The sequence below is a fragment of the Salvia splendens genome, chromosome 1 (assembly GCF_004379255.2).
Source record: "Salvia splendens isolate huo1 chromosome 1, SspV2, whole genome shotgun sequence".
Lineage (NCBI taxonomy): Eukaryota > Viridiplantae > Streptophyta > Magnoliopsida > Lamiales > Lamiaceae > Salvia > Salvia splendens.
Genome location: NC_056032.1, coordinates 5,150,326 through 5,289,523, shown reverse-complemented (window position 1 = coordinate 5,289,523; position 139,198 = coordinate 5,150,326). Strand labels below are relative to the sequence as shown.

General features: G+C 36.3%; 18 protein-coding genes, 1 long non-coding RNA gene and 1 pseudogene across 31 annotated transcripts in view; 5 read left to right on the top strand and 15 right to left on the bottom strand.

The window, feature by feature from the left end:
- Window positions 1-2,640, bottom strand: part of LOC121794541 (NAD-dependent malic enzyme 59 kDa isoform, mitochondrial-like) — a 6,286-nt gene extending 3,646 nt beyond the window's left edge. The window contains exons 1-6 of the mRNA XM_042192748.1: window positions 2,407-2,640; window positions 2,094-2,315; window positions 1,418-1,514; window positions 796-914; window positions 548-715; window positions 340-468 (exon numbers count right to left, since the gene is read on the bottom strand). Of these exons, the coding sequence (XP_042048682.1) occupies window positions 340-468; window positions 548-715; window positions 796-914; window positions 1,418-1,514; window positions 2,094-2,225 (645 nt within the window). The 5' untranslated portion in view covers window positions 2,226-2,315; window positions 2,407-2,640. The remainder of the gene's footprint in view (window positions 1-339; window positions 469-547; window positions 716-795; window positions 915-1,417; window positions 1,515-2,093; window positions 2,316-2,406) is intronic.
- Window positions 2,641-8,590: 5,950 nt separating this feature from the next.
- Window positions 8,591-11,123, top strand: LOC121757819 (annotated as a pseudogene).
- Window positions 11,124-11,701: 578 nt separating this feature from the next.
- Window positions 11,702-12,833, bottom strand: LOC121805247 (elicitor-responsive protein 3-like). Of its 2 annotated transcripts, none has more exons than XM_042205051.1 (5): window positions 12,688-12,833; window positions 12,409-12,474; window positions 12,167-12,293; window positions 11,963-12,077; window positions 11,702-11,886 (listed from the first exon to the last, which is right to left on the bottom strand). In XM_042205051.1, exons 1-5 carry the CDS (start codon window positions 12,752-12,754, stop codon window positions 11,818-11,820), a joined length of 444 nt encoding a protein of 147 aa, XP_042060985.1. In that variant the 5' UTR covers window positions 12,755-12,833; the 3' UTR covers window positions 11,702-11,817. The 2 variants fall into 2 exon arrangements, with proteins under 2 accessions (XP_042060985.1, XP_042060986.1); XM_042205052.1 differs by having other exon boundaries at window positions 12,684-12,751.
- Window positions 12,834-13,199: 366 nt separating this feature from the next.
- Window positions 13,200-15,885, bottom strand: LOC121794517 (transcription factor MYB3R-2-like). 4 transcript variants are annotated; one of them, XM_042192713.1, is made up of 7 exons: window positions 15,427-15,885; window positions 15,179-15,233; window positions 15,000-15,057; window positions 14,769-14,863; window positions 14,567-14,670; window positions 14,348-14,476; window positions 13,200-14,205 (listed from the first exon to the last, which is right to left on the bottom strand). In XM_042192713.1, the coding sequence occupies exons 1-7, from the start codon at window positions 15,486-15,488 to the stop codon at window positions 13,914-13,916; spliced, it is 795 nt and encodes a 264-aa protein (XP_042048647.1). In that variant the 5' UTR covers window positions 15,489-15,885; the 3' UTR covers window positions 13,200-13,913. The 4 variants fall into 4 exon arrangements, with proteins under 4 accessions (XP_042048647.1, XP_042048670.1, XP_042048661.1 ...); XM_042192736.1 differs by having other exon boundaries at window positions 15,144-15,320; window positions 15,427-15,882; XM_042192727.1 differs by having other exon boundaries at window positions 15,144-15,233; window positions 15,427-15,882.
- Window positions 15,886-18,846: 2,961 nt separating this feature from the next.
- Window positions 18,847-19,565, top strand: LOC121803725 (BON1-associated protein 2-like). The gene has a single exon (XM_042203353.1). The coding sequence runs from the start codon at window positions 18,967-18,969 to the stop codon at window positions 19,465-19,467; it is 501 nt and encodes a 166-aa protein (XP_042059287.1). The 5' UTR covers window positions 18,847-18,966; the 3' UTR covers window positions 19,468-19,565.
- A 6,208-nt stretch (window positions 19,566-25,773) lies between these two features.
- Window positions 25,774-28,811, bottom strand: LOC121794509 (E3 ubiquitin-protein ligase At1g12760-like). The gene is made up of 5 exons (XM_042192702.1): window positions 28,086-28,811; window positions 27,132-27,251; window positions 26,911-27,043; window positions 26,453-26,617; window positions 25,774-26,240 (listed from the first exon to the last, which is right to left on the bottom strand). Exons 1-5 carry the CDS (start codon window positions 28,652-28,654, stop codon window positions 26,064-26,066), a joined length of 1,164 nt encoding a protein of 387 aa, XP_042048636.1. The 5' UTR covers window positions 28,655-28,811; the 3' UTR covers window positions 25,774-26,063.
- A 1,797-nt stretch (window positions 28,812-30,608) lies between these two features.
- On the bottom strand, window positions 30,609-34,248 carry LOC121809680 (shaggy-related protein kinase epsilon-like). The gene is made up of 13 exons (XM_042210437.1): window positions 33,813-34,248; window positions 33,047-33,244; window positions 32,875-32,967; window positions 32,721-32,780; window positions 32,369-32,641; window positions 32,210-32,284; window positions 32,015-32,071; window positions 31,795-31,935; window positions 31,650-31,700; window positions 31,465-31,560; window positions 31,300-31,383; window positions 31,099-31,201; window positions 30,609-31,011 (listed from the first exon to the last, which is right to left on the bottom strand). Exons 1-13 carry the CDS (start codon window positions 33,870-33,872, stop codon window positions 30,950-30,952), a joined length of 1,353 nt encoding a protein of 450 aa, XP_042066371.1. The 5' UTR covers window positions 33,873-34,248; the 3' UTR covers window positions 30,609-30,949.
- Window positions 34,249-42,629: 8,381 nt separating this feature from the next.
- LOC121809671 (homeobox-leucine zipper protein ANTHOCYANINLESS 2-like) lies at window positions 42,630-47,959 on the bottom strand. Its single transcript, XM_042210426.1, has 9 exons — window positions 47,097-47,959; window positions 46,810-47,030; window positions 46,579-46,696; window positions 45,867-46,490; window positions 45,675-45,776; window positions 45,371-45,583; window positions 44,283-44,457; window positions 43,829-44,199; window positions 42,630-43,369 (listed from the first exon to the last, which is right to left on the bottom strand). Exons 1-9 carry the CDS (start codon window positions 47,277-47,279, stop codon window positions 43,034-43,036), a joined length of 2,343 nt encoding a protein of 780 aa, XP_042066360.1. The 5' UTR covers window positions 47,280-47,959; the 3' UTR covers window positions 42,630-43,033.
- An 8,921-nt stretch (window positions 47,960-56,880) lies between these two features.
- Window positions 56,881-59,332, top strand: LOC121757810. Its single transcript, XM_042153292.1, has 3 exons — window positions 56,881-56,889; window positions 57,205-58,548; window positions 58,598-59,332. The coding sequence occupies exons 1-3, from the start codon at window positions 56,881-56,883 to the stop codon at window positions 59,330-59,332; spliced, it is 2,088 nt and encodes a 695-aa protein (XP_042009226.1).
- Window positions 59,333-65,308: 5,976 nt separating this feature from the next.
- Window positions 65,309-69,117, bottom strand: LOC121794501 (probable pectin methyltransferase QUA3). Of its 2 annotated transcripts, none has more exons than XM_042192685.1 (7): window positions 68,425-69,111; window positions 67,357-67,560; window positions 67,063-67,273; window positions 66,729-66,990; window positions 66,200-66,574; window positions 65,948-66,043; window positions 65,309-65,764 (listed from the first exon to the last, which is right to left on the bottom strand). In XM_042192685.1, exons 1-7 carry the CDS (start codon window positions 68,845-68,847, stop codon window positions 65,542-65,544), a joined length of 1,794 nt encoding a protein of 597 aa, XP_042048619.1. In that variant the 5' UTR covers window positions 68,848-69,111; the 3' UTR covers window positions 65,309-65,541. The 2 variants fall into 2 exon arrangements, 1 of the variants encoding a protein (XP_042048619.1); XR_006049303.1 differs by having other exon boundaries at window positions 65,720-65,764; window positions 66,148-66,574; window positions 68,425-69,117.
- Window positions 69,118-69,802: 685 nt separating this feature from the next.
- Window positions 69,803-72,964, bottom strand: LOC121809654 (COP9 signalosome complex subunit 1-like). The gene is made up of 6 exons (XM_042210404.1): window positions 72,362-72,964; window positions 71,536-71,856; window positions 71,087-71,203; window positions 70,896-70,981; window positions 70,464-70,698; window positions 69,803-70,355 (listed from the first exon to the last, which is right to left on the bottom strand). Exons 1-6 carry the CDS (start codon window positions 72,761-72,763, stop codon window positions 70,179-70,181), a joined length of 1,338 nt encoding a protein of 445 aa, XP_042066338.1. The 5' UTR covers window positions 72,764-72,964; the 3' UTR covers window positions 69,803-70,178.
- Window positions 72,965-73,382: 418 nt separating this feature from the next.
- LOC121809662 (F-box protein PP2-A13-like) lies at window positions 73,383-75,133 on the bottom strand. Its single transcript, XM_042210414.1, has 3 exons — window positions 74,750-75,133; window positions 74,505-74,623; window positions 73,383-74,115 (listed from the first exon to the last, which is right to left on the bottom strand). Exons 1-3 carry the CDS (start codon window positions 75,059-75,061, stop codon window positions 73,659-73,661), a joined length of 888 nt encoding a protein of 295 aa, XP_042066348.1. The 5' UTR covers window positions 75,062-75,133; the 3' UTR covers window positions 73,383-73,658.
- A 3,954-nt stretch (window positions 75,134-79,087) lies between these two features.
- Window positions 79,088-81,311, bottom strand: LOC121795343. The gene is made up of 2 exons (XR_006049452.1): window positions 81,064-81,311; window positions 79,088-79,337 (listed from the first exon to the last, which is right to left on the bottom strand). It is a non-coding gene; the product is annotated as an uncharacterized LOC121795343 (long non-coding RNA).
- Window positions 81,312-93,295: 11,984 nt separating this feature from the next.
- On the top strand, window positions 93,296-97,322 carry LOC121809627 (probable methyltransferase PMT15). The gene is made up of 6 exons (XM_042210354.1): window positions 93,296-94,257; window positions 95,378-95,588; window positions 95,683-95,980; window positions 96,071-96,463; window positions 96,531-96,608; window positions 96,714-97,322. The coding sequence occupies exons 1-6, from the start codon at window positions 93,589-93,591 to the stop codon at window positions 96,934-96,936; spliced, it is 1,872 nt and encodes a 623-aa protein (XP_042066288.1). The 5' UTR covers window positions 93,296-93,588; the 3' UTR covers window positions 96,937-97,322.
- Window positions 97,323-98,128: 806 nt separating this feature from the next.
- LOC121809635 (F-box protein At4g00755-like) lies at window positions 98,129-102,282 on the top strand. 4 transcript variants are annotated; one of them, XM_042210374.1, is made up of 7 exons: window positions 98,130-98,272; window positions 98,346-98,361; window positions 98,736-98,913; window positions 100,490-100,912; window positions 101,023-101,195; window positions 101,613-101,731; window positions 101,835-102,282. In XM_042210374.1, the coding sequence occupies exons 3-7, from the start codon at window positions 98,748-98,750 to the stop codon at window positions 102,127-102,129; spliced, it is 1,176 nt and encodes a 391-aa protein (XP_042066308.1). In that variant the 5' UTR covers window positions 98,130-98,272; window positions 98,346-98,361; window positions 98,736-98,747; the 3' UTR covers window positions 102,130-102,282. The 4 variants fall into 4 exon arrangements, with proteins under 4 accessions (XP_042066326.1, XP_042066308.1, XP_042066317.1 ...); XM_042210383.1 differs by having other exon boundaries at window positions 98,135-98,272; window positions 98,346-98,386; XM_042210392.1 differs by lacking the exon at window positions 98,346-98,361 and having other exon boundaries at window positions 98,129-98,272.
- A 4,830-nt stretch (window positions 102,283-107,112) lies between these two features.
- LOC121809612 (U-box domain-containing protein 4-like) lies at window positions 107,113-110,633 on the bottom strand. Of its 2 annotated transcripts, XM_042210337.1 has the most exons (3): window positions 110,341-110,633; window positions 109,808-109,890; window positions 107,113-108,938 (listed from the first exon to the last, which is right to left on the bottom strand). In XM_042210337.1, the coding sequence occupies exon 3, from the start codon at window positions 108,909-108,911 to the stop codon at window positions 107,229-107,231; it is 1,683 nt and encodes a 560-aa protein (XP_042066271.1). In that variant the 5' UTR covers window positions 108,912-108,938; window positions 109,808-109,890; window positions 110,341-110,633; the 3' UTR covers window positions 107,113-107,228. The 2 variants fall into 2 exon arrangements, with proteins under 2 accessions (XP_042066271.1, XP_042066278.1); XM_042210344.1 differs by lacking the exons at window positions 109,808-109,890; window positions 110,341-110,633 and adding an exon at window positions 109,383-109,780.
- Window positions 110,634-114,346: 3,713 nt separating this feature from the next.
- On the bottom strand, window positions 114,347-117,646 carry LOC121809595 (serine/arginine-rich splicing factor RS40-like). 2 transcript variants are annotated; one of them, XM_042210321.1, is made up of 7 exons: window positions 117,534-117,646; window positions 117,357-117,391; window positions 116,650-116,772; window positions 115,666-115,778; window positions 115,284-115,519; window positions 114,771-115,040; window positions 114,347-114,659 (listed from the first exon to the last, which is right to left on the bottom strand). In XM_042210321.1, the coding sequence occupies exons 3-7, from the start codon at window positions 116,753-116,755 to the stop codon at window positions 114,584-114,586; spliced, it is 801 nt and encodes a 266-aa protein (XP_042066255.1). In that variant the 5' UTR covers window positions 116,756-116,772; window positions 117,357-117,391; window positions 117,534-117,646; the 3' UTR covers window positions 114,347-114,583. The 2 variants fall into 2 exon arrangements, with proteins under 2 accessions (XP_042066255.1, XP_042066260.1); XM_042210326.1 differs by lacking the exon at window positions 117,357-117,391 and having other exon boundaries at window positions 117,534-117,596.
- A 1,389-nt stretch (window positions 117,647-119,035) lies between these two features.
- LOC121757797 (ethylene-responsive transcription factor ERN3-like) lies at window positions 119,036-119,677 on the bottom strand. The gene has a single exon (XM_042153282.1). The coding sequence runs from the start codon at window positions 119,675-119,677 to the stop codon at window positions 119,036-119,038; it is 642 nt and encodes a 213-aa protein (XP_042009216.1).
- Window positions 119,678-131,171: 11,494 nt separating this feature from the next.
- LOC121809587 (two-component response regulator ARR14-like) lies at window positions 131,172-132,118 on the bottom strand. The gene is made up of 3 exons (XM_042210309.1): window positions 131,897-132,118; window positions 131,728-131,804; window positions 131,172-131,478 (listed from the first exon to the last, which is right to left on the bottom strand). The coding sequence occupies exons 1-3, from the start codon at window positions 132,111-132,113 to the stop codon at window positions 131,431-131,433; spliced, it is 342 nt and encodes a 113-aa protein (XP_042066243.1). The 5' UTR covers window positions 132,114-132,118; the 3' UTR covers window positions 131,172-131,430.
- Window positions 131,967-136,298, bottom strand: LOC121809571 (flap endonuclease GEN-like 1). Of its 3 annotated transcripts, none has more exons than XR_006052279.1 (9): window positions 135,901-136,298; window positions 135,476-135,652; window positions 134,841-135,011; window positions 134,109-134,290; window positions 133,762-134,008; window positions 133,535-133,664; window positions 132,866-133,329; window positions 132,461-132,773; window positions 131,967-132,107 (listed from the first exon to the last, which is right to left on the bottom strand). XR_006052279.1 is itself a non-coding variant. In XM_042210297.1 (9 exons), exons 1-8 carry the CDS (start codon window positions 136,093-136,095, stop codon window positions 132,522-132,524), a joined length of 1,818 nt encoding a protein of 605 aa, XP_042066231.1. In that variant the 5' UTR covers window positions 136,096-136,298; the 3' UTR covers window positions 131,968-132,107; window positions 132,491-132,521. The 3 variants fall into 3 exon arrangements, 2 of the variants coding, with proteins under 2 accessions (XP_042066231.1, XP_042066218.1); XM_042210297.1 differs by having other exon boundaries at window positions 131,968-132,107; window positions 132,491-132,773; XM_042210284.1 differs by lacking the exon at window positions 131,967-132,107 and having other exon boundaries at window positions 132,259-132,773.
- Between the last annotated feature and the right edge of the window lie 2,900 nt (window positions 136,299-139,198).

The window sequence follows — 139,198 nt, the reverse complement described above, 5'->3', positions numbered from 1 at the left end:
ATATAAATAAGAAGAAGTGTAAGATTACAAATAACAGAAGATACAGCAAGCAGACAGTTAATGATATTAATATTGTTTATTTAAGTATATGCTGACTTCTGTAACATGAACAAAATATTTATAGCTAAGAAGTACCTACAAATTGATAAACAGATATGCAGGTAACCAATAATAATTAAAATATGTATATAAAAGGATCCTGCATAATAGTTTACTTGATAGTATAAATTAAATACTGTATGATAATTTTGCAGAACCACTGGGTATGCAACTATGCATGTGAACTTAAGTCTTCTGTCATCCATTTACACATGGAAACAGAAAGCATGTTGGACATACATTTTGAGGGTTGATACCAGCAGCGGCAACATACATGTCAAGTTTCCCAATTGGAATACCGATTCCCTGAACTCCAAGATCACCAAGACCAAGAATACGACTACCATCTGTCAGCACAATCATATCAACCTGCACAAAAATCATGTTAAGATTACTCTGTACTTACACAATAACATAAGCAAGATTGTATCTAAGTTTGACATGATACCTGCTGCGCAGGCCAATTATAGATCATTGACATCATCTCCCCCTTATCTTTGGCACTGAAATACATTCCACGGGGACGCCGAAATAATCCTGAATAGTTTTGACATACCAATCCTACTGTGGGAGTATATATAGTCGGAGCAAAGTTCTTGATGTTGTCAATCAGTACCTACAAGGTAGAATGAAGACCATCCAGTTAATGATACCATACTTTTATCATCCATAGAAGCTGCGGGTCCGCAAACTTACTCGGTAGTATAATGTTTCATTTCTGTCATGAAGCCTGTTCAAAATTCTCCATTTTGCAAGGGAAACAAAATTAACTGGTTGACCTTGGGTATTTCTTTCCAGGGATCTATATGAATCCACTAATAATACCAGAAAAGAAAGAAGAGAACAAAAATTTTAAGAGTCAAAACCCCTGTAGTCCGAAGCAAAACTAGCCAAAGATTACATGGAAAATCAATCACCCCAAACTGCATACATTGAACAAATAACACCTATACAGAAACAACTTATAAACCAGAAAACCATAATTCAATTCAGCCACACAAATTTCCCAATGTGATTTTTTATCCCAAATAATAAGGTTGCTATGGATACTGCATATGTAAATATCACAAACTTCTAATCCTTTTCATTCATGATAAATTTAAGGTTGACAAAATGTACTTATGAGTAAAAAAAGTTCAGATAACATTCATTAGAATCGTTACTACACTATGTCCTAATATAAAAGAACAAAAACTACATCAGTTAAATTTTCATTTAGAAGCATTGGTGGAGGCAACGGCAGCAACAGAAAATGAAAATGAAGAACAAGCAGTCAAAATCTACCAATTTAATAGAGGCACAGAATTAGCGAACTTACTGAAACGGCCATATTGTTGCTCAAATGATATCACTCGTGGTGGAAGCAGACCACGTAGTCCAAGCCTATCTCTTTCTGTCAAAGGGAAACCTGTGTCCTGATTGTTTGAAATTTTAACAGTTATATAATTAATCACTAGGGAAAGGTTTCAATTCATATATGACTTCTTAATATTTAGTTCTTTGCCTCATTGTAGAAATGATCATGCTCCTTAACCAGGAATATATCAACTAACATAGGGTATTAGTATTTCACTGCGGAATACCACATCTTATCTGCCAATAGCAGCAGAATTCAAATATATAGCAAACAACTATTTATTCGTCTACTCTAGAGCTTACAGTACCTTATATGCTCCATGATGAACTGATTCTTAAACAGCATACAATCAACACAATAAATTAAAAACGTGAAACTGCATTCACTAATATTCCACAGAGAGACTCACAACAACACGAAAAATTCGAACGTAATCTAAAACAATGAAAATCAAATTACATAGGACGAACAAACGAAACAAATCGATCTCAAATCGATACACTCTTTGAACGACTGGAACAGCGCGTAGACATGCCAATTTCTAACACGTCCAATAGGATCAAATGACGTCAGCAACCGAAAAGCTCAATAACAGAAAAATGAAGCTAGAAAACAAAATGAAACAAATAAGACGAACCTTGTTAAACCAAGGATCGTGTAGAATATCAGCGCCGCGCTTGTGCACAATACACGGCCCCGGTATCTCTGTCGACATCCGTCGCCGCGACTGGCGGAGGCTCGACGCAGCAGATCGCGCCACTCTCCACATTCTCACGTTCCTGAAATCCACAATCGGAGAAAATCTAAAGCCTAAGCGAACTGATTCTCCACACCTTCACAAATGCCAACAATGTGTGCCCTGCAATCATATATAGTTATATACTACTATATATATACACACACTCAAACGACTCAGTCAAGTCGTATCAGAATATTAATGTCCATAATACATGTGCATATTTAGATTTGAGAATTCCGGAATTGAACTTTTTTTGGAGATTGAAAAAGGAGATTGCGAAGGACAATTGAAAACTCTGTTTGTTGAGAGTGAAGAATGAGACGCGAAGCGAACTTCAGCATCTGCCCGATGAAAACGGGCAGGAGTGAGAAGGAATGTGCTGTGCTAGACAAGCCAAGTTAGTTAGACTGAGTTGTACGGTTTACAAGTGCTGCCCTCCGATTGAATACGGGCTGCCGCGTCTGGGCCAATCATCCTCTTAAATGATGGTACTACCCTTCTATAAATGAAGTAAGATTACTAAGTACTCCTCCATATTTAAAAAATAAAAATATTTAAAACGACACCGATTTTAATGCATAATTAGTAAAGTAAGTAAGAATAATTGGTGAAGTAAGAGAGATGAAGAGAAAAAAAGTAGGGAAAGTAGAATTAGTGGATTGTGGGGTCCATGTCCTAAAATAGAAAGATTCTAAAGTTTCTATTTTTAAGGAACGACCCAAAATGAAAATAGTTGTTATTTAAAAAAAACAAATGGAGTATCTTATTATCATAATTGAAAATCGGCAATTTTTTTTGTATAAGAACCAAAAGAAGATTGTGGCAATTTTGGAGAACAGAGTCAATAGTAGTTAAATAAGATTAACTACTCCCTAAAACTATTTCATAGTAGTAGAGTCATTTTGCCATTTTAGTATGTTCCATAGTAGTTGAGTCATTTCTCTTTTTTTAGTAAAAGTTCGAAAAGGAAAATGTAAGATGTGTGGCCAGTTGATCGCTGCTGATTTGAAGTATAATGGCACCTCTGCAATGTGGAAACATCATGCTTCGTGTTTGAAGAAACAACAAGTGGGAAAGACTCAAATGAAGCTCGGCCAAGAAGGATCAGGGTCCCTTATTAGTTGGAGATTTAATCAAACTGAGTCTAGGAGCATCTCCAATGCTGACGGACGTCAAATAGCCGTCAAATAGCCTTCACACTGCCACATCATCAGCACTACAATTCTCCTGCCACATCAGCTTGCCACATCAACTGGACATCAAATAGCCATCAAATAGCCTTCACACTACCTATCCACATCACTAATAACAATTATATAATTTAATTTACACTTGTATCAACATACGGAATTTAAATTACGAGACAAATACGGAAAATTCGAATAATAATATTAAAATTTTTTTATTACATTAATATAAAAAAAAGTACAATAATTAAAAATATTACATTTAAAAAATTACATAAATTTGCATAAAAACTACCGCCTTGCAGTCCTCAGCGCCCACAACTCTTCAACTAAATCATTTTGCAGTCGAATATGAGCCTCCGTCTGACGCATGTCGGCATGTGCTTGGAGGAGGGCTTCTTCATCGTGCGGTACCCCACCTCGTACGTTGGCGGTGATGACGCCGTGGCTTGGACCTGCTTCATTATCGTCGGTGGCCCAATCAGTCAGTTGTACACCTTCATCTTCGACGATCATGTTGTGCATGATAATACAGGCATACATTATATCAGCAATGCAGTCGACATGCCACAAACGCGTTGGTCCCTTAACTGCAGCCCATCGAGCTTGAAGCACACCAAATGCGCGCTCCACGTCCTTTCGCGCCGACTCCTGCCGCGTCGCAAAGTAGGCCTTCTTCGGCTCTGATGCGCACCGGATCGTCTTCACAAAGACGGGCCACCTAGGGTATATCCCATCCGCCAAGTAGTAGCCCATATCATGCTGGTTGCCGTTGGCGACAAAACTGATGGCCGGACCGACGCCCTGGCACTGCTCGTTGAAAAGGGGCGACGAGTTGAGGACGTTTAGGTCGTTGTTCGAACCGGCTATCCCAAAATACGCATGCCAAATCCACAACCGGTAATCAGCCACGGCCTCGAGGATCATCGTGGGATTTTTTCCCTTGTAGCCGGTCGTGTAAAACCCCTTCCAGGCAGCGGGACAGTTCTTCCATTCCCAATGCATACAATCTATGCTGCCTAGCATTCCCGGGAACCCGTGCTGATCCCCGTGCATCCGCAGCAAATTCCGGCAATCTTCGGGGGTAGGCTTTCGGAGATACTGATCACCGAATACTTCGATCACGCCCTGGCAGAAATACTTCATACATTCGATGGCAGTCGTCTCACCGATGTGGAGGTATTCGTCCCACATGTCTGCCGCGGTGCCGTAGGCCAACTGCCTGATTGCCGCAGTGCACTTTTGAATAGGGGTGTGGCCGGGTCTGCCAACCGCATCGTGCCTGAAGCGGAAATACAGATATCGCTGCTCCAATTCGTTAACAATACGCATAAATAAGTCCCGCCTCATCCTAAAACGACGCCTGAAATGGTTGGCGTCAAAACGCGGCTCCTCTGCGAAGTAATCTGTGAACAGGCGCTGATGTGCAGCGTCATGATCACGATGCACCACTTGTCGACGGTGGACAACTGGTCGTGGGCGAGGTGCCGCCGGCTGCATATAACTCTGCATCCATCGATCAACCTCACGGCTCGTATAGGCATCAAGCTCTTCGTTCATCATACGCTCGTACTCATCCGCATCCCCACCACTACCACCGGCATTACTCATTTCTTAAATTGATCTTGTACAGAAAGTAAGGTAGAGAGAGAGTACTCGTTAAAACAAGTGGTGCGAATGAAAATGAGGTTCAACGCGCGTATATATAGTGTTTTGCGAAAAAAAAAAAAAAATATTTAAATCCGACGCCGGTTTGGCGCCGATCCGGGAGCCACAATGGCGCCCGTGAGGATCGGCGTGGGAACCGGCGTCAGCGCGGGAATCGGCATGGCGACGCCGATTTTGACGCCGATTTCGCCCACGCCGGTTCCAATGGTTCGGCGTCAAACCGGCGTGGGCGAAAAATCGGCGCTCCGGTGGTGACGCCGACCATTGGAGATGCTTATATTATCCTTGATGAACTTCCCTTCAGAGTCGTGGAGAAAGAAGGATTCAATATTTTCATGGCAGAAATATGCCCTATGAACTTCCTTAGTCTAGTTTTAACAAATGTGAAAGACAATAATCTGAGATTTTAAATTATGAATATTTCAAAATAATAGAATGAGATATTATTTTATAGATCGAAAGAGTAGTATCTAACATAGTATATAATGATTTATGGCACTATTATAATATCTTGGCTGTGTACTCGCGATCTAATTGACTTAACGTCGAATGGTATTACAATTTCAAATTTTGAAAACATATTTTATTGCATCTACAGTGTTTACAAGTCATACTATAATTGCATATTCAGTGGAAAGATTTGTTATAATCGACAATTAAGCATTTTCAGCCACAAAACTAATTAGATATGTTTTGTTCACTCAGTTGGGTTTTTATTTGATAAATGGATTTAAATAGCAGTGATAAAATGCAAACTCTATATATTATAAAAAATTTAAACTTTTCAACATAGCGTTAACACATTATTAATACAATGTCAACATAGTGTAAAATTTCACGATTTTGATATTAACGCAGCGTCAACCGTTGACATTGTGTTGACATTTTCTATTGATGTTATTTTGTTATCTATTGATATTTTTTAACAGTTCAGGTAATAATTTAGAGTTTGCTTTGCATTACATATCTGGATTCAAATATATTCGAGCCCTCGAATTTGTACATTTTTTTACATTGTATTGTGTTATTGTGTGTGCAATTGTTCGAAAAGGTGATCCGATAAAATAAAATTCAATACAAATAAAAGGGTTGAAAGGGTTGTAGATTCAACAAAATCATACTTAATATTTCCAGAATTTTGATCCATTATAGGAGTAGTATAATATGTATGGGTTGAAGATTCAACAAAATCATAATATGTATGGTGGCCTACAAAATTAAATTGATGAGATTGAAATGTTGGACTTTTCACCTAGCGAATACGTGAAGACATCTGAACGGTTCAAATTTATTTCAGCAATGCATATTTATGAATGGAAAATACTTTATAGAAGTAATTAAGAAATTAAAATACTATACAGTAAACTAGTAGTTAATAAAATGTCAAACCTTTATCGAAATATTAATAATCACTCCGCCACATAAATAATTCTCACACTCCTTTGACTTAACGGTTGAAATATGAAATATCTATAAGATATTCTTTGGTGACATTACAAGATTTTTTTTCATCAGAATTAGCAATGATGATAGAAAGTGAGTGAAGTAAAAACAAATAGAGATAAACAAATAGTTATCAAAGTATGAATTAATTATACTTAGAGGAAGCTAACTCGTGAACAACTAGGTTTAAGAGCTAGCGTGAACCTACTTAGTTAGTCTTGCAGACAACAAAGATATCTTACACACTTTGACACTTTATGTATAACAAATTCGAGGTCGATAGAGATCTCATACTAGGTTGCAACCCATGTTTTATTTATACTCTTATCATACCAAGGAAACCGAACAAGTCCTTAAAGGTTAACGAATTGTTTTGAACCACAATCAAAGAACCCAAAATTCTCAAAAGGAGGAACCAACGTTCAAAGTGTTCATCAAGTTCTTACTTGAGTTTATACATACATTCTTTTATATCTAAATCCACTCTATAAACATCCCTTGAGCTCGACCAAATCGAATTAGTATTGTTCTAATAGTTTGAAACAACCTACAAACCTTATCCCTCATCCAAATACCACCAATATATTAATGGATTGTGTATCTTATCTTATCTTATCTTATCTTATCTTATCTTATCATGATCATACATTTATCATTCTTAGTTTCTGACGCAATAAGAACGTATCATTTTGATTTAGCTTTGGATTGGGCTCATTTAATGCAAAATGTATTGGGCCTATCATTTAGCCCAAGATTTTAGCAATGATTTGGACCAAGCCTGTTTTTAAATTGTCAAGGATGTGAAATTTATTTAAGCTGGAAGCATTAATTTAATACCCATTTGATTAGATTTATGGAAATCAAGTTTATTTTATTACTTTTAATATTTAAATCCTCACTGCAAAAAACACAAACAAGAAGTGAAATTAACAAAATGATCCCTAAAACTTTGAAAATGTATCGTTATTAGAGAACCAAAAATAATTGGCTAGGAGTAGTATTTTGTTTTGTTTCAAAAACTTAGTTAAAAAATAAAAATAAGCTTTTCAAGGACATAAAATAAGGCTATTTTAATCGTCAAGTGTTTCCTCTTCCATGGAGTATTCCTCTTTATAAACTGACCAATCACATCCCTCCGTAAATTTAACTGTTATTTCTATTCCATCGTTCGAATCTTCCCCTAATTTCCAGCTCAAATCCTTATATTGTTAACCTAACTGGTTTCCTCGTTCAAGGAATTTCAAAAGGTAGCGGAATCGACAGTTCCTCGTTTCCTGGCACGCGATTATTGAGGTAAGAAACGGAAATTTTTGCTTTTAAGAGAAGTTGAGCAATTTTTTCATATTGCTTGTTGCATGCATGATCATTCATGCGTAAAGATGCATGCAACATGAAAGGCCGAAGGAGTTGTGGAGTTCGTTAGGTAGTTATCCAGCTGGCGGTGGAGTTAGTTATCCAGCTGGCAAATGAGCACGTGGTATCCTCATGCTAGCTGTAGCTGAGGTGGAGTTGACGTGGCCAAGTGATGTGCAATGCAAGACGCGTGACGAGTGAAGCATGAGTATAAAAGGAAGTCTTAGCTCATTTTGGTTGTTGTTGATAATATTACTCATTGTTGTTCTCTGCTCTAGATTGTGGATCTACTGCATTCCTATCTTCTACTTACATTCATATTTTGTAATCAGAATCTTCTACTTACAATTCCACTTCGTTCGTCTTAGCTCGAATTCTTAGCTAAGTGAGTGATCATTGGCGTATTATCGTGAGATTATTGTGGAGTTACGATCAACATTGGGAAATCACGAGTTCGGATCGTAACATTGCTATTTTAATCGGTATTGGTTCGTCTTTTCCGGAAGTTCAGGTTTCATGTTCAAATTTCTTTATACCTCTGCCTATGTGATACGGTTTTTGGATGTCGTAGAAGGAAATATGGTAGGTTTTGGGTGTTGCTCTTAACGAAAATTTTAGCATAGTTGCTTATTGTTGTTGGATCATGATTATCTTTCCATTTAAAAAAAAATACTAGTAATTTAGATTTTTAATATTCTCTGTTGGAATCTCACGTTGAGTTTCTGATTTGCATGAGGCTTCAATATGTCTTGTAATTATGATGGAAATTGATTATATTTATTTGATGGCAATTTGTTGGACCCTTGTGCTGTCATAGATAGAACATGGTGATCGGCTCTTTAGAAAATTGATATCGTTTTATGTTATCATTGCAGATAGGGCGTCGCTATTTATCCTATTTAAGTTAGCTCTTCCAGTTTTTGTGGGATGTGACCTATCTTCCAAGAGTCTATTGTGGCTAAATCTGATAAATGCATGGATAAGAAGCCTTCCATGGCTAACCGGGACTGCAGTCAACCCTCTGTTTCGTGCAGCATATCTTGCAAAAGATGGTGGGTGGAAAGTTACTTTGGTTATCCCTTGGTTGAAACTGGTGGACCAAAAGCATGTGTATTCCAATAATATCACATTTGAATCAGCTTCAGAACAAGAAACCTATGTGCGCCAGTGGCTTGGTGAAAGGACTGGATTCAGCTCAAATTTTGCAATACGGTTTTACCCAGGAAGAGTAAGTCAAACTATAATATGCGGATATGGTTGTACTGGTTCATCATGAAGAGCGTGGATTATAAAGTTCCACATTTTGCATAGTTTTGATGTCTGCACAGAAATTGAAAAGTCTTACTGTTCAACACCATGTTTTTTCAATGCATGATTTGCAACTAACTACTGTCACCAAATTCCACCTGGAAAACCTATATTCTTACACAAGTTAATCTCATGCTGCAGTTTTCCCTACATAAAAGGAGCATCATCGCTCTAGGAGACATTACTGAAGTAATTCCTGATGAAGAGGCAGATGTTGCAGTTCTAGAGGAGCCTGAGCACCTGACATGGTATCATCATGGGAAGAGATGGAAAATAAAATTTCGACTGGTTGTAGGAGTTGTTCACACAAATTATCTCGAATATGTGAAGAGAGAGAAGAATGGGCAGTTCCAAGCTTTTTTGCTGAAATATATGAACAGTTGGGTTGTCGACATATACTGCCACATGGTAAGCCTCTCCATAACTGCTTAATTTTTTTCCTTTTTTTTTCTTTTATGGAGAAATAGTTTCTATTGTAGTTTCTACTTGCTAATACATACCTGAATTTTCCAATTTAGATATTTAAAGTTTGTACCCGGTTGAATATCGATTAGCTAAGCTTATAATTTTTCTATGAAAGCTATATTTGTATATGACAGAAAACATCGGGCACGATTCTGATTGTTGACAATTAGTATAGCCCGACTGCTAGTTGCTTACATTACACGTCTGGTTCATAATGGTAGGTGATCCGACTGTCAGCTGCTACTCAAGAGCTTCCAAGATCTGTTATTTGCAATGTCCTCGGAGTAAATCCGAAGTTCCTTGAAATTGGCATGAAAAAGAGAGAGCAACAACAATGAGACCCAACCCTTCACCAAAGGTGCATATTACATTGGAAAGATGGTCTGGCACAAAGGCTACATGGAGCTTCTCAAACTCCTATCTGATAACCAGAATGAATTAACGGACATTGAAGTTGATTTGTATGGCAGCGGGGAGGACTCTGATCAAGTTGAAGAAGCTGCAAAAAAACTGGAAATAAAAGTCACGGTTAACCCTGGGCGTGATCATGCTGATCCCTTGTTTCACGAGTAAGTAGTTTACTATTTGGATATAAATTTTCCTGACTTTTTTATTTTTATTTTTTGGAAAAGTGAAAAAATGTGCCTATCTTACTGGTCAATTAGAATACAGTACTGGAACTAGGAGTACACTGACTATGGCCTGCTAAATCTGGGATTTGATGACGTTTATCCGTTTCCAGTTTTTCCAGAATATTCCTTTTGAGTGTGCTTAAGTATATGTATCCAAAGAAAACCATGCACTTTTACATACTTGCTTCTGATGCCTTATTTCTGTCTATATTGCTAGCCCATTCAGTCTTAAATCCTTCATGGTATTTTTATCCATTAAGTGAAATGCCATTGCATGCGTAGGTTGTCCAGTTCACTAGCTTTGTCTCTACTTCCATAATAGGATACACTATGAGCTACTGATGTCCTGAAATTTTCCCATATTCAGCTACAAGGTGTTCTTAAATCCTAGCACAACCGATGTAGTCTGCACAACAACAGCTGAAGCATTGGCCATGGGAAAAATAGTTGTGTGCGCAAATCACCCCTCAAATGATTTCTTCAAGCAATTTCCAAATTGCCGAATGTATGATGATAGTGAGGGCTTTGTGAAGGAAACATGCAAAGCATTGCAAGACCAGCCTGCTCCACTGACAGATGCTCAAAAACACGAGCTCTCTTGGGATGCAGCTACAGAAAGGTTCCTAGAATCTGCAGAGCTTGAAAAGACAGTAAAAAAATTGGAGAAGAAACCCTCAAAGCTTTATATGTCAACATCCTTCAGTTTGAAGAATAATCTTGAAGATGCTTCTGCATTGCTTCATTATGTTGGTACTGCACTCGTGAGTAAGGAACCTGACGAAGAGCAAAGTAAACAGGTTGGCTTGTCAGTTCCTTCAAAGGAAAAGTCATATCCTTCAAGAAAATGGGCTTTCTGATTGCCCGTGTATGTCGAAGTTCTTCTTGCTGCCTTGACAATCTGCTTAGTTTGCTCTACTTAAGATTTGGCAAGATTTCAGCTTTAACTGTTAACAAAGATTGCATAATCTAGGGATAGTTGACAAAACTGATTTCTTGTATGAAGTTTCCTTTCTCTCTTTATGTCTTATTTTGTTGATGTTCCTTGGAAGGGATGATAGTTTTCCATTTTATTTATAATAACAAGTCAATGCAGATAAAGACCTGTACTTGTAATCTCTCCTCTCTTTCTTCTGTAATTATCATCTTGCAGATAATGACCTGCAGAATCATCATCTCGTGTTCTTGTAATGAAATATGTTTCATTTGTTAGGCCAGGGTTGATGTCTGAAAAAGCAGTCAGAACTCAGAAATGTACTAAGATATAAACCTATGTTTCCTCAGCAACATGAAAATCTATGTATCATACAACAAATCCTCAGCTAAAAACCATACCATGCAAGAATATGTCAAACTATTAACATTAACCAAATTGATCAAACAACTTCTAACACTTTATTGAAAACTCTAAATCTGCCACAAACTAAGAGGCAATGAAATTGGTCTCCTCAAATCTGAGGTCTGATAAAAAAAAATCTAAAAACAATGCAGTTGCTACTTGCTACAATGAAATTCAAATACAAGGATCTTTCAAGCGGTAGAAACAGAAACTTCGCATCGTCGAACAAATCAATCCATTGCTGATGATGACTTCCACCCTCCCAGATCCTCATTTGAAAATCCCCTGCTCCGTGTTGTCTGCAACAACAAAGAATGGTAAAATCATATATCCTTTTCAAGAAAAACCAATTAAGACTACATGGTTATATTCAACCTGTTGATTGAACTTGAGGCTGACATTTATCCCTCCACATAATGTCCCGTCTTTGACTACATTGTACATAGTTGATGGCACTCTTTCCGATTCAAACACCGGCCCAAGAGGAATTCTGAGAATCCGAGAAAAGATTGAAAAACCATATTAGAGAACGAGAGTTTGTACGTATACAGAAGCAGATAAATTAGGCGATTTACATACGTCACTTCACCAACAATGTCATCAGCACTAAGAGTGTCTTTATCCATTATCCTGATCTTTAGTTCCTTAACATCCCTAGAGATGGCAAACATGAAGGTCTCGTTCCACGTGGGGGACGATCGTTCAACTGCAAGCCAAGATTTTGGGTGTATCAACAGTTGTCATTCATCATCAGTTTAAAACATGCATGAATGAATAACAAGTAGATACATTCATGGCCAAGATTGAGAATGAAAACGCACCTGATGCAACTTTGCTCGTTTTCTCTTGATCTTGGCATTTGATTATGGCATAAGCATCTGTGCTGGCTGCCAGGCACCAAAATCAAACTAATAAATTCAGTGCATGAGATATTTTTGTTCGAACAATGTTGTTATTGTCGAAATTGTTGTAATATTGCAAAAAACAAGAAAAGATGATCAAAGATAGATAGATAGATCACCAGGAATGGGATTTTTTTATCAGATCAATAGATCTTACAAAAAACCATCACAAGTGAACGTTAAAGAGATCTCACATACATAAAAAATCTGTTTTCTCCAAACCATTGGCGTCGATAAGAACAACTTCAAGCGTTCCCTGCGGCATTTTGGACTCTGCAGATATGATACACAGAGAGAGGAGAGAGAGAGAGAGATGCAAGATGAATTTGAAAATACGGTTGAGAGGTTGTTGGATCCCTCTCAGTTTTATACTTATTGGATATCCTAAAATTACATTGTTCTGACCAAAAATGGAAACTTTATTATTTTGATTTTCAAACAATAATACTTTTATTAATTACTCTCATGAAAGTTCCGTTTGGCAAAATAATTTATACTATGCTAGTTGTGATAAGTCTAAAAACATGAAAACTAGGAGTAGTAGCTAATGCAAAAACCACCATTTTCAGGAATCATCTTCATTAAACACACCAAAATTTATTGGCGTAAACATTAATATTCAGCTGTCAATATCCTACATTATTGTAAGTTAGGTACTCCTTCATTTCTTGGAAGTTTCTGTTAAACATAACTGATAAACACAACCACCATAATCATAAGTTAAAAATACTTATACTAAAAATCACAATGCGGCAGCAAGCATCACATTGTTTTGCAGCATTGGCTGATATCAAGAGCTACACAAAGCAGGATTCTCATAAAACCTGATCACAGAAACCCTCTCAATAAAAGATCATTTCAATCTCATGCATCGCCAAATTCTGTTTCAAATCCCCACAGATTCAACGGCTGCAAGCTTCTCAAGCTTTGAGAGAGAAAAGTGCAAGTATGAACATCATCATCATCATCATCATCATCATCTACTTCTGGGACTTGATTACCTCCAGTGCAGGAACGCATCCGTACAATATCTGGATAGCGTGTTTTCTAATAATAGACGGCACATTATGGTAGCTCATAGCTGCACTCCTCAGTATGGCCCTAGCTCTGCTGTATGCATCACCTGGCAGTTCCTTTTCATCCCGTCTTGGTCTTGGCTGTTGGCGTATGTAGCTCTCAGTGCTTGGAAACCTACCAGTCGACAAGAAGATATCCAAATCCGCCCGCTGAATTGGCTCATAGCATAAGCCCGTGTATGACCCCTCCGATGAACTCGCAGGGTTATCACCACCGTCTCCTCTTGGTCTAATTCGATCACCATTATCACATACAAGAGAAGGCATGTGACACGGATGGTCTTCACATAGTGAAGTAAAACCTCGTATTTCTGTCTTTCTAGTACCATGATTCAAGGCCTTTGAATCTTACAGTCTTGGATGGTCATCCATGATCACAGTCTTGCTGGAAGTTGATGGCACTGCATTTCCTGAAGCAAATGATAAATTGCTATGATTTCCATGAAACAAACCGGAACTCAACTCTATGTTGCTTGATGTTTGGTTTGCTTCTGTGGAATCGCAAGCAACTTGTTTACTATTGGTTTGCAAAGGAGGTACATATAATCGAGGATGATTTGCAACGGAGCCAAAGGCAGGATTGCTACAGAGTCTCTTCTTCAGAGAGCAGTTCCAGTGGTTTTTAACCGAGTTCTCAGTCCTAGTAGATTCAGAGAACAAATCAATCAGATACATTTAGTCCTAGTTTGAATCTTACACAAAACGCGTTGCAAAACAAATTTCATAAGCATCATAACCAATGATTGAACTGACATAAGCTGGATTCTTGAAAGAAAAAGTACCTGCCAGGTAAAAGCTTGGCTAATATGGACCATTTGTTCCCATATTCAGCATGAGCATTGATCAGAGTCCTTTCCTCCTCGTCTGTCCACGGTGCCTTAATTATCTCAGGCTTCAAATGGTTGCACCACCTAAATAAATCGCGTGAATGTTACATCTCTCATAAAACAAATGAGTATCTTAACACATCAAGGGCATGTGCAAAACTGCAACTAGATAACCTTTCCCGGCATTGCTTTCCCATCCTGCCTGGAAGCTGTTCCGCAATTTCAGACCATTTCTTCTCACTGGACCTCTCAACCAACTCAATGAGAATGGCGTCTTCCTGCAGAAGTCGAACAACAAGATAATGTCACACTTTTGAAGAAATAAAGACAGAACTCCTTCCATTTTGTTGCATAGAATATAGGTATATGGTATGACCTCCTTACTCCATGGCCCTTTAACCAGGCCGGGATTTATAACTTTCTGCCAACGATGCAAGCACTGCACATCCGTTCGACCAGGGAGGCATCCAGCTGCAAAACAAATTCGCTTTTCAAAATCAAACTCATTGAGCCAATAATCTCAACTAGGGAAGCAGCATCAGTTTCATTTATAGTATCATTGTATTCAGCTCAAAGATCAATTTAAATGGAAACCATCAAAACTTGCCTATTTTCTTCCACGACTTCCCTTCATATTTTTGAACTGCGTCTTGCAAAATGTTATCCTATTTCACAAAAACAAGACATTATAGTTGAGAATCAACAAGGTTTCAGACCAGTACATAAATGAATATCAGGATCAGAAACGAACATCGTACGAACACATCAAACAAACTAATTAATCACCACTTCCTCTGTCCAGTTTGCCTTGGATGATCCCCTTGTTGGACCAGACAATTTTCTTGAGTGATTATCATAAACATGAAATGAACGTCATAAAGGGCTTATAATCAATCAATCACAGACACAATATAGCTGCAGTTTATCACTGGCAAAATCACCAAAAACATCAGCAGCTGTAACAAATGAATTACAAATTGTAAAAAATTGAAAAAGAAGAGAAGAAAAACAAAAACCCATGAAAGGAAACATACTTATCATCATCATTTCTGGCACCCTCTTCTTCTTCTTCTTCTTCTTCTTCTTCTTCTTCCATTTCTAAGCACACAGTTGATCAAACTGATTAGCAGAAAAACAAAACACACGATTTAATCAATGATCCAGATCGAATTTTCATAAAAAGATTGGAAATTTTTAGTGCCCAAGTCAAGAAGCTATATATAAGCAATATGCAGAACAAATTTTGGAATGGATTGTTAGAAAAATGAAGCATAATGAAGGTAAGATTAGCAGCATGTTGTGTAATTAAAGAAAGGGCTCAACAGCTAGAAAAAAGGGAGCGAGAAGAAGAGAGAGTCCATGGAAGGAAAGAGGATATATGCACAAGATTACAACTTTTAAGAGTTTGAAATCAATAGAGTTTTGTTGGATATTGGAAAGTACGGATATTCTGGGAAGTGAGAGAGTGACTTTCACTGGAGAGGAGAGAGATAAAAAGGCGGTGAAAATTTCGCGGGAGAGAGAGAAATATGCACACACATTTAATTATTTTATAATAAACAAATTTAATATTTTAATGTTATAATTTAATAATTAAAATATAGAACAGCATTCCCTGCAGCAGAGAGAGATTGAAGAGAGAGAAGAGTTAATGGATAATGTGGAGCTACAAGAATGGCTTACCAAGATTCGAGTTAGCTCTTCTGTAAATTTCAGAGCCACAAATCTTTTTTTCTTTTTTATAATATAAATTACAAAGTATGAGAAGATAGATATTATTAAAATGAAGATAATTTTAGTAAATTCAATAGTAACGATAACTTCTATATATATGATCATCAATTTACAGCCAAGTTCATTGAAATTCTTTGACGTTTTATTGTAAGGTGCAAATGTCTCTAATATGGGGGACCTAGCTTCATTGGAAAAAAGAAATATTCTATTAATTTTGTCCAATATATATATTACGTAAATCATTTAAAATTGACTATTTTTGTCTTCTCCAATCTCATTATAATAACGGATCCAAATCCAGCAAATTTAGCTCAAACCATATTAGTAAATATTTGGAATCAACTGTAATATTGTACTATGCTCAACAAACTTTTATTTAATGTGTTTCTAATTGTTCTTATTATTAGCTTAATCATATAATGCTTTTAAAAGTTTAGAAATATATTCGACTTTATAAAAAAGAAACTTTCAAAATTAAGCTTTAATTTATAGAGTCCTCTTAACCAATTTGTTTCTGCTTCCTCTGTTGTTCATCATTAATCCGGTGGTCAAACATTGTTGTCTACATAAAGACAAGGGTTGGTCGAGCCAACTTCATTCGCAGGTGGGGCAGTCAAAATTGTACACATACTTTCACATATACATACAATACATTATTTATTCACTAAATATTTATTTTCAAAAATTTCCTAAGTTTTTCCAAATATTACTCCCTTCGGGCTCTGTCCACCAATAAACTTCTCATGTTGTCATTTTTGTCTATTCACCAATAAGTTTTTCATTTGTTTTTTTACTATTTTTGAAAATAGACCTCACATTCTACTAATTTTATCTTAATCGCATTTCATTATATATAAAAGTAGAACCCACCTTCTATCAACATTTTCAACTCATTTTCTACTACATTTGTTAAAACTCGTGTCCGATCAAATTGGACCTTATATCGATGGATGGAGGGAAAATATTTTTGCCCCCTTTGAGACCTCAAGGTTGTCGTGGGATCAACGAATTGATTAATTGTGTTTTCTGACGGTACTTGTCGTCGGCATTGAGGTCGGTCGATCTCCCGATCTCTCATGTATATATCCATATCTGCTACGTAATATCTAAGGATGAATTATAAAAGCATTAACCTTCTAGCTCTTTTATGATTAAAATAAATATTTTTATACATTAAAAATAAAAAATTAATGTAAATTATAGTAAATCCAATATCTAAATAATCAATACGGAGTAGATATATAGGGAGAGGCCGAGTTAGGGTGATTTTAGTTTGACAAAAAAACGTATAATCTATATGATCGAAAAACTAAAAATAATTCTTTATTTTTATGAGAGAATAAATTCTTATAGCCCACATTTAAAGCGCGGATTAGCATGATAACAGTAAAATGAAGAAGAAATAGACAATAAAAAAATAAATGATGAATAACACGAAAGAGATTCTATGGAAACGTAATTTGAAAGTTGGAAAAGTTGAATAAATAGTTAGACCAACAACTGCATAATGTATTCGACGCAAGTTCACGTTTAATGTGCAGCGACTTCTACAAGGTTGACCTCTCTTAATTAGGTCAATATACTACTCCCTCTCCGTCCAAAAAAATAAACGAGAATAATCAGCTGCCACAGGAGTTTTAATAAAAAAAAAAATCGAATATTAATAATTCAAAATATATATTGTAGGTAACCGATAAAATAGAGCTAATGATAGTACTATTATAAATAGAAAAAACGACAAAACATATTTATTTATATGGACGAAGAAAGTAGTTATTCGTAGTCTCATGTTCGATCAAGTATGACTGAGTATTCGGTTTTCAATTCATTTATTTTTCAAATCGAACCAAATCAAAAATTCAAAATTTTGTGAAAATTATAGTCGAGTCGAATAGAAATATCCAAAAATTCAAACTCAGAAAATTGAAATCCGAACAACGGAAAATCAATCTAAAGCAAAGAATCAAACACAAATATATCTAAAAAAACCTGAAAAATCAAAATTTCCCGAAAAACTGAAATTGCACGAATATATCCCTAAACAAACAAAAATCCAAAAAATTAATTTTCTATAATTATCATAATAATATACTCCCTCCGTCCCACAAAGATTGTCTCATTTTTCCATTTCCGTCCGTCCTACAAAATTTGTCTCATTTCACTTTTTACCATTTTTGGTAGTGGACTTCATATTCCACTAACTCATTCCTATTCACAATTTATTATAAAACTAATATATAAAAGTATGACCCACATTTCACTAACTTTTTCAACCCACTTTTCATTACATTTCTTAAAACTCGTGTCCGGTCAAAGTGAGACAATTTTTGTGGGACGGAGGAAGTATATCATATCGACTAATTAACAAAATATCAAATGGTTGCAATATTCATAAAATCTTAATTTTATAACATTTACAAATATGAACCAACACAAATTGAGTTTGTTTTAGGTATAATATAATATTAAAAATAAATTTGATTTTTAGTTTTCATACATCCCAACAAACCGAATAAAAAAATTAAAATCTGCCAAAATAACTACTCCATGATTTTAGAAATTTCAAAATATTTGAATGGTCATCTAAGTAAAGAGGGAGGGCAAATATTAAATAAGGCACACGCCAAATTAGAAAAATAGGTAACAATTTGTTACCATATCTAATTCGCCGAAATACCCTTCCCCTTTCTTCCACCCTTCTCTCAACCTTCCCCCCATCTCCCTTCTCTCCCTCTCTCCGAATTCATATAAACTTCACTTCCACAAACAAACAAACATTATCCAATTTTAATCTCCACACACACACACACACACACACACTCACTTTGTGAAATAAAAAGATGGCAAAAAAGGGTTCGCCATACGAGATCGAGGTAACCGTCATTTCCGCGGAGGGTTTGCGCCTCAGCCGAAATCAGCCAGTGAAAAAGAACTCGTACGTCGTCGTAAGATCCGACCCGTTCAACACCCGGAAAACGGGTACGGATCGCGACGGCGGGAGCTACCCTGCATGGAACGAGAAGCTGCAGATGGAGCTGCCCGCCACTGCCCGTTTCCTCACGGTGGAGGCGCATTCGGGCAGTCGCCTCGTCGGGGCGGCCAACATACCCGTCTCCGACTTCGCCGCCGCCTTCCTGCCCCTTAACTACTTGAGCTTCTTGAGTTATAGGCTCAGGGATGCTCATGGCGGGAAGAACGGGATACTCAATTTGTCGGTTAAGGTCAGCCGCCGCCCCGGGCCCAGTGGCTCTGCGGAGCCATGGCCCGGGGTTCCCGTGGCGGCGGATGGGAAGGCCGGGGTTGTGACGGGCATTCCGGTTGGAAAAATTAATCATGTGTAAATCAAGATAGATGTATCCTAAAAAATATTGGGATTATCTTATGTAGCATATGAAATGTTCTATAAGTACTTCGCCCATAAATTTATCATTTTCTCCAACACGCTTAATGGCCATTTGACAAGAAAGTTGGGATTAGGCAAAATATGATTTTAGATTAGACTACTTCATTGTCTTAAAGTTATCTACCTCACCAAATAACTCAACCATGTTTTAATTAAAACATGTGAGTACAATTCCTATTCAGAATAGTTTATTAATTTAAAACATGCATGTGCTAATTAAGTAGCTTATTACAAATAGAAAATCAAAATATTTATCATGAAAAAATACATAAAATATTAAAATTTAGAATTTTTAGTGCCAATTTTTTAAATTGTAAGAGAATTTTACCAAAATTCTTTTTTTTTTCAACAAAGATTGGATGTTTCTAAGTAATTATCCACATTGACGATACTGCAGTGAGTGCTGATTTATCTGGAATTTGGAAGATTACTTGCAATGTTGTTTATTAAGGGTCAAATTGTCCATAGTAGAGAATGTCATTTTCATAATTTTATCTTATTATAAAATGATTGTCCCACGTATTATGGAAAAAACATGTAATGCTCGATGACAGAAGATAAAGATTTCTAGTATTAAAATAATTTAATATTCACCGCCGCACTTGCACTATCAATCATGGCAAGTTATTAGTCGATTTTTAGGAGTTCTGTAATTAATAAATTGCATCAAAATTATGATTTTCTATATCAAATTCGGATTTATTCCTGTAAATTACAGAATCATTGATTAATTTATTCATATTATGCAATCAATTAATAATTTCAAAGTAACATGACTTGGACAATACTTGATTATTTACTTGTGTGACAATATCAGATCATATCAATTTAAACGATATACGGAGTATAATTTATACAATAAAATAATGTTATACTATTACACTACTTTCCGTCTCACTTTTCATTTTTTGTTACTTTAATCATTTCTTCATAATATAAACCATAATTAAAAAGTGAAATGATTTCATTTAAAATGATACAACTTCGTTGCGATGCCTATGATATTGTTGTAAGACGCAAAACAAGTCACTTAATTATTAATCAATCAAAGTCATCGACAAAGTATATACAACGCGCCAAGTTACCAACACAGTTACATTGTTAACCGGTCTACTTAAGTAGTAGTACATAAGAGCACCCACAATCATGCTCTTGCCAACGAGTACGGTTATAGGCCCGGCCCCACTTTTTCTGTCTGCTCTTAGGCAAGAGCACAACACTCACAGCTGTGCTCTTTCGCAAGGACGAGCACAAGAGTCTCACCATTCTATTATTCAATTTAAATAAAAACATTTCCATAATATTAAAATTCATTTAAAAAAATCGAAATAATATTACAAAGTACAAATAAAATAAAAAAGACATAATTAAAATCCTAAAAAATAAAAATTACATAATTAAAATACTAAAAATTAAAAATTACATAATTAAAGCTAAAAATGTCCCGTGGAAGACTATTCATCCAGCGGCACTACCCCCAATTATTTTTGGAGGCCCAATATCATGGTCTCGTGTGATCGAAGTTGGGCGGGGGTCATAGTTGACCTATCGGCCATATTGAGTTGGGCCAAAATCCCCCCCCAACGAGTTAGTGGGGGGTGGAGGTGGCGCATAGGGCACGGGAACGGGAGCGGGTTCGGGAGCATCACCGGATGGAGTCGCGGCGCAACGGCGGTTGGTCGCCGCATTCTTCCTTCCCTGCGGTCGGCGTTGGGAACCGCTCGGGCCGGCGTTGAGGCTACCCAAGTTAGCTCCGGCGAGTTGGCTAACCACGTCTTCGGAGCCGGCGTCGGATAGGGATACCGACCTTGACCGTTTGGAGGAGCCGCTAGAGGAGGATGTTACGTCTCCCCTATACTTTGGATGCGACCGCGTCTCCTGCCAAATATTGAGGTACTTGAACGGCTTGTAGTTCATGGATTGGTAAGTGTTCATCGCGGCAGTGATGACGTCGACCTCGCTCCGGCCGCTCCCCGCCGACCGTTCTTCCTAGAGGTAATAGCCTTGGAACTTTTGGATTTCTTCGTTGACTCGGTAGATGGTGTTGCGCACCATACTCTCGTTGTGCTCGATTGTTCCCGCCGGCCAATTTTCATTGTACCGGTGATAGATGCGCCACCAATAGTGATCGTCGGATTGGTTCGTGCCAACCCCCGGATCTTCGGAGATTGACAAGAACGCCTTGAACAATTGCTCCATCTCCGCCGGAGTGTACGGTGTGCGGACACTGCGAGTAGGAGGAGTCGGAGTTTGGGAGGGGGCGGTCGACCTCGCTCTAGGCTCGGGTGTCCACCCGTATAGCCCTTCGGGGGCATCTTGGTCGTCGATCGGATAAGGCCGGTAGCCACCCGGAACTCCCGAACTTTGGGTTTGAGGATGTGCCGAAAATTCCGTTTCCTGACTAGGAAACCGTTGTGAACCGAACCACTCAGGGTTCCAACCGTGGGAGCCGGGGGGTGATCGCCGTCGCCGGACATTGTTATGTTGTAGGAGTGGAAGAAAGATTGAGAATGGAGATGAGAGAATGTAGATGAGAATGGAAATGAGAGAATGTAGATGAGAATTGTGTAGTGTGGTGTGAATTTTTTGGTGTGAAAGTGAGGGTATTTATAGATAAAAATGTGTATTTTTGGGGAAAAAAATTTAAAAAAAAATAAAAGTGGGTAGAAAATGGTAGAAAATGGATATATTTTTTTTGGAAAGTGAGAAAATATATTTTTTAATCGGTTTTTTAATTAAAAACCGATTTAAAAAAAATTCAAATGCAACAGCTATGTCGTTGCCCAATCAGCGCGGGCCATGTCACCTTCTCGCTAGCACGGACGTGCTCGATGCATCGAGCAGCGTTGTGCCAGCGGCGCGAGCGCAGCGGCGGACGACGTCTCCGTGCCGTTGGCACCGACGGACGCTGTCCTGCTTAGGGGTGGGTAGGTACGGTATACCTTACCGAAACCACCATACCGTATACATTACCGTAAATTCGGTATGCGAACAAATCATACATTTACCTTACCAAAATTTCCGGTGTACCGAACTTCGGTATACCTTATTTTTGGTATGACCAATTTCCATACCGATGCAGTACCTCATTTTTGGTATACCGTACTTTTGCGGTATAGTTTACTTTCAACATCAATGAAAATCGATAATTTGAGTTTATAGAATATTATTTATATTTTATTTAAAAAATATATATATTACATATATTTTATTCATAATTATATTTATATTTCACAATAAATTTTATAATTTTATACTATTAAATTTATATTTTACGGTATATACCTTAATTTACGGTACATACCGAACTTCGGTATGAAGCGGTATACCGCGGTATATGAAAATTCATACCGTTACCTTACCGAAAGATTTCAGTAAGGTATTATACCGTACCGAAAATCACGATATACCAAAAGTTCGGTATTTTCGATATTTTTTCAGTACGATAAGGCCGGTATTTCGGTATTTTCCCCCAGCCCTACTCCTTCTCACCGTTGCAGATGCTCCAATCCTTTTTTCTTTCGGATAAAAAAAGAAGAAAAAAAAAACAGACGAAGATGTTCCCCTTTCTGTTACGACACTTAAGAACCAAAATACATATGCATGTAATGTTCGAACACAAAAACAACTCATAGGCATATATCTATAATATATCTACTCCATATATAATATATACTCCATATGAAAGTTAAAATGATTGAAATTATCTAATTAAAAGATAATTAAGTGGGAACGTATAAAAAAACATACAAAAAACTTGATCTATTTCTATAAGATGAAAAGGAACTATATATATCCATAGCGAAACAGAATATACATTATGCTTGTCATATTCAAGCTGACCAAATCCAACTCCAAACGAATACAAGACAACCATGGCCTATCTAAGTTTGTCTCTAACGATCAAAATCAAACCTAATTCATCATGGCTTTCTACATATATTTTATTCTATTTAATATATATTGACATATTGTTATTTGATTTGTCAATAATTTTTTTAATAGAACAATTTAGGTAGTATATCAGTTCCTTTTTTGAAAAAAATATCACATTCGCAGTACTGCCCCACTGCACCCCGACGTGTGGCGTCGACAACTCATGACCCGACTCATATCTAGGTTTTTTTCATTCTTCGTTTATTCGCTCGTTTAATTACAATACTATCTTTAATATTTTATTCTTTTCACTTAACTTTTAAATAACAGCTGTTAAATATTGTGCCTAAATGACGCGTCTCAAGTAGTCTAGGACGGGAGGAGTATATTAGTAGTACTATATTAAAATATGCAATTCCTTTCATGGAATTGGGCCTTTAGAATTAGAATTGGAGCCTTCAATTCCAAATCAATATTTAGTACCACAAATAATCTAGATTTGGGGTTAAATTACAATTCAAATTCCTTTCAATTCAACAATCTGAGTTCTATCTTAAAAGTAGATAATTATAATTCCAAATAGTTATCAAATTAGGTGCCTTCTTATAGTACACACTACACATGCACACACACTATACTCACTTGCACACACACTATCCTCACTTGCACATGCATACACTATATAGTTTCTTCAAATTCAATTTCATATCAAGTACATCATTTTTATTTAACAAAGGATTTGGAATTGAGTAACTTAATTCCTTCAAATTCAATACCATAGAATTCTAATTTCAGTTCAATTCTAATTTTGCTTAATAGAACGGTGGACCCATCATGAAATTGAGATGGTTGTAATTTCAGACAATATGAAATATATGACGCAAATAAAATGTCAATAATAGAAGTAGAAGTAACCATTTAATATGTCCGAATGTGACAAGTTAGATCAACTTGCATAGGAGAAAGTAGAACAATAGTATGTAGTCAAAAACGTTGGATCCCTTCCTATTCTCATTCTCATAAGCACAACACAAAATATATTGCTCAGAGGAGAAATTAGGGTCTTTATGTGTCACATGCACTAGGGACATATAAAATGATAATCAATTAACGTGTTATATAATTGATTATCATTTTGCCCACCAATTATATAGCTCGTTATTTGATTATCATTTTATATGTTTCATATTGCATGCGACACATAAAGACTCTAATTTCTCCTCGATCAATACATGCGCGCACACACATACACTCCTTCTGGCATTACAAGTAGAATCATGCAATGACGATCAAGGTCACCGTTATTTCTGCCGAGGGTTTGAGGTTAGGCATAAACATCTTTGTCAAGAAAGATGTTTTCGTCGTCGTAAGATCTGACACATTCAATTCGCGATCAACGAGTACAGATAGGGAGGGTGGGAGCTACCCAACATGGAATTAGAAGCTGGTGATGGAGTTGCATGCCAATGCTTTCCTAATAATGGAGGCGCGCAGGCAGTAGGCTCATTGGGGCAGCCAACATACCCATCTATGAATTCTCGGGCGGGGTTCTGCCCGTGAATCATTTCAGTTTTTTGAGCTACAGGTTGAAGGGTGCGAATGGCGGGAAGATGGGATAGTCAACCTCTCAGTCAGAGTCATCAGCCCCGAGCAAGGGGAGCCTTGGTCCCGAGTTCCGAAGGTAGATGGCAAGGCCATTGCTCGTGGTATTCCCGTTTCCCATAAATATTAATTTCGTTTTACATATCGATTGTGGCGGATTCAATATTTTCAATTTAGATTGCGACAAATAAGTAGAAGGATTTGAAGCATCAACCAATAGGTGACAGAGATCAAAGAGGCAAGGTCATTGCTATTGGAACTGTGACTAGGATTCCTTTATCCTATGGCGGCGTTCGATTTTCTAGATAAAATAATACCAAGATATAATCTAAGATTGAGTTGTGAGATTATTTTAGTCATAGAGGTTTAGCTATGACTAATTATCCCATGATTATCCATCTAGGATTGAGTTGTGGGATTGAATCTCATGAACCAAACACACTACATATTTAATCTCGGGATACAATCTTGCAAACCGAAAACCCCATAGACATTAAGTTAGTTTCATGTATCAATTGTGGACGATCCAATATATGTCAACTAAGACCGAATCTAGATTGCGCAATTTTAAGATCGGACGTCTACAAAATGGGCACGTGGCTTTCCGTGTATTTTAAAGTGAATTTATATACGTCCTATATAGCAAATTGAATATGTGTTCGTTGAGAAAAAAGAATTTGGTTTCTACAACCAAAAGCATTTAAATAGTTCATTACTAGTATTTCACAACCACCTACCTAATGTCATACAAATGTGTATACACACATTTGAACACAGATGATTTCAGCTTTATCTCCAAATGAGTTTTCTTTAACATCACAAACTGGTATTACATACAGCCTAATTCTAAATATATCTGGAATGTTACATGAAACAAGAAGTTCCACAAAAACTCTTTGTAAGAAAACATATACAATCAGCATTAAGAAAGCACCAAAAGGGTATCAAAGGCACACAACAAGCAGCTCTCATGGTGTTACCTGGCATCAGGAAAGCTATAGTCATCCAACACAAAGTTAAACGACTCTCCTGGCTGATCATTTATAGATCCCTCGATTATGCTTCTTCGCTGTCGACTTGACTGCCATTCTTCAGTATATTGAACTTGCAGAGAGGGCAGACTGCATTTAAGTGCAGCCACTTGTCTATGCAGGCTGAGTGAAAATGATGACGGCATGGGAGTTTGCGCAGTTCTGCCCCATCATCATAGGCACAAAGGCAAATACAACATTCCTATAATCAGAAGAACATTTAGATGTCATCAAGCAACCAAATGGTGACGTTTTAATTTTATTCTGCACGGTCGAGGATTTTCCCAACCAGACGCTAGCTAAGTGGAGATAGATAGCTTAACGAAAACTAAAGCACCCCTTGAGATCTAGCATAAAATCTGTAAAGCCCAACAAATAAAGAAACATAACGATTTAGAGTCTAGTAAGACATACAGCATCATCCAGAGGTAGAACATGCTCTGTGGGAGAATCAGTGTCACATTCAGTTATTATTCCTCCGAATGATTCTTGAATTTCACCATTTTGCTTCTCAAAGTCACCAATTTTTCGAAATTTGAATTTTGGTAGTCTCTCAATGTCTTCCTTAGTAGCCCCGTCCTGTAATATAGTGTCGAATAAATCAATAAAGTCCTCTTCCAGTATCATATTCTCTCATTTTGGTTTTGAAGGTGACTGGTTACAACGGAGGCAGAAGTACACATTCAAACAGTCATAGAAGATTTACGATACAGGTGGTCCAATTCACACTGTAACTCGGTACAATATTTTCATGACTTAAATCATTACACAACACATATACAGCATCTTCACTTAATAATGGAACAAGTAACATGGAGTTTTTTTCAATCAAGGGAGAAAAGCGTCACCCTAGATTCGACGTAAAAATTTACCTGATCTGCAACTGCATATAAGATTGCAATGATACATGGTAAACAGCAGCAAACAGCAATTCCAATTATACACGCCACGGCAACACAAAGCACAACGAAGCACACATCGAATGCCAAGAATGCAATGGAAAGCCTGCAAAATACAACATTGATAACACATAAAAGAACAAAAAAGTGTGTCGTGATCCCAGCAGCATCAACAAAAAATAACTTGCTCGCACCAGTAAAGCTGTGGCGATTCAGCTGTCAAATCCGGGCCACCAACAGATACCCAATAGAACCCAATTATCCACCAAATGAACGAGAACATAGTATTAGCAGACTCCAGATGTTTAGCAACACTGCCAGAAAGAAATCAACATAGAATCACCATTATCAATTCCTTATCTCTATACATGACCTACTGATTCCATTTTCTCCTCTATGCATATGGGATGTATACATAGCGATCAAAGCAAGGACAAAGCCAAAATCATAACAACATAACTAATAAAAAACCTGATAAAACATAAGAAACAGCAACAAGATAATACGATGGTAAACATTACGTGGTGTCCGTTATATAAATCCATCAGCAACGACTATCACGGGAGCACCTTATAACAAAACAGAACAGAATTTGTTTCCTACTACTTAAAGCATGTAACCTTTGGAACTATACAAGCACGTACGTATTACCGAATTCAATTATCACCGTCGTGAAGCAAATCTAAACACTACTCTACCAGACAAAAATATCATGTAACCAATACTCGATCAATAACTGTAACTCAGTCTCTGATCACCATTTCCAGGAACCATAGCCATTTATGACTTGTTAATCGGGTTGAGCATCAGATTCAAGTAGGGGAAACGGCAATAAACATGTTTTCTGTTCCTAATCACTTCTAAATTTACAAACATAATCTTCCTTTCATCCTATCTATTTTGCCTCATTTGAAAGACAGGAGAAACTAACTTGATTCTATCAAATTCATTAGTTTCCCTTTAGTGATAACTGCAATCAAATCAAGCATTAACGGATCATTGATTCCACAATCTGAATATAACATTCAGCTCCAAAATCACGAAAAATTGTTGCAATTGAAAACAATGGGGGATAAGGGTAAATTGAAAATCACCCCCAAAGAATTCCTAAAAACCCAAAAATTGAAATCAGAAAAATTGAAGTTTACCTAGTTTCATCATCAGTCTGTCGGTGCTCTGAAGAATAACCCCCGGATTCCACGTCATCACTTCCGGAGCTGGAATTGGAGTAATTCCGGGCGTAGTCAACCCGCCCTCTCCCACTATCCTCCGAATTCCGGTGGGAATACCTCTTCATGTACTCGGCGCAGACGCAGACCATATGAAGAATGCACTGGAGCGCGTAGCCGACGATCCAGAGACGCAACGGCATCGAGGGGCGTTCATCGCGGCTCATGATGAGGACGGAGATCGAGACGACGACGAAGGCGAGGTTCCACACGAGGTCCAGTGTCACTATCGGCTTCGAGTAGGCCCAATCGCTCTGGCGCTCCTCGATTTGCTCGGCCGCAGCTTCGCGGACGCGGACGGAGGGCTCGCGCATCGAGCGGCCGCGGCTGCTGGCGCGGCGGAGGAAGTGGGTGGCGCCGCGGAGGCTGGGCACGCGCCCGATGAAGCCGGAGGAGCGATTGCTGGGGCTCTGGTCGCCGAGCAACGGTGTAGTGTCGACAGCTGCGGCGGCCGCGGGAGACGACGGGCTGTCGCTGTTAGACGACATCGTTTTGGTCGGGCGAAAAATTTAGCGTTTCAGGTTTTTTCTCTATTTTTGGTGTGTCACTGATGATTGAATGTCTTAATTCTTAAATTTGTGCTCTCTCTCTTTCTGATTGGGTGTTTGATCGCACGGTCGAATTTTGACGAACGATTCACTGTGTGTGTGAGAGAGATGATCGAATTGGATGAGGTGTGTAGTATTTTGAAAATTTGTGATATGGTTCTTTATTCAATAAATAAATCAAATTTGTGACATTACACTCTATACAATGAAATAAAGGAGAAAAACAGTTGAAATTCACAAATAATAAAGTAGAAGAAAAATAGTTGAAATTCACAAATAATAAAGTAGGAGAAAAACAGTTGAAATTCACAAATAATAAAGTAGGAGAGAAGAAGAAAAAAATTATCATAAATGAATCTCGACTATTTCTCTGGACTGGACAAAAAAGAAAATATGGTCTATTTCTATGGGACGGTGATATATAATTAATGTAAATTTATTTTCATTCATACGTATATTTTGTACTCTCTCCGCCCATAAAAATATGGGCAATGAGTATGACAAGGGAATTAAGATAAATTTGGTAAAATAAGAGAGATGATGAGGATGGTAGTTAAATAGTGTTAATGGATAGTGGGACCTACATTATTAAATTGATATAACTTTTTGAAAATGAAATGCACACATTTTTGTAGGACGAACAAAAATAGAAAGTGCATATATTTTTATGGGACAGAGTAGGGGTGGGTAGGTACGGTATACCTTACCGAAACCATCATACCGTATACCTTACCGAAAATTCGATATGAGAAAAAATCATACATGTACCTTACCAAAATTTTCGGTATACCGAACTTCGATATACCTTATTTTCGGTATGACAAATTTCAATATCGATACCATACCTTATTTTCAGTATGTCATATCTAAATTCGGTATACCGTACTTTTACGGTATACCAGAGTTTTACGGTATATCGGACTACAATACGACATACCAAAATATCATTATTTTGTAAATAATTCTAAATACAAACACAAATGAAAATAAAATTTAAAAAATACTTAGAAAACATGAAATTTAATCAAACTCAAACATATTCAATAAAAAAAACTGCAACAATTAAACTCCACGCAATCACATAACGTTCAACAATATTTGTTTGGAACTAATTTAACTAAAATCTTATATTTGTTTGAAACTAATTGATTCAACGATATCAAGTTTTCCTAATTGAGTTTATTTGATTTTATATTTACATGATTACCCGACAACCTACATGTAAATATTTATTTGTTTGGTAAAAGTATGAATATACTTGATATAATTTGGCATATATTGATATCGGTATATACCGAAAATTATGGTGTATACCATATTTTCGGTATATACCTAAAATTACGGTATATACCGTATTTTCGGTATACCCCGGTATACCTCGGTATATGAAAATTCATACCGTTACCGTACCGAAATAAATCGGTAAGGTATGATATCCTACCGAAAATTACGGTATACCAAAAATTCGGTATTTTTGGTATTTTTTCGATACGGTAAGGGCAGTATTTCGGTATTTTTACCCAGTCCTATGACGGAGAGAGTATTTAGACTAATTAAAGTTGGACATTGCACATCTTTACGATTAGTTATATCTTGTTACTAAAAATGTGGTACTCCTATTTCTTTGTTCTGAAACTTGTACTAGAACATTTGTATCTTGCTGCAATTATATCATAACCATATAGTCATTTATTTAATTGTGAAAGGCATTTAATCAATGTTTCAATCAATGGTAGTGGCGTAGGTTGTTCAAGAGAGACCGCCGTGAATCGTGATTGACAGCGAAGCCGACATAAATAGCAAAAACAAGAAACGGCCACGTTTCAAACAGGGGAGAGATCCAATGAAACAAAGAAGTTGCTCTCTGCCTGCAGAAAAAATGGAAATCTTGATCTTACAAAGAGAGCATTAGCAGCTCTGCTCTGATTGAATTAGAACATCAAGATTCTGTGGCTTATGTGTTGCTTACAAATATGTATTTGGGGAGAAAAAAAATATGTGTACCGAACAATCTTCTAAAATTTTGTGCAGTTTGCAGGTTTCCATTTAGAATATGGATAAATGCAAACTGGAAATATATATGATCTAATACCTAACTGTATGCAAATCCATATACAAGAACCAGTTGAAACTTGAAACTATATTCGCCTTTCATCTTTGACCTCGCACCAGCATATACAGCAACTTCATCTCGTTGATACACTCATGAGCTCGCTCTCAAAAGACCCGTAGGATTCACTTCTTGGTGTGGTCGGGGATGAGACGTTTGAGCAGTTCGGAAGGCACACCAGTAAGTTCTGGGAGCATAAAAAGAAAGGCTTAAACAAAAGGTAACAGTATCAACTCCCAAAGCAATGGAAGAAAATAAATGATAATGTCTTCACCTTCAGCTGTGAAATCGAAGAGAGGAGGTAACGGCTGACCATTGGGCAAGCGCGTGTTTGGATCTCTCAAGTCATCAAAAAAGGGGTGTGCACAAGCCTCCAACTGGAAAATTGGAACGTACAGTTAACAACGCGATAGGGCAATCCAACATCCTATCTAATTTCATAAAACACGACAAAATATGAAATAGAAACGCTTACGGCTGTGAATCGTAGAGTTGGTGAGTATTGGAGTAACCTTGATACCAGATCCACTGCTTCAGCTGGGATTTTCCTGTGAAACACCTGAAAATATAGCTTCATTTAGATCTCTCTTTCACAAGAACGTAAAAAAATTGCAGAAGAATCGAGTATTCCTGAACAAACCTTGTGCCATGGGTGGGCTTTAATCTGAGGAAACTTAAATTCAGTATAATTAGGATTCATGCACTTGATTTCCTCTCTTGTTGGAGTTCCCAAAACCTGATGTCGAAACAATCGACACACATCAATTATGTACAAGCACTTTTATGTTACATGCAAGGGAAAAAAAACACTTCATTTTTCTTCACCTTAATAATTTCGACAAGCTGATCAACGCTGCTTTCACCGGGAAATATAGGCTGTGTGGGTTTAAGAGTAATCATCAGAACTCGAGGTACAAACAGTAGGTTTCGTATTTGCCAAAATGTAGAAGGGCAACAAATAAGTACATACCTGCCCTAAAAGCATCTCGGCCATGACACAGCCAACGGACCACATATCAATGGCAGATGTGTATTCTGAAGCTCCAAATATCAGTTCAGGAGCCCTGTAATATCGAGAGCAGATATACGAGATGTTTGGTTCACCGGGTACCTAAAGCAAACCAGAAACCCCCCGGTGATTAAAAATGTCTTGATTTCGATCTTATGTGAGAGCAAGGGAAGGGGCATACCAGTATCTTCGCGCTTCCCATATCACAAAGCTTAAGCTGGTGAGTTTGAGAATTGACCTGTATGAAGAGTCAAATGTACCGAACTTCAGAAAGAACATATCGAGCTAAGCGAAAGATACTTGACTTTAGCTTAGAAACAATCACATATGCAACAAGGAAAATGGAATAATAATAATAATGTAACAACAATCATACCAGCAGATTTTGAGGCTTGATATCTCGATGACAAACTCCGATAATTCTATGCATATAATTTAGTGAACGGCAAATCTGCAGTTAAACAAAAATAGATATGGTCTCAATAAGAAATCAAGACCCGAAATGTCAAAGCATATGCAGTACAGCAAACTGTACCTGATACATGTACATCTGCACATTTAAGATGGGCGTGTACTGGTTGACTCTGCTATACTGCCTTGTAGCCCGATAAACAGTTTCAGGGACAAACTCCAGCACAAGATTAAGGTAAACCTCGTTCTTGTCAGTAGTCGAATAGAAATAATGCTTCAGCTGAACCACATTAGGATGGTTGAGCAAGCGCATCATCTGCAGTTCCCGGTTCTTGTATCTCCTATCCTGTAGAACCTTCTTTATGGCAACAGATTCCCCCGTCTCAAGGCATTTAGCCTACAGCACAAAAGCGAGAATGTAAGTGAAACTTCGTATGTTTAGAGCCTGCAGAATCCCTTTTTCAACGAGGTAGTACCTTGTATACAACTCCAAACGAACCAGTTCCCACCACGCGCTCTGCCATGTAAGACATCGCCTATGGATATACGAAGGCAATTCAATTACTATCAGGTAAGGTTCTCTTACTTAAACATCAGTTCCAAAGCATTCAGACAGCAAAATTCAGTAACCTGTTTTGGCTGTCCATTTCGGCCACCAATTGAGGTCACAATTATCTGACCGGGTTCAGTTCCATTGCCACTAACGACAGTTGGCTCGATATCCTGGGAAAAGAATTCACAAGTTTAATACAACAAACTCAAGATTTTCACAAGGAAATATATATGCAAGGAAAACCGTTACACTACTATCATGGTCATCGTTTCCATCCCCTCGAATCCTCATTTCATTCATCTCCTTCGGTAGCTCATGCACATCTGACGCGGCTGCAACACCTTTCATAGAGTTCGACTCTGCAGGCAGCCTACCGTTCACATCACAGGCGCCACTCTGATCTATTCCGCGTTCCACCTTCACCCTTTTAATGCTGGAATCGCCTTCCTGAAATAAAACACAACCTTATCATGCACCTCAACATCAATACATGCGCAAGGTGAAGCACAATTCTTCACACTACACCATTTTTCGAGAATTTACATGAAATGTATCCATTTAAGTCAGATTCAATATCCAACAACAAGGAAATGCAGTCACATAAATACATCAGGGCAGCTTGGTCTTTGTTTAATTAAATCTTGAATGTCAAATGTTAAGCATAGAAACACTAGATATACCAGCATTGATTGTTTACAAGGAAATCTTAAGAGAATTCAACACCACCACATATATAGCTAAAGAGATCAACAAACCTACCAAAAAAATCCCTACTTTAATTAATTACCATAACTTATCTGCACACATATTCAATAGGATTATAATTACAATAACAGATTAATACAATATTTTCCACATTTCCAGAAGAAGAAAAAAAAAGTCACCCAAATCTAATAAGATTATAATAAAACAGATAGGAGAATCTACTTTCACATTTCCTAGAAAATTCGCCCCATTTTCTGCAATTTAAAACTAAAAATGAAGACAATTAACAGAAACTAAATAAAAAAATTACGTGATCTGAAACGGATGTGCGCCCCGAAGCAATGCTCTTAATCCGACGCATCATATTCATTTTTCTACCGAATTCAAAGCAACCCAACTACACCAATCAAACTCCCAAATGGGATTCTTAATTCCCTCCTTTCCTCAGCCTTGAATCCAAACAAGAAAACCAGATTATCAATCACTCCTTCACCCAACAACGGGCAGACAACGGGAAAAGGGGAAATTAGGAGAGCTGGGGATATCTATTCTAGCTCTCCCTCTTCCCTGTTTGGGTATGGTAACACAGAAGAGAGAGAGAGAGAGAGGCAGGAAGGCTTGAAATAAAGAGAGAGAAAAGGCAATTCCAAAAGAAACCGAAAAAGAAAAAGGAGAAATCGAAAAAAAAGTCCTTTTTCAGACAAGAAACTCTCTCCCTCTCTCCCTCTCTCTCCCTCTCTCTCTGTTTCTGTCTCTATTTTATCTTTGTCCAAATTTTCGCTTTCAGTCAAAGCTGCGAGGCTAATTATTATACGTTTCCGACCCACCATTTTTCCTTTCTCCTTGTTTTCGTACCTGCGGTCAGACTTCGATTCTGGGCCGTCATTTATCATGATGCTGATCCAACGGCTATAAGCAATCAGATATGACGAAATTATGATTTTTGTTTTGTTTTTTGTTTTTGATTATTTGTTTTTAGGTGGGGGAGAAGCGGAATATTCGGGGGAGATTATATTTTGGTGTGTGAAATTTTGACTCAACTTTTATTATTTTTTGCTGTTAATTTACGACTATTTCAAATTTTGAACATCTCAACTCTCTAATAATCTTGATTCTTCTATGGGTACGACCTTCACACCCTATTTTATTTTTGCGACTGTAACGCGTGCTAGTTAATACACTTTTTAATTCGTACTCCTATAAACAATGTTCCCTACGTTAATGAGTAGTAGTAAAAAAATTTATGGAATTGAAATGATTTGTTTATTATAAATCTCATTTTTATATACTGAAATGTGAATATAAATGGAATATAAAATCTTTTTATTAAATGCAGATGTGAGGTATATTTACCATTTATAAAAAAAATGACATGAGATTTTTATTTAGAGATATATCAAAATGACAATAAAAACTACTTATTGCTAGATTTAATACTACCATATTCGAATACCAGATTCATTAATTGGAGATAAAAGAGTTTTAACAATTAAGTTGAGTTTTAATACTTTTGTAAATTGGGTAAATCTTATTTGCTATTAAATTTCTAGTAGTTGGCGATTGCCGTAATATTGCACATAATTAAAATTTTGAAATCTATTGACTTGCGCAGCTAGGATTATTGTTTAATTGTTATGATACCTTTATGATTTTTTAATTTCTTATGTTTTTTATTATCCAATACTTCGTGAATTTATATTGTGTGATTTCTTCTGAAGTAAATAAGAAATGTGAAAACTGAAAATATGAGCTATACGAAAATATTATATCGACTTTCCTTTTTCACGATGTTTGAGTGTTCAATTAATTGTTATGGATTAGAGCGTTTGACCATAGTAGATCATTTACTAATGTTCTTGATTATTCCGTCGATAAGAGTATTTACATTAAATGCAAAATAAATATTAATCTTCGAGTCCTAATTCTACCAAAAATTTATTGTATTTAAAGGAATGCACACAACAAAAAGTTACAACTCGTAACGCTACGTAAGGCACTGAATAAACAATAAATGATATTTAAAACGTTGAAAACAAATTCTGAAATTGATGTAATTAGCCATATTTCAACCCTATCTATCAATTTATGTATATGCACTTAATTAATGCATTCCAAAACAATAAATTTCTTTTGCCAATTATTCAACATCACCAGGCCCAACTTCACATCGAAATAGTTAAGTAAACCCCATGTGTATACGTTTTGTAACTTTTGTATATATAACTACGTGCTCTTGTTACATTTATAATTTCTTATAATAGCTAATCTTTTTTCAATGCATGTCCTGTTATGTTTAAGACTTTAAGTAAAATGTTATACTATTATGTTTTCGTGCATTTGTAAAAAAAACATAATGATATGGAGCAAAATCCATGTTCTTTTTGTTTTTTATTCAAAATATATTTCAAATTAATGATAAATAAACAAATGATTAACCTTAATGATTTCTGTCCAACTTCTGCCAATTATACAAAAGCAAAAGGTGGGCCCAATTAATGCCCATAAAACCAACAGAAGAAAAGGCCCACTTAGGATCCAATACGTAACCTTCCAACTCTATTCACCTTATCTATTGGATTTAATAATATACTCCCTCCGTCCCGAGCTACTCGCTCATTTCCTTTTCGGCTCGGAGATTAAGGAATGAGTGTATAGGAAAATAAAAAATGACGGCTATAGGTGAATTTTTTTACTAAAAATGGAAAGAGTGCAAGTAACTTGGGACGCCCAAAAAGGAAATAAGTGCGAGTAGTGCGGGACGGAGGGAGTATTTAACTGCAACATAATAATTTCGGTGTTTAGATATTTTTTAAACTTTATAAAATCATGGAGGGTGTGTCCAAAGTTTTAGGGGTTGATATTTCCAAGATCTAACGGTCATGTACTCATGTGGTTGGAAAAAATAAAATAAGAAATGGAGCTCAAAACTTTAAAATAAAATTAAAAATCAATTAATATACGTATATTAATTACTAATTTCATTTTTCAATAGTTTTCATATATTATGCAAATCTTTTGGATTTTGCGTCCCATTTCATAGTAAAATAAGAAGCGATACCATTTGAATATTTTCAAATTTTCAAGATATATATTATCACAAAGAATCATGCAAACTAAAGTATTTCTAAAAATATTTTTGAATTCCCTAATAACACAAAGAAGCAACATACTATTAGAAGTATTTCTAAAAAAATGAAATAAAACAAGTAGTTTTGGATAATCTAAAAAAAAATATGAAACAAATAATTTGGGACGGGAAAGAATTAAGTTTATCCCCAAAGTAAACATTCTCTCAATATGTGTAATAACTATCCATTCTTTGTATAAACATAATCTGGCCTACAACCTACTTAATAAGTGGGTTGGGCCTAGGTTGGGTCAAAAATATATAGAAAGAAACTTCATCTAGCCCATTTCATCGGTGGGCCTGGGTTGGGTCAAACAAGCCCATTTGATAACTAGTTTTTTCTCTCATTTTTGTTATCCTTCGTTCTTCTTCTTTGTTTGTCTCATCTTTGTCATATTGCTTCTTTCATTTGCTCCCTCCATTCCACAATGTCCTAGTCTTTAGGATAGTGTGGTAGATTTGAATTATTGTTAGTTTGTTACCACATTTTTAGCTATAACGTGATCTGCACGCGATCTGCGCATTTTCAGTTATGTTTCTTTGTAAAGCTATTATAAATAGCTGCTTCCATCTTCAATAAAATTAGTCATTCCCTCATATTCATACTTTCTTGTGAGATTCAATATTCCTACAGGCTTGGGATTCGATGAATTTGGGTGTGGAGAGGGGTTTGAGGCTGGATTCAGGTAGCTGGAGGGTATCCTTTACGGCGGGGGGAGGGTGGCGATTAACGAGGCAAGGAATTTGGTGGCGTCAGCGCTGGCCATACAGCGGCGGTTGGTGTGGCTCTCTCTGGCGGTCATGCATAATTAGTAAAGGATAGATATGGAAATTTAATTATTTGTACACAACGATTAATTTTGTCGCAGGGGGTAAGCTCTGATGACTTATCTGGTGACTATTCTTCTTGGACTCAGTCTGATATTAAGTCATAGTCATAATATGACCAACCAAACATGGGGGTAACCTAATCTTGAGACTTAATATAAGTAACTCTAGATGCACAAAGTAAACATTCTCTAAATATGTGTAATAACTATTGATTCTTTGTATCCAACGTAGTCTGGCCTACAACCTACTTAATAAGTGGCTTTGGCCTAGGTTGAGTCAAAGATATATAGAAAGAAACTCCATCTAGCCCATTTCACCTGTAGGCCTGGGTTGGGTCAAACAAGCCCATCTGACAACTCTAGTTTTCTTCTATTATTTGTTATCTTTCGTTCTTCTTTGTTTGTCATATTGCTTCTTTGATTTACTTCCTGCTTTCCATAATAGGAGTCGCAGTTGATTTGGACACGAGTTTTAAAAAATATAAATAATTATGATTTAGAAAAGTTGGTGGAATATATAGTCCACTTTTTTATATTCATTTTATAATATGAGTGAAGTGGGTTATTGTGATGTGAGACCTACTTACCATTAATGGTAAAAGTGAAATGTGACTCTTATTGTGAGACGGACTGAAATTAGAAGATGTAACTCTTATTGTGGGACAGAGAGGGTATTATTTTTATGACAAAATTCATAAAAATCAAAGCTCGATTTGTTCATTTTCTCTATAATTTCAAATAAATTAATAACGTAACTAATCAAACATTGATTTTTATGAATTTTGTGAAATTAAAAATTTCAATAATATATTTAATGTATTAGAATTAACTAAATATATAAATCAAATCAAACAACGTTAAACATGCATCAAATAAGAGTGATATTCACATAAGTCAAAACAAGTTTCAAACCCTTTTGAAAATCTTAATCATGTCCAAGACTTTTTCAATATTTAATAGCAGCCACTTCTGCAATTTGTTACATAATTTTCCAACTCACACACTAGTTGAAAAAAGGTACATTTAAAATGGTCCACTTCAATTAATTCAATTAAATGCTACCTAGATTTCATATTGGGACTGCTCTTTAATTGTGTGCCCCCTACTTTCCAAGATGTATATCATATATTCATTCCCTTTTCCTCCTAAATACTTATATCTTTCTTTTTCTTGAATAGGGACAAATTTTCACTTTGCACCTGCCCCACCTTTTTATCTTGTAGTACTAAATACTCTTCATGTCTCTAATAATGAATCTCCACTCAAATTAGATCAAGTATAAACTCAAGGGATATGTATATTCATGTATGTGAGGACATATAATTGGCATTGTTAACTGTAGTCTCCATCAATATTTTTCACTCTTATAACTTATAAATTGTGACAAAAAATTTCAAATCATAACTTGTGAGATATAATAGAGAAAATAAAATAAGAATTGCTAACGTGGATGTACGTCCACAATTCTCGCACTAGAGACTTACTGTTGGACTTCCATATGATATATATTTAAGCTCAATCCAATTTATATTATTACTAGAATTATAATAGTTCATTGTTTTTGCCTATATATATTTATTTTCTCAATTGTATACGAAAATTTTATAGTAAAAAATTTGTCTTGACATTATATCCGGACATAATACATATAATATCAAACTAGATAAACAATTCATGCAGTATTTGTTTTGTTATATTCATAATTACTTATGTGATTATTCATTTGACGAATCTTGGCTCATCTAACAATCTTAGGATATAGAACTCATAACATGGCAAATTCATAATAATTCAATAAGCAAATTGGCCTTTTTATTTATATTATTATTATTATTATTATTATTATTATTATTATTATTATTATTAAGTCGGTGAATGATGGGTGAAATTTTGTAATTTTTCCAATTTTGTTTTTGCATGGGTTGTGTGGGACCATGATAGACTTGGTGATATTTGTGGGCTCGGTTCCATGTGATGGGTTTGATAAGATACCCATTTCACCCATTCCATTAATCGGGCCACTATATTATTTCCATTTTTATTTTTAAATTTAATATTTTATGTAACAACCATTGCATCTTCTAAAAGATATTGAATCAAGAAAGAACCCGTACAATATATTTTTGTCGTAGAATCTAACGTTTTGAATGTAGTAGATTCAAAAATTTTAAATGAAGAAAAGTAGTACTATTATCATATTTATATGGAGGACTTCTTTTCTTAGCTTTTGAGCTAGTTGAAGATAAGGAATAAAAATACATAAATCAATCAACCAAACAAAAATTCAACTCAAATGTGATTCCCGTCTGTCACATTTAGCATGGCTCCTCCAAAATTGACCTTTTATACTATAGACATATAAATGAAAGTCTATCCTTTGGACTTGGAATATTTTTGAAAGTTTCCAAATTTATAGGAAAGCATGGTTTTTGGGATAATTTGATAACGAAAATTCAACAAATTTAAGCCTGCACTGTAGCTTTCACCCATGGGAACATGAAGACCATTTAGTTGATTTTAAAGTTGCCACGTAACGTGAGACCCGTTATTAGTATTTGTTTTAGTTACAAGCGTAAATACTTTTTGTAGCTTTAATGCCAAAGTAAATCATTTTTTGAAACTACAACTAGTATCATTTTTTACTTTATTTGAACCAAATAGAAAGGTATAAGAGCTAAAAAAATACATACAAAGCCTAGTGTTTTATCTTTAATAAATCAAAAAATTGGTAAAATCCCCTTATTTTAAATTGGAAGTTTGGAACTCGAACGGGAAACATTGGTTTCAATTCCAAAACCGGAACCGTCTATATCCTTCATGAGCCGATTCCGATTCCGATTCCGCGCTAGAATCGGAATCAATCCCTAACTTAATCTACAATATTGTGGGTCACACAACGGCATAAGAGTTTGCTCAATAATTGTCATGTACATGTAAATATAAAAGTTTGCACAATAATTGTCACGTACATGTATATATATTTATATGTTATTACTGTTATATGACACCCAAATGCCAAATCATTTCGGATTCCATGATATAATTTCTCAAAATAAAATTTACATATTCCATATTTTCTAGTCAACAATGTGAAACCTACAATTCCATTATTGTGAAGAAGTGATTGATTGATTGATTGATTGATGGTCTGAACTCTGAAGTAATAGGAGGGAGGTCACATAGTTCACACACATGCAGAAGATGATGGTGAGTGTGTGAAAAACTCTATAGAATAATGGTCCCTCATATAGTATAAAGATATGGATTACTACCAATCCATTTGATCGATGAAATGACATTGAGAAAATGGAAATAATCAACTAATTGAAAAGGTTTATTTCATGAACACAAAAAATCATTTAAGATTAAACTTTTTTTCAAAAGAATTTACGAGTCAAACGAAATAATTACGAAATTCAGATCAATTATATTGAAGATTAGACATAACTATAATATTCTTGGTCATTTAAGTTGTGGAGATATGTTGGTATCCAAAATTACACTCACGTTTGATATGAAAAAATAAGAATAAATTTTTCAAATATACTCACGTTTGATATAACAAAAATAAGAATAAATTTGTCATTTTTTTTAAAGTTATGATAGCATGTATTTTTTTGATATATTCATAATTTCAAATTGACGTGGGCGCATCACATCACTACATTTTTATGGTGCACCAAATACCAATATCATTAATTACATTAAATTCCCGTTTTCCCAAACTAGATATCGGCAAAATATATATTTTTAAAAAAGTTCCAAACGAGCCTGAAATAAATTGCTACTACTACAAGAATTTTACGTGTGATAGTCAAAGAATCTGACGTAGATCTTGCTGTTTACCAAACAATTGCTAAATGTCATTACTTTTATTTTTAAAGATTAAATAGTAAATATTCAAAATTTTCTATCATTTTAGCCTTTTAACAAAATTGCCACAGCCATACATTATTTAGAAAAAAAACACATCCCGTCAAAAAATTATCAAACCAAAATTTACATGATGTTGTAGGTAACATCTCCTTCAAGCTCCGGCCTCTGAGTGCAATTTGATCCGAAATTTGTTGAGCAATACAAACAAAGGTTATTAAATTGAAGCGTTGAATACATTTTTGTAATCCCCTTACATTTTTTGTATACATACTAAAACGATGAGATAGAATCTACATATTTAATCAAGATTAAATTAAATATTTTGTGAGTATAAACATAAGATTTTGCACGGGAGACTTGCTATGCATTAAAAATGAGAGTATGCATTAATTGTAGCCACGCATTAAATGCCGCCCCCTCACCACCCCTCGCCCAACAACCTCTATTCCTCATTCAATGCCCCCCAATTTTATATTTTAATTGCAAAAAATTGATGATAATATTGTTTTAAAACTAGTATTACCATCTGTGCGTACGGTAATGTGATTTTCTGTTAATGAATACAAATTCTAATAATTATATAAAATTAAAAACTAATATAATTATGTACGCATTATAAAAAATATATACTATTTCCTCGATCTGACTCTAAGTAAAATATTTCTATTCAGCAACAGATTTTATGGAGCAGTAGTGAGATGAATGGAGAACGAATAAATTAGAAGAGAGAAAAAATTGGTAATTATAAAAGCTCCCTCGGTTCCTTGATTACTATCCCACTTTGACTCAATATGACTTTTAATAAATTCTATTACTCCCTCTGTCTTATAATAAACTTTTAATAAATTGGTAATTATAAAAGCCTCTTTTTTTAGAAATAAAATAATTTTATAAATTTAAGAGGTTTCTTCATATACAACAACCAAAATTCATGTCTATAATTTTCATCTGAATCTTCATCTTCAACATATTCATCACTATACATGATAACACATTTAATACCTATTCAATCACAACATCAATTAAAAAGACATATACACCACATTAATAAATTATTACGCATAGATTACCTGCATATTTTCTCATAAAATAACTCCAAATAAAATTAAACTGCCTGCCTTTAGGCTTTAACAAACAATTTTCAAAGTTGCATACCAAACAAAAATTTGACCAAAATTTACAATTTTTAATCACAAATTTTCACTTAAATATTTATATACTGCAATATTAACTACAACATCCGAATTTATAACAATAAATGCTAGAAGAAACATTCACCTTGACAAAACAATGGTAAAAATAAATGAAAACCAGTTTTTACTATATATAGAAAAAAAATCCATTCCACACAAACTCAATTCAAGGGGCAAAACATCTGAGTCAATACCCGAACCGGCACCCTTGCTGATATCGCCGCCACACCGCAGTGGGGCTGCCGCCTCCCACCACCAACACCGCCACCCCACTCGAGCGCGGTTCGTTCTTGACTCACCCCCTCAATTTCAAGTCATTACACCTCGAGTAGCTAGACAAATTAACAAACCATTTTCAAATTACATCAAGCCCTCGCATTTTCAAACCACCTAATTTAATTCTTTCTTAACAACAAAAAAAAAACCCCAAAAAGCAGAAGTTAAAAATGTTGGCTCACACAAAATATAGAGAAAAACTAAAAAATTTCACCAAAATACAAACAAATCAGCTCTCGCATTGCAGTGCGGCTTTGATCTTCTGAACGGTGCAGGAGATGAGGTTATTCACCGTCTCGACCGACTCCACCGTCAGCTTCGCTGTCGGGAGGCTGTTCACCAAAATCTGAAACGCCACCGTCAGCAGCGACCCGTCGCCCGACCCATTTCCATCCGGAACGATCGCGAACCCCGACGGCAGCAGCGCCACGTAGGCCGAATCCCCGCCGTTCATCACCACGTGCATCGCGGGGATGTCGACCGGCGCGTACACCACGAGCGAACCGGCTGAGTCGATGCAGGTTTCCTGGAGTATCAGCATGCTGCTCTGGTTCGAGTTCACAGCCTGCGTAAAATTACAAAAGTGACCCTGATCAGATATGGTATAGTAAAAAGGTGATGTGTAAGTTTCACTCACGAGGGCTAACTTGGTCAACTCGGTAAATTGACGTTTCGAATAAAGAAAGAAAAGGTCGTGAAGGATGTCATGACATTAAAAGTCAAAAGATTGACTTTTAGTAATATTTAATAATATTTACAAAATATTATGTAGATTGTAGAGGCTGAGTTATAGGACAAATTTGTCCTTATACATAATTCCAATTTCCGAAATTGGCCTAGCTAATCATATCCCTTTCCTGTTCTGATTCGCTGAGATCTCATGGGCACATGCGTCATTTTACCTATTTCCGGCTCTATTATTTTCACATTGGACTACTACTATTTGATAGTAAAATTAATTGGAAACATATAAACATATAAGTTAGATGAATTAAATTTTTACTCGATGAATGAGGGGACTTACGCTAGCGCGTAGGAGAGAGACGCAATTGCCATGGTCTTGGCCCTTGGCAATGTGGGCCATCTCCTGCATGGGCCCACCGTTGGAGAGTATGTCCCACTCGCTCCTCAGGCGCTCGTCGCGGAGGAAGTCGAAGAGCCTCTGAGGAGACACGGGCAGCCAGACGGAGGTGGCGGCGCTCAGCACGATCCCGGGCGGCTCCCCGGGGTCATCTATGCTCTTACGAGTCATGACCTGCACGTCCTCATCCACGTTCTCGGTCCTCAGCTTGTTCCACTTGTGCACCGACGACGCGCACACGCCGGCGCAGAAGTTGTTCGTCATGCGTTGCGCCAGCTTAAGCATGCTACGCCGCCCGCCCGCCGTGATCGCCGCTGCACGTGACGAAACTCGAGTGATTTTTATATTAAAATAAACGCGCGATCGCAAAGATGCGAATGAGAGAGATACTACGTACCCGAGTGGTCCCGGGCGGGGACGGTGGAGGACATGAGGATGGCGAGGCACTCGCATTGGCGTTGGAGGGTGGCGACCCAGCGTTGGGCGCCGAAACCCATGCCGGAGCTGACGAGGGGCCGGTAGAGCTGGTGGACGATGCTCTCGTCGTACTCGATGTGTTCCACCCATGTAACCTATGGGTGATGCATTGCCATATAAGTCTCAAATAATATACCCCTCGTGATAAATGTAAGAAAAGTTAGAGGACCCATGTTCAAAAGAAAAAATGTAACCCCACAAAATTATTTTTGCTATAGTGGTTGCAAGTACAATAATTAGAGACAAATAATTACAAGCATAGCATACGAAATTACAGGCAACACAAAATTCTGCAAGATTTGGTGGGTCGAGGTAGGAGACATGGAGATACGTACAAAGACTGTATTTTTTTTGACAAAATTTGGGGTTTTAGATTAGATTAGATGCTGCATGTCACGTGACAAATCAAAAAATCAGTCTTGGGATTTGACTAAGTAGTAGTGTCATTTGATTTTGAGTAGAAAATTGAAGACATGATGAGGCTGGAACCAGGTAATATACAGTCTCTAATAATAATAATTTAAAAAAAAGTTAGTGTGGATCGAGACAGCATCTGAAATTGGAATAGAAACATCAAATTATGCTTAGTTTTATTCTACCAAGGTTTAATTATACTAAAATCATACGAAAATTAATGTGTCCCAAGGCGCAAAAATAGGAGTAATAGAGGCTTCCATTCATTATTTTAAGCCCCTCGACTGCCTCAAATTTTCATATTAGTCTCACGAGAAGCATCTTATTCTTGTCTACCATTATTTAATAATAATAGTTGAATTTAGGTGGAGTGATTAGATTTTCTTGAATCTTCAACAAAACAACCAAGTTTAGATAGATACATTCTTGAGTGAGAGCGTGTGTAGGAGGTGTTCCTCAATTAAATGTAACCAACTTAGTGGTACAGTTGCTCCAACAAACTAAATTTAAAACATATGCACCAACCCTTGAAACTCAATAAATGTGCAAGATTTAATTTTTATGGAAATTGAAATAAGTGGCAAAATTATTTACCTTGGAATAGCCATTAGGCATATCTTGCACCAAGCAACCGGAGGGGAGCCTCCGGCTGCTTGGGAACGCTGCCCCGACGTGAGCCTCCCGGATGGTGTCGACCGACACGTCCACGACGGCCCACACGCCCTCGGCGTGCTGCTTGCAGAACCGGAGGAAGTTCACCTCCCTCACCGGCACCAACGGTGAGAGAACTTGAATTGCAGCCTTCATCTAAATTGTAACACAATAAAATCAAACAACATAGTTCTAACTTAGCACAACATATACAATGCCTAATGTTAAGTGATGGTTTTGTTATTACCAGTTGAAGTGCACCATTCCTTGTTCCTCCCATGCCACTAGAGATCACTTCTGTAGTTGAGGTTCTTGCAATTAAACAAGGAAACATCTCTGCCCATTTGTTCTGTCAAAACACACAATATCAATCAATATGTTCAAGATTCAGGGAAAACAAGAAATTCAAGTTAAAGATTGGATTTTTATTTTCACACACAGAGTCCATCAATGTCTCAACGAGAGCTAAGCTGTTTATGATGACCATCCCAGTCTCCCTCGATGCCTCGGTGACGAAGCCGTTAGGCTTCATCCCGATGCAGGGAGAGGAGCCTCTCAAGTACTCTTCTTGATTCAACATCTCCCTCCCACCATCCAAGCCCCTAATCCAAAGTGGCTCATCACTTTGAGCCATCTTCACCAACTCATCCATGGCTGTCAATGCGAGCTCCAAGTACATCGACCTCTCCATCGGGTTCACGCTCATCCCCGCGGCCTTGGGCGTGGCCACAGGGAGGGGGCTGGCAATCCCGACCCCGAAATCGGAGGGGATGACTGTGTTTAGGGGGGTGAAGCCGTTGCCCCCCACCCCGAGCTCCAAGCTTGGGGTGGGACGGCCGAGGAACTTCCCGGCGAGGGCGCAGACGCGGTCGAGCTCGTCCTTGAGGCGGGCGTTCTCGATCCGGATGTGCTGCTCCTCGAGGGATATCTCGCCGATCACGGCAGGGCCGCCGCAGTTTGTGCAGATGGGGTTGCGCATCGCCTCCCTTATCGACATGTTCTCCGCCCGGAGCTTGTCGTTTTCTTGCCGGAGAATCGAGTTCTCGTGCCGCTCGAGCTGCGTCTGCATCAATCAAAGCATCATCATAAACCTCAAATTCTATGAGTTTACCCCCACCAAAAAAGTACTAATAAAATTGATTAGTGAATACCTTCATCTGAGTTCGTCGATTTTGGAACCAGAATTTGACCTGTCTAGTTTCGAGACAAAGGCGTTTGCTAAGCTCCAATCTTTGCTTTTCATCAGGGTGGGGGCACTCCTTGAACAGACTGAATCAGACGCCACAAACAACAAACACAATCAAAACAAAACCCAGAAAGAAAAAAGCAATCTTTGGCAGGAAATATCAAAAGGGTTTCTTGGAAAAAGAAGAGAGACGTACGACTCGAGCTCTTGGATTTGCTGAGGAGTGTGTCGGTGGTATCTCTTCTTCCTCGGCGGCTTGTCGGCAGCGTCTTGATCATCACCGGATGCGCCGTCCATGTTGTCGCTGCCAGATCTGCTCTCGTGCTCTTCGTCTCTGCTCCTTCTCCCACCAACATTGCTCAGCTCATTGTTCTCCACCATCCTCGCCATCTCCCCTTGCCCCTCCATCCCCGTTTGCTGCCGCCACAGACACAAACGTTAAACACATACACATACAAAATATAGAGAGAGAAGAGAGATTACAAGGGCTAGAGAGAGGCCGGGGGAGTTGAACATGGGCTTGGAAGAGAGAGACTGCGCGAGGAAGCGAGGCGGAGCGATTGCGCCGGCGGGCATGCTGTTGTTACTGTTGTAAGGTATATCCGCAACAATTCTTGCACCGCCGCCACTACAAGAATTGTTATCAAGAAAATCCCCAAAATTCATGAAATAAAAATCCCTCTTTTGAGATTTTCCTCGCAACGTTTGGACTGACCAGGAAATCTGATAGACAGTGAAGAAGCCAAAGAGATGGAGAGAGACAAATATATGAAAATGTTTCAATATGAAATGTACAGTGTTTTTTGCAGGAAGTCCAAAGGAAAAAAGAAGAAGATGAAGAAGAAGAAGAAGATGAAGAAGAAGAAGGAAGAAGGAAGAAGAGAGGTAGAAGAGACACAAGGCCTAAATCCAAATGTCTCCTGCTGCCTCTCTCTGTGTGGTGATTTTAGTGAGAGAAAGAGAGAGAAAGAAGGCAAGCAAAGAAAAACCCTTGTGTTTTTGCTGCTTTAGCTCTTCCTTCTCTATCCCTCTCTCTTCTCCCCTAAATCAAGAACCCTCCAACCAAAAAAAAAATCAATCTTTTTCAAATGTGAAGAGGAAATTGGGGAAGAAAGACCTAGGAGCTTTTCATGGTGTTCACAGTTATCTCAATATCTGCATGCTTGACTTGCAGAAAGCAACTTGTCATGTGCAACAAAAGCAGGAAAACAAACGAGAGATAGAGAGGGAGAAAAAGGGCTGAAAAGGGATTTGTATTTTTGGGCTCAGAAAAGGAGAAGAAAACAGCAATTGAAGAGAGAGAGAGGAGAGAGGAGAGAGGAGAGAGGAGAGAGAGAGAGAATAGATGCAATAATAGTGTGACTGTGTGGAGTCTTGGAAGCCCACATATATATGTACGAGCGGAAGAGCTCTGAAAAGGGGTCGGTTGACTATTTCTCATTTCACACACACTAATAATCATCTAATCTTTATTTTTTTTATTTTTTCCTCTTGTCTTGATTCATTTCTCTTTTCCATTTTGTGTGACGGCAGTGAATATTTTGACTTCTTTTTTAAATAAAGAAACATATAAATAGTAAAAAGAGAAATGACTATTTTCTATTCACCGTCCAGTTGAATTGTTTCACTTTGCAGATCACATATGAGATTTTTGGAGAAAATCCACTCCGTCCTTTATTAGTACGTGGCTCGTTTTTTTATTCTCACTTTTACTATTTAAAAAATGAGTGAACTAAAAAAAAAATTGTCGTGGACTATGGGTTTATCTCGCTCATAGTCCCTGAACTTTAAAAACATTGTCATACATCCATGAACTAAGGATTTATCTCTAAAATGGTCTTTTTTCACTGTTTTCGGACGAAAATACCCTTTGGAGGTTGGACAATTTGGTCTTTTTACACTTTTAACATTTTAAATCTGATATTGTTTCAATTATGTACTAAATCTGATATTATTTCAAAATTTTCATTCTTCTTCTCTTTTATCATCCTTCACTTTGTTTCTTTATTTCAATATTAGATTTAATTTTATAAAATTAAATTTTAATTTTTAAATATCAATAAATTTTTTTAATTATAAAAATATTAAATAACAAAAATTAATCATAATCAATATTTGATAGTGTCTAATATTTAATCAATAAGGTATGACAACGCCTTAGTTTTAATCAATATTTAATAGCTTTAACCATAAATAGACCATATAACACGATTTATTCTGAAATAATTATGCATCTAATGTAAGACTAATATATTTTTTGTTATTAATTTGAAAACAATCAAAATTTACTAGAAATTTTCAACAAAAATACTACTATATAAAATTTTTAGTAGGATCAAATTTTTAGTCAACTTCATAATATTCAATCACAAGCCATTATAACAACCGAACGAAGGCTAAATAGAATAGCTCTTATTTTTCCATCATAATTAATAGTATTATTTTTCTGCACTTCTTCAATTCAACTGAATATTATATTAAATAACAAAAATTAATAGTTTTAATCAATATTTATAGTGTTCATGAATTAATAGTCTTAATTAAAAAAATTTATTGATATTTAAAAATTGAAATTTAAAATTTAATTTTATAAAATTAAATCTAATATTGAAATTAAAAAAATAAAGTAAATGATGACAAAATGGAAGAAGAATGATAATTTTGAAATAATATCAGATTTAGTACATAACTTAAATAATATCAGATTTAAAATTAAATCCCCCAAAAGGGTATTTTCGACCGAAAACAGTGAAAATGACAATTTTCGAGATAAACTCTTAGTCCAGGGATGTCTGGCGATATTTTTAAAGTCCAGGGACTATGGGCGAGATAAACCCATAGTCCATGGACCATTTTTGTAGTTCACTCTTTAAAAATATAGATCTCATGTTATATATTTCATCTACATTTCATTTCCTATTTTTAATATATAAATCTCATTCTTTACTATTTTAGTATACAAATCTCATTCTAGTAATATATCTCACTCAGATTTTATTATAAAACTAAAACAGTATATAAACCTATAAAAGTATGTTTCATCTATATCAGTAAGTTTTTTCATTAAGTTTTTCTTTATATTTCATTCATTTTCTAAAAAAATCTGATCTGATTAGAAAGAAAAATAATAAAAAAAATTGAATATTTTTTTGAGACATAAAAAAAAGCAAAAGAAGACTATTTTTTTTGAAGTTAAGAAAATATTTCATAAAACCCATGTTAAATTAAAGTTGGGCACTAAAAAAGAGACAATGAGAGTAGTATTTTGTGTGTTGAGTAGAAATTAAAAAAAATGAATGAATGTATTAATAAAGAAAACAAGAACTAAAGTATAGTATAATTGTTCCTCCTTCACACTATATAAATGAAGCATTTTATTTTGCACATGGTGTTTTACGAATTAAGTGAAAAAAATAAAACAGTTAAATAAAAAAACAATAACATATGAGATATAATAAAGTAAGATAAATTAAATGTATTTTTTTTTTGTTAAAAAGGAAATGATTTGACTATAGTGGAGGATAAAAAAATAATGTGATTCAACTATCCTTGAATAGAGAGAATATTGAAAATAAAAAATACTAGTTAAATATATTAATGATGATTTACATTTTTTAGAAACGAAGCTGGGCATCTTTTATGTGACAAATAGAAAAGGAAAATAAGATACTACTTATTTCTCTTAGTTTTATTAAAATAATATATAAAATATAAAATTAATACATTATACATAAATTGGATAGCCTTTTATTTTTATTAATTTAGTAATAGTAGCTAGATATATACGAAGAGACTAAAGTATAATAAAAAAAATAAAGCATAAGATAAAATAAAGTAAGATGAATTAAATGTATTATTTGTAGCTAGAAAAAGAAATGAAGCTAATTATAGTAGATGATAAAAGATAAAGTAACGCAACTCACCCTGGACGGAGAGAGTATTAAAGAAAGAAAAATTACTAGTTAAATTAAATATACTCCTACTAATGATGGTTTACTATTACTGAGAATGGAACTTGACATTTTTTTTATATGACAAATAAAAAAGAAAATGTGATGGAGTATTTTTTTTTAGGACCGAGATAATAGACTATAATCCTGGAGATTGTTCCCAATTCAAAATTTTATTTACACACAAACACTTCAGTTCTATCTTTTTATTTTAAATATTAAATATACTAGTTATTCATATCAAGACTTGTGAGCATAGGACTCCAATGTTCTAAAACCAAATTGATATTCAAAATTTATTTAATAATATGAGGTGTATTCGTTGCTAACTTTATTAAGTTGTCAACTCTGCTAATTTATCAGCGCAGTGTATTAAAAATATCAACACTATGACATTGAAATATGAACATAAGCTTAGTTGATATTTTATTACATTGTGTTGACATCGATAATTAAAATGTCAACACAAATTTGTATTGACATTTTAATGTGATCGTGTTGATATTTTTAATACACTGTGTTGATGAGTTAACAAATTAGTAATTTAAAAAAAAGTAAGCATTATAGCGCACCACTTATAATCAAATACTCCCTATTATACATAAAATATTGAAGTAATTATACATAAATTAGATAGCCTCTTAATTTTACTAATTTAATGGATCATTTCGTACAGTTTCAGTTTGTATATTACTATAGTACTATATTTTATCAATTAATCATCATTAAAAAGAGTATGAATGTTGAAACATTTGTAATTTTTAACTTAATTTTTTATAACCAGAAATATAGTGTGAACTTAAGACAACATATAAGTTATAATGCTTGCATATTTATTCTTTGAGTCTTCTACAATTATTCTAATAATTACTACGTATCTAGTTTAACCAATGAACGAATACGTAATTCTACAATTTTTCCTTCGCTTTTATTAGTATTCCTATATCTATCTGCCTAAACTCATTAGTCTTTTACAAATCTTATTTGATAGATTTCTCTCGAGTTTATATATATTTGTAATCAAATCAAACTCTAAATATTGTACAAACTGCAAGCTGTACCGTTAGAAAATATCAATACATGATAAAATAACAGCAACAAAAAAGCTAACACAGTGTCTTAAAATTTTACACTGTGTTGACATTGTATTGAGATTATGTTGACATTGTGTTGAAAAGTTTGGAGTTTGTACAATTTATAGAGTTTACATTTTATCATAGCATTAATCTAACCGTTAGATAACAAAATCCACTTTATTTTACCTTCATTAAATGGTACTCCTAGTACGTTCCCATGATACTGTGTTCGAGTTAGATTCGATGATCCACTTTTTTCATCCCGTTTCATATCCTACTTTTATTTTTTCATATAATCTTTCTTTAATCTCAGTTTGGATGCTTTAGCTGATTTTTTGTATTTATTATAAGAGTTTATCGACCTAATTATGACATAGTATAATTATTAGAATTTATTACTACTTTCAGATAATAATTTATTATTAAAGGAGATAAATTCTAAAGTAGAGCATATATTTCCGTACTTACAAATTTAAAATAAATAGTAGTATTGATTATGATTTATTATATTATAATAAATATATTAAAATAATTAATTTAGAAGTGAGATAGTATGAATGAGAGACCGATAATGGAACACTAAATATCATCCAAGTTGTATTACCCTTTTATCGATCTTGCTATAATTATTCATCCTAGTTTGTTTATTAAAATTAGTCTCTATTCATTTATGGTTAATTTATCTCTCTAGTAAGATGTATGTCATTTTTTAACTAATAATAGTATTTCATCACACCTTCTCTCTATTTTTCTTTATTTTCCCAATAAATTTGCTATAAAAAACTATTTTATCAGAGTTGTGAAGGAGAAGTCTAAGTAGTCCCTCCGTTCCCCAAACATTCTCCCACTTTGACCCGGCACGGGTTGTAAGAAATGTAATGAAAGTGAGTTAAAAAAGTTAGTGGTGTGTGAGTCCTACTTTTATATATTATTTTTATAATAAATGTGAGTAATAATAAGTTAGTGGAATATGAAGTCCACTAATAAAAATGGTAAAAAATGAAATGAGACAAATTTTTTATAGGATGAACAGAAATAGAAAAATGGAACAAACTTTCAGGGACGGAGTGAGTACTAAAACATGTAAATAGTATATCAAGATGACACAGGGAGTACTAAAACATGTAAATAGTATATCAAGATGACACAAAAGGCTTAGCCTTTAAACTCCTAGTTTAATTTAAAATCTTGAATTTGATCTTGTTTTGAATTTGTCAAATATATCACGCTATAACATAGAATACGAGGTCCATATTTGATTTATAAATTGATAAATAAGGGCAATCCACATTTTCTACTACTTATAGAATGATGTAGTAAATGTGTAAGATTTAAAATTATATGTATTAAATAGATACATACTCCTAGTATATATGCTACAGTACACTCACCTTTCCCAAATGATTTTCTCCATCTGTTCCATGGATGTTTAGAAATAATAATAGAGTGAAAGTATTCAAAAACAAAGTCACAGTTGGTTCATAAATTAGCATTTCAATGTGCGACAGTGCATGTTAGGACACTAATTTAATTATAAAAATGATTGGAAATTATATGTAGTTGTTCTCTTAGAGCACCCGCAACGCGGGCCGCGGGCATTCCGCGTTTCGTTCCTTCGGAACGAAACCGTAGCGGAACGCGTTGCGGCGCTGCGTTTCGTCGCGGTTCCGTTCCCATGCCGTCCCGGGTGCCGTCGGCACGAGACGCGGCACGGTCCGTGCCGCCACGCGCTTCGGCGACGTGTCTCGCCTTGCGTCGTGCGTGACGCCCACTCGCCGGCCCGCGAGTGGGCGTCGTCACGCTGACGCAATAAATTCATTTTTTTTAAAAAAAATGAATTTTTAAAAAAATATTTTTATTTATAAAAATTGTTTTTTATATTTATAAACAATTTTTACAAATAAATGAATACTAGAAATTCGTATTAGCCCATATATATTTGATGGGCTTGCGAATTTATGAAACTCATTCTTGGTTATCTCTATTTTATAGAGACATCCTTGAATGTTTTATGTTCCACTTTCGATGTGAGACAAACTCATTCTTGGTTGTCTCTATTTTATAGAAACATCCTTGAATGTTTTATGTTCCACTTTCGATGTGGGGCAAACTCATTCTTGGTTGTCTCTATTTTATAGAGACATCCTTGAATGTTTTATGTACCACTTTCGATGTGGGACAAACTCATTCTTGGTTATCTCTATTTTATAGAGACATCCTTGAATGTTTTATGTTCCACTTTCGATGTGGGACAAACTCATTCTTGGTTGTCTCTATTTTATAGAGACATCCTTGAATGTTTTATGTACCACTTTCGATGTGGGACAAACTCATTCTTGGTTGTCTCTCTTTTATAGAGACATCCTTGAATGTTTCATGTTCCACTTTCGATGTGGGACAAACTCATTCTTAGTTATCTCTATTTTATAGAGACAACCTTGAATGTTTCATGTTCCACTTTCGATGTGGGACAAACTCATTCTTGGTTGTCTCTATTTTATAGAGACATCCTTGAATGTTTTATGTTCCACTTTCGATGTGGGACAAACTTATTCTTGGTTCTCTCTATAAAATTGTATTTTAAATTATGTCAATTTTTATTTTTTTAGGATTTTGATTATGTCTTTTTCTATTTTTTTGAATTTTAAGTTGTAATGTTATTTTAATTTTATTAAAGTGTGTTTGTTTTAATTGAATTGAGTTGGAAATAAAATTAAAAAATGAAATTGAATGAATAGTAATTTAAGGAACGGTTAAGGAATGGAGGGTTGCAGGTTCCGTTCCTTAGTTAAGGAATGGAGTAAAAAAGTACAGTGGGGCCCTCAAATAGTGGTTTAAGGAATGGTATAGGAACGGTATAGGAACAGCGTTGTGGATGGCCTTACCCTTAAACTAGTATTTAGCGTCCATTTAAATAAGACAGCTCATTTATAATTGGAATAAACATTATTGCACAAGTACAACAAAAGTGTAGTAAATTTACATCACAACTTTTATTGCTTGTAGTTTCCATTTAATCAACTGTAGTAAGTATATTTGCAAAAATCTGCATTAGGTTTATTAGGGCTGGCAAATCGTGCGGATTGGGTCGTTATCGGGTCAACCTGATAATGACCCAACCCAATAAGGCATAACCTGAACCCGACCTGTTAAGGAAACTGTAAATCCGAACACGAACCCGACCTGTTACCTTCAAATCCGAACACGACCCGCACCCGACACGAACCCGTTATCGACACGATATAATATGGGTTGACACGACACGATAACAACCCGAACCTGATATTACACGATTAAAACCTAATATTACACGATTAAACCTTAATTTAACCTAATTTACACAATTAAAATTCATTTTATACTATTTAAACCTAATTTATAAGAAATTAAAAAATTAAAGTAATATATATATTTTTAAATAATAATAAAAATAATAATATTATTTCTTAATGGGTTACCCGTATCCGACCCGCATCCGACCCGAACCCAACCCGAAATTATCGGGTTCTTAATGGGTCAACCCGATAAGGACACGGATCCAATAAGACTTGACCCAAACCCAATAATTTCGTGCGGATTCGTGTCGAATTATCGTGTCGTGTCGTGTCGAAAATTGCCAGCCCTAAGGTTTATTAGGCATAGCATCTTACCCAACCTAAGAGTTGTAGGCTTCTTGCTATACACATTAATATAAACTCGGCCTAACATTTAAATTTGGTCAAAGTAATTATTATCAAGTATAGATAAGAAATTAGTACTGTGAAATTAGCAAGAAAATTAATGTCAATCACTAAATCTAAACGGAGTAGTATATTTATTTAATTGAGCTAAATGGTCCATTGATCACTATGCCCAAGCTTTAACGAAAGCATATATACTTGAAAGAATGTTTTATAATAATTGATCTTAATTACACATATTAAAAAATAAAATACTAACCAAAACCAAGCTATTGCATGTCGCTATATTAAAAATAAAACGCTAATAATGAATGCTTTCACATATCTACTAAACATATAAAATTAACTACTTGGTGGTGTCTTAATCCGATAATTAAGAAAATGCATTAACCATAGATCATCAAAGTGATTGAAAGTAATTTTCTCAATATGTATTAAGTTTTTTGAATCGAATTCTTATACATGTATATAATTAAAGTAGATTTTTTCATTGTAAGTGCTAATAAGAAAATACTACTCCTAATCATGTTTTTTCATAAATATAATGTACTTTAAAATGTTAATTTAACAGCATGTATTCTATTTACACCCTCATTTACTTGCCAAACATTAAATAACTGGTTAAGTTTTATTAACACATCGATCATCAATGGATATAACTAGGCTAGATTTATTATCTTTTTGGCATTGATTATTGCAAATTAAATTTTTACTTCATAAGTATAACTCTGTCACATGCTTCAAAGTTTTGGAAACTTCATTTATAAGTATAACTCTGGTGGTTTGTCATGATACCTCATAACTTATTGAATCGTTGTCAAATTTAAAAAGTATATATACAAATATAAAAACTCAAATTATTATATATTTTCCAATATTTTCAAAGAAAATGAATAAATAATCATTTGTAAATTAGATGATTAATTGCAATAATAATTTCCAATCTACTATCACAAATAAAAACTCATTAGAAAACTATTAAAATGCAAATTTCATTTACATTTCTGCTTAATCAAGAACTTATTCGTGATTCAATTATAAATATTGTATCATTAATATGTTCGAATCGATTATGTCACTCTATTAGATTAGTCCATGAGACCTTAGGTAGATATGGTGAAAACGATTTAAATGCCAATTAATTGTAATTTATTAGTTATTAATACAGTACTAATCATAATCAAGGTGCTATATAATTTCTATGTCCTCTTAGAATTCTAGTTGAATCAGGATTGATAAATTTTATAAATTATTCAGAATTATTTATATTATTATGGTGCAGATGTAATAACTCTTTTCGAATAAATGCCATTCATGAAACTCTTTAAAGAGCCATTAAAATGGGGAAATAGCAATTTTATACGCCTTCAAATTTCCCAATTTATTGATAATTACTATCACCACGAACTTCAACAAGTGCACTTTTATTGTTAAAGGCACAATTTCACTAATTTTGATCAAAGTGGTTGAAAAAAGTGACATTCCATTATTTTCACACCGTATTTATAATTAAAACATAATAATTGTTTAAAATTTAGCACGGTTTGATACTTTGATTAACATGCCATTTGTAAAGATGAAACCAATCAAAAGATTTTAAGGCTACTAAATGGCCACATTATAGTCATTTTGATGCAGCGGGAATGAGTTTACTGATCCTAATTTACTTTCTTTAGATTTTTAGTGATTTTCTTTTAATTTCTGTATTATTTACTTTTATATCTCTAGGGTTTTTGGGACCACTTTAAATAGTGGGAATAGCAGTTTTTGCAGCGGTTTTTGACATTGACTGATTTCAATTCCTTGAAGCTAAGGCTTTTGTGAATTTATCGTGTGATCATTCTATCTCGTGGTCGATTGTCATCAAGTGGTATCAGTGATCCAGGTTGATAATCCATGGCCGAACGTGCTCGTGGACGCGGTCGTGGAGAGGAACCCCCCTGATGACGGGAACCGACAACAAGATCTGCGTGACGTCGAGAATGACGATCTGCGACGACAAGTGCGAGCTCTCCAAGAGCGCTTGGATAGATTGGAGACCTCGACAGACGTAAATTCAGATACAGATGTGTCCCTCATTAACGAAGAAGGAGATGAGAATCCATTCGCTCACCTGAACGGTACCCGAAGTGGCGAATACGGACGTGATCCGGCATGGGATATCGGCATGGGGGTTGAGATTCCGGAATTTGAAGGTCGAGCCCAGCTTGACGAATTCATCGATTGGCTTAATACGGTTGAGCGGGTATTTGATATTAAATACATCAGTGATAGCGATAAGGTGAAATTGGTTGCAATTAAGTTGAAGAAACATGCTTCAATATGGTGGGAACACACGAAAAAACAACGATCAAGGGAGGGCAAAAAGAAAATTCTATCATGGGAAAAGATGAAGAAATTATTGCGTCAAAAATTTCACCCATCTCACTTTAGGCAGGAGGCTTTTATTGAATATCACGGCTGCAGGCATGGGGATCTGTCTGTAGAGGATTTTACGAATGAGTTTGATCGGTTGAAGATGAGTTGCGATGTTGACGAGGAGGATGAGCAAACGATTGCTCGATATTTTGGGGCACTCCGCCCTGAAATCGCTGATGTTGTGCAGTTACAACAATATTGGACTTATGAAGACGTGTGCAGGCTAGCTTTGAATGTGGAGAAACAGTTGACAAGGAAGAAGACAGTTAATTGCTGGTCAGGGAAAGACGCAGCACCTTTTCGTGGCAGTAGCAGTACCACGGGTCAAACCAAGCCATCAGCTCCGACAGCAAAACAACCAGCGGCGGTTACACCGAGAGAAACTGGGCACCAGTCAAGAACACCGGTGCGATGCTTTAAATGTCAAGGCTTTGGGAATATTCAAGCTGATTGCCCCAACCGACAGATGGTCACGTTTGTGGGTGACGATAGTATTCCTACGTTTGACGAATCAGATGACGGTGATGAACTATCAGATGTGAGTACCGAGTTGGTGTATGCGGATCAGGGGGCTACTTTGGTGGTTCGGCGTGTGTTGAATGTAGCAGCTGCAGAGGAAGAGCTATGGTTGAGGCACAATATTTTTCAGACCAAGTGTACTGCAAAAGGAAAGGTATGCAACGTGATTATTGATGGGGGTAGTTGTGAGAATGTGGTTTCTTCGATCATGGTGGAAAAGTTGGGATTAAGGACGATTGCTCATCCACAACCCTATAAGCTATCATGGTTGATCAAAGGTAGTGAATTGAAGGTTAGTAAGCGATGTCTAGTTCAATTTTCCATTGGGAAACAATATGAAGATGTGGTGTGATGTAATTCCTATGGATGTCTGTCATATTTTGCTTGGTCGTCCTTGGCAATTTGATCTTAGGGTCAAGCATGATGGGTTTAAAAATACATACACATTCAAAAAAGATGGTGCTACTATCACCTTGTGGGCTTGTCCGGATAAGAAGTGTGATCCCGTTGTTGACAAAAAAGCTAACGAGAATAGTAACATGCTGAAACGATCAGCTTTCGTGGCAGCAACATCGGAGACGCCAACATGCTACGTGTTAGTCGTGGTCGAGAGCAACAGCGTGGAGTTGAAGATCCCCGAGGCAGTGCAGTCACTTTTCAACTTGTATGAAGATGTTTTACCAGCAGCGATTCCGCCGGGTTTGCCTCCAATGCGAGATATACAACATTGTATTGATCTGATTCCAGGTTCACCCATTCCTAACAAGGCTGCGTATCGTTTGCGGCCAAAGGAGCATGAGGAGTTGCAGAAGCAAGTGTTGGAGTTATTGGAGAAAGGTATCATTCGAGAGAGCATGAGTTCGTGTGTTGTCCCAGCGTTAATGGTTCTGAAAGCGGATGGGTCAATGAGAATGTGTATGGACAGTAGAGCGATCAACAAGATCACAATCAAGTACAGATTTCCCATCCCACGATTTGATGACTTGTTGGATCAGCTTCATGGTTCGCGAGTATTCTCCAAAATTGACTTGCGCAGTGGTTACCATCAGATTCGCCTAAGACCGGGAGACCAGTGAAAAACAGCCTTCAAGACGCGTGATGGGTTGTATGAGTGGATGGTTATGCCATTCGGATTGTCAAATGCACCGAGCACATTTATGCGGCTCATGAACCAAGTTTTTCGGCCTTTTATTGGGAAATTTGTAGTGGTTTATTTCGATGACATTCTGGTTTTTAGTCGGTCAGTGGATCAACACTTGGAGCACTTGAAGCAGATTTTTATTGTTCTGTGTGAGCAAAAGCTGTATGCTAACGCGAAGAAGTGTCATTTTCTGACAGAGGAGGTAACATCTTTGGGATATGTAGTTACTTAGGAGGGAATCAGGATGGATGCAGGAAAAATAGAGGCCATCACCAGTTGGCCGACACCGTCTAGCATTCATGATGTTCGGAGTTTCCACGGGTTAGCTTTTTTATACTGTCGTTTCATTCAGGATTTCAATAGCATTATTGCTCCCATCACTGAGTGCCTGAAAGATGGCAAGTTTGTGTGGAGTAGTGAAGCGGACGCTGCGTTCCAACTGTTGAAGTTAAAGGTAACTCAAGCCCCTGTGTTAATTTTACCAAATTTTGATGATGTGTTTGAGGTTCATTGTGATGCTTCCAACGTGGGAATTGGGGGGGTACTAAGTCAAAATCAGAGACCGATCGCTTTTTTTAGTGAGAAGTTATGTGAGTCGCGACGAAGGTACTCTACTTATGACAAAGAATTTTATGCTATTATTCGCAGTTTGAATCATTGGCAGCATTATCTCTTGTCCAAGGACTTTGTGTTATTTTCCGACCATGAAGCACTGAAGTATATACAAGGTCAGCATAAGTTGAATTTTCGACATGCCAAGTGGGTTGAATTTATTCAGTTGTTCAATTTTGTGATCAAAAACAAGGCGGGGACATTTAATCGGGTGGCTGATGCTTTAAGCCGCCGACACTCCCTATTGTCGACCATGCAAGCTCGGGTGGTGGGATTTGACACCTTTTGTGACTTATATTGTGACGACCCTGATTTTCGTGATCCATGGGAAAGATGTGTTACCGGGAATTTCCAGCAGTTCATTCTACAGGAGACGTTCTTATTTAAGGGAAACAGATTGTGTATTCCACAGTGTTCGTTGAGAGCAGCAATTATTTCAGAGGCGCATGGGGGTGGCCTTGCTGGTCACTTTGGTAAGGACAAGACCGTTGCCTTACTTGCTCTTAATTTTTATTGGCCTCGAATGGAGCAAGATGTGGCTCGATTTGTGGAGAGATGTCGAACATGTCATATCACAAAGACTCATCACTCCAATGCAGGTTTGTACACACCTCTTCCTGATCCAAATGCACCATGGGAGGATGTCAGCTTGGATTTTGTTTTAGGGCTGCCACGTACGCCGAGGCAGAAAGACTCAGTTATGGTTGTTGTGGATAGATTCTCAAAGATGGCGCATTTTGTTCCTTGCAATAAAACGTTCGACGCTAGTCAAGTTGCACTGTTGTATTTTCGAGAGATCGTGAAACTGCATGGAGTTCTCAAATCTCTGACTTCTAACCGTGATGCGAAGTTTGTGAGTCACTTTTGGCGCACGTTATGGAGAAGACTGGGTTCGCAGCTTAAATTTAGTAGCTCACACCATCCGCATACAGATGGACAAACAGAAGTTGTTAATCGCAGTTTGGGGAGTCTTCTTCACAGTTTGATTGGAGATAATCCATGGCAGTGGGACTTGGTGTTAGCACAAGCGGAGTTTGCCTATAATCAGTCAACGAACAGAACCACAGGGAAGAGCCCGTTTCAAATTGTTTATGGACGGAATCCAATTACCCCATTGGATATGGTACCTATACTTGCAACGACGCAGTTTAGTGGTGATGAGGAGGAACAGATCAAGCAGATTAAGGAGTTGCATGAGGAGGTTCGACGTCGCATTATCCGACAGAATGATGGCTATAAATTGCGAGCTGATAGGAGGCGGAAGATAGTGGTTTTCGAAGAGGGAGACCTGGTCTGGATTCATCTAAGGAAGGAACGTTTTCCTGGAGGGCGTTGGGGAAAGTTGCAACCACGAGTAGATGACCCTTTTCGAATTGTGAAGCGCATCAATGATAACGCTTACAAGGTGGATCTGCGGGGTAAGTATAATGTATCGGCTACATTTAATGTGGCAGATTTGTCACCGTATCAAGGCGAAGGTGCCGACGCCGCAGATGAAGGGGACGAAGCAGTTGATGGGGCCGAGGTAGACTCGAGGTCAAGTCTTCTTCAAGAGGGGGAGTATGATGCAGTCAGCGGGAAAGAGTTTAGTGATCCTAATTTACTTTCTTTAAATTTTTAGTTATTTTCTTTTAATTTCCGTATTATTTCCTTTCATATCTCTTGGGTTTTTGGGACCACTTATAAATAGTGGGAATAGCAGTTTTTGGAGCGGTTTTTGACATTGACTGATTTCAATTCCTTGAAGCTAAGGCTTTTGTGAATTTATAGTTTGATCATTCTATCTCGTGGTTGATTGTCATCACATTTACACAAGATCGTATTAGAAAACACCGAGATTTTTCAAGGTTGGGGAGAAAATTTCCAACAAAGAATGAGATGGGAGAGAAGAAAAGTGAAAAAGGTATACTAATTTAGGTATTGCAATTTTCAATCGCGATAGAGAAAAAGACTAGTGGAAAAATGAAAAAAAAACCTTATTTTGATAAACAATCTTCGATAAGATAATAATAAAATCAGTTAAAATTAAACCAAAATTATACTGTAAATCCATTTATTTTTATATTATGGACAGCTAAAATATCTAAAGTAAAAGAAAACATGTCTTGGTTACAAATACTCCATATATTACCTATTATTGTCCTATTAGATATTTATTTTAAGGGTAATTATGTGAAGTACACAATATATATTTGGATGAATATATTTATTTATTAGATATTAAAATATTACTATAAAATATTCAGGAATAATTAATTAGATTATCTTACGTTAAATCGATTTGATGTCCATCCGAAACTTTTCTTAATTTATAATATCTCCAAAGTAATAAGCTATTTTTAAAAAAAACATGGTAAACACAATTTATAAGCTAATGTGCCTAGCTTATTTCTTTCTTTTATACAGCAAAATGACATTTGGTTACACATGTAACGCACGTTCCTTTTGCTGATAGATCTAAGAAGCAAAAATAAGCGTATCAACAAAAGTAAATAGAAAATAACTTAACTTATGTAATTGATAATTTATTTACTACTACTATTTACTAGCGATAGAATCGGTTAACCGTCAATTTTTTTTATATAAATAAAAACTAAAGTAACAAATCGATTTTTTAAAATTAGACAAATAACAACCGGCTAGTTCCATTAATCATATAATTCAATATTGTGTTTTTACACTTACATTTTTTTTGCATGTCTGATTAATTAAAATAGAGTTTAGAGCAATCCAAATTATACAAATATTTATTTCACTCTCAGTTAGAATCATAATTAAGCTAAGATGAAAAGTAAAAAAAAAATGATTAGTAGTAGCATGTTTCTGAATCATATGCAAAGTGTAGGGTTGTGAAGTAAATGTAGGTCATAGTCTGGGCAGATGAACCTCACCATAGAGGTGGGGGCTGTGTTCAATGAGATAGAGAGAGAACGTTAATGGGTGATCATTAAATATGTAGTGTTTATAAGATAGTTCTGGCTATATTGTGATTCTAAAAGCATCCACATCCGTGCACTTGCCAACGAGTACGGATGTGGACCCGGCCCCATTTTTTCTGCCTGCTCTTAAATAAGAGAACAACACCCACATCCGTGCTCTTCCGCAAGGACGAACACAAAGGTCCCACCATTCCATTATTCAATTTAAATAAAAACATTTCCACAAAATTAAAATGCATTAAAAATACCCGGAATAATATTACAAAATACATTAAAAATTAAAAATTACATAATTAAAATCCTAAAAAATAAAAATTACATAATAAAATCCTAAAAATTAAAAATTACATAATTAAACTCCTAAAAATTAAAAATTACATAATTAAATTCATAAAATTAAAAACCCCACTACTCGTGACCGAATTTCGCCCACATGTGTTTGATTAGGTCTTCTTGTAGCTCAACGTGGGTTCGGGTATTGCGCATTGTGTGCCTTGTTTCGATCCTCTCACCCATCGTCGTATGCACACCTCGGCGTGGGGGAGACCTCGCGATTGCGCATAAGTGTTGGGCCGCCGCCTTTGTGGCCGCTTAAATGTTGCCCCCTCCAAGCAGTCGGGCAATTCTTCCACCGCCAATGCATGCAATCAATGCTGCCAAGCATACCGGGAAAGCCATGGACTGTTTCGTGAAGACGAAGCAACCGTTGGCAATCATCGGTGGTGGGTGCCCGAAGGAATTCATCACCGAAACCTGAACGAACGCCCTCGTAAAAATTTTTAAGACAAAGGATTCCAGTGGACTCACCGACATGCAAATACTCGTCGAAGAGGTCGGCCGTTTGCCCAGTAGCGAGTTGTTGGATGGCACACGTACACTTCTGCAACGCCGAGAGACTTTGCCGACCGGCTGCATCTGGACCTGTTTGGAAGTATTCAACACGGGCGGACAATGTGTTGACAATACGCATGAACAAGCGCTTTGACATGCGAAAATGGCGCCTAAAGTAATCTTCCGGAAACCGTGGCTGGTCGGAAAAATAGTCGGCAACGAGCCTTTCGTGGGCTCCCTCCCGGTCACGATGGATGTAGCGGCGAGTTAATCTAGATGGTTGAGGAGGAGGGACGGGGGTATTCGCTGCGACATATGCTTCATAAGCGGCACGATGTTGTTTGTAGTATTCTTGTTCTTCGCGCTCCGCTTCTGCAATGAGATGGGTGAAATCCATTTGAGGTTTTGAGTGAGAGATGAAAGTGTAGATAAGTTGTATGAAAAATATGAATGAGAGATGATTTGATGTGAAAAATAGATGATGAATGTGTGTATTTATAGATGATTTGGGGGGGATAAAAAAATTCAAAAAAATACAGAAAAACGGGTAAAAAAACGGCCATTTTTTTGGGATTGTGAAAATATTTTTTGGTATTATTTTCGATTTTTAAAAAAAATGATTTTCCAACGGATATGCCGTTGGCCAATCAGAACGCGCCACGTCGCCTGCTCGATGCATCGAGCAGCGCCGTGCCAGCGGCAAGAGCGCAGCGGTGGACAGCGATGCCGCGCCGCTGGCACGGACGGACGGACGAGCAATTGCTCGCAGCTGTGGATGCTCTTATACCAAAGAAATAAAATAAAAGAAACTAACTTTCAAGAATATATGAACTTGTGAAACACAACCAAGCTCTATATATTTTTCTCTAATAGTACTGAAAAGGCACAAATTCATCATATTGATCTAAGCATGTAGTAGTATCAACTGGCAAGTCTAGGATACAAATCTAATCCTCTCTCCATCCACTGCCGCCACATAAATTTTAATGCAAAATTGTAAAATAAGAGAGATGGAGAGAAAAAAATTCAAATTCTAGTGAAGAATCAATCAACACACATATAATTGCAAAATTAATAAAGTACGAGAAATAGAGAGAAAAAAATGTACAAATATTAGTAGTGAAGAACGAGACTCACCCACTACAGTTTGTGACAAGTATTGTAGTTCAATGATATTTAGGGTTGATGGTCACATGGTGGAAGAGAGCTTTAATTTGGTGCAACCCACATTAAGTAAGCCTATCCTAATCAACCAAACCAGTCAATCTAATTAAAATAAAAACATCTAATTCTTGTCATCTATATCTACGAAGTAGTTCTAACTAGCTAGCCACATCTTGACTCAAAATAATGGACCATTATTATCAAAGGGGAAATAGTGCTACAAGTATTATTTTCATAATGTGGCGTAGCATTTATTTAAATGTATGTGACATTGAACGACAAAAATCTTGAATTGACCATCATCATACATTTAAAGCCATCTAGTGCTACGAAACTCAAGCTTAAGGCAATCCGCAGTCACAATGTAATGAAATGAGACATAATAAATTTGAACTTCCAACAATTTTACAGACTTCCTAATGTAAAAGGGCAATCATAGATTTTCGTTTTTTACATTTAACATCGTGCTATAGGTGCGAGTGAAATATATGCGAGAGCGCTACACGATTCATTGCCAAGAACCGTCACTGTATTGAAAATTTGAAACCAAAGCTACACGAGAGTACCTACCTTACAATGGACCAGCACGTTTTTGGTTTCACTGCGATCCAGAGGGTAGCTTCCACAATTTCTTCGTTGCTACCAATACTTTCTCCCTCTGATGTGAGTCGGGTTCTTTGTCATGTACGGAGACCCTCCATCTCATGGCACGAGAAATTCGCTCCATTTTATCTATCACTTCGGGAGAATCTCTAATGATAACTGTGCCTTCAGGTCGCAGTATTCTATCGATTTCCACCATAAGATCTACAAGGTTACACCTGCAATGAAAACATTGTTTGAGATCAAAACACGGAAAAGGGAGACTTCTCTCTTTCGACACAAACATTGAGCCAAGTAACTCAATTGCACTACAGGCTACAGCAATGTAAACGGAAGATTTTCTCAAATGATGGAGTGACTTGAATCGTCAGAAGTTTGACACAAAAGAGAACGAAAAATACCTGGTCTTTCCGGAATTGGGATCTTTAACAAGATTCTCAATATCATCAACGTGAATCAAATCATAAGTACGAGGATACGTTGAGAATGGCTCACACCTACAAGAATCAGGAAGAAACGATTAAACAATATCAGTTAAATACATTACACTTTCAAGACATAATAAGGACATGGATTTAACACTAGATACGAAGATGAATACAGTATGAATGCTAGAGAATAACGAGCAAGGAGGAAATGTGGCTTCCACGCACCAATCATGGAAAACTCCAATAAGTCCTCGATCATAAATGACATCAAGGGTTGAAGGCTTGCGAGCGGGGACAACATTCATTACCCAAACAGGATCAGATATTATGGCGGCTGCAAAGCCTCCAAAGAATGCATTCATATCCATGACATTTCGTATTGAGGGAGTTCCCAGTTTTATGTTTAAGGAATTTTTGTAGTAAGCAACCCTTCTTGCCCATCTACGCTTGTCGGCCTCAAACACATCCATTCCATTTTTTATGACACTAGCCCTCGAAGGAGCTGTTGTCAGTCTCTCCGGCCATTTTGGAATTGCTCCAACTGCGTATTCTCCCTTAACAGAAGAAGTCCTGCTAATACATTTCTTCAACTTGGTGTACCTGCAAATTAATAACGTTAAATCCGTTTAGCAACAGAGCACATCAATAACATAGTGACTAAGTCCACCTCGGTATATATATGATATATCAAGGGTGGTGCGACAGATGAAGGTTTCGAAGGAATAATAACAAGCAGCTTCTGATGCATAATTACCACGAAAAACTTGGGTCATCAGATTCATCACACAAGTTGAGCCCAAATATATTCAGGTTGGGATGACACGAATCTCCAATCGGTTTTTTCCAGATTGCAGTGTTCCCATCTACAACAATCAGCTCATAACACAAAGATCTGGCAACTTCTTGCAGCTCGGCCCATTCCTTATCTTGTTTGGCCCACTGTACAGGGGGTCCAGATATGACTAGGTAGCCTCCTGGTCGAAGTAACCGATCAACTTCAAGAAAATATGTAGCATCTGCACAGGTGCAAGTGATATGCGTTAGGGAACAGTGATATATATTACGAGACCATTAGGAAGAAGACTTACTATATGCAGTGAAAGGTATCAAACATCGAGAACAGTGGACCAAATCAAAAGAAAACCCAGAAAATGGAAGTCTACGTGTGCCAAGCATGGCAACAAAAGTTGGCACTCCTCTCTCCAACGCAAACTGTATCTGTGCTTTATGTGAATCTCTCGGGGCAAAGGAAAGAGGTAACATGCCTTCAGAAAGCATGTATCCGCCAAAGCTAGCAACCTAGAAAACAAGACACAATTTTTCAAGACTTGTATTCAGTAATAGTAAGTGTTATAAGGAAACAGGGCAGGAATGAATCCTACCCCACACCCCATATCGAGAGCTGTTCTCAGAGTTCCACCAGCTATAGGAATATACTGTTTCAGCTTTTCGATATATTGTTCGGCTCCATCAGGAAACATCGTACCACCACCAGGAAATATGAAATACGGACCTTCCCTCTTCATCCATCCCTGGTGGCCTTTCCTATCTGCTATTTTATTGTAAGGCATGTTATCATGCCATATCTGCACATAAAACACAAAAGCTAATGATCACGTGAGACGAAGCAAGCCTTCAACTTACAGTAAATCTCTGTCATTGCATCACTAGATGCACAAATGCACACACTAAACAACAATAAGGCTGCGCAACTGAACACATATAAAAGCAGACACATCCGACATATATCAACTATTAAAACAGTTACTACACTTGAGATTGACCCCAGTTCATTCCAAGAACTAAATAAACACTCTCATCATGTTGAAGCTCAAACAAATGAGTCAACAGAAAAGCCACATATTGATATCTCCTTATACGATTAACAAGCACACTTCTAAAATCAATGCCAATTCCCAAATCCTATCTGCTAGTTTACAGTAAGGCATGCTATAATGCCAAATCTGGATATAAAACACAAAGCTAATGATCACACGAGGCGAAGCAAGCCTTCAATTGCTTCTAGCAGACTGAGTTGTGAATCTAGAAGAGATTTCTCAATAGGTATAGAAGTACTTCATCACCAAAAACAACGGCAGCTACCACTGCATTATACCTCTGGAGTGGCATTACTAGATGCAAAAATGCATACACTAATCAACACTATGGCTGCAACTGAGCACATATATATATATATATATATATATATACCAACCATTAAATCAGTAACAACCTGTGAGATTAACTTCATTTCATTCCAAGAACTAAATAAGCATTCTCATCATGCTGAAACTCGAACACATAAGTTCACAGAAAAGCCACATATTCACATCTCTCTACATGATCAACAAAGCTAAAGCAAACTTCTAAAATCAATGCCAATTCCAAATCCCACTCAAACTACACAAGGAACAATTACAAAATTGAAAACCGAAATCAACTTAGTTAACCTTATGCAAACTCTCCGGCCACTGCACGGGAACCTTGTAGCCATTAGGCGGCGGGATCAAACAGAGCGGCGTCTCCTCAGGGCGAGGGCAATGCCTCTCCCTGTAGAAATTCATATCCCTGCTGAGCTGGCTGTTGATCCTGGGATCCTCACAGGGCATGTGATCCACCATATCGGCGGGGCAAGCGTCGATCGCCACCGCCTGGCGGCCGTGCTCGATCAGCGCCACCAGCCGGCCGCGGTGGCGCGGATCCGAGCGCAGCAGCGTCTGGCGCCCCGAGGCCGCCAGCGAGTCTCCCAGCGGAGAGAAGACGAGGAGGAAGAAGAGCAGAAGCGCGGCGAAGAAGGCGGCGACGATGGCATCGAGCAGCCGCCATTGGCGCCCGTGGCGGTTCTTGGAAGACGCGAGATTCAAGAGGGCCATGTGCTGAATTCACTCTCAAATGTAGCGCAAATGCTTCAAGATCTCATCTTTACACAGTGTGGTGGAGTGTCAGTGGGTGTGAGTGTTTCTTGAAGATCTGAATTGGCTGTCGCGATGCAAGGTCGGTGTTTTGCAATATCCTTTTTCTTATTAATTGCCTAATCAGGAATTAGGATTGGAAATGGTACAACAAAAGCGTGTGATTGAAGATTAAATAATGGCAGCCGTTTATGTTATGCTATCTAGAGATATCAAACTCAAGTTATCAACCGACCCAAGTGGTATCAAAATCATATGGAATAATAATAATCATAGTCTCGCTACTAAATTTTGTGTAATCTTTTGTAGTCTTACCTATCTCAAATTTAAATGAAAATAAATAAATAGTAATATAAGAGAGAAATATTTTTGATGAACACTCAGCAACTGAACTGAGGAAACTAAGTGAGGAGTCCCTCCCTGAGGAAGTTGGGACACGAAGCTAGAGCAAAGAGACGATGGATGGCGTCTATTTCATCCAAGGATGTCACGTCACAGCTTAGCAGAGCAGTAAATGGTGGGATGTTTTTTTTGATGTATAATGGTTTGGGTGAAAAAATATGATTAGACAACAGCCTTCTTTCGCTTCATCCTATCCTTTCTTCAGGCACAACATGAAAGGCCACAAATGCACCATGTGTTCCAAAAGCCTTTTCGAGAAGGCATCTGTCTTTCTTTGTCCAGGGAACCAATGCTGCTGCTGAGGGACTGTGAATGTGATGACGTTTCTTTGACTGCAATTCCACATTCTCAGATGAATGAAACAATGTAACTACACTCTTTTAAATTTTCCATGGAAGTGATTATGTCATCTTGTTTTAACTTAGATTGCATTGATTAATCAAACTGTTTCCTTGCTTTAGGCGTACCATTAATTGATCTGAAGAGTAATTTTTTTGACTGAAATTTCAGATAGTTGTTTATCACCATATAGTAGCATTAATATTTTTTGCACCAGTTAACATCGGTAAACACCAAATAGCCATGGAAGAAAGAGACCAAATTAAGTAACATCTCAGACTATGAACACAGAATCTACAATGATTACAAATCAAATTGCTCTGAACGTCCAAGTTGAAAATCTTCAAGAAATCAATGTGGTTTGCATATGCTGACTAGCTCCCATGGCTTTTAATTCCCCTTTTACCGAAAGCATAATATGATTGAAGCAATCGTCCACTATAGAAGATTCAACAATGTCGATAGTCCTCTTCCATAGCCTGTGATCTTCCAAACTTCAAATTTTCAACCTCCATCGAAGTAGCAGCTATCCCTTTCATACAGACCTCGGCTTAATATTTCCGCGGTGCCTTAAGGTTGTAATCATGTTTGATGAGGTTTGCTCTCAAAAGCATCGCTCTGAGTTCACGATCAAATTCATTGCCAGTCTGCAGGGCGCGCTGGAACGTCCCATTTCTCTGATCAGCATGCCGAGCATAAAGAATCTTGTTATGGGAGTCAATTCGAGCCTGCAGGATCATGCCAGTAGATGTCACGCACACATAAGAAACATGTTTACCATAGAGTGCCAAAAATGAAGCTATGTATTTATACAAGCAGCGGATGCAAATGATTACCTGTATCTGGTCATTAGTGATCAGGGCCTCAAGTTCTTTCTCCAGGCCCGTAACACTTGTATTGAAGGCATTTGCCATCATATTAAGGTCCACAGAGACGAAAGGAAGCGTGTACTGAATCAGAGCCTTGTTACGTATTTGCTCGTATAGAGTTTCCACGTGATCATGTAAATGGATATCAAGTAACAAGTTTGTCTTGAGATTTCCTAGATATTCCAGACAGGAAGCATAATGGCTGTACAGTAAAACAAAATATCTCAAGTCAAACAAGGAACTAGAGATGCAAGTTCAGACAGCTTATTATTTTTATTTAGTTCTTTCATGATGAATCACTGCAGAGCTAGGGTTTTTTTTTTAAATTGTTCTATCTATCTGTTTATCTCAGGGACTTAGTTTATGTTTCTCATGGTGTGATCAACGTAAACTCAGTACCTAGTATAGAAATCATTAATGAGCTCCCTTATCTCGGGTACCAATTCCAAGAAATTCCGGAAATTAGTGTTATCGATGACTTTGCTCTAGCAAAAAAAAACAATTCAAGCGGTAAGAATTTACATGTTACAAACTCCCTGAATCACAGAAAATGACCACTTAAGAACAATAAAAACAAGGTAAAAGCTTGCCTTCAGTTCTGATCGGTCAAAGCTTGCGAGTGCACAGAGAGTACCGTATGTTGCAACATCTTGGGGTGCAATTATTTCAGTGTAGTTGTTCCCAAGTTCTGGGCCAACTTCTAGGAACTGCAGATATCATTAAAATATTCAAGGGAAAATATATGCAGCAACAACAATGATAATCTCAAATCTAAAGCACCATAGAGGGTGTTGTATATTTCAATAAACTACTTCATGACTTCAAATCATTAGTATTAAGAGATGAATTTCAAAATTCTCTATCACATTTCAACCATCGGTGTTATGTCTCTATAGAGATTCTACCTATAACAAAGTTAGCAGCCAGCCAGCCAACACAAATTTTCTGCCTTTTCCACATTGCATGCTTAACCACAGTAAACAATATATTCACTGGTGAGACAAAATGTTCCTTGAAACATAATGTTTCTTAGACAAACCTTTCGAGCAGCAAGCTTATATTTTTTCCCTTCAAGGTGAGACAATCCAGCAGCACAACGTAGTTTTGCAATTGTAACAGGATCCAAGCCATCTACAGCTTGCTCAGCCTTTCCAACGTAACTTGTAACATGAGTAAACTGACCCATCTCAATGCTAACCAGAATTGCATTTAGACACATATGAATTATATGTTTCGAGGTTGTGCAGTAGTCACGTGTGCGGACATAATTTTTAAATGCTTCACCAAGCCTGCCGTGTGCATAAAAGAAATCCCCAAAATCATTGTACCCCATCCGAATGCTCTCCTTGATTAAATTTGTCTGCAAAAGATAAAACTAGAGTAAGGGTGCTAAGCAGAACATTAAAAGGACTGCTAATAACTTAGTTACCAGAAGTTGGAAAATTTTGACATCATTATTTTACTATCAAGAGTTTCAGAAAGCTGAATATTCAAGTGTAAATCAATCAACAAATCAGAAACATTCAGCATTATCAAGAGTTAGGAGCAAGTTCAGCAGTCTATTACTGTAAATATATTGAGAAGATGAACAAATTACCCAAAACCATTAGCAAATTCCACCTTCCAAAGCCAGACAATGTTTCCTTAACTTTTTCCCTTTTCAATTTTCCTTACAGCTAGTTTTCCAGAAACCCACCCTAAACCCTAAAATTAACTATTCTACAGTTTGCAAATAAAACCAACGATCACATCTTAAATTGTAAAATCATGGTAAACTTCACACAAGATTATTAAATTAAATCGACAGTACAGCAGTAAACTAAAGATTAACAACATAAAATGATAAAAGAGCGTAGACAGTCTACCCTGTAAGCATTGAGTTCATTTTCAAGCTTATCCTTTCTCGACTCGGCCCGTCGGTCCACGGCATCAGCCCAGGCATCATCCAGGCCGTAATTCGGGCCCAATCTTCCATTGATCTTTCCGACTACTTCTCTGAAGAGCTGCGTGTCCTCGCCCTTCTTGATCTCGTCGTACGCCATCCGCAGAGCCTCCAGCTCCATCGAAGGGGCGCCGCATTTATCCGCGATGAAGAGGAGGCGCGTAGTCTTCGTGCGGCCTGTATAGAGCGCGGCATAGGCCTCGATGTCGAGCTGCTCGCCGCTGATGATGGGGCGGTGGCGCTGCGAATCGCTTTCATCCCGGCCGTTGGCGTGAATCTCTTCGTCCCCGATAACAGGTCCCGCAGCATTATCTTCCGGTTCCATTGCTAGAGCAGTAGTAACAGTAGTTGGTGTAATCTAGGGTTTCTGTTGATACTCTTCTTCCCTCTTCCTTTCGCTTTGCTGTTTTCTCGTGTATGCGTGCGCGTGCAGCATAAATGGGCTTCGCACGTGTAAATACATGGGCTTTTCCAATGGGCCTGAATATAAATATTTTGCCTTCCTGGATTAAATTACTTTCGTTAAATTAGAAAATTTGTTTAAATTTGTTGTTGATAAAAGGATGACTAATGTAAATGTGCTTTTTTAACTTACTTTCCACCATATATTTTAAAACCCATGGTAAGTCAAAAGGATTTAATTAATCGTGGAGTATTAAAAATTTTAGTATCTAGCTTATGATTACTAATTTACAATGAAATATAGTGCAAATTTTATTTCATACATGATACACCTAAAGGGATGCTTGAAGGCACTTTTCAAAGTATTTAAATTTGATTTAATTTTAATAATATGGTGTAATAATGTAATCTTGATTGGAAGAGTGGGTTTGCATGTACAGCTCAATCTAATTTGTATTCAGCACTTCTCCAATAGAAGTTCAAGTTCGATTTCTCGTACCGTTCGCCAAGTCATACCAATTTCAAGACATTCCAAGATACAATTTCCAAACAAAACTTCATCAATAATATCCTTGACATTTGCAACACACGCCATGTTGCTTCCAAATCACAATTCATCTCCTCAACAATTGGAACAAGACTCAAAAGAACCTTAATCTTGTCAAAAAAGTAACATCAGACTTCCTGAATATTTACACACAAGATGCATCCATCCAACTACCACCAAAAATGGCAAGAATCACAGAACACACATGAAAAAATTGCAGATATATACATCTCAAATTCCTACCAATCACCTCTAATTCTATCATCACTCATCAGCAACCAACAAAAGGCTTCCTACACGTTTCGCCATCCACGGAGAGGACCTCCTTCCCTAAACTACTCGGACGTACCAGCACAGAGTCCACACACAGGCCACCTTTGGTGTGTGTGCAATCAATCTGAGTGAGGGAGAACTTGACCTTGGTCGATGAGTTTGGGTCCTCAACAACTAACTCCCCCACGTGGTAGTTGGCCCAGTTTCCTAAGTTTTCGATCATGCAGCGGGTGACTGCACGATGGCCATTCTGCGTTGTTAGCTGGAACTGTGCTGGCTTGAGGTCCCAGCCATGCACATTGTCGTGATTGTAGACACGGCGGCCTAGCCTCTTACCGACTTTCCCTAGGTGGAGTCGGAAGAAGAGACTGTATGTCCCTTTGGGGAGCTGGAAGTCGAGCTCCCCGTCCACTTGCAGCCACCAGATTTGCTGAAGGTATGCCACTGTTTGGAATCTGCAGCAATGAGGAATGGCAAATGATATCAAGGTTGGTTTACATACACATTCACAACATCAACACATTTCCAGATAGATAGTTCAGAATTGGATGCTCTCTCCCATTAACAACACTATGTAATCAATTTCCAGAAAGATAGTAAAGACATATTTTCAGAATTGGATGCTCTCTCTCTCTCTCTCTCACACACACACACAGACACACACATCTAACATTAGCTCAGAGTTGGATACTCTCCTCCACTAATAACAGAATATAACCAACAAATTGACAGAAAGGTTGCATAGACATCAAGAAATGAATTGTGCCATAAACAAGGTATAGATGCTTCCTGCTCTCTCTCTCTCTCACACACACAAACACACATATACGAGAAGGAAAGTCACCTAGATTCATCAGTTGGAATATGATTCCAATACCGCCGATCATCAATTCCGGTTATCGCCATGGCCTTGGAAGAAATTTCCAAACAGACGCCTCCACTTCTCTTATCAATCCACACTTCCTGTTCCACAAACACAAAATATCCATAATAATCCCAACTTTACAACACCCATAACTGAAACCCACAATGAATCCTACTAAATCGAAATCAATTCTCAAAACAAAAGGAAGCAAAACGTTCACACACCTTCGTGCCACCATCGAATGTGATGGGCCTGCACAGCCGGGCGTAGATGTCCATCTTCCCCTTGTCCCGTAGAGCCTGATCAGGCAGCTTTGACAGAATATACTCAAAATTGGAGGGCAATTTAGGAACCCAGATAAAATCGGCCGTCGACGCGGCCCGGAAAGCCCGATTAATACGGGCCATCTTGGCGATCTCGGGCGGGTCGAGGTAGGATAGCACTAGGGCGACACATGATTCCGGTATATCCTCCAATCTGGGCCTCGATCTCGGGCCTGCGGGCTCTTCCGCCGCAGAAGAAGCGTTCGCGCCCATTTCGGTGGCCGGAAATTTCAGAAATGGGGGCTCTGTTTGTAGAGAGAGATGACGAGTAAAGAGCGACAATGAGAAAAGTGAGAGTTATTTATATACGTGGAAAATGCAACTGTAGAGAATTCAATTGAAAAATCGTTGATGGATTGCGTCACTGCGTAGGGTTTAGGGTTTTCTCTCTATGCTTTCCCTCCAGTTCCACTCTCTTAGGGGTGAGCAAAAAAACCGGAAACCGAATATCCGAACCGAACCAAACCGAAATTTTGAAATTCGGTTAGGTTATTTCGGTTCGGTTCGATTTTGAAAATACAAAAATTTCAGTTTTCGGTTCGGGCTAAGAAAAATCGAAAAATCGAATTATATATATATATTCTATTAATTTAATATATTATATTATATATAATATATAGTATATTCTTTTAATAAATTCTACTATATTATATATATTATATGTATTATTAATTTTATATTATATATAAATATTCTATTAGTATATATAAAATAAAATAAATTACACACATATATATTAATATTATATTTATTTTTTGTGGGTTTTTCGGTTTTTTCGGTTTTATTCGGGTTTTTCGGTTTTTTAAGTTCGGTTTTCGGTTTTTCGGTTTCTGGTTTTCGGTTTTTCGGGTTCGGTTCGGTTTGGATTTTGAACTAATTTTGGTTTTTCGGTTTTGGTTCGGTTTTGACAAAAAATCGAACCGAAACCCGAATGCACACCCCTACACTCTCTACAGTTTCACCTTTTTTGACACCAGTTTGGAGTTAGGACAACATCAACCAGGTGGGATAAAATCATAAACAATAAATTAATATGTTTGTGACAAAATTAAAATGATGATTAATAAAGCTTAAAAAACAAATTTCTGATCAGATTTATAAAAAAATATTTAAATAAAAAATCGAATAAAAAACGATAAAGCACGGGTCCATCGCGAACGACAAGCTATAGCGTGCTATCTTGGCATATGCCTCCCCAGGTTTGGATCCCATGCCGTGGCAAGGTGGCATGACGGGCCATGTGTCTTCTTATGCTCTTAGTGCCTCAATAAGTGGTCCAATTAGTTTAAATTAAATTTGTTGATTTATTTCATGTACGTTATTGATAAATGAAAAGTAATTGATTGATAAATATTTAGAAAGGAAGTATAGCATACAAATATTGATTTAGATTTGCTAAAAGTGGATAAACCATTGATCCCATCCCCAAAAGACCCCACTATCAAATCTAATAATTGAGTGGATAATAAATGTTTTAATAAAACCAACGCACAATATGGATGACATATTTCTAGACTTTCACATAAAAACTTACTCATTTTAAATTATTTTAAACATTTATATTCAAGAGTTCGTCAAAATCCAGCTCAAATTATGGCACATGAAATTAACTCGTTTCTATCTAACTGTTTAAGTGTTTGTAACCTTTATTCTATTTTAAAAGCATCGATTTTTAAAAATGTTGAAACTGTGGCTTTGCTTTTATCTGTACAGATAGTTGTCAATAAAATTAACAATCATATCTTGACTTGAGAATAAAAGCTGGTGAAAAATAAGGGTGTCTAATTGAGAAAATAATTTTGTGAAACTAGTAATTAAAATACTTATTTAGTCAATGTGGTACAACATGGACCATGATTAATTTTGAAAAAATGAAATACAGGAAAGCTCAGACGTGTTGACCGACTTGCATAGTAAAAATCATCAATTGAGTGATTTTTTCAAAAAAAATAATACTACTAAGTTTTTTTTGTATATTAACATATATATGGTGGTGTAATATATTAGCTCTTATCGTATTGTAGTGCAGTCGTTCTCCATATATTTTCATTTATATATACTTAAATAAATGATTGTATACGATTGCTTTTTTGCTTAATTCATACACACGAAAAATAATCCAAATATGGTGTGAGCCTTATCCACATTCACAAAATTCTAATGGCATCTACAAGTTTGATAACTACAAAATGAGAAATGATTATGTGTCGCATCTTCCCCTTTCCACTATACACTTTTCCATTAATTTTTCAAAAAAAAGAATGAGTCATCGTCGCATTAATAAACTCCTAAGTAACTATTTTATGCCTTAATCATAGTGTCAAATCACTTTACCACCATAAACAAATGCAATCCATGTTTAATATAGTGATAGTGTTACAAAATACCATGGACTAGTTGTTGATTGATCATTATAAAATTATTAAGCCACCTTAATTAGTTACAAATATGTTATTCTTCCCTTTGTACCTTGTGATAACCTCCAAATGCATATATCAAAAGCTCATTATAATTTTACTAATGTAAATATGCGTCAAAAAGTGTGGTTTTGACTAAACTATAATATTAATATATGTAGATATTCGCGTAAACATAAAATCATCATAAGATCCGATTCATGTTAGAGCATCCACAATGGCAGCGAGCGCAGCGGCTAGCCGATCTCCGGCGCTCGCCGAACCATTATAACCGGCGAGCGCCATTTCGGCGAAAAAATCGGCGAGCGCACGCCGATTCGCGAGCGCGGGGCGATGCGCTCGCCGGTCCACTCGCCGCCATTGCAGGCTCCGGACCGGCGAGCGAAATTTTCTTTTTTTGTTTTAATTTTCGAAACACTATATATACGCGCTTTGCACGTCATTTTCATTCGCACCACTTGTTTTAACGAGTACTCTCTCTATCTTAATTTATGTACAAGATCAACAACGTGAAATGTACAAGATCAACAACAAAGGTACTCCAATGACGAACGGGTCTCAAACTCCCCCGGTACCCGTGGGAGGTGTATGGGGTCCGATGCCCAGGTACTACAACATGTACCCGTGGCAGCAGATGATGCCCGGGATGGTAGCCGGGGGGAGATCGCCCGGGGGGTATGCCGGGGTGGGCACCCGGTATGCAGATGATGCCGGGGTGGGCACCGGGGATGCAGATGATGTCGGGAGGGGTACCGACGACGCAGGGGACGCCGGGGGGGGGAAAAACGTCTATCTCCCCAGTTTTGATTTTTCGACTGCTTCTTCGCACACCCCAGCGGAGGCGCAGTTCACGCAATATGAGACTTTCTCCTTAGAGGAGTTGGGGTTTGATCTTCTCGGTGTTCCGGAAACTCCCGTTCAAACGGGGGGAGTAGGGCGGGGTCGGGGCCGCCCAAAGGGGAAGGGCAAGAGGGTCGGCGAGTCGTCGCAGCCGGTTGAGGACGACTGCTCTGTACGGAGGAGGTGGACGGATGCGGAGAACGTCGCGCTGTCCAAGGCGTGGGTGAGTGTTTGCGATGATCCCCTCACTTCGAACAATTAGAGGATTGTCAACATGTGGGCCAAAATAGCAGCAGCCTACAAGGCAGTTTACCCGGATGAGAGGCCGCGCAACGGGGAGGGTGCCGGAAGGCGTGGGACCGAATCAGGGCTGGGGTCTCCGCATGCAGAGCAGTGGCCAAACGGAGGATGACTGCAGGAGGATAGCAGAGAAAGCCTTCCCCCAGCCCGGGTTGTATAAGGAGTTCACCTACTGGAACTGCTATGAGATGCTGAACGACTCCGAGAGTTCCGGGCAGGTGTCAACGCTGGCTGGCCGAAGAAGCAACGACTGAACTATACCGGTGATTACAGCGGCAGCAGCGGTGGTTCCCACGACCTCCCCGAGGGTGCTCAGAAGCTCCCGTCCCCTCCATCGTTCGCTCGCCGAACTCGCCCGGTTGGTCAAAGGCGGGCGCAACGGGAGGTGAGGGGGGTCCCAGGAGGTCCAGTCGGCATCCCCTTTTGCCAGTCGACAGAGGATCTCAAATTCTTCGCGCGTCAACAAACGCGTGCTCAGATGGTCAAGATCTTAGCCGATTGGAAGGCGGCAGAGGACCCCGAGGAGAAGAGCTTTCTTCACGCATTGCTCGTGAGCATGCGTGTAACCCCCCTTACTCGGTTAGTTTTAACCAAATAAGTGACGTTACTTTTCGGTACGATCGATAAAACAAAATCTGCCTATTTTTTTCATTCTGCAAACACTCAACATACAACACTATCATAAAAGAAACTAAATCTGATAACACCACTATTTACTACTATACATAACAAAATAACATTAACCTGTTTAGCTAGATATATACAACTCCACTAGCAAAAAGAAGGTTATAACCTTACATTCGTAACCCAACTATTTACAACAAAAGATAACCTAAGCATGCCACGTGTAAACTCCGACTGTACCAGCAAAAAGGGAGGTGGTGACTTGACACGTGCTGCTGCCAACTAGCGAGTTCACTCGCTTTTATACTCTGCAAGAGGGAGAAGAAAGGGGGGTGAGCTTCGAAAAGCTAGTAGTGTAATCGCATTCCAGAATAAAACCTCTAAAACTTCAATCTATATTACTATCACAAGTAAACACTTTATTACCTGGAATGTCGTACAACACATATTTAATTTATATCGGCATCAATATACAAGTTCAAACCAATGTCACCCAGTATAAGCATTCATAACAGTTTGAATCATTTAAAGGATTCACCTATATCGTTTACAGACTGTACAACATCACAATCATATTAAACATCTAATACTTTCAACAATAACCATCTATCACCTATCAATCAGAACTGTATAACACCTATCAATCAGAACTGTATAACACAATACAACATAACTTTACCTGAGGAAAACATAACTGTTTAAAGAATTCAAAGCGCAACCATATTATTTCAAAAATGGAAAGTCACATTCAGCCCCCCAAGTTATGCTTAGTGATGGACACGGGTACACGGACACTATCTGTAGCCCTATGAGGGCGTCTATCATGTAAGTCCGTATCGGACACTGTAATCTTCCATATGGCCTATGCAAGGCAACTGTCATATATTACCAATATAGGGTACATTTCAACTATCGATATATCATATAGACCATCGCTTTGGTTATCCAGAAGACGAGTGATCAACATGTGTGCAGTACTGCTGTCCTATGGCATGCCAACTATACCCTGTGATTCACTCAAGCAATGGGGCATAACGCAACTATTTCACTTCAACTTTCACATTATTCAACACATATATCTATTTACATCACTTTGAAGTATACAAAATCCACACAATCATTTTTAAGTTCTATGGCATAAGCATACGAATCACACAAACAAGTAGTAATATTTTTCGAAGTTAAAGGAATTAAATTCTAGAACACGCGTATACTACCTGTACACGTAAAAAAAACCGCTATTACTTGCTTAGTCAACCCTAGAGGTACCATTTTCCCTTATCACTTGTGCTTGCACTCGGTTCACCTAATTTTTCAAACAATCACATATACAAATTATAAATAAACACTTAAAGCACAAATATCACATCTATCTATCTCCCTTTTAGCATAAAAACATTTATTCTCAACTTTTAAAGCTTTAGAAAATATTGACTGCATTACATCATCTTCACATAATAAACTGACTTAGCTCGGTGATAGCTAGGGGTCTAGCCCTACACCAAAATAAACCTCTAGGTATCTATTTTAATTACAAAAAAGGTTCTCCTCAAAATTCCAAGGTATTAGGGAGTTATGAACGTTTTACTACAGCCTGCCAGTTTGTGACAGATTCTGGCGACTGTTTAAAATGAATTTTTAAAAATAGCAAACGTTGATGAAATGCTCTGAAATTTTTCAGACATCTTTCCAACACCTGATAGTATGCATTAAAATTTTTAAAACATAAATTCTAGCATGTTAAAGTGGCCGAAACTGATCAGTACAGCAGCACCACAACAGCCTACAAACAAGCTATTTCTCCAACAAAAGAAATCCCAAAACAAATCAGATTTTTCCTATCATTTTCATGCTTAACTATCATATCATACTTCCAATTGCATAATTCAATAGCCAAATTACACCAAAGCATCAAAACAACAAAATCCCCAATTATATGAACCCTAATTTTCGACCAAACAAAAAGAATCACATCAAATTAACATCACTACTATACTTAGAAACATGATTGAGGAGGTTATGGAGGAATCTAACCTCTAATTTCAACTATTTTCCAAAGATAAGTGGAGGTGGGTTTGCAACCTAAGCTCCAAAATTGAGGGGAAGAAGGGGAATTGAGAGCTTGGATTGATGGAGTGATTTACATGTTACACGATGGAGTGGCCGGAGGAGTCGCGGTGGCTGATCGGAGGGAGAGAGCAGGCTGTTGTGTAGATTACAGAGAGAGTGAAGAGACTTGGAGAGAGAGGGAACGAAAAAGAGAGTAGAAGGATGGGGATCAATTTTTGTTTTTAATTTCTATATTCTTATTCCTAATTTTTTCCCTATAAGACACATACTTTTTCCTTAACTTACTCATCATTCTTTCAAAACTTTTTCTTTCTCTTTTTCTTTTTTTCTAAATCTCTCATTAATTCTATTTTTCCTATCTTTAATTCTTTTACTCCTAAAGAAAACATATGCATACAAAACCACTAACTAATATAAATTCTAATTTCTAGTTCTCCTAAGGTTGGGATATTACAATGCGTGACGATTTGAAGACCAGGGGGCACGGGGGGTACCGGCGGCGACGGTGGCGACGGGGGCGACGGAGACGAGGAGTGGGGCGGAGGTCGGTTTTTTTTTTAAATAATGTAATTTTTTTTAAATTAATGTATTTTTTTAATGTACTTTCTTTTAATTAATGTATTTTTTTAATGTACTTTTTTTTAATTTAAATAATATTATTGAATTTTCGCGTATCTGTGTCGTAAATTTAATTCCGTATTTTGTGTGATTGTCAATTATTTGTTTTATATAATTAGGAGTGATGTGGCTAAGCTATTGCTGGGCTATTTGCTTGTCCTGATAATGTTGCAGGAGGATTTTTAGTGCTGATGATGTGACATGAGGAGTTTGTGGCTGAGCTATTATTGGGCGAAAGCTATTGTGGATGCTCTTATATCAACATATAGGGTCATGAAATTTAAAACAAATTAAATCATGGGTATTTTAATTTATTGATAACAATAGTTAGTGATTGCTGAGTCAGCATACACTCTTCGGCCACAAATGTTTTAGGTTAATCCAAGTACACGTCGGATAATGTCAGCATATACACATTTTCTAATACTAATATTTTATTATGTGTGTGAAAAGAGAAATCCCAGTTTTTGGTGACACTTGGAAACAAATATTTTCATTGTTAGGACTTACGTGTTAGCAAAATATTAATAATTCGAATAATGAGGTGGTTTCTTGTGGGCACTAATTCAAAATATTAATAATTACGTGTTAGCAAAATATTGTTAGGACATCAGCATTAAGGTCATCCACAATAGGAATAGCCCAGCAATAGCCCAGTCATAACCCAGCCACAAATTCCTCCTGCCACATCATCAACACTAAAAATCTTCTTGTCACATCAACAAAACAAGCAAATAGCCTAGCCATAGCCTAGCCACATCACTCAAAATTATATAAAACAAATAATTAACAATCACACAAAATACGAAATTAAATTTACGACACAGATACGAGAAAATTCAATAATAATATTAAAATTTTTAAAAGTACATTAATTAAAAAAACACACTTCATTAAAATTAAAATAACATTACAACATCCTCATTAATGAGTTTGTCCCACATCGAAAGTGGAATATAAAACATTCAATGATGTCTCTATAAAAGAGAAACAACCAAGAATGAGTTTGTCCCACATCGAAAGTGGAACATAAAACATTCAAGGATGTCTATATAAAAGAGAAACAACCAAGAATGAGTTTGTCCAACATCGAAAGTGGAACATAAAACATTCAAGGATGTCTCTATAAAATATAAACAACCAAGAATGAGTTTGTTCCACATCGAAAGTGGAACATAAAACATTCAAGGATGTCTTTATAAAAGAGAAACAACTAAGAATGAGTTTGTCTCACATCAAAAGTGGAACATAAAACATTCACGGATGTCTCTATAAAAGAGAAACAACCAAGAATGAGTTTGTCCCACATCGAAAGTGGAACATAAAACATTCATGGATGTCTCTATAAAATAGAAACAACCAAGAATGAGTTTGTCCCACATCGAAAGTGGAACATAAAACATTCAAGGATGTCACTATAAAAGGGAAACAACCAAGAATAAGTTTGTCCCACATCGAAAGTGGAACATAAAACATTCAAGGATGTCTCTATAAAAGAGAAACAACCAAGAATAAGTTTGTCCCACATCGAAAGTGGAACATAAAACATTCAAGGATGTCTCTATAAAAGAGAAACAACCAAGAATGAGTTTGTCCCACATCGAAAGTGGAACATAAAACATTCACGAATGTCTCTATAAAATAGAAACAACCAAGAATGAGTTTCATAAAAAAAACATTAAATAAAAAAAATTAAAAAATTCTCTGGGCGATGCGCTCGGCGATCCGGAGCCTGCAATGGCGCCGAGTGCATCGCCCAACGCCCACACATCGCCTAGCGCTAGGCGATTTTTTTTCCGGAAACCGGCTCGGCGGTTACAATGGTTCGCCTAGCGGACCGCCTAGCGCCGGGGCTCGGCTAGGCGGTGCGCTAGGCGCCATTGTGGATGCTCTAACTAATTCACTACAATTTATTATATTTTGACTAATTATAATTATGTATTATTAGGTGGAGCCTTTGGTGCACGGAAGTGTTTTCCCGAACAATTGGACCGAATCAATTTGATCTACTATTAAACTTGGTTCATATTATTATAATTATCATCATTAATTTTCCTTTAAATTTAGAATTTTCCATTCGATTCAAATTAGTTTTTTTAAATAAAAAACCAAAAAAAATCTTAATTATGTACTATATAAATTGGTTTCCATATTTCTAACCTAAAACTACTATATGTAATAATTAAAATTGTAAATTTGGATATTTCAGTTGTTTTAGTTTGGTCTAGATTTAATTATAAAAAATTTGGACGCTTGGATCCAGATATTCTAATATTTTAATTGCACAAATTGATATTCTTTCAGAATTTAGAATTTTAATTAGATTGTTTAAACTAAGCAACCAATATAAATGTACACTACATCACAGCAGGCCTAATTTTTTAATTTTATTCCTAACAGGCAAAAAAATATCAATTTTTACTAGGGGTGGCACGGTACGGTATACCGCACTGAGAATGTCATACCGTATACCGTACCGTAAATTACGGTATGAGAAAATGACATACCTATACCTTATCGAATTTTTCGGTATACCGCATTATTTTGATATCGTTATCATATAGTCTATGCGGTATACCATACCGTATTGTGGTATACTTTACTTTTATGTTATACCGAAATAAAGTATGACATACTGAGTACGGTATATCAAAATAAGGTATGACATATCGTTATACATGTGTTTCATACCAAAAAAAATTCTATTATGGCCAAATATTTAAAATAAAATTTCACTTATTTAAATAATGTCCAAAATATTAAAACTACATTACAATCAAATCTATACAGAGGACTTGATTTGCATATCTGCGTGAGTGTTTTTGGGGTAGGGGGCGGCTGAACTAAAATGTGGAAGTAGGGTTAGGGATTTTAACATATTAACTATTTTTTATATAAATTTTAAATACAACATATATATCGAATTTTTGGCAAATATCGTAAACGCGGTTTATTGCGGTATACCGCGGTATAGGAAAATCTATACATTTACCGTACCGAAATCTATCGGTAAGGTATCATACCGTACCGTAACTTGCGGTATACCGCAAATTCGGTATTTCCGGTATTTTTTCAGTACGATAAGTGCGGTATATCAATATATTTAGCCAGCCCTAATTTTGATTATCATATAACATGTAAATTTGATGATCATATAATAATTACATAATATACAATGTACAAAAAAATAAGAAAAAAATACTAACTTATAATACACGTTAAACAGCGATCACAATATACGCTCATAACTACCTGTTCTTAAGGAATAGAGTAATAATCTGGGCCTTACTCTCAATTCTCATTAACTATAAATTTGGGCCGTAAAATTGGACTACGAGTTAACACACAGATATAGAAAGAAGACCATAAAAAACAAAAAAAAAACTCAAGTTTAAAATTGGTCATGTACATTTGCTAAAAAAAACTTTTTGGTTCTATACATTAAGTGTGTTACTTTTAGGTACCAAACAATATGTTTTGATTAAGATTTAACGGGTCTGTCAAAATTTATCGATCAACCACCTTTTAAGTCCAAAACACATTTTCACAAAAAACCTACTTGGTGATACACTTTATAAGTTTTTCAGATTTTGGTCCTAAACAATACATGTGTTTTGGTCTATATTTAATTCACCACTTAGGTCAAAATGCGGTTGATCGTTAACTTTTTTAACGGAACCGTTACATATAGATCAAAATATATTGTTTAAAACTAAAAGATAACACACAAAATGTGTAGGATCAAAAAGTTTTTTTGGACAAATATAATAAACCAACTATAGACTATTGTCTAAATAATATTATAAACATCAAATCTGTAGGAATTGGTGAAATATAATGCGTAAAAGGAATATACATTTGATATACGAATATGGGAATTTGGATTTCCAAGGGGACTTTTTAACGTGACACATCATTTTATAATACTACTATTTATATGATCGATACTTTGGCAAAGAAAAGGTGGAATATGCGTAAGGCTAAGGTACAACACGACAATGAATGCTCTACAAAAATTGGTTACAACACACAGAGAGTACTCTAATAAAACTAAAAGAATAATCTCAATTATTAATTTTTGGACATAGAAAGAGACGTGGGAATATTGTTTGTATATGTAATATCAATTTATCACCACCTTGATTTAGTATATATATTTAGTTTGTTCGTAGTTGCAATGTTGTCGGAATTTTTTACTAATTAATGTTTGTTTGAGTAGTACATACGTGGTCCTTAATGACGTTGGGATTTTAATTTATGTTATCCTACATCGACCCATGGCATCGAATACATACGAAACACAACTCAATTGATAATGTAATTTTCTTTATTTTAAGGGGTTGACTCATTCATAGAGATTAATGTGCATGTGACCAAAAAAAAATCTTGCTAGTATCTTTTAACTTACATCCATTTTTTTTATATCTTATGACCACAATTTTGTCAATAGAAAGAAAAATAGTTATAAACATGATCAGGGGCGGACACAGAAAAATATCCTAGTAGGGACTGACTATATATATATATATGTCGTATAATCACTATATATAGGAGTATTACTATATTTCGTTCGTTACATAAAAACAAACACTATTTTAATTTTTATTCGTTCCAGAATAGTAAATATTCTTTTTATTTTTGTTAGTCCTCCACTAATAATATTTAAATCATTTTCTTTCGATCCCTCTTTTATTTTACAAAGTGCACATTAAAAACTCGTATCATTTCAAAATTGTCTACTTTTACACAACGAAAATAGTACATAAAAAATATTACACTATTAAAAATCACAAACTCAACAACTATAAAAATGCATTAAACCCAAAACATTAAATCTATTGATTGGTTTATTATTTGTTAATATAGTACTCATCCGTCTCATTAAATATGAAACATTTGTTTTTTGTCATAAGATTTGATATAATGTTATTTTGTAAGTTAATGAAGAGAGATAAAAATAAGAGAGACAAAAGTAGAAATAATGGTATTTTCATTATTAATGGAATAACTCAAAAAAGAAAATATTTTATTTTTGTTGGAACCTATAGAATACATATTATTGAAAATAGGTTATGAATTTGAAAGGAAAATTAATACTCGTACTATGCAATTTGTGATTCCATCATAGTATATTTAATCTATTGAGAAAAAGAAAAATAAAACCATCATATGTATTTCATGATTTTATCTGTTGTATCGTTATGGAAAAAAATAGTAGCACTATTAATTTATAACAATAAATGAACAATCAAGAAAAGTCTTTTACATTCAATAAATAACTTGACACAGTTTTTGAGACACTAGTAGTATTATTATATTATAAATTGAATCATCTTCTTCACAAATACTCGGCGGCCATTGTTGTCCATTTCTGTTTGCAGTTTATATTTTCAGATTTATTTCAGCCATTTTATCATATAATTTTTGATGATTTAGTCTTCAAAGACACTTATTTTGTCAGGGCTATGGATGATTTTTCAAAAATATAAAAGAACTTAGAAGTAGAAAAAATAAAAAAAAATTACATTTTGGGTGAGGGCTTAAGCCCCACCCTTCTCCTATGTGTGTCCGCCCCTGAACATGATTGTACGCCAATGGTGCTCACTCTTCATCCAATTCTTATATATACACAAAGAGAGAAGAGAAATATCTTAGTGCATACTTATGTGAACACCATTTCGTCTAGCCTATATATGTTAACTTTAGTTTTTCCATTTTATCTACTATTTAGTTTGATTATGTGATAACATGAAAACAATCATGGATGGCATTAATTTTATAAATACAATAAAACAAAACTCGATTTATCAATTTTCTTTATAATTTCCATTTTTCTAATTAAAATTTGAATAATATTAAAAACACTAGCTAGTAAGTCATTTGCTTAAATCTCTACAAGATCTAGAGATGGGGAAATTGACAATTGTAGTCCTTGCCAGTAGACGGAGTTCAAGTTTATTTAAATTCTTAGTATAATCCAATTTCTAATTTTTAAATAAAATTATGTGATTTGAAGAATTATTACTATTATATTGGCTGCACATGGTGCAGGTAGGTTTGTGTTGAACCTAACATAGCTAACCTTTTTAGGCAACAGAAATCTACTTTGAATTCTGCAGCCAATTATTGTGTGCTAATTACTCCCTGACAGTTTTAACAGTTTATTCTCTCTCCTATTAGAAAAAAGCAGCATTTAACTTTAATTTTCGATATTTAATTGACTAGAATAAATTAAACTTTGTTCATGCTACTAGTTCTTGATTAATTATTTCTGCACAGAAACGAAAACTACAGTATATATAATCGTGATGATTAGTGACTTCAATTATTTTGTCGAGTATATGTTTAGCGTCGCTATCTAATTCGTAAAAGTTAATTACACTTCATAAACAAAGCCAAATAGTCAAATGTACATAATAAAAAACATTTATGTACTGTTTCAATCCATTGTGAGTTGTAACCATTGGTAGAGCTATGTCGTAAGTTGGGTGACGGGTCAATGAACTGGTTATCAATATTTTGAATTTAAGAAATTATTTTGATAATTTTATTTATTACTACTATTATATTTTTAAAACAATACTACTATAGAATTAAACAATTTGAGAATTATGTGGTACTATCTTCTATTGTAACATAAATCCATGTTAATTCTCTATTTTTTTGTTATTCCTCGTTGTTCAAAAAATTATTATCTAGAAATTGCATAAAAACAAGACCTTTTTGAGACTTGATAAATTCATGGCTAATTTGAGTATAAGTGTTTCGATTAAGGAAAATCTTATCGAAGAAACTGTTAAATGTCTTGGATCTCAGCAATAAATGTTGATTCAGTCACATTTTAACTATGATCAACTTTATCCGTTAATATTAAAATTGTGAGAACTCCTAATAAACAATTGTACAATGGCATATTTTGGACTCTTTTGTTTTTTGTTTTAAAAAAAGTATTTTGGACTCTTTTTGGACTAGAGTATTCCTGATAAATTAACTAACCACCATTTAGATTATTTATTTGGGAGTAATGGCTGTCACCCACATAAACAATAGTGAAGTCAAATACATTTAACAACTTACAAAGAAAGTAAACAACCACCTCAATTGTAGATCGATCAATCAAGACTCGACTTTTAATCAAAATCATCTAAAGGCTAATACTAGACAGCAACTAGTGAAAAGTTATGGGTTAAAACTAGTGAAAGCAACTATTGAAAGTTGTGGAATTTAAATCAAATCCATCTAAAGCCTAGCTCTAGAAAGCAACTAGTGCAAGATTATTCACATGGCATTTCAAGAAAATGGATAAAATTATACGTGACTTTCGCATGGGATGCTACTATCGTCCTCATATGGAATGTCGTGGGTTAAAAAGGGTGATCTAATTTAGTGTTTCTCACATTTTTACTTTAGGGACAAACATGAATGGTTTTAGATTTTCTTTGAACACCATTACACCATGTGATTTATTTTATGGAGATGGGGTGTTTTAATTGACATTTACTTTGGAGACGTATTCGCAAAAGAATCGATCTTACGGACTAAATTTAATTTCATCAATGTCGTTAATTTACATTGAATTCATTGTGTAATTTCAACTTAATTTTAGATTTGATCGTACCAACATAAGTCTTTTTAGTAAGCTTTATCCCTACTTACACACTCTATGAGAAGCTTCCCATAGGGTCATTCATATTAGAATTGCCTCGAGCTAGAGTTCTTGTAACGTTGACGTTGTAAAAGAATGACACATCTTGCTAGTATGAGTAGCACCTATCAGATTTGTTTTGCTGTCATCAAATATATATGTAGTCTCACACCTGCATATAATATCAGAATCACACTTATTTAAATGTGTTTTGGTCCATTCATGTAACCCTTCACTTTATAAGCAGGAGTCGCTCCTTGTCCGTGTCATATGCACTGACATTCATTCCATAGGAGCCACTCCTTTATATGCTTATTTGTCGATGTACACTCCCTACTTCTTCCCCATAAGTTACATTTTTTGTCAAATACCACATCCATCCTTTAAAAATATGAATTATTTCCTTTTTTAATCCGTTCTTAAAGTATGAACTTTCTTATTTTGTAAATTCAACTACACTACCAATAATATGGACCCTAAAAAATTTACTAACAGTACTTCCACTATTCTTTTTTTTTCCCTTTATCTTACTTTACCAATTGTGCATTAATAAAATTCATGTCGAACTAAAAGTTTATATTTTTCAGGGACAAGGGACTATAATGTTTCACTATTGACTTGTAAAATATAAGAAACCATATGTATTTAGACCAATATACTAATATTTTGTTTAGTTTACTATTTAATTATATATCTCTACTTTATTGTTACAAGAAGACTTAGCTCTTATTAAAGAAAATCTCATATTTTATATATTTAAAATAGAAAAAAATTAGAATTTAAGGAAAAAATAAGAAAATATTGAAAGTTCATGTATTTACATGCTAATAAAATTTTATAGGACTATCAATGTGTCACATTGATAGATAAATGTGTCAAGTGTACTCCACATTAACCTTAATTTGGGCGGAATTGTTTGTTGGTGGAAAAATAAATAAAAAAATCAAAATTTAATATATCTATATTCAGAAATAAAAGTTTAGGAGAAAGCTAGAAAATATTAAAAGTTTGTATATTTACATGCAAATAACCCTAAATTTAATCATTAATGGCCCCTTTAACAAAATGTAAATTGCAAAACTTATGCAATAGCCTTTTCTCAATTTAAAAGATCCAAAATTCAAGTGGAAATATCTAATTTTGCATCTCCTTTTCTCCCTTTGTGGTCTAATAAATTAGCTACCCATTAACAGTTGTTAGTGTTTTTCTTCCCTATATTAATTTAGGTTTAAAGGCGTAGTTAATTTTGATGCGCCAGCCTATCTATATAATAGTTGTGACATAACTTAGAAACATTAAAATATAATGATAATCGATAATAAACATTAATTACGCATTCCCAATTAACGATGTGATAGCAACTTGTTTGGTATGACATGGTTGGGTGGCAAAATAAATAATTTTAAACGGAATTTGATCCATTTTATTGATGTGTAAGTATGCTTTTTTTATAATTATGTCCTTGCAATTTAACCCCTATTGGAATCTTTGTATGGTTTATGCGTATAATCTATAGTTTTGTTTTTCGTATCAATTATTGATAGAGGCGCGCTGATGTGGGTGAACGCGTGGTTTAGACCCGAACAGTCCATCTTTTATACATGATATTTTCTTTACTTGTTAACACAACCACTTTTATATATAATAACAATAACTTTTAATATGGAGTAATTATTTTTATTCATAATAACAATATTTCTTTTCAGTAGAACATATGGTCACACCATTTGGTATATGTGAAAAGAGAGTAAGGGAGTAATAAAAACTAAAACTAACATTTAATTTCCTTCCCTTTTAATTTCTTGATATTAACGCGGTTAAGAATGATTAAATTGATAAGTATTGACTGAGATAATACTAAATATGGGACTTAAAATTAAGAGTAAGGGCCAAAAGTGGTCCTAAACATATGATGATTTTACGATTTTTGTCGAAAACATTATCTTTTAAATTATTGGGTCCCAACAAATAAAAAGGATCAGATTTGGTCCATTTTTTACGGAACCGTTTATTTTAACAATCAACGCTAATTAAATGGCATTTGACTAGATTAGTTTAATTAATATATTTAAGAATATTTTGTAAATAATAATTCCAGTTGAACCCTACACTTCATCTTCTTCTTTCATCTCCTCAATAACCACCACCACACCACTTCCGTAGCCATCACTGTCCTCACGGTGCCCGTAACCACCACCGCCACTGCCGCATCCATAGCCTCCGCCATCACGGCGAGGGACTGAGAAACCGCCTCCGCCTCCGCCACCGTTGTTCGAGAAGTACATGGATCAAATTCCGTTTGCTCAGCTGTCGTCGTTGAGGATGATTTGCTCCGGTCGAGGGTAGAGTGTTGACAACTAGGGATAATAGCTTGTGGTACAATGAGGGGAAATTGAAGCACGTGCCGCGGTGGCTGCCTGCGGTCGATGTGTGCAGAGAGGTGGAGGAGAAGACGCGATGGGTAGTGAAGTGGGAGGAGAGTTTGGAAATGGAAGAGGCGGCGAATTTGGGGAGCAGTGAGATGAAAAAGTTGAAAAGGGAATGCTAGGATGAAGATGTGGAACAAGTGTTGGTGAATAGAGGGAAATTCAGATTCAAAATTGGGAATGTTAGAAAACTTAAGTGTAACAGTGACGTCCAACTGCGGCGGAAGCAGCGGAGGGGAGGAAGAAGACGATGGCCACTAAGAAACATCGAATTAGCTAGGGTTTAGGGTTTAGAAGAAACCCAGAAGTGGTTTACTGAATTGGGCTTTCTAGAGTTAATTCAACACTTTTTCCTCTTATCTATGAATGGCTAGGAATTGGACGACCGTAGCATCACTGTCATCGAGGTTCAGTCTCACGGCAGCTATGGCGGAGGCGGTTTTTGTGGCCCTCGCCGTGATGGCGGAGGCTATGGAGATGGCGGCAATGGCAATGGTGGCTACGGAGGTGGTGTGGTGGTGGTGGTGGTTATGGAGGAGATGAAAGAAGAAGATAAAAAGTGTGAGGTCAACTAGAATTATTATTTACAAAATGTTAAATATATTAATTAGAAATAATAATTCAGTCAAATGTCATTTAATTAGCGTTTGACTGTTAAAAATAAACAGTTCTGTCAAAAATGGACCAAATTTGATCCGTTTTTATTTGTCCGAGACTCAATAATTCAAAATATAATGTTTTGAACCAAAATCATAAATCCGTCATGTGTTTAGGACCGCTTTTGGCCCTTACTCTAAAATTAAAGAATGGCAAAACATTTTTAAAATTTGGAAAATTCAATAATTTAAAAAGGTTTATTCAATGTGAGGCCAAGGAAGGGAAACTAAAAAGTAAAAACTTCGGGTAAGAAATTGTTCAAAAATAAAAGTTTTTGTTCCACTTAATTAATCAAAGAATGTCTATTAAAGTTAATTATAACTGTAAAATCCTAACAATATTGAATACAAAAATTTCACACTTTATATATGTTAACCTCAATATCATTAGAATGAAATCTTAGTTTTATTTCCTACCATCATTGGGCTTGTATTTGACCTATTTGACCAATACATGCACATACATTTAAGTGCAAAATATAATTAATCAAGAAAAAATAAGTTTCAATTTGAACGTAACGTGTTCAATACTAGTCTATATACAATAAATTTGTCCTATACAATTTTGACGATTGAACCCAATTCAATGCAGCATAATTAGATGCATTTGACAAGCTAATGCGGTAAAAAATCTCGAATAGATTGAAACAATTCAATAATTTCTAATGGAAGAAACTCAATTACATTAATCGCCAAATCCCAATCTCAAACTATTACTATTAAAATTCGAATTCGATTTCGAAAATAGTCTCACAAAATTATCACAGATTCGAAGGGCCTAAGAAAACAAAGACACTGAGACACGTATATATTATTATTATTATTATTATAGAAGGTAAGAATTCATTAAACCAGGAAACAGGAAACAGGAAACTCTTCAATTTCTTCCCTTTCAAGACCATAAATTTTTCCTTCCATTTTTGAACCTCCCTTTAATTACAGAATCACGGGGGAGCGTCGGCGCGTGTTGCTCCACCGCCTCCCCGTTATATATATCTCTCTTCCAAATCAACAGATTTGATGTGGAAACACTAATACCAACAAAAGTTAAACATCAATTTCTATATAAATAGAGATAGAGAGAGAGAGAGTGGCGTTTCTTGATTAATTCCAATTTCTGTTGAGGTTGGTGGAAGGGGAAAAAATGGCGACATGGGGCAGCCTCACTCACTACCTTTCCTTGAAAACCAAGAAAACCAGCCTCTACTTGATGGCCGTAACCACCGTCCTCTGCTCCCTCTTCTACCTCATCGGAATCTGGCAGCACGACGCCACCGCCCTCCTCCCCTCCGCCGCATGCACCACCGCCGCACCGTCTTCCGTCCCCGCCGCCGCATCATCGTCGGAACTAGACTTCACCCCGCACCACACGGCGGAGCTGCTCGTGCAGCTCTCCGAGGCGGCGCGTGCGGCGCACCTCCCGCCGTGCGAGGCGGCGCTCTCCGAGTACACGCCCTGCCATGACACGCAACGATCGCTGAGGTTCGACCGGGAGATGCTGGCGTACCGGGAGCGCCACTGCCCCGAGGCGGGAGAGGTGCTGCGCTGCCGGATTCCGGCGCCGCATGGCTATACGACGCCGTTCCGGTGGCCGGAGAGCAGGGACGAGGTGTGGTACGCTAACGTGCCGCACAAGCACCTCACGGTCGAGAAGGCGGGCCAGAATTGGGTCCGCTTCCACGGCGACCGCTTCAAGTTCCCCGGCGGCGGCACCATGTTCCCCCGCGGCGCCGATGCCTATATTGATGACATCGGAAAATTGATCAACCTCGCCGATGGCTCGATCAGAACCGCCATTGATACTGGTTGTGGGGTAAGTATTTCTAATATTAGTATTTTCAATTAAATTTGATGGTTTAAATTATTTTTCTAATTTTTATCGAAAGTCAATTTTGTGATAGGAACTAAGATAAAGATGATGAATGCGGACAATTACTGGAAGGGTGCAGAATTTTCCTTTTTTCTTTTTTTACTTATCTGATTATATCATCCCATCCTTGATTTTTGTGGACATATTATATTTTAGAGTTTTGATTTTGGGGATTATCTACTTTACATGATATAATCTTGGAACATGAATAATTGAAAAGTGAGTTGGTTGGGTCAGAAATTAGGCATGACTTTTTTTTTATTTGAATAAATTTGTCGATTTGATTGCTTGTGATATGTCAACTTGTTCACCGAAGTATCACTCAGGTTTAGAATATGCTGTCACGTTAGAGATGTCTAGGCTAGTTATTGTAAATTAAATTTTCGAAACAGACCTTTGACTAATTATATATGGAGTAATTTGTTTGGTAGTAATTTGTTAATACTAGTACTCTTTATTAGAATTTACTAGTAGCAAGTGTTAGCAAATTAGATTAAAGAAACGGAGAAAGTTGTTATGAATCCCCTTTTCAATGCGTGTATAATTAATTTGAAGAATCAGACAGATATTTGGTGCCTAAAAGTGGGTATATAAGCTAAAAATTGGTTACAATTTTCTTCATTTACACTCCAAGCATATACATGATTTTATGGAGAAGTCAATAATTTAGAGAAGAACAAGGAATTTTGGAAAGTAACGACGAGCTATGCTAAATTGGTAACATATCTCTTGGAATAGCAAACGTCGCATTTTCCATCTTATTTTAGGGGTGGTAGATTGCATATATTGGTCATAGATAGATTAGTGACGCACTGAATATATTTTTGGTGGAATTCTTCAAATTTAGGCCCAAAATGATTGAGCAGCAATAAAGTGGCTTCTATTTTTAACATTATATATGTAATGTAGCCTCCTAATAATTCTCGTGTTGCAATTAATCAATTAAATTGCATTTTGAAGTTGCCGTTTGAATTGATTTTTCTGATTGTGAAAGCAACACGGTTAATTAGATGATATGATCCTACTGTCTAAGTAATATTCGAACCTAACGCTCATTTTGTAGGTCGCGAGTTGGGGAGCGTACTTGCTCTCTCGGAACATCCTCCCAGTGTCCTTTGCGCCAAAAGACACGCACGAAGCGCAGGTCCAGTTCGCCCTCGAGCGGGGTGTCCCGGCCCTAATCGGGATCATGGCGACCGAGAGGTTGCCATACCCTTCTAGGGCATTCGACATTGCTCATTGCTCGCGATGCCTCATCCCGTGGGGACAGTATGGTAAAAACTAACTCACTCATCCACTCCAACTTAATCTCGTATAAACTCGAATGCCACCTATATATTTAACCGTGTTTAAACCGTTGTCGAGCAGATGGTCTCTACTTGATCGAAGTTGATAGGATTCTACGGCCTGGAGGCTACTGGATCCTCTCTGGACCGCCCATCAACTGGGAGAATCACTGGAAGGGATGGAACAGAACACGAGACGACCTTGACACGGAGCAGAGGGGGATCGAACGGGTTGCCAAGAGTCTATGTTGGAAGAAATTGGTGCAGAGGAATGATCTTTCTATTTGGCAGAAGGCAACTAATCACATGCATTGTAAAAAGAACAGGAAAATCTTCAAGAAACCTCAATTTTGCCAGAGCAACAATCCTGATCAAGCTTGGTAAATCAAGAATCACCACCTTTTTTTAGCTGTTTATGTAATTTATAATCATCTCACAAATCATGATGTCCATATTTTTTTCTTTCTCAGGGGCACTAAGATGGAAGCCTGCCTGACCCCTCTGCCCGATGTTTCGGACATCAAGGAGATGTCGGGAGGCCCTGTGGCCCGTTGGCCGGAGAGGCTGACAGCCGTTCCCCCGAGGATCCGGAGTGGAAGCATCGAGGGTGTAACAGGGGAGACATTTGAGAAAGATACTGAGCTTTGGAAGAGTAGAGTTGCACATTATAAGGCTCTTGATTTTCAGCTAGCTGAGAAGGGGAGGTATAGGAACTTGCTTGATATGAATGCTGGATTGGGAGGCTTTGCGGCTGCCCTAGTCGACGACCCTGTGTGGGTGATGAACGTGGTCCCTAACGAGGCCGAGACCAACACACTCGGGGTCATCTTCGAGCGTGGGTTAATCGGGACCTACCAAAATTGGTATGCATAAAAAAATTGGCCAATGTTTATTTGTTCATTTTCAATAGTCCTAATTTTTCATCAACAGGTGTGAAGCAATGTCTACTTATCCAAGAACTTATGATTTCATTCATGCAAACGGCATATTCACATTGTATAAGGGCAGGTAAATATCAAGCCAAAACCGACCGGCCCGAACCCAGTGTAGAAGTAGGGCAAGGCCACATTCGACACTCCCATGGGACTTATGCGTGTTCACATTTTTTTTCAGATGTGAAATCGAGGACATTCTGTTGGAGATGGACCGGATCCTCCGGCCTCAGGGCAGCGTGATCATACGTGATGATGTCGACGTTTTGGTGGGCGTGAAGAGTGTGGTGGATGGGATGCAATGGGAGAGCAGGATGACTGATCATGAAGGAGGGCCTCATGTGAGGGAGAAGCTGCTCATTGCGACCAAGCAGTATTGGACTGCACCCGCTAGTCAAGAGTAAAACTAAACCAGAAACGACATTGTTTGACGTCTTCTTTTAAAAAAAGATTTGCAGATGAGGGGCGGCTACCGTGTTTTCGACTGACCTTAGGCGCTCGCTCCTTTCCGCCTCCTGAATCCGCCACTGCTTGGCTACAACATTGCATCATACCATATTTCTAACCTTTTTTTTTTCTCATCCCTTGATTATTTGTTTCTTTTCTTATGTTGATATCTATTAGTAATTATTTTGGTTAATTGCTGGGAATGACAAAGAAAAGTTTACTCAAATTTATACTTCTCACTGGTTTCTACTTTCTACACAAAAATTGTTGGAAAGAAAAATTTGAGTTGTAAGAATCATGTTGAAATTATAAATTTAACGTTTTCTATTTTTATTTTCACTAATTATTCATCTATTTTACGAGTATCATAAAATGCTTCAACTAGCGAGATGGAAATGAGATAATATAAGAAAAAAAATTCGGCAGCACAACCTTGTTACAATTTGTAAAGTTAGGCAAATAAAAAATTAAAGCGACCAATGTTACTAATCACTTTATTGCGTTGAGTAATTACTAGGAGTACAAAATAAGTAAAAGATGTATGCTTCATATTTTGTACATAACATCAAGTATCATCATCATCATTTTGATCCGTTTAAAAAATACTAGTAGTCTAGTTCTCATTCTTATTAATAGAAATAATTAACCTTATCTCATTTCCTCTTTCTCTTTTATATTTTACACACTTTATTTTTCTCTGTGACTGTCATTTATAGTAGTAAATTTTTTATCATTCTATCTCCACCTAACCAATTAGACACTAAAACATGTTTTATTTATAATTAAGACTATTTTTCATGTAGATGGAGGGAATCAATTTATTGGTGAGAGGTCTAACTAATATATACTCCATCCATTGTAAAAAACATAGAACTTTTATCATTTTAGTTCATCTCCCAAATTAATCAATTTCCATTTCTAGTACTCAATGCTTTTCTTCTCATGAAATAACCCTATTCTTCACTAAAGTTATTCAATCACCTTATTTTTAGAATGAGATAAAGACTAGAGTATTTCATACATCTAGAAAAAAGTGTATCACTATTTATTAATGAAATGCTTTAAAAATACTAGTACTAATATTTTCTTTTTAGTTTATAGAACTTTTTAGTAAAAATAATGGTGAAAAATTAATTAAAGCGGCTGACTTAGCCAGACTGATTCCTACAGAATTTCATCATAGGCCAGAAAACTCCAGTCCAATCTCATTCCATCCTTTCTCTCTCTCTGGCTATACATACAAAATATACGCGCGCAATAATTGTATATTTTGATGGCTTCTTTGTTGTCAAGGTGGAGTATTATTCTTTTCGTGCTCTTGATCAATGCCCAGTTTATCTGTATAATAATCCTTTTTCTGTTTTAGGTGCGAGCGATAAGGGGTGAGAGACAATTCGTTACCATTGGGTGATGCTAAGATTTGTCTTTGCCATCGGAAACATTTTTCAATTTAGCTTTTTTATCTTTATCGTTTCATCTTTTTTTTAGTTAGCTCAATTTGATGACTTCGTTTATCTTTGTCCCCCTTATGTTTATATGTCTCAGATTTTCCTTTGGTAGCTGAATTCTGTTTCAGTTTTAGGTTGTATTGCAGAAATTGAAACTTGGAAGTTGAAAAAAAGAAAGTTTTACTGTATTTCATTTTCACCTAAATTGGGGCATTTCTCTTCCGATTACCCTTTTAATATAGGCAGTGCAGATTTGAATGATATTTGTGCTTGGAAGATGTTACGCTCACAATTATATGTGGTTGCAGCCTGAGCTTTTGATGATTTGCAGCTGGTTAGAATACATGGATTGCAAAAAAATAGAGACTTCAAATAGTTTTATTGACTGGCTTGAGACAGATGTCTTCCTTTATGTTATGAGTTTCTTAGATGACCCGGCTGATATAGCTACTGTCTCTGCTGTCTCGTGTCATTGGCGCCGATTTGGTTAGTGAAACAAGTTGATATTCTTTTTTATTTCCCTGCAGTTGTTATTTGCACTTTATGTGCTCACTTCATGCAAACTAAAACTAGTGATACAGAGAAGTCACTCCCTGGCCTTATAGCATATTTGTGAAGTTGTAGATAATACTAGATACTGCAACATTTGGTATTGAATTTGGGTAATGTACATATATGCATGTTGTCTTTCACGTACTATTACTACCGTCATTTTTTTTAATTAGTCGGATACCAGTGACCAATTACCGTTTACTTTCTTTGTTTCCGTTTTGTGACGTGGATTAGACTTTAGATTATCTATGCACGTGCCTTCATATTTATTAGTTTTTGTAGTGGTAAGGAATTGATGGTCTTCAATTGTTGTTACTGTTATTCTTCTTTTGTGCTGCTCGACAATGCGGTTTCTCTTCATGTGCTCTGTCATATACTAACATAAGATCCTGTATGATATGTGGAGTGTCATCTTGCCAAGTACTTGCAAGCTAGTTTCATGAACTGCAGAGCTGATATATAGAATATAGCAGTAACTTCTTTGATGTATCCTTTAAGCTAGAACAACTGTGATGTTATATAATGTTCTTAGCTCAATCATCATTTCTACAATGTTAATGGTCAGTGCAAGCATTGGTAGCCCGACAACATTATCCCAATTGGCCAAAAGGCTTAGCCACCTAGTAAAAATTTTAGAATGTCATATCAACAAATAACTGGAAAGGATTCAAGGATGAACTGGGACTGCCTTGCTTAAAAGTTGACAAAATCACAAGCGTGCTTGATTACTGAATATACCATGAAGCTAAGCTCCACCACCCCCAAGCCATTCTTTAAATAAAAAGCAATGATAGTATTTCTTTACCGGGTCATCTCAGTATAGCATGGATAACTTTTACAATGATGGTGATCTTTTTATCCCACTGTTCCTATGCACTTTTGTCTCATTACCTTACAGTCATGAAGTAAAACTTTTGACGAAGAAAAATCTGAATTTGTTGTAATGTTTCGTCTTCTCCTTATTTATATTTATGAAACATCACGGTTAAGTTGTCATTTGTAATTCTCTTTCTGTAGTTTAACGCCATCATCCTTTACTTGTATCTTGTAGATCTGTCCAATATTTATGTTATGTTACTAGCTATTTTTGCTCTGAGTAAGGATTTTTTATGGTGTACGGAAGGAGAGGCCATCCACAGTTATTTGTATTTCCTATATTTTCTTACCAACCAATCAAATTCTACTGATTACTAATCCTCGCTAGCTCCACATATAACCAGTCAGCTAATAGAGTCAAAAGTTCCTTTGTCATCAGTTACCAAGATTTATTCTATTATTTCATTAGAAATTGTGTTTTATCCCAAAAGAATAAAAGTGTTTTTGAAAAACATTCACCTTAATGACTTTCAAATCCACTTAAATCAATCACCTTGACCTTTTGTGATCAACTAATCCCTTTGAGGTGTTATTTAATACCTTTTCTAATTCCATAGGGGCGGTGATAATGAAAATGAAAAAAAAGGAAAGAGCTTTATTAGTAAATAATGCATGGTGTTATTTCCTTTTCCAGTGATTGCAAATGGGCTTGCAAAACAGCTGTGCTTAAAAAACTTCCCGCAGCTCTCTGGTATTGTTGAAGTAGTGAATGGAAATGAAGGAACAACGAATTCAGTTGCAGTCAATGCCAGTAGTGCTGTCGAATGGGCGGTCCTCAAGAGAGATCACTGGGCTTATGCATCTCTACTTCAGGCCATCCTGAAATCGAAGGTTTCACCAAAGGATTGCATAGCAAAAGCAGTAAGTGCATCTAGCACCGACAATTATCCAGACGAAAGTGTTGTTAATACATTGAATCCAAGGGACAGATTCATTCGGAGAGCTTCATACTGGTCAAGTAAAGGACAAAGTAATCCTGACGTGCCGGAGACGTTAGTTTATAAACTAAGTGCAGGAATTTGGGTTATTACTGAAGTCGATATTCAACCATTTGAAGGTTTGCTCGACCTTAATTCGTTCTCTCCCTTCTCTTAACACTCCGAACTTGGATTTCAACTTTTTCTGTAGAGTTTCTGACAATTTTCGTATGCTACATTGTCTGTTCAGCTTTTTTCCAGATGGGAAAACCCATATACTCTGCCAAATTTGTAAGATTCAGAATGGGCCATCTGAAATCCCCAAGAGAGATAGGAGATGACCTCCAATGTTTACCATTGCAGAAACCTGATGATGACAAGTTTGTATGGACTTACACTTCTCCACAATTTCCCATGACACAGGTTATCCTCTTTTTTCTTTTAATTAGGAATGAAGTAAATATTCTTGTCCTTTTCATCATTTTAGTGAAAAAAGTGTGCACATTTCCTGGAATGAATCTGTTGAGTATGATCTTAAGCATGGTAGTTCAACCTGAAGACAGTTCTCGTTAGAAGTAACTGGAGAAAAAAAATGAAAAAATAGGCCCTTTAAGTGGAAATGCAATCTGTTTTCTGTGTTTGGTTTTTTTCTAATGTGACCTCAAATCTCAATATTGTCGCCAGTTCAATGAGATTACAATACCAATTATGTTTGACATCCCTTTTGTTTAATTTATAGGCTAGTAAAGTTCTATCGGTACCACGTGCCGTGTCTCCATTGACAAAAAGGATAATCATGTTGGGGTGCTCATAGTTGATAACGGTCTTTATTTGATACAGGAGAATTGCTTGCAGCCGTTCAAGCTACCAGATCCAGTCCTCTGCGTTGGTGGATATATGCAGATTGAACTGTTGGGTAGGGTCCAGAGGCAGGAAATCGATGGATTATTCTATATATGGTTAGTCGCTCGTACTTACATTTACCATATGGATCTTTCTATTGAGTGAAGATAGCAAGAACATTCATTTGGTTCAATATGGTGTGCGTCTCTAATGATGTAGTGTGTGCTACGTTCGGGTTCTTGGGCGTCCTCTATTCCCTGCATTCAACATGGAGATTCTGGAGCCAGATGGGGAGCTTTTGCTCAAGTTTTACCCCAAGAATCTCAACTGCGTGCTGCAAAACTCATCGCGGGATGAGATCCCTGAACTACGCCACCTTGAAGAGAAGATGTTGTTGGATCGAATAGGTCTGCTGGAGGATTTGTTGCGCGGGATACAAGAAGGGCCTAACCATGCCTTGGCTTTGGAAGAAGATGACGACGAGGATGGCATGGATGCCGATCTTGTTCCCTAATTTTCTGTTTTCGGCTCTATAGATGACTAAGCTTTTGATGCACTTGATATTCTTGTCAATGAGCATGTATATTGATATGTCATCTAGAACATCTTCTGAAGAAATAAAACTATAACAACAATATAATTAAATAAAAGTCGCTTTCAAACGCAATCTTTTGAACGTGGTTTCTTTGTTTGATCATAAGAACAATGACTTATATGATTAAGAACAGTCACTTTTTTTTAGCAATAATATTTTTTAGAGCTCATGTTATAATTTGCTTTCCTTTGAAAATTACTTCCACGGTTCCAGATAATTATAGTGTGGAGTAGAGACCATGAGTTTTCTGTGTGTCGTGTTAAATAATTGAATATTGGATTTTTGATAAATATTTAATATGAATGGAGTTTAAAATATGACAGAAATTTGTGTGAGGTTTTCCTGATCATGACTTCCAACACAAATTTAAGAATCTTGTCCATAGAAGTTGCTCTATTAAAATGATCGTTCTTATGAATGAAAAAAATCAAATTTATAGTGACACTTCTAATAACTACTCACTTCGTCTGCTAATAAATGTCCTAATTTTGATCGGTGTGAGTTTTAAAAAATTGTTTGATTTTATAAAAGAAAGTGGAAAAAAATAGTAGAAGGTGAGTTATACTTTTATATACTCCATTAGTTCTTTAATAAAATGTAAGTGGAATGAGTTCATGGAATGTGGAGTTTCACCTACCAAAAATAAAAATAAAAGTAAAATGAAACATTTATTCACGAACAATGAAAAAAAGAAAAAGAGTACAAATTGACCATCATAAAAGTTATAGTTATTCTAACAAAAGTTACTGATTTAATACAATAAAAAATTATTACTATAACTAGCTAAAAAACGAGATAGTACTTTATAAAATCCTAGTATAAATTTTAGGATTTTAATCAAAACAAGAATTGATCTTAATACAAAACGCATGACAGATTCTGACTACTTTTTCTATCTCAATGAAGATGATCCAAAAAGTATTGATTTTATTTTGATCCATATCACTCCATATGGAGTTCATATATGTAATGTAGGAATCATCACCGGTCAAAGGTTTTGACGAGTCGTAAATATGATGAAAAAATTAATTTTTTGAAATTAAATGATATAGCTTCAATCTACTATGACCGTGATATATCATTTTATCTAAACCGATTTGCGCTAAATGAGAAATAATGAATTAAAATTGGTCATAATTGTGATTTATAAATGAGCTATGAGATGAAACCAAATGATTAATTAGAGTGTTAATACTTAATATCCCACATTGGTTGTTAAAGACTTATTAAACATGTACAACAAAGTTATTACATGTAATAATTATAGTGAACTAAAATGGGTAGTAAAACCCACACACGCGCCGCTGCATGCCTCGCCGCATGGTCATGTGACTTGGTTCCTGACAATTGGGTCTTTGGGCGTGGTCGGACGGCTAGAGATGAAGTCGTTTTATTTTTTGGACGACAAGTGAGGACTTCTTAAAAGTTATGCATGTTTTAGAAAATCCAAATACTTTTGGAATCAATATTAAAAACGAAGATGAGGAAAAGAAAAATAACTAAAAAAATCTAGAAACCAAATTAAAGTACATATTTTGATTGGCCAAAGAGTATTCTAAAATAAAATTTTAGTGTGTTAATCACAATTGCGTATAATATGAGTTAATGATTGAATAAACAAGGTGTTTGCGTCTTTGTATAAAATGAGTTCTCGCGAAAATGATCCAAAATATCACCAAAAATATAAGCTAACAGTACAAATAAACATTAAAATTAATTTTTAACTTCATATATCGATAGTGATATCACATAACTAAAACATATAAGCTAAGTAATTGCAGTTACAGTACAAATAAACATTAAAATTAATTTTTAACTTCATATATTGATAGTGATATCACATAACTAATACTACTATATTGAAGTGAAAATAATTAGATAATCATGAACGAGTAAAAGCCTACACTTTATGCTAAAATTATTTTTCTACATAAATAAAAAGATTTAACTAATATATTGAAGAGAAAATATTTCGATAATCTAAAAAGAGCAAGAGATTGTACAGTTGGTGCTAATTTTATTTTTATGCATAAATCTAAAAAAATTAAGGACAAGATTAAGAATGTATAGATTATAGTATGTACAAATCATAAAGCTTTAAGGACAAAGCTTTACTTTTCTTTACTTTGATAAATAATTATTTTATATTGAATATCTCTCAACAGGCATAGCTGAAAATATGTTTTTACGATATAAATTCGTTATAACATCATCGTGTTAGTAGTAAATAGTTTTCAAAAATGAGAAAAGAAAGGTCTAAAATTACATGATAGTACTACGCAATGTTGTTTATAATTTGTTATATGATGAAGAAATAAGAGTATATAAGAAAAACTATGACAATTAAGTGATTTGGAAATGTTTGTTTATCACGCAAAGGATGCCCATAGTGTCCACGTCGGATCACTAGGGACATTCTTTTGTGAGGGGAGGGTGTGGGACTCATCCAGACTGCGCCAGTTGTGCCCATAAGCTCGGCCATGGGCTGAGATGTGCTTGGCCAACATAAAACATCGTTGTATTAGCGCGGTCCCGAAGCGAGATATACGGAACATAGTCATCCTCCCACGCACATGAACCAATGTGCATGTCGCTCGGGTGTTACATATACTGTAAGTTATTTTTCATATAAATGTCATCTTCAATTTTTCTTTGTTGATAATTATTTTTATAAGTTATTTTTTCATACAGCTAATTGTACTAGCATCTTTCATTTTTATTTATTTATGTAATTATTTATTTAAGTAATGATGTAATCAAAATTTATAAATTATTTATTTTATAGAGAGAGTTATTTTGTGATTGTATTTTGTACTAGGATAAAAGAAAAATTTTGCTATAGACAATTGTTTTTTCATGTAAAAAAAGGTATGATAATCATAATCATAATATTATTATATTAGTATTATTTTTATATGTTTTCACCTAATTTTAGTACTCCTATTATTTTTGTACTCCCTCGGCTCTGAAAAATATGAATTATTTTCTTTTTAGTTTGTCCCTAAAAAGTATGAACTTTCTAATTTTGAAAACTCTTTTCTCTCTAATGAGACTGGACTCGCATTCTCCACTATCAATACTTTAAAAACTTTTTTCTTTCTATCCCTCTTTTTCTTTTCTAATTATGCATTAAAACTCGTGTCAAATCAAATGTTTATACTCTTTGGGGACGGAGGGAGTTTAGTATTCACATATAAACTTGTAAATATGAAAAAGAATGAAAATGCAAAATAGGAAATAAAATGGCAAACGTTTAATTACTACGACAATTACCGAAACGAACTAATAATGTAAGATATTCGTACTCCTCCGTCCCATAATAGATGTCACACTTTCCTTTTTAGTTTGACTCACAAAAGAAGTCACATTTCCGAAAAAATCCCCTTTCATATTAATATAAATATATTATTTTCTCTCTCCACCTAACATACAAAATAACATCTTTTAAAATCTCGTGTTATTTCTCAAGTGTGTCATCTACTATGGGACGGAGGGAGTACTAATTAGCCGTATTAAATTAATTGGCTACATTTCATTCTTTACATCATGCCTTTAGTAAACAGCAGCCCCCGTACAAATTGGCACAATAGGGGGATCCATTCCCAACATTAAGATATAAAAAACAGCATTCTCTATTGTACAAGTTGCCACAATAGGGGATCCATTCCCAACGTTGAAATATAGGACGACTCTCTATCAATAGTTCTAAGTTATAATTTTTAATGCTAGTCATGACTCATAATCACTAAAATGTTGTGTATTGTACTCCCTCTACTCCTAGAAAATAGCCAACATTTGAAACGGTACGGGTTTAATGCACTATTAATAAAATAAGAGAGAAATAGAAAGAAAAAAAAGTGATTAGAGTATTGTTAGTGGAGAATGAGATACTTTTGATGGATATCCATTGTTAGTGGAGAATGAGATACTTTTGATGGATATCCCAAAATAATAAATGTGCTCTATTAACTTTCCTTAAGTATTTCTTAAACTTCTGTTCAGTTAAAGTGCAACACTTATTTACAGGTGCAATTTCTACGAAATACAATGAGAAGATATAGGCATTAGTAATTAAATGTCTTATAATCGATTTCTAATATTTTAAAATTGATTTTGTTTATTTAACTTTCTATATAAATTTGGAATGGAGAAAAGAAGAAATAATAGTACGTGACAAGTTAAAAGCTAATCGGTAAAACTAAGCTAATCATAACCGATATGTTCATGACAATTTCTAAAATACTACTCCTTCCTTCCGTCCTATGTTATTTGTATTTTTCTGTTGTGGCTTGTCCCAAATTAATTACACTAATTCTATTTTAATTAAGAATTAAGATATTTAATTAATATATTATTATTAATTAAATATTTCTTATTAAGTAATTTTCTCATTACACTAAAAGTACTAATTTAATTACACTAAAAAATCAATCTAAAATTTACAACCCTAAAAAGTACAAAGTAACATATTTATCATAATGACAAAATAAAGTCGTCAATATTTAACATAGGATGAGAATCCCAATGCATATAATTGGATTCAAAATATCTGATTAATATTAATGTTGGGGACAAAAGTAAATACAAACATAACTGTTGCGCCAGTCGCCAGGCAGCTAAAAACTTAACTGTCTTAATTAAACATAAAAGCAATTACAAATTCAGAAAAAAGGTTAGATAAGAATACTAAATTTAGAAAAATAAATATGACAAACATAAATGTCCTCTTTATCAATTTATCTTTGTCCGTGTTTCTGTACAACCAAGATCTAAATTCAGTGATGTCAAGTAAGAGTTGCTTGAACTCAACGAGTCAACACAAACACGACACGAGCACAACACGACACATAGCAAGGGCCAAGGGATGATAGATAGGAGGATTATATTGTTAATACCATTTCATCGAATGGGTAAATTTGTTTCATTTAGAGAATGAAACATAACATTTTTCATCACAAGTTTTTCAAAAATACACTTCCATTTTACAATAACAAGAAACATTAGGATGGCTATTTATCCTACTTCCTGCTGAACAGAGTTCTGAGTTTACCTCGCTCTAGACGTTCTAGAAGCTTCTTCGCGCCCGGCACGTCCATCTCCGACAGCTTCTTGAGGTACCCGATCGCCCCATACGAGGCCATCAGCTTCTTGCACTTCTTACTCGACGAGAGTAGGGTAAGGCACGAGACCGCGTATTTCTTGGCTGTGTTGTGAGGGCTGGGATCGAGCAACGCCACCAAGTTCGGCACGCTCTTGTCGTCTCTCTTGACTAGACGACAGTTGTCGGAAACAGTCATCAAGCTAGAAACTGCCTGCGCTGCAACCTCCCTCGCGTTGTTGGCCTTGGCCTCCATCATTTTCACGAGCAACGGGATGCACCCGGCCTCACCCACCGAGCTTTTCATCGCTGCTGAAGTGCAGATTCGACAGATTGCTGCCGCCGCCGCCTGCTGAGCCCCAACGGATCCCGACTCGAGCACATGGAGCAGCCGGGGGAGAAGCCCTAGCGAGATCAACACCTCCATCGGCACTAAACCAACCAAGTTTCTCAGTGCACCAACTGCTAATTCTTGAGGCAACGGACCGTCCAGATAGGCGAGCAGGCTTTGTATCCCGCCTTCTGAGATAACCGATCTTTTCAAATCATCGTTGCTCGAAGTGAGATTCTGCAGACATTCAGCTGCATACTCCTTTGATCCCAAAAGGATCCCACAGTCAAGAAGATTGATCATCACCTTCACAATCCCTTCCTCCGCGAGCGCTTGCCTTGTCTCCGGCACAGAGGATACGTTCTTGAGCGTGCAGGCTGCAGCAGACTGCGAAACGCAGTCGCCACTACGACATATGTCAATCAACGGCCTCACCCCGCCATGGCCAACGATTGAGCGAGCCGTCTCAGACGACATTGACAGCCTCTGCAGGGCAATGGTGGCCTTCTCCTTCCCCACACTGCTCCCGGACTCCATCAGCCTTATCAGAGGCGGGAGGACGCCTTCTGAGACAAGCCAGCTCTCACAGGTGTCCGACTCTGCAAGCGAGCAGATGACAGTGACCGTCTTCTCCCTGATCCGAGGCGAAGTGGCGGTCAGCAAATGGATCAATGCTCCAATATTGCTCCTTCCAATCACGGCCAACACACTCTTCTCGTCGTCCTTCATCACCTCCACGAGGCTGTCGAGCGCCTTGTGCTTCGCCTCCAAATGGCCAATCTGGAGGCGGGCGAGCAGCTCCTTCAAGTTGCCATGAACTGCAGCCTCCGGCTCAGCAAAACTACTTGTTGCAGCAGACTGGAACGACACCTCCCCTAGCACACCGGTCTTAATCAACAGCCCACAATCGCGCAGATTCAAGTCCAGTCTCCCAGCAACTGCATCAAGATCACTCTGCATCCGAAGCTTTCCTTCATATTTCTCCCTCACACACAAATCTGCCAACTGAATCACATCTTTCAGCGTCTTCGACACGGCCTGCAGCTGCTCCTTGCACAGAGCATTCCTCGAAAAGCAAGGATGGCTGGATAGATCAGAAAGGCGTGATGGCACTTGCTCCAGTTTCAAAATGATCACCTTCCACCTCCCCGGGAACCCCTTCACCTCCCTCGCCTTCCCCAATGCCCTCGGGACGAGCCCTTGAGCACACGAGAGCCATTCTTCAGTCGATAAACTGTCAACCACAGAGCTTTCTCCAGCACCATCAACCATGATTGCTAGTCAAGCTATCACCAAGCACTGAAACACAGTAAAAACATTCAAGAAAACATCGATATTCGAAGAATCACAGATGATTGGATGCAAATTGTGAACCAGATCTTTCTAGGTAGCTCCTCAAATGAGCAAAAATGTTTAAAAAATGAGAGATGTGGACAAGTTGCAATCATATAAGATTATATTATACATCACTTATTAATAAAAAAACGTAGCAATAAATTCATGGGAAGAAGTGGGACTAAATTAGGGGCTACAAGAATCTTGCATGATCACAAAATCCTCATTTACTGAAAATGAGAGGCGACAGATAGTACTGAAGCCCACACAAGAGACCCCTCACAGAAAGAGATGCTTTTGTTAAGGTTGGGATCATTATTTCACACGAAGACATAATGATTTTTTTTACTACTAATACCTTAAATAAGAGGTAAGTATACAATGAAATCAATGAAAGAGAAACTCTACCAACAGCCATCCAATAAAAGCAGATGATCTATATGACCAATATGCCCTCAGCACTTGATGTTTTGGTTAAAGAAATTGCAACAAGACAAACATAAAAGGGGGAGAATTATCAGAAAGAATGTAGCTTTACTTTTCAACTAGTAAACCTAAGTATATTTTTCAAGAGATTAGGATAGCTTAGAGGGCATCCAATTGTGAGGATAAAATTGTGTGGGAAGAGGCCCACAAGGCCACAAACATAACTTCCAAGAAATGGGAAAATTTTGATCTCCACAGTTGTATTCGATAGGGGAAAAAGACTACTTGGCTTTGAAGAGACGATATGTGTCTCCATCTCCAGTTGTACATACAGGTATATCAAGAAAGTAGAATTAAAAAAAAATTTGATGCAATAAATACACATATTATGTAATGACATTGGCTACCTCAATTTGCTTTTGTCTTTTGCCTACCATTCAAGGCACTCAACACTTTTTTCAGCCATCAAGACACAGTTTCTCTACTTTTTCTGCAAGCAAAAATCACACTCAGAAATAATTCAAGAAGCATGCAGCAGAATTTGAGGTCTGAAATTAAAGGAAGCCCCAAATAAGGATACGAAAAGAAAATCAAAGAATCTCTTTTTTTTGCAGTTTGTTTCCTTTGCATATCAGCCTTGAAACAATACAGCTTAAAGAGCAAAGCTTTATTTGGAGGATTCCTTCTCTTTTTTTCTCTAGTAAAAGAGAGAGGGAGAGATGAGTGAAAGCAATACACAAAATTAAGCCAAGAATGAGCATTGATCCCAGAGTTCATTCAGAATCTTTAAAGGTGTAAAATTTCCTCTGAAAACAAAATCTATAGTCTCTTAAATTCAGCTTTGAATCAATAAAGAAGAGAATCTCACAACCACCTGACCCACAGCATCAAAACACACACTCAAGCAGAAAAGAAAACAAGAATCTGAGAAAGTTTCTACCTTTGTTCTGTGCACAAAATATTAGTAGTAGAAGCTGAAAGGGTCGAGTAGACTAGTGTTGGTGGCAATGAGAGAAGTTGAAATAATTTTGAAATGAAGGAGGAGAAGCCAGCAAAGCGCAATGGAGTCAACTAAGTCCCTCGATTTGAATACAGCTTACCCATTTTGAAAAATGGAATGTTAAAGTAATTGGGGCTTTAATGGAAACCGACAAAATGCCCAGCAAGAGAACAACGGCTACGGTTCAAAATACCAAACAATAGGAATAGGAGTATTTCAAAATTAAAACACACACACTCTCTCTCTCTCTGTCGTGGAAGGAGATATTTCCAGAATTGACCCCCAACGTTTCTCTCTCTCTGGAAAATGGAAAATACTGTATTTTAGTGGACAACTGAATATGGTGCGTGAGCTGTGAGGGGTTGGGGGCGATCGGATGGTCAGGATTCGAGGAGCGAAACACTGCATCTGACCGTTGAGAACTTTATTTTTCGATTGAAATTTGAATACGCTACGGTGGTGGTGAGCTGACGTGGCGTGCCATGTAGGCGTCGCGGCGTGCTGTAATTCGTTGCGCTTTTTTCTACTGCACGTGCAGTCAGGTGGACCTTGTCTGACTGACATGAAAGACGTTTTTGCCCTCCACAGTAATAGATAACGACAGATAAACAATGTCACTGATTCACGGTTCATTAGGATATCCAATATAAGGCGGACCCCCAAATAGCCATGTCCCAGTTTTTGTTCATAGACCCAGTTTTTGTTCACAACCTTAAATTTTTATTTCCGCTACTATGGTGGACACCAATAGCTTAAAAATTTTTATTTTAATGTTTCAAGCAATTATGAATAAATTTATCGGACTACACGTAATTAGAAGAAAATAACTATACGTGAATAAATTAAAATTAGAGTACAAATTTTTATCGTATTAAAGTACAGGAAAAATTATACAACGAAAATTTAATCTAGTGCAAATCACAAAGCTGTTCACACTGCGCCGCCACCTCTCCTACGTGCCCACACCTCTTCAATCAAATCGGCCTGGAGTGTGGTATGTGATGTGGTCCTGCACATACCACAAATTCTAGTGAGAGAAATTTTGAGTGATGAAGAGTTGGAATAGTGTGAAAATAATGAATTGAATGGGGTGTATTTATAAATGAATTAAATTGAATTAAAAAAAAAATTGCCGCCTACCACCGCGCCGGGCACCGCTCCACTATAGGAGCCCCGCCTATCCGCCGCGTCTGCCCCGTAGTCGCCGCATGCTCGTCCGCCGCCTACCGCGCCCACACTCCTCGTCCGCCCCGGGGGCGGACTCACCTCCACTATAACCGCCCCGAGATCGCCCCGGCGGGGGCTATGCCATAGTGGACACTCTTAGGCTTTGGTTTGTAAGATTACGTCTCGTGATTATATATGTAGTATTATATTTATTTTATGAGATTTAATCTCACAACTTAGTTATAGTTAAATAATTATGTAATAACTGGTCATAGTCCTCCTTCAACTAAAATAATCTCACAACTTAATCTTGTACGAAATATTCTATGATAATTTGTTATAGTAACTGAACGACACCTTACTCTCCTCTCTCCGTATTTTAATACATAAATGTTCAAAGAAATTGGTGGAAAAAAAAATAATCCCTTCGTCCACCAATAAACTTTATATTTTGTCATTTTCGTCCATCCATCAATAAACTTCCCATTTGTTTTTACCCGTACTGCTTTTGATAATGAACCCCACATTCCACTAATTTTATCTCACTCACATTTTATTATAAAGCTAATTATATAAGAATAGGATCCACCTTCTATCAACCAACTCTTCGTTCCATAGTAGTGAATGCATTTCTTTTTCGGCACGGAGATTAAGAAAAAATATGTTAAGTGACTTAAGTAAAAGAAAAATTAAATAGGAAATGAAAAAGGTAGAGTGATGAAGAGAGAATAAAGTCGGAGGGAGTAAAGTACTAAGTGAGAAAAAAATATGTTAAGTGAGTTAAGTAAAAGAATAGATGTGTTGACTTTTAACAAAAAAAAGAAATGACTCCACTACTATGGAACGTACTGAAATGACAAAATGACTTTATTACTATGGAACGGAGGGAGTATTTTAATTTAAAAAAAGAGAAATTATTAAATATATACATATATTTATGATAGATGAGTTAAAGAACATATTTTTGATTGAGGTTTGACTCAACATTGTAAAAATTAAGAAGTCAATGAACGAAGTTTTTGAAAATAAAGAGTAAAATTATTAAAATTTTAAAATAAACAATAAACTCCATTAGTATAAATATATCATATATCAAATTTTAATTTGTTGCATATAGTAGTGAATTGAGCTAAGATCTACTATAATATATTTTATAAAAGAAAAGAAAAAATATCAACTATATAGCTTTAAATTAGTTATGAAAGAGACGAGTTAAGAATATATAATTAATTTTTTGATTGGGGTACATTTGTAACGTTTGAAAATTTAGAATTTAAAGAAATTAATATATTGGAACGTAAAGAACTACCACTATCAAAAGTATGAAATTCTTAAATTTTAATTTGTTGTATGTTACAGTGAACAGGACTAAGAACTCTAATATTGCATAAGAAAAGGAGAAATATTAACTATGTACTTTAAGATATTTAATAGATGAGTTAAAAATGTGTAATAGGTTCAACATAATGTTCTAAAAATTAAGAATTTAAAGAAATAAAAATTTTGAATGTAAAGAGTTAAATTAAAGTTATGAAATTCTTAAAATCAAAATTGTAAACTCCATCAGTAACAATGTATCATATCTATTAAATATAAAATTGTTTAAATTCTTAAATTTTTGAAACTTTACTTTGAATCACGATAAAAAAAAAATCAAATGCGGAGTACTTTTAATTCATCTAATCAATATTTTAAAAATATAACTACTATTTTATCTTTTTTTAATAAATTGAATCTGGAAAGTAAAGGTATATAATTTTTTTCTCATTATAAAAATATGTATTTTTGAAAGTAAGATATAACCTTTTTTAATTTGTATTTTTAAAAGTAAATGTATATAGTTAACGTTCCAGAATTAATACTCTTATAAACAAATAATCTGTTTTATAAATGTAGGAGTAATAAGGTATATGAACATCTTTTAAATTTAATTACAAATAAAATACGTGTAATGTAAAATTAAAAATATCATTTCCCATTTCATTGCTTCAAGATATTGTTCACAAGATTTGAATAATTGAATTGTTAGTTGTTACAGGTAGATTTTATTTGATTTATAATAGGGGTAATTTAGTAAATAAACTGTAGAATTAATAACAAAATAATTTAAATAAAATTGATTTGGTCATATTAAAAAGGTAAGGGTATATGGTAGTAGTATCATTTATTTTTGTCCATGTATAGATAAGTCAACATTTATTACCCGGAAATAACATTTACTACTTCGCACAAGGAATATAGTAATGGGAAAATTACCATAAGATTTGACTATTATTTTCAATGATGTCATGCCAACCTTTATAGGAAGAGTAGAATATGAATAGTTGATCCTCGATTCGACTTTCTAAGACATTTAATTATTTCACATAAAAAAACGTTACAAAATGTTTCCAACCACTGTTTAGATCTGGATCTGATGATGAGTTTCGAACCAATTTCAAACCAATTGTGTTAGTATTAAACTAATTATGTTAGTACTATTAAACTAATTTCAAACCAAATGTTTCCGACCACTGTTGAATTATGTTAGTATTAAACTAATTCGATACCACACATTTCTATTTCATTTTTTATATATAAAAACCAACTGTTTATAGTTAATCTATGCGAAAGAGTGATAAAACAAAAACAGCAATACAATTTTTTTAATTATAATGCCTGTTACAAAAATCCTTATTAATGAACTGTATTACTCCGTTTATATTATGCTTTAATACACCCCATCATAAAAATTTGTCGGAATAACCAAAAGCAGATAACCATAATCAGAAAAAGGGAATTAGAAAGCACATACTACTTAATAAAATGCAGAGTTACAGACTTATAGTAGTCTAGTAGATAAGTTTTCATGCAAAATCTCTAAGCAAGCAACACTACATGGAGTGGTGAATCTCTAGCGAACAACATAACATTTAAACCAAATACCGAGCTGGAAACTGTCCATAACAGTGATTCACAAGGGCTGCTAACCGAACAGACCGAATAACCACCAAATTCTTTCAACAGCTCTTCTTAATCAAGAGTCAGATCTTTCACGAACGGGAGGAGATCTTTCACGAACAGGAGATCTTTCACGAGCACGAGGCGAGCGGCTGAGGTAAATGACAAATGAGATGTTGAATCAACTTCGAGTTTCAACCATAAAAATAACTATATGAAATTGCAAAATAAATATAGAAATGAATATTAGTGAAGTGGAGTACCTTTTATATCTATCGTTGACCGGGCTTACGGCTCTGCCATAGTCAGGGCTGCTTCTTCGATCGGATCGAGAATTAGGTGCAGTGCCATGCCCATAATCAGGGCTGCCTCTTTCCCTATGGTATGGACTTGGGGAGCGTCCACCGCGACCATAGCTTCTTCCATTGGGTGGGGACCTGTCCCGACCCCTTTTATCAGGGCTAGAGACATTTCTTTTGTCATCATCATCCCGTGTTGCATACTCCACAGAAATAACCCGGTCCATGAACTTGCTGTGTTGAGGAAAAACAGTCTGAATTAGAAGAATAAAACACAGAAGCTCACACATCACAAATCATCTCAAATAAAGTAGGTTCTAGCATATTCATATCTTTCTTGTGCAAATTGAAATTGGTATATAACATTAGGTGATAGTCAGGTTGCATATCTTTAGGCAGTACTTCTCTTTGCAGTAACCATCACCCACAACCCAGCGAAGAAAACACCAAGTCATGACTGTCTAAATATTAACAAACCTCATCTTAGCACTTTCAAGTGCTCGGGTAGCATCTTCCTGCAACTCAAATTGCACAAATGCAAAATTCCTTCTGATTCTGACATTTGATATCTTCCCATAGTGTTCAAAATGCCTTTCAAGATCCCTGGTCCTTGTATTGACAGGGTCAAAGTTAATAACAAATAAGGTTTTCGAAGGCTTCGCATTGGCTGAAGATTTCCTTGAGCTGTCAGGATTTCTGCCACCACGTTCTTGCTGCATGTTCAAATTTGATGATGTCAATTTTGTTATAGCATCAAATGAATCAATCCTTGTACATCAATGCAGTAAAACAGCCAAAAGGCAATATTAAGAATATAATGAATGATGTGCATATTATAAATAGACCATCCGAAATATACCTTGGTCCACTCAACACGTAGTTGGCGTCCTTTTCTGCCGAACTCAGATCTGTCAAGTTTCCTTATTGCATCCCCTGCATCACGCTCATCTTCCATATAGACGAAAGCAAAGCCTGTAGAGCATTAGAGCCCAGATGTTAAAAAACAAGCTATAGGTCTTCAGCTGGCAAAAAATGCAAATAAAGTTCAGATGGCTACAGTGAAGACATTCAATTACCAAATGGTAGAACTAATACATCTACCACATATACCCCTGCAGATCTGAGGGATAGAAAGGAAAAAATTCATACAAGAAAAACACAACACCTGCCACTGGATCCGGAATGAACATGCTATTTATGTTGAAAGATGTCGGAAATTGAAGAGATGGCAAAGTCATGAGGAATGCAAAAGGCAATGGTGGAAAGTGTAGGATGGTGGGACCATGGCAGATCATATTGGTTCTTTTTCGAACAAACAAGAACATGTATCTTGGGCACAAGCCAGAAAATAAACGCAGAGAACCATCCATCGAGGAAGATTGTGGAATATCCAAGGAATCCTGCGCCAAAGAAACTTTTGAGCATGGAGGTTCCGCTACAGAAAAAACGCGATGTTTCTTCTTCTGGCAAATAACATATATAAGCATTTTTATTAGCAATTATTTGACATAAAATATTTGTCCTCCAAACAGACTCAAAGGCTCCCTTCAAAGCTGGTCAAAATTTATACACAAAACAAGGACTGATACAATCAATCTGCTCCTTTCCTGTGGTTATATATTCAATGGCAATGAAGAGGTACATCATTCCCCTCCTGAATCAACCTCTTCACTAACAATTCAGGACAGGGCACTAAAAACCTAACACAGAACCTTCTTGGGGAACCATGATGATTATTTGACAAAAAAAAGTCAAAATTAAAACGTACAAATAGCACTGTGTGATCCCATACAGACTATAGAGTATAGATATCACAATAGCTTAATATAACACAGAACCTTACCTGATTTCATATCCACTCTGTCGACCCTCCCATATTTTCTAAAGAGGCGTTCGATATCAGATTGACGAGCATCAAAGTCCAAATTCCCACAAAATACAGGCGTCATGATATTCTGAAATTTTCCTGCAAATTTACAATTCCTCAACTTTCAATATCATTGACAACGTAATTATTCTTGAAAAACAGATAATCGAAACTTTTAGCAGCCAAATTGTCTAAAACACACAAGTTTCAAGTGAATATATTAAGTTCATACGGAGTACTACATAATTCTCATTACAGCAAGTGAACAAAAGACACTCACTATTTTGCAAAAGTTTACCTACAATTCTCATACTATAAAAGACTTAGTCATAATGAACTTTCGATCTGAATATAACATGTGCATTAAAAACTAAGTATTACTATAAGAAGCTCCTATACCTCAACTGACAGCTCTATCTAATACTAGTAATTACCTTCTCCATAAAATAGCCCACAAAAACCACAAATCTCCTTTAAACTAGAGCATAAGAAGAAACCACAGGTAATAGATGGAGCAGATGAAGAATCGTTCAGCGCAGGTGAAAAATTCGAAGAAATACACTTTACGATTGAAATCAAAATTTGCACAACCACAAATACCATAACAAAAGACAAAGAGGTAAACAAAAAAACGCAAATTAAGTAGCCAATACATAGATCTGTTGAAATCCATTAGTAGATACCTGAGTATTAAACCTCGAACTTTTTACAATTCGATCTGAAATCCGAACGCAAAACAAAAAAAAACAATGAGGATTTAGAAAATCAGATCTACAAAAACACTCAGTTCGTACATAATAAACACAAACAAATCCACGCGAACACAGACGGGAACGAAAGAAAAGGCATTCAAAATCCACCTTTTTCGAGCTTGTTTCTTTCTTCGGGACAAATTGACGTGAAGAAACCCTTGAACTAATAAGCTTGGGCAAGTTTTGGTAGTTGAAATTAAAACGACAACGTATTGAACCTGGGCTTGTAATTGGGTCCATTGTTTAGGAGATTGGATATATGAGTCTAATATTCTGTCGGTCCCATAAAAATAGAAACATTTGAGACACATGAATTTCAGTACATAATTGGTAAGATAAAAAAGGAGACGAAAGAAAAATTAATTAGAGCATTGTTAATGTAAAATGTGATCCACCTCATTGGAGAAAAATAAGTTATCAAAAATATAAATGTGTTATTTTAATTTTCCAGAGCAGACCTAAAAGAGAATAGTCTCTATTTTATGGAATCGGATGTGTATAGTATTTGACAATTTTTAATTTAAAGTTGAATAAATCTCTTTAGATAACATTAAGGATATTTAAAAAACATTGCATAAGTTCTAACTAACCTAGTTCTATAAGTATTTATTTTTCGTCTTCACTGATAAATATTCCATTAAAAATTTCAGTTATATTTTGTATGTACTTGTTGGTTGGAACTAGAACAGCATATTTCATCAGATGACAAAGGGAGAAATACAATCACCACAGAATGGAACCTTTCGAAATTTAACTCAGGCGTTTGTTATAAGAAAAGGACCCATCAATTTCATAACATATAAAAAGAATGAAACATTTGAATTAATGAAGAATTCAAATTTTTGTGTGGTTATAATTATATGCATGGTTAGATATAATATTAATAACGTTGTTGTACACTTGCAACCAATTTCATGGCCTGCTCTTGATTTTCTTTATTATTGACACAAATCCAAACACCACACATTCTTGCAATTATGAGATCATTAAATACTTTTATTTATGTATTCATGTTTGTCCATGCACTTGATTTCATCACACAACTTACACAATTTAGTAGTGAAATTAACTAAATTTGAGAATTTTTAGAACTTAAACTCGTGGCTAATTCCTCTTTTTTTGTTATTTCTCTTTGAGACTTGGTTAGATTAGTATTAATATCAAGAAGTTATAACAGAAATAGGACGCTTTGGCATTGTTTTTAAAAATTTATGATAAATTTGAGATGAATTTGTGTTTTTATATTAAGAAAACCTTATCTAGAAAAGTCTGAAATGCCTTAACGTGAAATGTCCGGCTTCGTCACTAGATTCAGTATAATTAGTACAGTGTACTTTTTGTGTTCAATGATGTAAACACAAGTATTAATTCCCTCTCTTTGCCACTCCTTATAAATTAATTTATATTAACCCAATGTATAATAGCAACAAAACTACCAAGTTGACGATAAAGAATGATTATGAACTAGTAAAGCAAGTGGATTATGTTCTTGCATCAGCATTAGCACTACTGTGTTGACTGGTTTAACCCTTGACCTATGTGAAGGCCAAAACTACATCTTCTCTCCATTATTCTTAATGTACATGTTTTTTTTTCTTTTGATTCAATCGTCACCACCATTCATTGGGTGCCGGAGATTCCGTAAACGTCGACGGCACTAAAACAGACGACGAAACCTTGAATCTTTTGCTTCTAGAACCTTCTCCGCCGCCACTCATGATTTCGGAGCCAAATCCATCCGAGTTGAGCTGGACACTTGGCACGATGACGCTCGGCTGCACGGCCTTCTCGATCTTCTTGATGTCGACGTGGCTGTATTGGTGGTGGTGGTGGAAGATGCTGGCGAAGGTGAAGTGGTCGCTCACTCTGCTCTTTGATGATGAGGAGGATTTGTTGTCGGTGTTTCGGGCCATGATGTTTTGGAGATTCTTGCTGAGCTTCGCCTTTAATGAGGAGAAGCTGAGGCCGTTGGATTGATCTGTTCCGTTTATGGAGATGGGCGTGGGGCCCGTTGGGGCGAAGTTGGTGCGGGCATTCTCCCCGCGGAGGGCGCGTGCGGCCTCGTCGTAGGCGCGTGCGGCCTCCTCGGGGGTGTCGTAGGTGCCGAGCCAGAGGCGGACGCGTTGGGACGAGTCCTTGATCTCGGCCACCCATCTCCCCGACGGTCGCTGCCTCACGCCCACGAATCTCCGCGCCGGTGCTGGCTTTGTGGCTTGAGCGTTGGTGATTTGTGTTGTGTTGAATCCGGCCATGATCGAGTGAGTTAGTTTTGTTTGGAGACGTACACTTAATTTTTTTGGTTTTGGAATAATGTTTGGTGGTCTATTTATATTGGGGCTGAGGCCTAAGCGTAATTCTTGAGGAATTCTACTCAATTATTTGGGATTTTGTCCACATCTAATTGAGTAATCATGCATATTTATTTTATGATTTATATTCAAATTGTGAGCTTGATTAGTTTGGCTTGATATGTAGCAAGCGTAGCTACGGAGAACTCTTGGATTAAAAAAATGGGGATGGCATCATTTCATGTACAAAAGTAACTAGTAAGTTGGCTGAATAAATAAATATACAATAGGTTACGGCTAAACTAAGAGATATATATGATCTAGCTGTTTAATCTCAATCTTCGACATCAAAATACCACGTTTGAAAGTTGTGAAAACTTGGATGCAGGAAGGATGCTACAAGTTTCGTGGTTGATGGCTAAAATTGTACTCCTCTACTATTCACGAGTCTCAATTTTTTTATTTCATATAGGAGTATAAATAATTGTGTATATTTTTATATCATCATAACAAACGATAAAATAAAATGTAAAATTTTCATTTAAATTTTAAAAGAATTACTACTTAATTTCTTTAATAGTTTCGTAAAAGAGCCGTTAACAAACGTTAAAAAACAGAAACATGTATACAAAAATTCAAAACTCGATTTTCTAAACTAATTTTTTGAGCTTCATTACATTAAATCTAAACTAATTTTTTGGCAGTTATATATTGATCGATTCCAAGAAAGAGGTGACCCCATGCCTAGCTTGAAACCAGTCAAACTACACTAGGTGATCAAAATCGTGCTTACGAGCTAACACCAAACAGTGTTCAACGCATTAAATTAGGATTAGAGTGAAGACAAACATAAAACGCGCCTTATTGATTATGTGACTAAACCCATTTTGGAACGTTAATTTTTGGATTAATTTGAAACTCAAGATTAGTAGTAGTATTAAATTTTTTTTGTATTGTATTGTAGATGGAATGATTTGGGGGTTTTCAATAGCAACGTGCCGTGTCCTTTGTGACGTTGGTTTCCCTTTGATTTAATCATTCTTAATTTAATCATTGTTAATTTAATCATAATTAATTATTTGAAAGAGGGATTTTGTCTGTTTCCTACAACTAGATTATGATCATGCATGCAGCGTTGGATTCCTTTGTTAGTGTTAAACTGTACTTACAAATCAGTTTTAAATGTGTTATTTTGTCTGATATTTAGCAGTAATTAACTTTGTTGTTAAAAGTAGAAAAATATACTCCGTATTATTGAATTTATTTCATGATTTTTTTTTTGCTGCACAGTTTTTTTTAATATAAAAAGAGAATTTAATTTAACATAATTTGTCCCTTTTCATTTGCATGGTGATGAACCCACTAATTTAAATACTCTTTTGTTTGTGAATTGGTGTGTTTTTGCATGCGTGACCTTTCTCAATGTCGATGGTTTATTTCACTGTTTGTTCGAATGACTTAGTCTATGTAAAGGGTTGTAATTTTAATTAAAAAAATTATGATTTCCGTTCTATATAAATAAGTGTAATCGACTGAATTTCATAATTTCTAGATTTTTAATTTAAAATCAATTCATTGCGACGCATTACGTTTTCAAGCACCGTGCGAGTTTCAAGTCATTCCAACACAAAACGGTTTCACCGTTGTCGGCATCTACTGTTGGAACTACATCAACTCGTGTCTAGTCAAAATAGATATTTAAACCGTGGACGGATAGAGTATTTGGAAACAAATAAATTCATTCTGACACAGAACGTTTCGGCTCGTTTTCAGCTGACAATGTCTTCTGCTAGAACTACATCAACTCGTGTCTAGTCTAAATAAATTTGTTCGCATGGCAGACGTGGTGACGAACTCAAGTTTTCTTCATATTTAAGATAATTTCTTTGTATTAGTATGTATCATAATTTTCAAAATATATTAGTTAGTACAAAATCCTAGTGTGATAAGTTGAAGCTGCTTATTGGTACTGTGCAGCCTGCATTGATGACTTGTGATTGGATTTTCTACCATACATAATACTCCCTCCGTCCCACGTTACTTGAGGCGTTTCTTTTCGGTACTGGATTTAAGAAAGTTATGTTTAGTGAGTTAAATAAAGTAGATGAGTGAATAAAGTAAGAGAGAGAGGAGAGAATAAAGTAAAAGAAAGAATAAAGTAGGTGTGATTAGATAATTTGTTTTTAGTTAAAAAGAGAAATGACTCAACTAACTTGGGACAACCCAAAATGGAATACGACTCAAGTAATGTGGGAGGGAGGGAGTAAACAAGGGATTAGTAAAATTTATGTGAGTGTAACAAAAAAAGGACAAAGTTTATATTTTTAAATGAAGACCATAGTAAAATTGGCAAAAGAAAAAGGTTGCTATTTAAATACGAGGAGATCTCTGTAATATCTATAGACGGTAAACATTAGTGTTTTAGAATCGAGATACCTTAGTCAAGTTGTTTGCGGTACTTATCTGATTAAAAGGGTACATAAATCTGTAGATTAATTTATAAGTTAATATGATATGATATTGATGGGCACTGCTCTAAATAATTAGGGGCATTTGGAATAGTTTCTTGTCATTTAGGAAAATAACAAAATTATCAAATTCTCTTCTTTATAACACCATTTCTTGTATTTATTGACATGTTGAGAGTAGACCACCACATAAAAGTTAAGGAATATTTTGCCTTTCGTAATATAAATATTTATTTAGACTAATTCCAGCATTTTGTAAAATGGAAATTTGAATAGTTTGGAGGCAAAACTGAAATATGAGGAATTCGATGTATTTGATACAACCTTAAAATAATTACTAGTATCAATAAGGAGCGGACTTCATTTTTAATTGTATATTCGTAATTTAAAGATGACAAACATAATTTTTTATAATTTTTTATCCATCTCATGATAACTCGAACACGTGATCTTACAAAATCCCTAAAAATCACCTTTCGAACAGTAAATAATCTTAAAAATAATGCATTGTTTGAATTAATAACCCAAGTCCTGGCCCTCTTATTGGGCCAGTAAAAGTATAAAGAAAATTGAAGCCTCCTCCTCAACCGATGGATGAAAATAGTCAAATAGATCTGTTATAAATCTTAAAATCCAAATTTTTTAGTCGATTAATTTGAGAGTAAAGGCCAAAATTGGACCTGAACATATAACTATTTTATGATTTTTATAATAAATTTTATCTTTTGGATTTTTTGGTCCCGAACATATGGTCATTTTACGATTTTGTTCTTAGACTAACTGTTCCGTTAAAAACTAACGATCAGCAGGTTTAATCCCGATTTTAACCAAATTAGACTTTTAATTCTGATTTTTTACTCCGTAATTAATTCCCTAATTATTTTAGTAAATAATCGTGCTAAGAGCATCCGCAATGGCGGACTTCTGCGCGGATGTCAGACCGGCGTGCACGACGTCCGCGCTGGACGTCCCCCATTGTTCAACTGTTCAGCGGATACGTACGTCCGATACGGACACCGCATGTCCGCACCTTTCCGCTGACGTCCGTCGAGATGTCCGTCATTGCGTTGACTCCCACGGACGTCGGTGCAGAATTCCCGATTTTTGAATTATTTTTTTTTAAAAAAATTCTATAAATACGTCTCATTGCATTTCATTTCATTCGCACCACTTGTTTTAACAAGTTTCTCTCTCTCTAAATTTCTTTTATATTTCCGTAATGTCTGGTAGTGGTAGTGGTAGTGGTGGGCATTATGAACACATGATGCGGATGATACACGCACGTGTGCGGGAGGCCGCGGAGAGGGAGGAACTAGCGGCCTCTGCGCCAGCGGTGCCCGACCCATCCATCGTCGCACTATAGTGCCTCGGGATCATCTCGCTGCCCACAGTCGGTTGTACGAGGATTACTTTGCGCCGGAGCCACGGTTTGGGGAGAACCTATTCCGGTGACGGTTTAGGATGCATCGTACGCTCTTTCTGCGTATCGTGGGCGCTTTGGAGCGTCGATACGGGTATTTTAGGGTGCGGGAGGATGCGGCTGGTAAACCCGACTGGTAGTCAGCTACTGCTTCAAGGATCATTGTGGGATTCTTGGCCTTGAAACCAGTAGTGTACATCCATTTCCAGGCAGCGGGACAGTTCTTCCATTCCAAGTGCATACAATCTATGTTGCCTAGCATCCCTGGAAACCCGTGCTGATTCCAGTGCATATCCAGCAGAGCCTGACAATCTTCGGGGGTAGGCTTCCGAAGATACCTATCCCCGAATATCTCCCTAACGCCCTGACAAAAATACTTCAGGCAGTCGCGGGCAGTCGTCTCGGCGATGTGGAGGTACTCGTCGAACATGTCGGCCGCACCTCCATCTGCCAACTGCCTAATTGCGGCAGTGCACTTCTGAATCGGCGTGTGGCCGGGTTTACCAGTCGCATCCTCCCGCACCATAAAATACCCGTATCGACGCTCCAAAGCGCGCACGATACGCATAAAGAGCGGCCGATGCATCCTAAACCGTCGCTGATATAGGTTCTCCCCAAACCGTGGCTTCGGCACAAAGTAATCCTCGTACAACCGCCTGTGGGCAGTGAGGTGATCCCGGGGCACTATAGTGCGACGATGGATGGGTTGAAGTACCGCCGGCGCAGAGGCCGCTTGTTCCTCCCTCTCCGCGGCCTCCCGTACACGTGCGTGTATCATCCGCATCTTGTGTTCATAATGCCCGCCACCACCACTACCACTATCACTACCACCACCACTACCACTACCACTACCGGCCATTACGGATATATAAAAGAAATTTAGAGAGAGAAACTTGTTAATATGAGTAATGCGAATGAAATGAAGTTCAACGGGATGTATATATAGGAACAAAAAAAAACATTTAATGCATTAAACGGAAATTCCGCGCGGAATTCCGCGAGCGTCAATGCAATGGCGGACGTCCACACGGAATTCCCCGCAAAATTCCGCGGAACGCCGCGAAACTGCGAATTCCTTCGCGGAATTACGTATCCGTGGAAGTGACGCACAATGGCGAACGTCCGCCACGGAATTCCCGCACGCCAGTGGGAATTCCGCGTGGACGTCCGCCATTGCTGATGCTCTAAGGGTGGAGTGGTAGTTGTCTTGTTGCCTTTTGGAGGTTGTGCTGTTGGCTTGTAGACGTGGCGGTGCGTCGTCGAGGTTGCCGGCGGCTAGGCTATCGTGCGCCGGTGGCAAAGCTGAAGTTCTGGTTTGGTGGAAGGAAAGGATTGGCTGGACCAGATGCAGCAGGAGACTGTTCATTTCTACAAGGAACAAACAAACCTTTATTTCAGATTTTGTGTTTGTGTCAATCGATTGCTTTAGAATATTAAATAGTATTCCATCCGTTCCCTCGTAGTTGATGCGAAACTTTTCGGCACGGAGTTTAAGAAATGAATGTTGAGTTTGTTAAATAAATAGATAAAAAAGTAAGAAAGGGAAAAAATGTAGAGAGAATAAAGTAAAAAGTGAATAAGGCCGAGAGAGTAAAGTAAGATAGAGTAAAGTAAAAGAGATAAAAATATTTTACTATAAATGGAAATGACTCAATTATGAAGGAATTTTCCAAAATAGAAAAATGACTCAACTATGAGGGAACAGAGGGAATACTACTACTTATAAAATTTTAATTTTTTGCAATTATTTAATATATAAGTAAAATATAATCTTTTAACATTATTTAAAACAATGTAGGAGTATCTCATTATTATTACTATATTCTTTATTTTCCTAAATTCTTTATATTTTTTAAATATCGTCAAAAAAAGTTTATGATTAAATGAATATAAATTTAAAGGTCGCACCATGGAGTTTGGAGTATTAAATAGTACTACTTATAAAATTTTAGTTTTTTGCAATTATTTAATATATACGTAAAATATAATCTTTTAATATTATTTAAAACAATGTAGGAGTATCTCATTATTATTACTATATTCTTTATTTTCTTAAATTCTTTATATTTTTGAAATATTGTCAAAAAAAATTTATGATTAAATGAACATAAATTTAAAAGCCACACCACAGAGGACTCGAACATGAGACCTTTGACCTCGGGCATTATTAACCTTTATGCCGCTTGACCAACTCACACGCACAAAATATTCTCATTTTTACCACTACCAAAAGATGTCAATTTGTGCATGGATGACATAGTTGAAAATTTTGACACTTCTTGATTTAATTCTAATTTCAAAGATTTTAGGCCGGAATTGACCAAATTTTATGATGTGGTACATTATATTCCCTTCGTTGCAAACTGATAAGGCTAATTTCATGCATAGTTTATAGGGTAAAATTCTTGTATTTGCGGAGTCTAACACTTGTTTTAAGCCAGGTATGTAGAAGATTTTCGCCAAACCCAGAAAAAGAAAATGACATTTGCATGGTCCAAGGAAACTGGCGAATAAGTGAGCAATTTGAAGAAAAATTACAAGACGGAGGAAATCTAGGAGCAGAAGGGTAGAATGGAGATTTGTACGAAGGCTTCTAGAAGATTATGTCCGCACCTATATAAAGAAGAAAGCATGCAATCAGAGGGGACCTTCTCGGAGAGGCCTTATGACCAGATTGTAGCTCTAGCTCACTACTTCTACATACTTTTGGGTTTTATCGGAAAATTGTGGGGGATTCTCGGGTTTACTTCGCTAGTTAGTAATTGGGTAACACCGTCCTTGCAGAGGGCAAAGAAACAATTTAATCGCTTTCATTTTACTTTACAGTCGTGAATTTCACCGAGCTTCGCCGTTCGAAGCTCGACCTGTTTGTTGTTGCATTTCCGTTGTTTATGAAATTTTTGTTTTCGGTATTTTGAGTTGTTGATTAATTTCGATCATGGATGCCATTTATTTTGAGTTTGATGATGCTGTGGAATTGGATGTTTGATTTTTGTTTTGATCGGAGCAGATCGTTCGAATCAGAAGTTATGGAGTTGATTTTGTTTGTTGTTGGGTTTGGAATGCTTGGATCCGAAGTGGATTAAGCATCCGACGGTTGGATCTAAAACAGGGTGATCGGAGTTGATGTCTAGCTTTCGTGTTTTCATTTCATTCCGTCTAGTTTATGTAGATCTATTTTATTTCCGGCTAGTCGCAAGTTTCCGGCGTCCGAATTTTTATATTCTGTTCGAATCTGGGTACGTGCTATGTTTTCTTCATGTTCGTGTTTAATTCAGTCGATGAGATGCATGTTGCTGTTAGTTAAAACTTTAGTTAGTTAGTTGCAGTTTTTTCTTCCGTACTTGTTATTTCTGGAATATGGTCCCCGCTGTTACTCGCTTTCTGTTTGGTTATATTAGGGAGTTGTTTGCTCAGTCCAGGAAGTTAGTTGGTTATTTTGATGTTCGTTGCAAACGTGACGTTTACAGTTCCTAGGTCTAGTGTTTGATTCTGTGCCTAGGTCTAATAGTAGTTAACCTCAACCCAATTTGAGTGGCAGCAGCCGCTTTCTAAACCAAAGTCTTTAGATGTTTTCTTACGAGTCCATCTTCGTGGGATCGACCCCTGCTTCTCTATACTAGTCTATAGTATAACGGGTTGAGGGATCTTTGAAACACGAGCTTTGTGTGTCCAACGACTGAGTCTTCTATATTCCCTTGAGTTCCTAGACCTAGTGATCTAGTGGATTCATTGGGGTTAGTAGCTCGACCTAGAACATTAGAACGCACACTGCACACACATCGCCTCGATGAACCTTCACAAACATAGCACATTTTAGGATGATTTTAATACACAATTGAGAAAGTAGAAAAAAAAATTATTGAAGTATTATTAATAGAGAATGAGTCTATGTCATTAAAGAAAAAGAATTACGGTATAAAAATAAATTTATTATCGGATAGACCAAAACAGTAAAAGTATCTATTTTTAATTATTCAATCGTTAGATTAAAATAATATTTATTATTAATTTTACGATTAATGAATATGAAGAACTGAAAAATAATGGTAATTTAAACATAGCATAACATTTACTGTACTATTAAAATAATAAATCTATTAATAATAATTTTAATAGAGTAAAGGCCAAAACTTGTCTTAAACATATGAACATTTAGTGAAGGATTTTTCTTGTGTTTTTTTTGCTGTTTGGCATCTTAGAATGCACGCTTTATTGTTGATAATGAAACTGTATTATGAAGAAGTTAATTCTCATATGTGTGAGCAGTAGACAATACATATTTAGTTACAGAGAAGATTGATTTGAACCATAGTTTATACTCACCACCAATCGCTTTAGCTGCATCTTCTTCATTCATATGAAAATTGATTTGAGAACCTCATGACTAATATTGAAGGAGTAGGAGTTTTTTCTCTTCTCTCTCTTTTGTATTTGAATCTGAGGCAACAACGGTGCATTCTTCTTCTTCTATAATTTATTAAAAATTATTGTAAAAAGAGTTAAGTATGATATAAATAAAAAATATATATTTTTTTATTTTCTATAAAGAATAAATATATACTGTATAAAGGAAAAGTTCGTAATAATTTGCATACAATTGATGTGTGATTACATGATGTATATAAAGGAAAAGTTCCTAATAATTTACAACGTTGATGTATGTGTGTATGTATATATAGATGATGGCTAATCATCTTGACTAAAAAGGGTGTCATCAAATTCTTGTGTATCAAACTGGTCGTATGTGTTTCCTATTCCATTAAACAGATAATCATAATTTCCACCTTGCTCAAAAATATCTTCTACCACTAGTGGTGGTGATGCTGGTAGAGGAGCAGCAGCAGCAGCAGGAGAACAATTCTGCTGCAATATATCATCAAGGTATCCCTCCACTGGCAACAATGCAAAATCTTGATCGGAAGGAAGCACTGTCGAGGGATCGTGGAAGGGAGCAGCGTTCGCAGAGGTATCCCAAGGCTGCTGCAGGTCTAGCAAAGAGTTGCTGCATTCTCCTGTTTGTTGAGTTGGAGGGCCTTGGAGCTGGCTCTCGATTTTTGGGGCGTACGAGGAGAGCAATTCTGCTTCTTGGCCATGAATTCTTGATGAACAACTCCCTAACATAGAAGATTGCTGCAGAATGTAGCTAGCTGATTGAACAGTGTTCGGATCCATATAGCGGTGTTGTTGAACGTAGCTCGTGGATTGATCTTGTGATCTCCCTGTAGCAGAAAAATCTGGAACTTTGTTGATCTTGTTGATGGAGCCATAATCTATGTTGTCACCAATGAATCTGTATCCCACAAATGTGCTGTTGTTGGAGTTGTCATAAGATGAGCAATGTTTTGCTCTAAGTTGCATCATGTTTCTCAGATCACTGAGATGTGAGCCTCTGATTTTGGGGTCGAAGACAAGATCATTACTCAGAGGTGATGTTAGAACACCTAACTCTCTGAGGCCAGCCCTTGCACTCGTGCAAGGAAGTGAGCCCGGGATATTTTCCTGTTTCGTGTAGCACCGATGTTTCTGCAACCGGTGAAGAATCAAATGATGAGAGTATGAATTTCATGAGACATGCTCATTATTTTGATGAGATGGTTTCAAAACACACATTTCCAGCATTAAATACTAAGATCTCGTCGCATGTACATAGTATGATTCGATTTCTTTGCAAACGCATGCTGATTTCAGTTATGAAACGAACCTGTAAATGGCTGGCAACGTTCTCCCTGGTAAGGCCGGGAACGCCCATAACTTCGACTATTCTCTTGGGAACAGCCTCTGCGAAAACAAGACGAAAATGTTGCTAAAACAATGAAAAAAACTAGATTGTCAAGAAGTGCATAAAATGACTTGTGATCTTACTGTCATTTCCCAATCTAGCAATGGCATCCACAAACTTCTGATGCATTTCCTTTGTCCAAGTAACCCTTTGCTTCTTCCCTTTATTGCGATCGTCGTTGCTGTTTTCACTTCTCTCCTCGTATAACTCCACAGCCTTCCGTTTCGAGGAAGAAGCCTTGTTTGTTTCAACATTTTCTTGCTGATTAGCTGCTGCCCCAATTTTCTCTTCCTTGACTCCTTTTGGATTCACCAAAAGATTATTCAAATCATTTAAGCTCAAGCCAGTCAAAAAATAAGCAGAGAAACTATGCGGCTCGACTTTGGGCTCGGCCCTCTCATCCGTACATATCATCACTGCAAGTAACAACGAGCCGATGCTGATCAAGTTCACAAAGAATAGTACTAATACACAAGCATACCATAAGAAGCTTTTACTTACAGAAAACCTTCAATTTCAGCCTTTTGTCGATATTTCGGATGATTGCTTCGCCTTCTGATTCCAACTTCTGCACATTTGTAATAACAAGATCAAGCCTGTCCTTGTTCTCCCATATCGAATGTAAAGCATCGTAAACAGTTCCAGTATGCAAAACTGAGGAGAAAAACAAGAGACGTCGACTCAGATATAACTCAGCCACAAAACTCAATCCAACGAAGCTAAAAAAAAGTCGAACCTCATTCCATTCGTACCTTCACTAGTGCAGTGTCGAAGCACCTCAGCCACCTTTTCTCCGCATGCTGTGTCATCATTGACCACAAGAATCCCCATAGAGATAGCTTTGTGGGCATTCATCTCAGGAAACTGTAAAAACAACACCATCATTCCTAGACTAGTAGGGCGAAAGACGACGTCTAGGTTGGTAAAATAGGAAAGGAAGTAAGAGGGAGGGATTAGATGACTTACCAGGCTTCTGTCTTCTATGAATTCATGCAGATACATTGAAGATAACTATCTAACAGAAAAACTTCGTAGTAATTTATATACATAGCCAAAAAAAGTGTAAGATATGAGAGGCATTTAAATACAAGGATTCTGCATTAAATGTAGAATTACCAGATTGCATATGAAGAGTAATTACATGAATTCACGCCATTTAGATTGCTTTGTGTAGTAGTCCATTAATTAATATGAACAAGACCAAAACAGGAAAAGTGACATCTTATGTTAGACTAATGTGATACAAACAATAGAACATATACAAGGCCATCTCACAAAAAAAATCATTATATATGGTAGAGTGGTTTTGTATAAATTGATTACTGGTATATTTTGAAGAGGTAATACTTTTTCTGGCTTGGATTTTGAAAAGATGCAAGTTTTAAAAATGAGTAGAATGTGAACAGTAAATCTTAGTCTTGTTTTTTATTTTGCTCTGTTCACCAATATTAAATTTTTATCTATTTATACAGTAAGTCTTTATGAGTCTCATTCTCACTAATAATATGTCAATTATTTTTCTTATAATCTCTAATGCTTCATCATTTTTTCACTAAAACATATGTTTTCACTGCAAGATATTTTTTATGTGGATGGATATAGTATGTAATATCAATTTAATATAGTAAAATATAAATTGAATAAGTTAGTGGAATTTGTGGAGTTTGTTTATTATTTATAATAATAAAAATGAAATGACACTTCTATGACGGACAAACCGAAATAGCAAAAAGAGACTTATATTGCCGAAAGGAGGAAGTATTAATTTGTACTCCACCAACCAAATTATTTAAAAGCTCAAATATCACATTTAAATTTATAATTTTGAAATTCTGATCATTCATAAGTTTGAAATACAACATCTAACTTTATATTTGCTCAACTATAAAAATTATTTATTTAAACATCAACCATAAAATTCTTGTAAATTAAACAGGTCTGTTTCGTATTCCATTTCCATTAATCATGATTTCCACCTTTGCTGGTGTTGGAGTTGTCAGAAGATGAACAATATTTCGGTCTGAGTTGCATCATGTTTATCGCATCATCACTGGCCCGAGAGCGCGTCCGTTTGTTTCATGTAGCACCGATATTTCTGCAACGAGATCAACCAGCTTTCTTGAATGAAGAATAGTGAATTTCATGAGACATGCTCTTTATTTTGATGAGATGATTCTTCATTAATGATTTCAAAACTCAGCATTCAATTTGAAGATCTCATCGCATGTGAATACTATGATTCGATTTCTTTGCAAACGCATGCTGATTTCAGTTGTGTATTCAACCAAAAAAAAAGAAGATGAATTTGAATCCACATCATCTCAAATGTGGACTAAAAACGAACCTGTAAATGGCAAGCAACGTTCTCCCTGCTAAGCCCGGGAACGCCCATAACTTCGACTATTTTCTTGGGAACTGCATCTGCCAAAACAAGACGAAACTGTTGCTAAAACAATGGAAAAAACTAGATAATCAAATTGTCAAGAACTGCATAAAATGGCTTGTGATCCTACTGTCATTTCCCAATATTTCAATGGCATCCAAGAACTTCTGATGCATTTCTTTTGTCCAAGTAGGCCTACGGTGATTGTCGTTGCTGTCTTCACTTCTCTCCTGCCATAACTCCACAGTCTTCTGTTTCTGGTTCAAGCACGCTGCATCCTCAATCGAGGAAGAAGCCTTGTTCGTTTCAACAATGGCAGCAGCATCAGAAACAGGTGATATCTGCATGTCAGATACTAATCAACTAACAAAACAGTAATGGCAAACAATTTATTCACACAAAACCAACTAAATGCAAGAAGAGATAGCAAATGGAGAAAATGGGCATGAAATTTATATACATAGCCAAACAAGGCCTCAGGTATCAGAGGCATTTAAAACACAAGTATTCTGCATTAAACATATAATTATGTTTGTTCACGCCATTTTGATTGCTTTCTGTAGCTTTAAAATCAAATCACATCAACTATATTCCTTCCTTCCAAAGGAGAGAGAGAGACATTGCCACCATGAAGAGCTATTTACACTTGAAAAGAGTATCAATATCAACAAGGCCAAAACAGGAAAACTGAAACCTTATGTTAGACTAATGCAGGTTAATTTACAGAAGCAAAGTGTCACGAGAGGGTGGCGGAATTAATCAAATAGAAGGCGCCGTCTGGCGGACTTGGAAAATCTTGAACTTGGATCCCTCCCTTTGTCGTTAGAGGAACCAGATCCCTTCTCGGAATCCTCCTCAGGCTTGCTTGAGTTACGCAGTTTGGAGGAACGATAAAACTCTTTAATGCTTAGCTGCACTCCGCTGGATGTGGATGATTCCGTTTTTTCAGGTGTTGCTTCAGTGCCCGAGTTTGATTTCTTTCTTTTCGACGTCATTTCTTTCAGCTCCTGTCACATACAACATGGTTACTGTCAGCATGCAGGAAAGTTTATTAAAAAAAAGAAACTATTACTTTCGAATAGAGAGTGAAATATCTCACCTTTTCCTTCAAAAATTGGTTGGCTTCCTCTGGAAATGCCTTCTGTACAAGCTCCATATCTTCATCAGTCGACAAAAAACAACCTCCAGTTTCAATATGAATATAAGGAGCATCCGTATCTTCAGTCAAATCAAAAGGTTCATCGAGGTCTACTACCAACGGTAAATCAGATTCTTGAGGAATTGGGTTGGCAGCATCCCTCAATCTGGCAGCAGCCTTCTCCCATTTAACAACATAGGATTGATGTCCATATCTTGTCTTAACACGCTGAATGCTATGAAACTTGTACGATCCATATAGTAAGTCACTGGTTGGGGCTGAGGCCATACCTCGTAAATATAATGTTGATAACATTGGTAGTATTCTTTGCCTAATATAAGATGGTTCCCAGTGTTGCTGATAAGCAAGGTAATCAACCAGCATTTCTGTGTTGGGACTTGCCCATCGTAAATGTGGCCTATCATCTGTCACAAAGCCAAACAAAAAATATTAAAGAATTGTTAACATGAAACTGCCAGAGAACAGAAAGTTAGAAACAGTAGCAACATATGAGCTCTTCATCTAATTCCTAAAACATCAACATCCATCCTTCTACCATTTCCTCGATCAGCATGTTTTTGTGTATTCATGCAAAAAGTATTGACATATGATAAGTTCTAGCAAACGTACCAATTCCATTATGGTTGCTCAGGTACATCTGTACAATTTCATCATTTGGAAAATTTTCCTGTGATGCAATCTTTCGGCAAACTGCAAGTTTCCAGGAGGCGTCTTTCTGCTTAGCTTTTTCTTCTCTGTCCTGAAATCAGATAACTAAGATTAAGAAGCTGCAAACAGGAAACTAAAATTCAAATTCAGAAGAAGAAATACGAATGAGTGGAGGACTAATTCTGTACCAAGTCACATGAAGTGCACAAACATTTGAATCCGGCTGATTTGTGAGAACAGCTCTGGCCAGCAGTTGAGTTGCAATGTTCACAAGAAAACTTGAGATGGGTTTTTTTATTTCCCGGATGGCCACAGTGAGAACAGTGAGGTATTCTTAGCTTCAAGGATTTATCATTCGAACAGCTTGCAGATTCATCTTCAGCACTATTGCGTCCCTGGATCACCAGTGGTTCTCCTTTGGCTACGTCATGCAGCCTGAGTAACATACAATGTAGAATCACACACCAGTATTAAGAATGATATTTTGAATGACTCATACATCAATAAGCAATGGACGAGCAAAGGAAACACAAACCTGGTCAATATTTCATCTTCACTAAAAATATTTACAAAGCGAACTGCAGTTTCAAGCCCAATTCCATTTATACCATTTAAATCATGATCGCTTCCAACCATCAAAGAAATAGCTATCAAGTGATTTCTCCTTAGACCAAGACCTGTCTCAATATCAGATATATGGTAGCACTCAAACGGCTCCTGTCCAAGATATGAAAGTTACATTCATTGTAGACCATATAAAGACTGAAATACCAATAATTACAGCAAGATAAAATATTAGTTTAACAGAACGGAGTCAAGAAAACCTCAGCCATAAAATGAATAAGTAGTGCTTAATGGGAGTCATTTTAGAGGACCATTCAAACATTATTAATTTATTATCTTAGTAAGCTGAAATATATTATAACATCGCAGCTGGCAGGGGATTTCATTCCGAGAACATCGTAAGATTGAGGCACATTTGGAGCTTAGGCTGGCTAGAACTGAAAAGAACATTTTATTCGCGAAAGAAAGATACTAACGATAGGACATTTACAAGACCATCTTGTGGTTCTATAAGCACCATATGTGGTGGCTCTCAAATTTAGTAGTAGAAAAGAAAGTTCAGTACAAATGATCAACACTCTCCACTAGATGTACATAATATATTTCATGTAATCATGTGTAATTCACTTTATCAACAAAAAGAGTAGGTAATAATAGTTCATCTTAGATATAAACCACAAGTAACTGAGTAAGAGGAACTTACTTTCGAGTTTGGCTGGATTCGCTTTACCACACACTGGGCACCATATAGAAATGCATCACTGTCAGCAGTAATACAAGCATCGACATGTCCTTCTCTATTTAACTGAGCACAGAGAGCTTCAGCTTCTCCTTTGGCTTTCAATATAGGCATTCCAAGGAGTTCGAGCAATTCCTACCAAAACACACAGGAACTATCAGATAGCTCCAGAATTACCCTAAGAACATCAAAGTTATGATCTATTAAACACGTCTAAATTCATTTCAAGTGTCTAGTTGCTCAAACAGAAAGAAACTGTTCCAAAAAACAAGTACAAGGCTTTGAGCAATGCCAAAAATGTAATGTGCATGTAGATTATCTAACCAGGCACATTTAGTAAGTCAAAACATGATTGTTCAATTTCAATGAAGACAGTGACATAGTAACATTTATAATATTTCTGTTCTTGTATCATTTTGACCACATTGAGTACATTCAGACAGCTGGGAAATGATAATAAATCTGAACATATTGAGTTAGAATCAATTATCAATGACATGCATCTATTCGAGAAAACCATAACCAGCAAAGACAATCACAAAAAAGATCCTTGCGAATTCATATCCAGCACATCACAACAGTTTGAGTACCCAACTCACCACACATTCTTCAATACATTTCTTAAACGCTCGATTCCTTTCAACTGATACACCTTTCTCTGCTTCTGGCAAACTTGACAAGTCCATACCAGATGATCGGAAGTACCGCATTATCCTTGCCTGAGATTTTAACGGGGACGGGGTCCCATCCAGTACAAAGACCGGGTAGGCTCCAAACTGTAACAATCAACCAATGTTATGACTTTACAACCATTTCAATATCAGAAATACACATACAAAAATCCTATCCAATTAAATATTAATAAAGCAAAATCCCCATCGCCTAGATTAAGAACTTCCAAATTTACAAACTACTTAGTTCAGTATCCGTCCTACCAAAAATCGAGACAATAAAGAAAACCAAAAGGCATAAAAAAGTGCATGCACAAGATTGTTGTACCTATGAGCAAGAACAAGAGTTGTACCTTGGAGAAAAGATTGACTGTTCGGAAAAAGGTTGTGCGAATATGGGGGTTTCTAGTGTACCCTTTAATGGCGGTCTCCTGCTGCACAATCCAATACGACAAATCCACTGCAACGCGTTTGTTTCTCAGGAAATCAAAGCCTTCGAATCGGGCGTAGGGTTTGAGCAAATCCCAGAAGTGGCCTCCAACCCCCATTGCAATTCGACTGAAGAAATTGAAGAATCAGTGAAAAATCATAGCTTGGGGTTTTTGCAATTGGGGCGGCTGAAAAATAAAAAAGGGTAACGCTTTTAATTCAATTTCTTGGTTGATTTAGGGGTTCAATCAATTGTTTTAGCGAATGCGATACCAATATGCAAACTGAAAATTGAAATTTAACCGTTGTGGGTGTCGTTCCGAATATTTGATGCAGAGGTGACAATTTTATTCGAATCTTTAAGGTCAATCTTTAAGAATTTTATTCGAATTTCGTGTGACTATATTCGATGAGAATCGAGATATATCTAAAACAGTTTTTATTATAAATTAATTAAGATATACTTATATGAATTATTTGGTTGTTTGATAATACTAGTATCACACACGTGCAATGCACGGATCGATTTAATTGCATCACAGTAAATTTATAATAAATTACTTAAAATCAAATATATGTATATTATCTAAAAGTTAAAAATCACAAAAGTAAAAAAAAAAAATTAATGTACAATCCTAAAACATAAAATTAAATAACTTTAGAAACCAACCGAAGTCATACTCATATTTAGGAATTTTGCATTATTTAGAAATTATTCAAAGTTTCCGATAACCACTTTATTATTTCTGCCACAAAACAACCATCATAGTTTTATATTGTATAATTCGATACCATTCACATCAACGTACACACTTCGATACCATTCACATCCAAAAAATTAATACTACATAACAATAATCATCAATACTAAAAAATCGTTAAAATATAGAGATAGAATGGATAAGTATACAGGACATTAAAAAATTTATACACGATAACCATACCTTATTATTTTATAAGTTTTGGAGAACTTTTTTATAAGGAAATAGTAAACTTTTTGTGATAGATTTATATTAATAATAAACCAAGCAAAACTGTGTTGCAATTATCATGTTACCAACCAATCTCTTAGAGAAGTGATAGATTAAATAGTTCTCAGCAACCAAGCCTCCCCACCAAAAAAAAATGTTGTCACGTATGAGAAAGGGGGAAACAGAAAAGGAATAAATTACATAAATCTAGATGATTTCAAGGAAAGTATCCGTCTTTTAAGAACACAAAATAAATCAAGTGAGCTATATATATTGCTTGTAATAATTGTGCATGAAAAATATTTCCAAGGGCAAGCGCAACAATTAAAACTCTAAGCTCAATCCTAAAAATAGTTAAAGATGAAATAAATAAAAGAAAACCTTAACTAAACATAAATACAACATTCCATGATTTACATCTTCTTCTCCACTCATCTGTACATTTCTTCTGCAATCTACTCCCACCGCAGCTTACCGCTCAACCCCATTTCTCCTTATTCTCGATCAACTGACGACTCGACATCAAATTTCATTATCTCATAAGGCATATGATTTTAGTTATTAGATCTATAAATGAAAAGAAGAAAATGTTGACGGCTCAATATCAACTATCGAAATAAACTACAAATCTCATACTTACATGAAATAGTTTTAAATTTTATGCGTAAACAATTGTCTCCAACGCCACAATTCGTGTAGTATCTATAATTCCTGCAATTACATTACCAATGAGAGTTAATAAAATCTATAAAAACATGCTTACAAAAGACTGTAGAATAAAGTTTCATCGGAAGAAGGAACCCGATAATAAAGTTTATTGGAAATTAAGTGAAACATGCAATAGAAATAGAAAATAACATAGTGAGTGAATGGATTTATGATATCACACATCATATATTTATAACCCACAATAAAGAACGAGGATCTTATTTTTAAACCTTTCACTTGCCCACTATAAATTTTAATGCTAAAAAATCCTATTTAATGGTATAACCATATTTCTACTATTCTCGCACAATTTAAATATCCATTTATATCATTTCATTAAAACTGAATTTTGTTTATGGATTTATACATTTCAATTGCCGGTTTCATATCTTTGTGATGAATATTTAAGAATTGGGTATACGATTCTTTAAACATTTTAATCGGCCGTTTCAAATTTTTGATTGAATGTGATGAATATTGAAGAGAGTATATGATTAAATAAGAAATTGACATTAATTTCAATTTGACCTTCAATGTTTACTGGATCTGACCGTACAAATCGTGTTTTTTAGATCCGTTGTTGCAATATACACACAAGCACATAAAATGGTATTAGTGTTATAATAGGAGTAACATATATAATTTATTTGGTAATACAAATATGACTATAGACAGAAACCACAAATAGCTAATAGAATTATGAAAATGAAATTTATACTATAATGTTATACGTATGAATGTAATTTGTGATGTAGTCATTGATTATGAAAGTATAAGACATCAAGTAATACACATTATTAATTGTTTCAAACAAACAATTTCTACACTATTTTAATTATAAGTATTATACTCTTACGACATAGGCATATTAGGAGTGGGGTGCATAACCCTTCTTATTATATTATCCCCTAATATAAAACATAGGTCTAATTTAATCCTTTGGATCAACAAATCTGATGACTTTGATTAAGTATCAGTCGGTATATTATGATATTGTTTCCGTACATTAAAGGACAATTTGGGTATCAAAACATTAGACGGTTCACAATTCAAAATTCATTTACGAGATTTACGCCATTTCTTTTCAGAAGCGATTCATTTCCCTTCCACTCTCTCCCCCATTACTTCCACCCTCTCTCCTCCCTCATTAATCACTAATCGACGAAAACCCTAGCCGCCTCCTCACTCAAAATCACTTCTACCGACTCTCGTCTCGACGAATGGCGTAAAGGACGGTGAATCGGTGACCATCACGAAGCGGGAATTCCGGTTTATAATCAGGAACTTCAGTTTCGACAACGAGGAGTTGGTGGAATAACAAAACCAGTTCAAATACCGACTGATTTCGACGGCGGCGTGAAAGGTAAGACCCAAAATTTAAATTTTCTTCTAATTCCAGTAGTTTCTAAATTTTTATATCAATTTTGATTTCTAGGTTGTTTGTGTTGACGAGGGTTTTTCCATGGTTGAGTGGCTGATTTTTTGTTTAAATTTGAATTTTGTTAGTTGATATTGCATTGTAATTCTCATTTCCATTTCGTCA

What these genes read in the sequence shown, in the direction of transcription:
- LOC121805247 (XM_042205051.1), bottom strand. Translation starts at nt 12,754, where the DNA reads ATGCCGCAGGGAACGCTTGAAGTTGTTCTTATCGACGCCAATGGTTTG. An exon ending in GGAGAAAACAGATTTTTTAT is followed by an intron (nt 12,475 to 12,687) that starts GTATGTGAGATC and finishes GGTGCCTGGCAG; the next exon opens with CCAGCACAGATGCTTATGCC. An exon ending in GACATTGTTGGTGAAGTGAC is followed by an intron (nt 12,078 to 12,166) that starts GTATGTAAATCG and finishes TCGGATTCTCAG; the next exon opens with AATTCCTCTTGGGCCGGTGT.
- LOC121794517 (XM_042192713.1), bottom strand. Translation starts at nt 15,488, where the DNA reads ATGGAAGAAGAAGAAGAAGAAGAAGAAGAAGAAGAAGAGGGTGCCAGA. An exon ending in CAAACTGGACAGAGGAAGTG is followed by an intron (nt 15,058 to 15,178) that starts GTGATTAATTAG and finishes TTTGTGAAATAG; the next exon opens with GATAACATTTTGCAAGACGC. An exon ending in GCCAAGCTTTTACCTGGCAG is followed by an intron (nt 14,206 to 14,347) that starts GTACTTTTTCTT and finishes TGAATCTACTAG; the next exon opens with GACTGAGAACTCGGTTAAAA.
- LOC121803725 (XM_042203353.1), top strand. Translation starts at nt 18,967, where the DNA reads ATGGCAAAAAAGGGTTCGCCATACGAGATCGAGGTAACCGTCATTTCC.
- LOC121794509 (XM_042192702.1), bottom strand. Translation starts at nt 28,654, where the DNA reads ATGTCGTCTAACAGCGACAGCCCGTCGTCTCCCGCGGCCGCCGCAGCT. An exon ending in TATATGCAGTTGCAGATCAG is followed by an intron (nt 26,618 to 26,910) that starts GTAAATTTTTAC and finishes ACTATATTACAG; the next exon opens with GACGGGGCTACTAAGGAAGA. An exon ending in TTCTACCTCTGGATGATGCT is followed by an intron (nt 26,241 to 26,452) that starts GTATGTCTTACT and finishes TTCTGATTATAG; the next exon opens with GAATGTTGTATTTGCCTTTG.
- LOC121809680 (XM_042210437.1), bottom strand. Translation starts at nt 33,872, where the DNA reads ATGAATATGATGCGTCGGATTAAGAGCATTGCTTCGGGGCGCACATCC. An exon ending in AGCTTGTCGAAATTATTAAG is followed by an intron (nt 31,561 to 31,649) that starts GTGAAGAAAAAT and finishes TTTCGACATCAG; the next exon opens with GTTTTGGGAACTCCAACAAG. An exon ending in CAACTCTACGATTCACAGCC is followed by an intron (nt 31,202 to 31,299) that starts GTAAGCGTTTCT and finishes CCAATTTTCCAG; the next exon opens with TTGGAGGCTTGTGCACACCC.
- LOC121809671 (XM_042210426.1), bottom strand. Translation starts at nt 47,279, where the DNA reads ATGAATTTTGGGGATTTTCTTGATAACAATTCTTGTAGTGGCGGCGGT. An exon ending in ATCGACGAACTCAGATGAAG is followed by an intron (nt 46,491 to 46,578) that starts GTATTCACTAAT and finishes TGATTGATGCAG; the next exon opens with ACGCAGCTCGAGCGGCACGA. An exon ending in CCCCGCCCGGGACCACTCGG is followed by an intron (nt 44,200 to 44,282) that starts GTACGTAGTATC and finishes CGTCACGTGCAG; the next exon opens with CGGCGATCACGGCGGGCGGG.
- LOC121757810 (XM_042153292.1), top strand. An exon ending in TCAAAGGTAGTGAATTGAAG is followed by an intron (nt 58,549 to 58,597) that starts GTTAGTAAGCGA and finishes AACAATATGAAG; the next exon opens with ATGTGGTGTGATGTAATTCC.
- LOC121794501 (XM_042192685.1), bottom strand. Translation starts at nt 68,847, where the DNA reads ATGGCCCTCTTGAATCTCGCGTCTTCCAAGAACCGCCACGGGCGCCAA. An exon ending in GATGACCCAAGTTTTTCGTG is followed by an intron (nt 66,575 to 66,728) that starts GTAATTATGCAT and finishes ATTAATTTGCAG; the next exon opens with GTACACCAAGTTGAAGAAAT. An exon ending in CCCAATTCCGGAAAGACCAG is followed by an intron (nt 65,765 to 65,947) that starts GTATTTTTCGTT and finishes TTTTCATTGCAG; the next exon opens with GTGTAACCTTGTAGATCTTA.
- LOC121809654 (XM_042210404.1), bottom strand. Translation starts at nt 72,763, where the DNA reads ATGGAACCGGAAGATAATGCTGCGGGACCTGTTATCGGGGACGAAGAG. An exon ending in ATAAGCTTGCTGCTCGAAAG is followed by an intron (nt 71,204 to 71,535) that starts GTTTGTCTAAGA and finishes TGATATCTGCAG; the next exon opens with TTCCTAGAAGTTGGCCCAGA. An exon ending in TTGACCGATCAGAACTGAAG is followed by an intron (nt 70,982 to 71,086) that starts GCAAGCTTTTAC and finishes TTTTTTTGCTAG; the next exon opens with AGCAAAGTCATCGATAACAC.
- LOC121809662 (XM_042210414.1), bottom strand. Translation starts at nt 75,061, where the DNA reads ATGGGCGCGAACGCTTCTTCTGCGGCGGAAGAGCCCGCAGGCCCGAGA. An exon ending in CATTCGATGGTGGCACGAAG is followed by an intron (nt 74,624 to 74,749) that starts GTGTGTGAACGT and finishes TTTGTGGAACAG; the next exon opens with GAAGTGTGGATTGATAAGAG. An exon ending in ATTCCAACTGATGAATCTAG is followed by an intron (nt 74,116 to 74,504) that starts GTGACTTTCCTT and finishes TCATTGCTGCAG; the next exon opens with ATTCCAAACAGTGGCATACC.
- LOC121809627 (XM_042210354.1), top strand. Translation starts at nt 93,589, where the DNA reads ATGGCGACATGGGGCAGCCTCACTCACTACCTTTCCTTGAAAACCAAG. An exon ending in CATCCCGTGGGGACAGTATG is followed by an intron (nt 95,589 to 95,682) that starts GTAAAAACTAAC and finishes GTTGTCGAGCAG; the next exon opens with ATGGTCTCTACTTGATCGAA. An exon ending in TTCACATTGTATAAGGGCAG is followed by an intron (nt 96,609 to 96,713) that starts GTAAATATCAAG and finishes ATTTTTTTTCAG; the next exon opens with ATGTGAAATCGAGGACATTC.
- LOC121809635 (XM_042210365.1), top strand. Translation starts at nt 98,685, where the DNA reads ATGATATTTGTGCTTGGAAGATGTTACGCTCACAATTATATGTGGTTG. An exon ending in CGATATTCAACCATTTGAAG is followed by an intron (nt 100,913 to 101,022) that starts GTTTGCTCGACC and finishes TTGTCTGTTCAG; the next exon opens with CTTTTTTCCAGATGGGAAAA. An exon ending in CACAATTTCCCATGACACAG is followed by an intron (nt 101,196 to 101,612) that starts GTTATCCTCTTT and finishes TATTTGATACAG; the next exon opens with GAGAATTGCTTGCAGCCGTT.
- LOC121809612 (XM_042210337.1), bottom strand. Translation starts at nt 108,911, where the DNA reads ATGGTTGATGGTGCTGGAGAAAGCTCTGTGGTTGACAGTTTATCGACT.
- LOC121809595 (XM_042210321.1), bottom strand. Translation starts at nt 116,755, where the DNA reads ATGACGCCTGTATTTTGTGGGAATTTGGACTTTGATGCTCGTCAATCT. An exon ending in CAGAGTGGATATGAAATCAG is followed by an intron (nt 115,779 to 116,649) that starts GTAAGGTTCTGT and finishes AATGCTCTACAG; the next exon opens with GCTTTGCTTTCGTCTATATG. An exon ending in GTCAACGATAGATATAAAAG is followed by an intron (nt 114,660 to 114,770) that starts GTACTCCACTTC and finishes CATTTACCTCAG; the next exon opens with CCGCTCGCCTCGTGCTCGTG.
- LOC121757797 (XM_042153282.1), bottom strand. Translation starts at nt 119,677, where the DNA reads ATGGCCGGATTCAACACAACACAAATCACCAACGCTCAAGCCACAAAG.
- LOC121809587 (XM_042210309.1), bottom strand. Translation starts at nt 132,113, where the DNA reads ATGCAGATATCACCTGTTTCTGATGCTGCTGCCATTGTTGAAACGAAC. An exon ending in TGAAATATTGGGAAATGACA is followed by an intron (nt 131,805 to 131,896) that starts GTAGGATCACAA and finishes TTGTTTTGGCAG; the next exon opens with ATGCAGTTCCCAAGAAAATA. An exon ending in ACGTTGCTTGCCATTTACAG is followed by an intron (nt 131,479 to 131,727) that starts GTTCGTTTTTAG and finishes ATCTCGTTGCAG; the next exon opens with AAATATCGGTGCTACATGAA.
- LOC121809571 (XM_042210297.1), bottom strand. Translation starts at nt 136,095, where the DNA reads ATGGGGGTTGGAGGCCACTTCTGGGATTTGCTCAAACCCTACGCCCGA. An exon ending in GAATCCAGCCAAACTCGAAA is followed by an intron (nt 134,291 to 134,840) that starts GTAAGTTCCTCT and finishes TATCTTGGACAG; the next exon opens with GAGCCGTTTGAGTGCTACCA. An exon ending in GAGCAACCATAATGGAATTG is followed by an intron (nt 133,330 to 133,534) that starts GTACGTTTGCTA and finishes GCTTTGTGACAG; the next exon opens with ATGATAGGCCACATTTACGA.